Raw genomic sequence first — 144,179 nt, forward strand, 5'->3', positions numbered from 1 at the left:
TGAGTTCTGGAGAGTGATAGGTTATTGGGACACATTAGGACATTTTGAAGCATTTTGTAACCTGATGTAAACAGACTGAAGATGCTAAGCAACTGAAGGCTGAATGACACCCCACATGGGGGTGAGGGTGGGGGCGTGGTAAGTAGAGCAGGTCATGAAATAAAAGAATTGGTGGGGGGTGTTGGAACACTAGGGCTACTTTGGGAGGACGTGAAGGCAGGCAGCATGTCTGGCGCTGCTTTTAAGAGAAATAGTAGGTTTGGAGCCTGGGAGGCTTCTGTCAATTGCATAGATATTCCTGTTTTGAATTGAGTAAGACTCTCTCTGCCCAGTAAGGGGACGAGGTCATGTGGAACGAACAGAAGCTGCCATGAGAAAAGTATACAATGCAAGTGTTTGTGTAATGAATGACTGCTCTAGTCTGCTTGTGACTCCTGGAAAAGTGGTGGGTGCTAGTGAAGTCTGTCACAAGTGTGTAAGTAATGTAGAATATTCAGAAAGGAAAGAAATGGGCTTACCCGAGATGGCAGTAGTTACCCTGGGCATGAGATGGGTGATTTCCGTGGGGACCTCTGACCCTGACCCGCACTATCAGCTTTTCATTGCTCAGACTAGGAGCCCTGATGGGGAGGCATCTTGAGCAGGTCACTCCGGAGACCGTGTGGGGGGTGGGTGGGGGAAAAAAGGAGAGCCCATTACATGGTTGGATAGATAGCCCCCCAGGGGGATGAATAACAGAAACGTGGGTGAAGGGAGACAATGGACAGTGTAAGACACGATTAACAATAATAATATATACTTGATCATTGATTCGCTAGGGTAAGAGGGAGGGGGAGGGAGGGGATTAAAAAAAAAAGGAGCTGATACCAAGGGCTGAAGTAGAAAGAAAATGTTTTGGAAATGTTGATGGCAATATATATACAAGTATGCTTAATACAATTGAATGATGTATTGTTAAAAGATTTGTAAGATCCCCCGCAATAAAATAATTAAAAAAAAACTGTGCCGAATTTCTCTTGGGCTTAAGGTATGAATTTCATTGCTTCTTTACCCTGTGTGGGGGATACATCATAGTTATAAGAACTGTATAAATATCTTGCCAGGTAAGATTGTAAGACTGAGTGCGATTTTTAAACTTTTTAAGTCAGAGGCAAAGGTTCTTGCTAGAGCAGGTCACTCATACATTTGAGAACGGAGTGTGCATTTTTACCAGCTTCTCTGGATGGAGGCGTCTGATTCAAAGAAGCCGCTTGCGTGCAGGGAAGGGCTCAAGGTCACTGGGGAGCGGCTGCGACGGTGCCTGCCAGCAGGGAGATGGCGCAGCAAGGGGGACCCGGGCGGTACCGGGGAGGTGTCGAACGTGACGAAGATGGCCGCGGAGGGAGGAGGATTGGCGAGGAAAGAAACGTGGGAGGAGCTGTGGACAAAGCCTGAAGGGATTCCTCAGGAGGAGGGGAAGAAAACTGCATTGGGAATTTGGGTGGAGCTCCGAGGCTGCCGGGGCTCGGAGCGGTACAAGGCCAAGGGGATTTTCATTGTTTCGAAGGGCGTGTTTGCCCTGGGCTAGCAGGAATTGGGAGGGATGAAAGTGGAAAATCAAATCCTTTGATTTGCAGCAATCATTCGAATTGCTAAATCGGGGGTGACATCTAGTGGCCACTTAGAATGATGCGGTTTAATTTGTAGCCTAGCCGGATTGTCTATGATGAATTGTGTCCCCAGCGGTGGCAGGGTGCAATATCCCACGATCGAAGGCTCCGTGAGTGAAAATTCGAGTTCCGGAGAGGAGCCCCTGGGGCTGGGAAGGCCGTCTGATTGGCAGACGACCTTGGAGTGGCGAGCTTTGGCTTTTACACTCCCGAATCCTTTCGCGCTGGAAGGTCTCTAACTGCAGGCAGATGTGCAGGAAGCTCGCTCTGACGGTCCGCGAAGAGGCGGCCATGGCTCCTGCCGCGACGGCCCTGGCCTGAAGTGCCTCTTCCGACTTCAGCATCATCATGTCAGAACGGGAATAAAAGGAAAACGGAACCAGAGCAGGGGTTTTAATTAACGTGTTTTATTAGCGTTCACCTGCTGGGCTGTTTCGAATGGAATGAGAATAAAGGGGTCGGGGCGAGGGAAGATCAGAAGATGGAGTTCAGAAAGAATAGCGGAAAGTAAGAAGGGGAGAGCTAGTGAGAGGGACCGCCTTGCAGCCGCACAAGGAAGTGAAGAAAGAGAGTAAACAAAAGAATTCGTGTTAATAAACTTTTGGGACAGAAATAAAGTATGCTGTCTAAAAGGAGCCCGTGCTACCCGACCAAAAAATGAAAGGGGGAGGGTAGGTTTCTATGAAACGTCTTGCGAAGGCGAGGTGTCATGTTACACGGGGGTGCGGGGAGAGACAGAAAATGGGTTAGAGGCCCTGGCTATGGCAGAGAACCATCGCATTCCTGCTGGGCCCTTTATAGACCTGTAACTAGAATTAAATCTCAGAAAGTTCCTAAAGGAAGACAGGCGCTATATGCATGAAGATCTCCTCTCAAGTTTTCAAATACATCTAAACCGCAGCTGGGGACTATTCCTGGGCATGGTTCCTAGGGTAACTAATGTTACACTGATGTAAGGAACGTAACATTAGACCAGGCTGAGCCCCTTGAAATGGGTCCCCTAAGCACAGATTCTTCTTTCAATGTCTCAGCAAGAGAAGCTAAGAGAGGACCCAATTGTTTATTTGGTTGGTTCACTGAAACATGTGCTGCCAGATGGCCTAGATTAGACCAACCTGAGGCACCTGACTTATCTCCGTACACTGCAGAAGAAGGCATCCAAAAGTTTAGAGAAATTGGTATGTTAGAATGGATCTATCAGAATAATCCCATAGCCCCTAGGACATACCTTTCACCACAACTATCAAGAACACGTATGTAAAGCGGTCCCAGCATCTCTGAAGACTCCCGTGCTTGCTGTTAGTGTGCACCAGGATTAACAGTGGGAACTGCCCTAAGTGAACTACCATGTTTGTCTATAATGGGACAGATTGGACTCTGTGGGGGGGGGGCGCAGGCGTCTGCACTGAATCAGCAGAGATGGGTGGTCATGTTATTATAATGGACAGCAAATTTCCGTAGCAATCAGAGCAACCTGTCTCATGTGGGCTTATGGCATTGGCTACTTAGCCTTGGTGTCCCTAGGAATGAAATACATGGGACATCTACTAACTATTTACATGATCTATACAGGCAGAAGAAGGCTAGAGCAGGTAAACAGCAGTTCAACTCAAATCACCGTAATAGAGTCAGGACCCCTCAATCAAGTCCCAGACTTGAGCCCGTTTACAGACCCACAGCCCCTTGAATGAGGGGAAGGTCAGGTCCCTTTGAAAAAGGACCCTGCTACATCACCAAAGGTTTATACTGTTAGTCTTTCTTCTAGCCTTCCCCCAAAGGGACTGGTGGCCTTTCACAAGAGTGACTGTTCTTTGGGGAAAAGAAAATAATCAAATTTTTCGGGGATGATTAGACACTGGCTCTGAACTGACAATAATTCCAGGATAACCAAAGTGTTTTGAAGGCCTGCCAGTCAGAGAGGGGGCATATGGAGGTCAAGTGTGTTAGTCCTGGTAGACTAGAGAAACAAATTCATGGACACTCATATGTGTATAGGAAAGAGGTTTATATACAAGAGCCATTAAATATTGAGAAAACATCCCAGCTTAGTCCAGATCAAGTCCATAAGTCTGATATTAGTCCATAGGTCTGATACCAATTTATAAAGTCCTCTTCAGACTCACGAAACACATGCAATGATGCTGAGTGCAGGAAGATCACAGGCCAGTGGATGGGAAGTCTTGTGGATCCAGTGGCATTGTAAGCATCTCAGTGCTGGCAGAGGTCTCCACATAGCTTTTCCGGCTCCAGATGTCTGGCTCCATCAGCCTCTCTCCATGTGTCTGCTCCACAGGGATGTCTCACAGGGAGTGATCTGAGTGAGAAGTGTCTCCCGTCTCCAAGGAGTACTATAGGAATTCACAGAATCCTCAGGAGAAGGCCATCCCACACAGAGGCCTCATTGGGTATGACCTGATTGACATGCCTGATACTACTCCACCTCTTCACTCTGAATCCTCAAATTGATACCAGAGTATGCAACTATCAAATCAAGTTATTATTAATGGAATTTTAGCTCAGGTATGCCTCACTGTGGGTCCAGTGTGTCCCCAAACCCATCCTGTTGTTATTTCCCCCGTTCCAGGATGCATCATTGGAATAGACATACTTAGTAACTGACAGAACCCCCATATCAGATCCCTGAAATGTGGAATAAGGGCTATTATGGTAGGAAAGGCCAAGTGGACACCTTTAGAACTGCCATTGCCTAGGAAAAGTAAATCAAAAGCAGTACCGCATTCCTGGAGGGATCCCAGAGATCAGTGCCACCATCAAAGACTTGAAGGATGCAGAGGTGATGATTCCTACCACACCTCCATTTAACTCACCTGTTTGGCCTGTTTAAAAACAACAAATAAAACAACAGATGGATCTTGGAGAATGACGGTTTATTATCATAAGCTTAACCAGGTGGTGACTCCAATTGCAGCTGCTGTTCCAGATGTGGTTTCATTGCTTGAGCAATTAATACTTCTCCTGGCACTTGGTTTGCAGCTATTGATCTGGTCAATGCCTTCTCAAAAACAGTCTAGAATAGCAGTTCTCAACCTGTGGGTCATGATCCCTTTGGGGGTCGAACAACCCTTTCACAGGGGTCACCCGATTCATAACGGTAACAAAATTACAGTTATGAAGTAGCAACAAAAATAATTTTATGGTTGGGGGTCACCACCACATGAGGAGCTGTATGAAAGGGTGAAGGCCTTAGGAAGGTTGAGAATCACTGGTGTAGAAGGACCACAGAAACAGTTTTCTTTCAGCTGGCAGGGGCAACAATACACTCTCACAGCTCTCCCCCAGGGGTACATCAACTCTTCCACTCTGCCATAATTCAGTCTGAAGGGATCTTGATCACCTGTCTCTTTCACAGACTGTCACACTGGTCTATTATATTGATGACATTATGCTGATTGGACTCACTAAGGAGGATGTAGCAAAGACTAAATTCATTGTTACATCTGCTTGCCAGAGGGTGGGAAAGCAACCCAACAAAGATTTAGGCACCCTCGACATCAGTAAAATGTCTAGGGGTCCAGTGGTGTGGGGGATGTCGAGATATTCCTACTATTGCATCTGCCCTCCACTTCCCAACAACTACACAGAAGACACAGTGCCTAGTGTGCCTCTTAGGATTTTGCAGGCAACATATCCTTCATTTGGGTGTGCTACTTTGACCTATTTATCAAGTGATGTGAAAGGCTGCCAATGTTGAGTGGGACCCAGAACGAGAAAAGGCTCAGGCAGCCGTGCAAGCTGCTGTGCCACTGAGACCATATGATCCAACTAACCCGATGGTGCTAGAGGCGTCAATTGTATATAGAGATGCAGTGTGGAGTCTTTGGCCAGCCCCCTACTGGCGAATCACAACACAGACCCCTGGGATTTTGGAGTAAAGTTCTGCCACCCTCTGAAGACAATTACTCCCCTTTGGAAAAACAGCTGCTGCCTGTTACTGGGCCTCTGTTGAGACCGAACGCCTCACCATGGTCACCAAGTCACCTTGAAGCCTGAGCTGCCCATTATGAACATGGTATTGTCTGACCCACAGGGCCATAAAGTTGGACAAGCACAGCAACACTCCATTGTTAAATGGAAGTGGTAGATACAAGATGGGGCTAGAACAGGACCTAAAGGTACAAGTGTTAGGTAGTTTAGCTTAGGAACTGGAGTGTCCATTACGCAAGCCCAGAGGTCCGAGCTACTGGCCCATGAAGGAGTGGTACACTGCGAGTGTTCAGAGGTTCAGGTTTCTGGCCAGGAAGGGGCTGTACACCTGGGTGGGCGCTGCACCTGGATTGGCCCACCTAGGACAGGTAAATTTCAATTCAGCCAATAGGATCGACCCAGGTCGTCCACCATGCCTTCCCACGGAATAATTGAAAAGGCAGAAACTGAGAGCAGACTGCGTGACTTTCCCAGCAGCTTCTAGGGAGGCAGTGCAGGGTGAGGGGCCCTGCGGGTGCCTGTGTAAACCTGAAACTGCTTCTAACTCTCATAAAACTCACTTGGATCACAAACCAGACTTCGGCATGAATTCTTTCTCATGCAGAGCCAAAGACCGAGGTACACCTTTCCCCTGAGAGATCTGACATAATCTACATGAAGAAGTGGCCCAAATGCCCACAGTCTCCTCTCCTGTCACCGAGGCGTCCTTCTCCCAGGCTGTACCTATGGCCTTCTGGGGAGTTCCTTATGGTAAGTGGACTGAGGGACAGAGAATGTGTGCTTGGTTTACGGATGGCTCTGCACGACATGCAGGTGCCGCTTGTAAGTGGACAGCAGCAGCACTACACTCCCTGAAGGACAGCGGTGAAGGGAGATCCTCCCAATGGGCAGAACTTCAAGCATTCACCTGACCGTACCGTTTGCCTGGAAGGAGCAATGGCTAAAATTTACCTCCTGACCTTAATAAATCTGGATTCTCACCTTTGAGTTCACCTTCAATGCTGCCTCCTCAGAATGCGAACTGACAGGTCCCTCTGCAGTGTCATTGTGCCTGTGCAATGCCTTCATGGCGATGACCACATCTATGATGATATCATGAGTTGTTTCATTGATTCTTGTGTCTCACCCCCACAGACTGAAAACTCCAGGAGGGTAAGAGGCACAGAGCCTGGCTCATAGCAGGGACTCAATGAAAAAAAATTTTTTGAAGCATGACAGTGTACAGGATAGTTGGAAAATGTGGTTTGCATCTACGAAACAACTAGGAGGCAAAGGAAGACAACATGAGTGCCAAGTGGGTTACCCAACCTGAGTTCTAGAAGAATTTATAAAAACTTCCATCCATTTCTTTGACTCCCCAAGAAGAGAGGTGGTCAAATGACACTCTCTCAAGGTGAAGATAGCACCCACGGCACTGAACAAAGAAATAAAATCAAGGTTATAAAAGGTCCAAGTAAGAACATCAGGGGACCAAGAGAGGTCTTACCCTTTGTTTGCTCCCAGGATGATGCCAGGGCTGCCTTTGAGAACTGTAGCGCGTCCTAGAAAAATACTGCTTAGGAGCCAGCAGCCCTCAACAGTGCCCTCAAACATGAGAGCGACGGGGAGCACGGAGCAGTGTTTCATTCAGAATGGACTCCGGGACACCTAACAACCACGAGCCTTAGGTCTGGCTTTTTGCTGGCTATTGATCTTGGGCAATACACATGTGCTCACCTCCATGCCTTTGAGGCTGAGTGGACACTGGGCGCTCTTTCCAGCTCTGAAGAGTCTGTAAGCTTCCAAGTGACCGATTGTGTGTCGCCAGACTTCAAACTGGCACAGGGTCACATAGGGTCAAGGCAAACCCCAGGAGAAAAAGACTGAGGTTCAAGACTCAGTTCTCCCATGCCCTGGAGCTGTGAGGTTTCTGGGACGGTTTATCTTGGTTCTTGCTTCTCAACGCTTAAAGAATTCATGCGGCGGAAGCACTTTGGTAATCGCAGTAACTGTAATGAGGGAGAGGGGCGTTGCGGGGTGCAGAGTCTCAGAGTGCAAATGCTGTCTCTAGAAAGCGTGCAAGCCTGCATGGCCGGGGGCCGGGGGAAAGTTTGCCGCTTCAAGGGGGCTCCGAAAACCATGTAGACAATGGCCAGAAAGTAGAGTCCAGAGAACCAGAAGAGGAGTCCTGGGACCAGAGTGTGGGCCCTGGGGCGGGGTGGGGGAAGGGTGCTGCATGCACTGAGGCCGCACACAGGAGAGATCCCGCACTTTCACCTGCAAGAGAGCGCCTGAAAGAGGGGGCGTGGCCTGCCGACAATCCCTGTGTAGCACCACTGGCTAGGGCATGATTGAGGGTTTTGGTTGTTCTTAGTGGCTGTGAGTTAGGGCCTAGCCTTGTGTGCCCAGGTTGACCTCCACCTGGGCATAGGTGACCTGGGTCTGAGCATGCTCAGTTCTGGATTTTCCCATAGGTGTCTTAAGTGTGCCTGATCTTATAATCATTTGGTGGAAACAACCCCTTTTATCCCTAATCTATCTACCTATCAGAACCACGTGGAGTGTGGCAGGAAAGGGTGTGGGAGGAGCCCTGTGTGATCACCTGCACAGTATAGTTTTTGTCCCACTCCAAAATACTGAGTCACCATCCAGAGGGACTGGCTGTAAGAGGTGGCACAAGATTTGTGAGGAGCCCTGCCCCTTCCTGCTCCAAGGGCAGGAAATGTCTGGAGGAAGTGGGGAGGGTGCTTTGAAAGTCTAGAATTAAGAATGAGCAAGGAGTACTGACTGGGATGTGGGGTTCTGTTCCCAGGGGGAGCATTATTTTAGACCAACAGGAAGGACAAAACCAGTGGTTCCCACCAATTTCCCAGGCCCAGGAAGCTGGAAATGGCTAGAGATTCCTTTCAGTTCCTCAGAGACTAGCCTCAGAGGCCTGTGACTGCCCCCTTCTCCTGCTGAGTGGGCTCAGGGGAAGAGAAAACTGGAGCTCTACCACTCTGTTCTCATCTCATCTCCAGCTCCACTATTCGGACCTGCTTTCTGTGACCACTGAAGAAAAACTTCATGTAAAAAGACCTCTTCCCATCTGCCTCCATTGGCCAAACTCCCCATCAAAATCTAGTTTTATTCCTTTAGACTGGCAATTATACCCAAAGGAGTGTGGAGAAAGAAAAGAGAAGTTGGGGGTGCAGGGACACCTAAGAAGATGAGAGCACTATTAGCCATCAGAATTTCCACAAGGGTAGAGAGAAGGCAGGGAGACCAGTCTGAAGAAAGCAAGTCTTTGGGGAATCCAAGTCGGAGTGAGGAGGGGTGGGAGGTGGGAGTAGGGCAGCCAGGGGTCAGAGCTTGTAGCCTGCCAAAGCCCCATCCTGGACCCTGGGCTCTGTGCCTGTTTTCTGATCTGCCACATTGTTCAGCAATTTCCTTCTCTGGAAGTAGTAAGAGGGTGGAGGGGAGGGGCAGGAGGTGGGGTGGTGGGTAGGAGATTGCATGGCTAGGAGTAAATGGAATAGGGTGAAACTGGGGGAGGGGATCTCTGGTCCATTCCCATGACCTGCTGCCCTTCCGACTACCCTGGGACTGCGTGGGAAGAGGTCTTGGAGGTGCCTGGGACTCGTGTGTGTGTGTGTGTGTATGTGTGTGCGCGTGTGCACGCACGTGTGCCACAAGGCAAAGAAAGTCCTTTAGGAATAGTCTCCAGTCTATGTTCCCACTGGGTTCTGCCCTGAGGGAGACAGCAGACCACCCAAGGTCACTGGTAGAACCAAGGCCCTGAAGGGCTCTTGTCTTCTAGTGACTCATGATTGGCTGGCTTCCCTGGATTTATGGGGATGCTTCTGGAACCTTATGCTAAGCTCCCAGCTTTTGGGAAGCACTCTAGCTGGAGAGGAACTAGGCATGGGAACTGAAGTCAACCATTCCCACAGTATCACCCCAAGAAGTCCAGAATCACTCACATTCCTGTGGATCTTGGAGCCAGAATGCCAAGACATTATATGAAGGTCCAGTACTCTGCCTTTTTAAAAAAACTCATTTTATTGGGGCTCATACAACTCTCATATGATAATCTATACATATATCAATTGTGTAAAGAACATTTGTACATTCATTGCCCTCATCAGTCTCAAAACATTTGCTCTCAAATTAAGCCCTTGGCATTAGCTTCTCATTTTTTCCTCCTCCCTCCCCTTTCTCCCCTCCCTCGTGAACCCTTGATAATTTATAAATTATTATTTTGTCATATCTTACACTGTCCAACATCTCCCTTCACCCACTTTTTTATTATCCATCCCCCAGGGAGGAGGTTATATGTAGATTCTTGAAATCGGTTCCTCCTTTCCACCCTACCTCCCCTCCACCCTCCCGTTATCACCACTCTCTGGTGATGGTCCTGAAGGGATCATCCGCCCTGGATTCCCTGTGTTTCCAGTTCCTATCTGTACCAGTGTACTTGCTCTGGTCTAGCCAGATTTGTAAAGTAGAATTGGAGTCATGATAGTTGAGGGGTGGGGGAGGAAGCATTAAAGAACTAGAGGAAAGTTGTATGTTTCATTGGTGCTACACTTCAGCCTGACTTGCTCGTCTCCTCCCTGTGACCCTTCTGTAAGAAGATGTCCAGTTGCCTACAGGTGGGTCTTGGCTCCTCAATCTGCACTCCCCCAATCCAAGCCATGGTATTTTTAACTACCTCATATACATGTGAAGGTTGGACATTGACTAAGGAAGACCAAAGAAGAATCGATGTATTTGAATTATTGTTCTGGTTAAGAATATTGAAAATACTATGGACTGCCAAAAGAACAACTTTGTGTTGAAAGAAGTACAAACAGATTGCTCCTTGGAGGAAAGACTGGTGATATTTGTCTCACATACTTTGGGCATGTTGTCAGAGGAGACCAATTTTTGGAAAAGGACGTCATGCTTGGTAAAGTGGAGCAGCAGTGGAATAGAGGAAGACCCTGCACAAAATGGATCAACGGTGGCTCTAACAATGGTTTTAACCATAAGAACAATTGTGAGGATAGCGCAGGACTGGGTAGTGTTTCCTACTGCTGTACATCAGGTCGCTATGGGTTGAAACTGATTGGATGACACCTAACAACAACAACAAAAACGGGACAGGCTGTCCAGGTGTCACTGTTGCCACCACTGCCCACTGCCCCAACTCTGAACTTGAGTAGCAGTGCTGTCACTCATCATGTATTCATGATTATTTAATAGTTTTCTGTTTATCTGTCTGTCAAAAGTATGGGCACACTCTCCACACATGGAATTCAGGACAGATAAACCCTCAGAAACAGTATTGGGAGTAGCAATAACATGAAGGTAGGGGGATGGTCAGGGAGGGGGACAGGGGAGAAAGGGGGAAGGTGTTGTACATGAGCTGGACAAGAACAACTGAGACGTGAGATGGAAAGAAATAGAAAAGTATATTAACAAAAGGAGGAGGAGGAGTAGGAGTAGGAGGAGGAGGAGAAGAAGAAGAAGAAGAAGAAGAAGAAGAAGAAGAAGAAGAAGAAGAAGAAGAAGAAGAAGAAGAAGAAGAAGAAGAAGAAGAAGAAGAACTTGCACAGGGACCAGCGACCTGAAAAGAACAAAATGGATCGCTGGTCCCTCCTGCTTAGAGACTTGGGTTTTTATAAGGTTTCATTAAACTGCTGAGCTGTGCAAGCAAGCTGGTACAGAAGCAGAACTTGCAGTTAAGCAGTGCAACTGAGCAAGCAGACTTTGCAGTTGCACAATTTCCTGGTACAGGATAGTCTTTTGCTGGTTTTAGGAACAAGGGGCTATTTGGTTGTTTTGGTTTTTTTTGAAAATGCTTTAAGGCCTGAGGTTGCATTTTAAGACTGGTGCAGAATGATTGCTTAATATAAAATGGCTTTATTTAGGCTAACTATTACAAAGCCATCACAAGGTTGGACATATAGAACACCCCCCCCCAAGGGGGACGAATAACAGAAATGTGGGTGAAGGGAAACAACAGATGGTGTAAAGATACGAAATAATAGCAAGGTATAATTGATCAAGGATTCACGAGGGTAGTGAGAAGTCAACCCTGAGACATGGAATGGGGATAGAATTGAGACAAAGAAGGTGAGGTTAAGAGCGGCTTTATCAGGGTAGGGAAAGAGCTCCCGGGCGGGAAGGGAACATCGAGAAAGGGAAAGGAGCATCTTGGACTCCTGGGTGGGTTCTGAGACCCAAAGAGTTAGGTCAGGGAAATCACACCCTTCAGTGGGGCAGTGGGGTATGTAGGATTTGGGTCAGAGAAATATGCAAATGAGGTGAAGAGAGCTGATGGTGCTTGTGCCGATAAGGAGAAAGGAGGCTTCCTGGTGCTGCAGCTGCAGGGTCTGAGTCCTTCACAGACCAGCTTCTTGGAATGTGGGGGGAGAGGCTCCACAGTCCAGCTCTGGCCTGGAGAGACAGGGGGGAGGGGCTGCGTGGACCCTGCCTGGAGGGCTCCTTGGAATGCTGGAGGCAATGTTAATGCTGAGAAACCATCCATAAACAAATACATGTCAGTGGAAGAACATCCTGAAGTCACTGGATACTGTAGCTGGAGGCAGCTGTCCGCCCTTAATTCGGGATACCTTTGATGTACAATAGGATTTATGACCCAGTTTCTTGAGTTATTCTTTTTTACTTTATGTATTGAAATCACCTTTTAAAAATATTTCTGTGTTTGGATTCCCAGAGAGCTTTGTACAACTGAATAACAAACCAAAGTAAGAATTAGGATGGTTGAGAGCCATGCCCTCTGTAGAGTACAGACTAAATTATGCTGCAGTAACAAAACCAGTTGCCTTCAAGCCAATTCTGACTCCTGACAACTGCCAGGTGAGACCTTCCCCTATTTAGATCTCTGTGCATATATTTATAGGTTTAGTATTATGGTAGCAGATGGACATTGGGCCTCCACTCAAGTACTCCCTCAATGCAAGAACACTTTGTTCTATTAAAGTGGCGTTCTATGATGCTCACCTTCCCGACACAATTGCTGAAGACAAAGTGGGTGAATAAGCAAATGTGGTGAAGAAAGGTGACAGTGCTGGCTATCAAAAGATAGAGCATCTGGGGTCTTAAAGGCTTGAAGGTAAACAAGCGGCCATCTAGCTCAGAAGCAACAAAGCCCACATGGAAGAAGCACACCAGTCTGTGCGATCACGAGGTGTCGAAGGGATCAGGTATCAGGCATCATCAGAACAAAACAAATGTTACCATAGTGAATGAGGGGGAATGCCACTGGACATCCCCTTACAGAAGGGTCTCGGGAAGGAAATGAGCCCGTCAGGGTGCGATGTAGCAATGATGAAACATACAACTTTCCTCTGGTTCCTAAATGCTTCCTCCCATCCTATAATCTCAATTCTACTTTACAAATCTGGCTAGACCAGAGGATGTACACTGATACAGATAGGAACTGGAAACACAGGAAATCCAGGGAAGATGATTGCTTCAGGACCAGTGGTGCAAGTGGTGATACCTGGAGGGTGCAGGGAGGGTAGGTTGGAAAGGGGGAACCAATTACAAGGATCTACATATAGCCTCCTCCCTGGGGGATGGACAACAGAAAATGTAGTAGCTCTAGACAGCCTTGACAAGAGTGGAGCCATTTTAAGATGACAGAAGCCATTATGAACTATAAATGAACTGGCTGATATTAGGAAGGCAGGCTGTGCTGACAAGTGCAACGACTGTACCGAAGGAAATATATGTTCAAAAGGCTTGGAAGAACAACTGGAGCGATTATTGTTCAACTAAGAGCAGTGATTGTTCAACTAAGAATGACTAACCATAATATCCTGCTTCTGTACTCTGCTTGCTTACACATCTGTACATTGCAAAAGTATAAAAACCTGTGGAAAATTAGACGGGCCACTGCTCAGACTCCTCTCAAGAGGGCTGAAGTCCCTGCGCAGGTAATAAAACTTCTTCTTTTGAACTTGTCGGTGGTCTGGGTTGTTTTCTTTCTGGGAATGGACAGTAGGCTACAACAAAAAGTGGGTGAAGGGAGACATCGGATAGTGTAAGATATGGCAAAATAATATTTTATAAGTTATCAAAGGTGCCTGAGGGAGGAGTGAGCAGGGAGGGAGGGTAAAACTGAGGAGCTGATGCCAGGGGCTTAAGTAGAAAGCAAATGTTTTGAGAATGATGAGGGCAATGAATGTACAGATGTGCTTTACACAATTGATGTATGTATGGATTGTGCTAAGTTGTATAAACCCCTAATAAAGTGATTTAAAAAAAATTAGGGGAAGATGGTGACGGAGTAACATATACTAGAGGGACTCCACAGAATTCAGCCCAGGAGAGTTGCTTAGAGGGAAATTCAACTCAGATGGAATGCAGGAGGAGCATCATAAAGATAAGAAGGCACAGACCCACAGGGTTTTGAGGGGCTGGGGGCTTTTGACTATCCTCAGTGGAGGCTGGCTGGGGCTTGACCTTGGCCCCGCCACTGTCTCTGCCAGAGCTGGGACCATTTGGAACCCATAGGGGGCCTTGGTCTCAACACAGTCACAGTTTGCCACCACCCTCCTCAGGGCAGGGACTAGACCCTTGCAGCTCCATGGGCAGGGATCTAGGTTCAGCTACATTGATACTTTTATTTCCATCTCTTCTCTCTATCACCCCACAGTCTTGGAGGGTTGCACAGGGGCTTTTTCTGAACACAGCCACAGCTTGCTGCCGCCACCTTGGGGCAGGGACTAAACCCTTGCACCTCCACGGGGGTGTGGGTGTGGTGGTGGGGGATTGGAACTCAACTACATTGTTGCATTTGTTTCCATCTCTTCACTATATTCCTGGAACAGGCTCAGCAGGCTTACTTTTTAATCCCCCCCCCTTTGTCTCTTTCTTGTTCTCTCACACTCCTCTGCTGACCTCCAGACCACTCCCCTCAGCCTAGGGCATTTATGTCTACACCACACCCAGCTAGGTGAGCTCAACCCTGTGAGCTAGGTGAGCTAGGTGAGCTCCACCCGAGGCTGGGGAAAGCCCTGCTGACCTCCACCAGGGGATATTCTGCTCAACTTCGTACAGGGGAATTCTTGCCTGTGTGCCTGGAATCCTAAGGTAGCTTGGCCAATACTCCTCAACATTCCAAGCTGCTGCACAAACCTCTGCCCAACCTCCGCAACACCAAAGTAGGTAACCCACCAGCCTTCTGGGTCACTCCCCTGAGAGGGAAGCCACAGGAGGATAAAGTGGTAGGTTAATTCCACAGTGAAATTAGCTGTGGGCAGTTTGAAGAAGCATTCCTACAAGTATGCCAGAGAGAGCCAGTGCTCTTTGACTCCCTGGAAAATGGCACCTGGCTTCTCTAAAACAATGCAACGCAAATAGCCATCAGCGCCAACGACCTCAATGAAAAAAATGGGAGAAACAAAAGGCAGTAGCAGAAGATGTCCTGAACATAATAACATGCATAGAAGAAGCAGACATTGAGCTGTCACAGAAAGAAATTTTCAGAATGCTACTTGGAGTCATACACAATGTGAGGGAAACAATACAGAAAAAGGATGAAATGATAGAGGAGATAAAGGCCATACACCAAAGGGAAATACAGGAGCTTAGGGAGAAGATAACAAAAAACAGTAGCAGAAACAGGGACCTCGAGAATCAACTGGAGGAATCAGAGAACCATATCAGTGACTTGGAGGACAGTCGAGCAGACTTTAACAAAGGCGAACAGAAATCTAATAAGATCATCAGAGAAGCTGAAGAAAACTTAAGAACTATGTCTGATGCTATGAAGTGGAACAGAATTAGAATTATTGGCTTCCAGGAGGAAGTTAAACAAAGAAGTCAACTGCAACAATAGTGAGAGAATTCTTGGAGGAAAACTTCCCCAGCTTAATGAATGGAAACCAGGCAACCATTCAGGAGGCTGAAAGAACACCAGCTAGACTAAATCCCAAGAAGAAGTCACCAAGGCACATAAGAGATAAACTATCCAACTGTGAGGAAAGGAGAAAATCATGAGAGCAGCCAGGGAAAAACAAGGAATCACATATAAAGGTTCCCAAATAAGAATATGCTCAGACCTATCAGCAGAAACTATGAAGAAGAGGAGAGAGTGAAGTAACCTATTCCAAAAATTGAAGGAAAACAACGCAAACCCAAGAATACTCCACCCAGCCAAATTATCGATCAAGATAGATTGAGAAGTAAGTCTTCCCAGATAAGGAAAAACTAAAGGAATACGTTAGAAGAAACCCAGCCTTACAAAAGATCCTTGCCGACCCAGCACTCACCAAGCATAAATAAGAGACTGCCACATAGAACAACCTCACCCAGAGGGCAACAAAGACAAAACAGACCCCAAGATAGCATTGGCTTAAGGATGGAAGGAAGTCAAAGTCCGCTGAGGTAAGCTTTTAAAAAATGCAAAAAGGGGATAGGGAAAAATCTACTGTATACAAATATTCCTGAGGTGAGGATCAGGTTATATGGGAGGGACCAGACCAAATACAGGGACACACATATTAGACAACTAAAAAGGAGGTGAGGAAAGAACAAAACATAATAAAAAAGAAATGGGTAGCAGGGGCACAGGGCACTAACCCACCCAAGGGAAGGGTATTGTTTCTATCTCCACAGGGAAAGAGGGACCAGACTTCAACCCAGTGCTCCAAGATGGGGATGCAACATGCCAGCATGGAGTAGGGAACCAGTGGAGAGGTCTGGGTGGCTGGCCCCAACCCCAACTACTAAGTGGACACCTGCCCCTCGACCCAGAAGAATTTATTTCAAAGGACGGCATTGAGTCTGCAGCTCTAGGAGAGGGGCATATCTCATCAGAGCACACGGGAGCAGATGAAGGGGGAGGAGGAGAGAGTGGAACACATCCTGGCCCACCAAGATTGGAGGACGATGACCCCAATTAGAGCAGCCAGTCCACAGCAAAGGTCACATGGCTGGCCCCACTATGAGACAAAATGCCACTCACTGACCCATAGTCCTACAGAGGACAACACTAGAGACACAGTGTGGGAATTGCAACCGTCCTGATCCCGCCACACTGAGGCAAAACATTAAGGGGGTGCAAGGGAATGGAGCAGCGAGGTCCCCAGGGAATGCTGAAGGTGGACTGTGGGTCCAGGGCGTGATGCCCCAACAGACTGGACTGGAAAACACTCCTAAAAGCCAACAAACAATCCTTGAACTAACTACAAGCTTTTCTTTCTTGTTGTGTTTTGGTTTTTTTTGTCACTGGTTTGTTGTTGTTTTGTTGTATATTGTTGCTTGGTTTTGCTCTACCTTGTTTTTGTGCAGGTTATTATCTCTGCAGGTCTGTCTAAGTAAGATAGGATGGATGAACAATCTGGAGGAGAAAACAGCAGGACCGACAGTTCCGGGGGGACATGGGAGAGGGAGAAATGGAGGGAAAGGTAGTGGTGTTAACAAAGTGATCCAAATTAGTGATGAGGAGGGTGTGGGAATCCTGGTAGGGCATCATCAAGAGTAATGTAACAAGGAGGAATTGCTGAAACCCTGGTGGGTCCTGAGCATGATAGTGGGACAGGAGGAAAGTAAAAGGAAATATAGGAAAGAGCTGGGAGACAAAGGGCATTTATAGAGGTCTAGATAAAGACAGGTACATATGCAAATATATTTATATATGAGGATGTGGAAATAGATCTATGTGCATAAATTTATAGATTTAGTATCAAGGTAGCAGAAGGACATTGGGCCTTCACTCAAGTACTCCCTCAATGCAAGAATATTTTGTTCTATTAAATTGGCATTCTATGATGCTCACCTTCCTGACAACCGCTGAAGACAAAGTGGGTGAATAAGCAAATGTGGTGAAGAAAGCTGATTGTGCCTGGCTACCAAAAGATACAGCATCTGGGGTCTTAAAGGCTTGAAGGTAAACAAGTGGCCATCTAGCTCAGAAGCAACAAAGCCCACATGGAAGAAGCACACCAGTCTGTGTGATCACGGGGTGCTGAAGGGATCAGTTATCAGAATCAAAGAACAAAAAATCATATCATTGTGTGCTCACCTCCATGATACGATCGCTGAGGACAAATAGGTGCATAAGCAAATTTGGAGAAGAAAGTTGATGGTGTCTGGCTATTAAAAGATATAGTGTCTTGGTCTTAAAGGCTTGAAGACAAACAAGCGGCCGTCTAGCTCAGAAGCAACAAAGCCCACATGGAAGGACACACCAGTCTGTGCGATCATGAGGTCCCAAAGGGATCCGGTATAAGGCATCATCAGAACAAAAATATCTTACCATCGTGAATGGGGTGGGGGGAGTGTGGAGTGTAGACCCAAAGCCCATTTGTTGGCCACTGGACACCCCCTTACAGAAGGGTCTGGAGAAGAGACGAGCCAGTCAGGGTATGATGTAGCATCGATGAAAAATACAACTTTTCTCTAGTTCCTAAATGCTCCCCCCGCCCCCCGCCAGTATTATGATCCCAATTCTACCTTGCAAGTCTGGCTAGACCAGAGGATGAACACTGGTATAGTTAGGAACCGGAAACACAGGGAATCCAGGGTGGATGATACCTTCAGAACCAGCAGTGTGAATGGCGATACTGGAAACGTAGAGGGAGGGTGGGTTGGAAAGGGGGAACCGATTCCAAGGATCTACATGTGACCTCCTCCCTGGAGGACAGACAAGAGTTCATGAGGGAGGGGGAAGGGAGGGGAAAAATGAGGACCTGATGCTAGGGGCTAAGTGGAGAGCAAATGTTTTGAGAATGATGAGGCAATGAATGTACAAATGTGCTTTACACAATTGATGTATGTATGGATTGTGATAAGAGTTGTATGAGCCCCTAATAAAACTTTTTAAAAAATTAGGGAATGATCCTAAACAATTTTAAAGGTCCCTTACCTCAGGGGACCCTGGCTCACCTGAAACTTGAGCATTTCCAACCAAAGTCTGCCTCCCTATTTGTGAGTTAGGTATGATAACCACTCAGGGATCTCACCCTTTTATTTATTACCCAAACACACATATTGTCTCATTTCGGAATGTTTTTCAAACTATTGACCATGAACTCGGTAACACTGGTCTCTAAACATGCATTTTTAAAGTTCAATTCCTATTCAGATTTCTTTCTCATTTATATTCATGATCACAAATATTTTCTCGATTCTTACAGTTGACAGCACTCATGTAATGAATGATTAAACTGTATATCTCTAAATTAATATACATATTAACAATGGGGAAATTCAAGCACACAGTGATGGGCACCTGGACTTCTCTTGGCCAGAATTTGCTGAGGGTAATAAGCAACTGCTTTGCAAAAAAAAAAAAGATTTAGGAGGTTCACAAGAATCCAGGAATTCAAGCACATGGCATGATAATATTTCTCAGTTGGAGATCATTGAATTAGCTCAGTTTTCACATACAGACTGATATTGCATCACTTGAACTTGGTTATTCCAGCACACACCTATCTCATAACATTGGTTGCAGGTGGTTGGCAGACCAATTTATGTTTTACACTGTGATGTAGTTGCTACAGGTCACCTCTATCTCTAAATGTGAACGCCATGATTGTTTCTGCTTATCCCATGACGATGGTTAGTATGGCCCTTCTTAAGTGTAAATCTGTTGACATTAACCCTGTACACACAACTTTCCTACAAGATATGCTACCCATATCCTTCGTGAGCTCATAAATTCTCACTGCACTCAGAAAAAACATCACATTGATCTTTAGATTCAGATGTTCTTGGCTTATATTCCAGGGCCTCATCCAGGGTGTTTCATTAGTCATTCATTAGACTAGCACTAGACTAGCTAACGCCAACATTCTGAAATGCAAAAATTATAGAAAATATGGCTTCAGAAAACATACAAAAATACTTGCTCCAGTTGTGTACTTTTGAATAGTAAATAGGTATAAAACTTTGCAGCTTAAAACTACAACTCCTTATATTTTTCTTGTTTTTCTGATTTTGTGACTTAGAAATAGCATGGAGGAGAAGGTTTCATCCCAGAACTCATGTCGTGCCTGTTTGAAAATCTTTGTTTGTTTTAATCGTTTTATTAGGGGCGCATACAACTCTTATCCCAATCCATACATACATCAATTGTGTAAAGCACATCTGTACATTCATTGCCCTCATCATTTTCAAAACATTTGCTCTCCACTTAAACCCCTAGCATCAGGTCCTCATTTTTTCCCCTCCCTCCCTGCTCCCCCTTCCCTCATGAACCCTTGATAATTTATAAACTATTATTTTGTCATATCTTGCCCTGTCCAACGTCTCCCTTCACCCACTTTTCTGTTGTCCATCCCCCAGGGAGGAAGTCACATGTAGATCCTTGTAATTGGTTCTCTCTTTCCAACCTACTCTCCCTCTACCCTCCCAGTATTGTCACTCACCCTGCTGGTCCTGAAGGGATCATCTGCCCTGGATTCCCTGTGTTTCCAGTTCCTATCTGTACCAGTGCACATCCTCTGGTCTAGCCAGACTTGCAGGTAGAATTCGGATCATGATAGTGGTGGGGGCGGGGAGGGAAGCATTTAGGAACTAGAGGAAAGTTGTATTTTCCATCAGTGCTACATCACACTTTGGCTCGTCTCCTCCCCTAGACTCCTCTGCAAGGGGATCTCCAGTGGCCTGCAAATGGGCTTTGGGTCTCCACTTTGCACTACCCACTTCATTCACTATGGTAAGATTTTTTTTGTTCTGATGATTCCTGGTACCTGATCTCTTCGATACCTGGTGATCGCACAGGCTGGTGTGCTTCTTTCATGTGGGCTTTGTTGCTTCTGAGCTAGATGGCTGCTTGTTTACCTTCAAGCCTTTAAGACCCCAGACACTTTACCTTTTAATAACCAGGCACCATCAGCTTTCTTCACCACATTTGCTTATGCACCCATTTGTCCTCAGCGATCGTATCATGGAGGTGTGCACCCAATGATATGATTTTTTGTTCTTTGATGCCTGATAATCGATCCCTTCGGCACCTCGTGATCACACAGGCTGGTGTGTCCTTCCATGTGGGCTTTGTTGCTTCTGAGCTAGATGGCCGCTTGTTTATCTTTAAGGCCTGTTTGAAAATCTTAATGGATGGATGGTGACCCTTCTTCCAAGAAGACACTTTCATAGGTCTGGCAAGCTGCCCCTGGCTGGAAGCCTGGAATTCATCAATGGCTGAGTCTAAAACTTGTTCCAGCACCTTGTTCTCTCCTTTGGATCCGCTTCCTCCCAGCACAGTGCTTAGATTAAGCATGGTGCCCTAAGCTAAAAGATAAATAAAGCAAAATTTACATTATATTAATATTGAGTTACATTTATGTTTAAATTAAAATAATTAAATACAACTATTAAAATTAATATGCACCTATAAAATCTTACACGTGTGGTTTATAAACATCTGTGTGGGAGCAATCAAAACACAAGGCCAACAGTAGACAAGAAGTTTGCTTAAGTGAAAGCACCTCTCCTTACTCTACACAAGGTAGCACAATGCTCCAGGACCTCAGATGTGTCCTCTGAAACCCATCTCTGCCTTGTCCCCTCTGTATGTGTTTGACTCCATGTGTACTGTTCTGTTCTTTGGAAATGGGAGAATGTTTCCTCACATTACAATGCAAAGTTTCTAATTCAGTGGTTGATACAAACCCTCATATCTAGAAAGGCCCCAAGGGAAATTGTAAATGGAGAGGAAACCCCAGACACTGACAGGAAGCCAGCTCTTAACCCCCATTCCCCACTGTGTGCCAGAACTGAACCCTGTGGAACCTGAGTCCCGAGCAATCCCTGAATTCCAAGCCCCCCCTGGAGGGAGGTTTGTGTATAGACTCTTGCAGTTTCCTTCTACTGTGTGTACATTATTGAAATAGAGGTTAACTTCTCAATGTTGAGGCTGTCCATTTGAAGAGGTAGAATGCTCTTGGCATGATCTCTGCGGACCATCAATCAGCTAGTTACAGTGTATATGTAGAATATGGAATCAATACAACTACCAGCAACAGTAACTCAGTTCAGGCCCTTCATGGCTAATGCAGTCCATGTCATAACTGCTGGTGTTGGATCTACAGATTGGACAGGAGAATCCCGGAGGTGCCTATTCTGCCTCCAGTCTCCCAGAGCACATCAGATGCACTGGAAGCATTCAAACATAAAGACATCCTAATCAGGAAAAGCGTCACACATTGTTTCTACCTCTTGTTCAACACATTTTCCTTTCCTTTAAAAATATTGCAACAAGGGACTCTCAGGTCAGCACAAACTCCACTGCGGCTTACGTATAATCATAACTTTTCAGTGAATAAGGAGACCTGGGCCCCCTAGGAGTATGTCATTTCTCCTAGTTAAAAGAATTGGATTAGACTGGTTTTCATCAGGATCATAATGTGCCTGTGTGGCCTTTTACTGTATGAGTGTCCTGGGGGAAGAAGCTGGCAACTTTAATAGTTGGCAAAAATATGATTTCTGATGCCAGTTTACTGTACTGGTTAAACCACATAGAGACCAATAGGCACGCAGGACATCATATGACTTTCCCCCCTCCCCCAGAATGTAATCTCTCTCATCTATAAGATAAATGCCTAGATGTGCGAGCTAATGACACCCAAACAGGAAGTTATGGTCACATGTGGAAAACTACATCAACTGGGTGGGAAACAGATGAAATAAAAACTAAGGATGATCTATCCTGGAAAGGGGTCAGAAATTTCTCCTGGGCCCATATTTCCCCTGAGGGAGAGACATGGATATTTGTTTGTTCTGTTTAATCATTTAATTGAGGGCTTTTAAAAGCTTATTATAATTCATACATCAATTGTATCAGGCACACTTGTACATATGTTGCTATCATATGTTGCACATATGTTCCTCTCTAGACAGCCACCTTCCATTGAGCCCCTGGAATCAGCTCCTATTCCCCCTTCTCCCCCACACTCGTGGACCCCTTAACAGATCACAAATTATTATTATTTTCATATCTCACACTGACCAGTCTCCCCTCCCCCATGTCCTCCATTGTTCTTTCCCCTGGAGGGGTGTCTGTGGCTGTGTGTCGATCATTGTGATCGGTTTCCCCTCCTCCCCTCCCTCCCTTCTCCCTTCCCATCTGGTATCTCTCTTCCCATTCCTGCTCCTGGGCTGCATGTGTCGTGGGCTCCCATTACCTATGTACACCTGTGTACATGCTCCGGTGCAGTCCAAAATGAGAGGCATCACTGGGGTCTTGGGGTGTGTGTATGAGGATGCCCCAAGGAACCAGAGGAATATTGTGTGCTTTACTGCACCCCAGTTGACTCAACCCTTTCCTATGACCCCTCTGGGGGGATGTTCCATTGTCTCCAGATGGGCTTTGTGGTCTGTGCTCCAAGCCCCCTCATTCTCAACCATATGGTTTTGTTTATTTGATTGTTAAGGATCTTCTGATGCCTGTTACCTGGTCCTGATAATACCTCATGCTCACACAGGCTGATGAGCTTCTTCCATGTGGGCTTGTTGTTTCTCTGCTGAATGGCCACTTGTTTGACTTCAAGCCTTTAAAAGCCGGGCACTATCTGCCTTCTTCATCACATTTGCTTATGCACCCTTTTTGTCTTAAGTGATTATGTTGGGAGGGTGAGAATCTCAGATTGCCAATTTGTTAGAACAACGTGTTTTTTGAGGGAAGGTATGAGCAGAGGCCCAAAGTCCATCCACTACCTCAGTGTATTGCCATATAAATAGATGTACATAGGTCAATACCTCTATTTTTATGGATTAATATGTTTACACATGGACACACCTATGCTTATACCTCCATCAATAGCTTTGCATCCTAGGTCATTCCTCTGTTTCCTTTTACCTTCCTTCTGCTCCACCATCATGTTTGCCCTTCTTCTGCCTCGTAGTACTTCCTCTCAGCTAGATTGCTGTTGCTCCCATGCTCCCAGGATCACTATATCCTCTTCCTTGATTTTTATTCCCTAGTTGTTCCCCTGTCTATGGCACTGTTTGCCCACCGCACCCTCCCCCCACCCCCCTTTACCCCTAAATCCCATTGCTTTCTCCTCGAGCTTGCTTTCCATGCCTGTCTTATGTAAGTAGGCATATCAACAGTGGCATAGACCAAACAAATAGAAAACAAACAACTGAAAAAGAAAAGTAAGAAGAAGAAGAAGAAGAAAAACACAACAACAACAAAAAAAAAACATGTATAATTCCAGGTCTGTCCACTGACCCTTATGACTATCTCCCCACTGGTCCTGGGGGAATTCTGGGAACTGCCCCTCCTAGCCTGAAGTCTATTTTGGGGGGCTCTTTAAGGGCTTTGTGGCTTGGCTTTGCTACAATTACTGATCTGTTTTGTTCCCTTCTTAGTTTGCCCCACTGCGGGGGATTCAGACTGCACTTCCTCCCTGCTGTGTGTACCCAGTATTGTCCTCCGTCTCAGTATGCTCCAGCAAGGGGACGACAGAGACATGGGTATTTGCAAGGTCGTAGCTCAGACCTAGGTTTACAATGCCCTCTTAAGAATCATGCAAAGTCAGAGGATCAGATTAATCAGACCTCCTTTTAGCAAAGCCCTAGACAAACTCACAATCGTCAAATATAATAACCCTGGATTCACCTGAGAGTGCTGAAAGGCAAGCATAGGTTTGTTTGCGTTTTTCCTGATGAGCCCAAAGCCAAGAGAGAAGAAAAAACAACAGAACACCACTAGAGATCTGAAGTCCTTGATATCCAAAGCAAAGAGAACTTCAACACTGATAGTCACAGAATTGAACCTAATACCATTCCCTCTTCTGATCTTGGTTTTACCATTTGAAATCTTGGATGATACTCTGAAGCCCATGAATTGTGATAGTAGTCATCTCTGCCTCCCATATGACGGAATTCAGCTTTAAGTTCATCAGAGCAGTCCAGTTTCTTTCGTAACACCACTGTAGGAGACTCTGAAATTGAAGTGACCCTGGGACACTGATGGATGTCAGAAGCTACGTGCCGCTTCCCGTTTGCTGCTATAGGACAAAGTACCACCATGGCTTAGTTTTCTTTTTTAAATTTTATGTACAAATAAGACTCTGATAAATAGAACATCATCATTAGAGAGTCATGTCACAACATTCCCTGGGATAACATTAAATCACTACATAATCTGAGAACTGGTTTCAGGTTCTGTGTTGTTTGTGCTGACAGTGTTCTCATACATTATTTGCCCCTTTGTGACTATCTAGTTCCATTCAGAATAATGTTCTACAGGTCTACATCATGATGTGCTTTGTGGTTTTTCCAGTATATTTTAAACATATATAGTACTCCATGGTGTGTGTGTACATTTCTTTATCCAATCTTCTACAGATGGTCTTTTGTGTTGTTTCTAATTTCTTGATATTGTGAACAGTACTTTAATGAACATGGAAGTGCATATGTCTGCCTGTGGTATGTGACCTTACTTCTTTAAGCTATATACTCACTATAGTCATTGATAGATTGTATGCAATTTCTTATACCATTTGTATTATCACCATATAGCTTTTTAAAAATCACTTTATTAGGGGCTCATACAACTCTTATCACAATCCATACATACATCAGTTGTGTCAAGCACATTTGTACATTCATTGCCCTCATCATTCTCAAAACATTTGCTTTCCACTTAAGCCCCTGGCATTATTTGTTCTCCTCCCTCCCTGCTCTCCCCTCCCTCCTGAACCCTTGATAATTTATAAATTATTATTTTGTCATATCTTACACTGTCCGACATCTCCCTTTGCCCATTTTCTGTTGTCCATCTCCCAGGGAGGAGGTTATATGTAGATCCCTGGAATTGGTTCCCCCTCTCTACCCCACCCTCCCGGTATCACCACTCTAAACACTGGTCCTGAAGGATCATCCGCCCTAGATTCCTTGTGTTTCTGGTTCTTATCTGTACCAGTGTACATTCTCTTGTCTAGCCAGATTTTTAAGGTAGAACTGGGATCATGATAGCGTGTGTGGGAGGGGTGCAGGGGGTGGGCAGGAAGCATTAAGGAACTAGAGGAAAGTTGTATGTTTATCATTGCTACACTGCACCCTGACTGGCTCGTCATCTCCCCGAGACCCTTCCATAAGGGGATGTCCAGTTGCCAACAGATAGGCTTTGGGTCCCTACTCTGCACTCCCCCTCATTCACAATGATATGATATTTTGTTCTTTGATGCCTGATACCTGATCCCTTCGACACCTCATGATTGCACAGGCTGGTGTGTTCTTCCATGTGGGCTTTGTTGCTTCTGAGCTAGATGGCTGCTTGTTTATCTTCAAGCCTTTAAGACCCCAGATGGTATATCTTTTGATAGCCAGACACCATCAGCTTTCTTCACCACATTTCCTTATGCACCCACTTTGTCTTCAGCGATCGTATCAGGGAGGTGAGCACACAATGATATGATTTTTTGTTATTTGATGCCTGGTAACTGATCCCTTCAGCACCTCATGATCACGCAGGCTGGTGTGCTTCTTCCAAGTGGGTTTTGTTGCTTCTGAGCTAGATAGCCGCTTGTTTTCCTTCAAGCCTTTAAGACACCAGACGCTATATCTTTTGGTAGCCTGGCACCAACAGCTTTCTTCACCACATTTGCTATGCACCCGCTTTGTCTTCAGCAATTGTGTCCAGAAGGTGAGCATCATAGAATGCCAATTTAATAGAACAAAGTATTCTTGCATTGAGGCCCAAAGTATTCTTGAGTGGAGGCCCAATGTCCAACTGCTACCTTAATACTAAATCTATACATAAATGCACATAGATTTATTTCTACATCCTCATATATAAATATACTTACATATGTACATGCCTGTATTTAGACTTCTATAAATGCCCTTTACCTCCTAGCTCTTTCCTATATTTCCTACACTCCTAGCTCTTTCCTATATTTCCTATACTTTCCTCCTGTCCCACTGTCATGCTCAGTCCCCACCAGGGTTTCAGCAATTCCTCTTTGTTATATTACCCTTGATCATGCCCTACCAGGCCCCCCACATCTTCCTCAACACCAATTTGGATCATTTGTTGTTCCCTTGTCCCTAGGTTTGTTAACACCACTTTCTTCCCATCCCCCTACCTCCCCCTCTCCCATGCCCCCCTGGAACTATCGGTCTCGTTGTTTTCTCCTCCAGATTGTTCATCCATCCTATTTTAGTTAGACAGATCTGGGGAGATAATAACATGCACAAAAACAAGACAGAGCAAAACTGAGCAACAAAAGAAAACAAAACAACAAGCCAATGACAATAAACAAAACAAAACACAACAACAAAAAAAGACAAGCTTGTAGTTAGTTCAAGGACTGTTTGTTGGCTTTTAGGAGTGTTTTCCAGTCCAGTCTTTTGGGGCGCCAAGCCCTGGCCCCAAAGTGTATTTTTGGTATTTCCTGGGGACTTCGTTGCTCTGTTCCCTTTTGCTGTTCTGTTCCATGCCCTTAGTGTTTTGCTTTGGTGTGGTGGGATCAGATCAGGTGGAATCGATTCCTAAATTCTGAGGACCCGAAAGGACCTCATTTAATGCAGAATGCCTGTTGGAGGTCAAGCTGGTGTGTTGTGGTTCAAGATCTGAAATACTGTCCTTGGCTCATAGTCTTACTTTGCCCCGTCTATTCAACAATTATTTCCCAATCCCTCTCTGATGTTTTCTTTACTTGAAGTCTTGACACTTGACTGATTTTGCATTATTTTGAATATTCTCTGCCAAACAAAGGGGTCTTTCTATTCAGAATCTTGCATTTCTTAGAGGCTACTGGGTTTACACCTTGTCTTGTCTTGTCTGGGGCCCCACTTTTCTTGTGGCAACTTCTCCCCTGAGACCCTATGATGCTTCCATCAGTCTACTCTCACTGAGGTTTTCCATAACCATCAGGCACAAGGATGTAGGGAGGATGTCCTGTTGGAATTAGGGCTCCTTCTCTTGGTTCTCAGCATCCCCAGGGATGGTTTTCCTTTTTCTCTAAAATTTCTCCTCACTGCAGGCTTAAAAGGAGGAACTAGAGTCCGCACCGTCTCCCTGACTGGAGGGAGGATGGAGCCCGTGGCCGCCGCGTCGGATGGCGGGGAGCGGCCGGGCTCTCCTGCGGGCTCGGGCCTGTCGGCTTCGCAGCGCCGGGCCGAGCTGCGGCGGCGAAAGCTGCTCATGAACTCGGAGCAGCGCATCAACCGCATCATGGGCTTCCACAGGCCCGGGAGCGGCGCGGAAGATGAAAGCCAGACGAGATCAAAGCAGCTGGACAGTGATAAATTGAACCCCCTCACCATCCCTTCCGTTTCAAAGCGGGTAGTGCTGGGGGATTCCGTCACCACGGGAGCAGCTGACCAACAGGGTGGAGTGGCAGAAGCAAAGGTGACCCAACTGGGAGACAAACTAGACTCTCTCATTAAACCACCTGAATGCAGTGCTGATGTCAACATTGAGCTCCGGCATCGGAACCGAGGGGACCTGACCTCGGACCCAGTCCAGAGGGCTTCTCGCCACGGCCTGGAACAGTACCTCTCCAGATTTGAAGAAGCAATGAAGCTAAGGAAACAGCTCATCAGTGAGAAACCCAGTCAAGAAGATGGTAGTACAACAGAAGAATTTGACTCTTTTCGAATATTTCGATTGGTGGGATGTGCTCTTCTTGCCCTTGGAGTCAGGGCTTTTGTTTGCAAATATTTGTCCATATTTGCTCCATTTCTTACTTTACAACTTGCATACATGGGACTATACAAATATTTTCCTAAGGGTGAGAAGAAAATAAAGACAACAGTACTAACGGCCGCACTTCTGCTATCGGGAATTCCTGCTGAGGTGATCAATCGGTCCATGGATACTTACAGCAAAATGGGCGAGGTCTTTACAGATCTCTGTGTCTACTTTTTCACTTTTATCTTTTGTCATGAACTGCTTGATTATTGGGGCTCAGAAGTACCTTGAAGCCTACAGAACTTGGAAGGAGCTTACAAGAAACCATTTTTCTTCCATACTACAGTATCTCTAAAGGAGGCAAGCTGGTTACACCTTTATGTAATTCTTTTACATCTATGGGTGGTAAAATCACTCAATTAGAAAGGGAATGGCAGGTTCCGTGATTTAAAATGATCTCATTTGTATTAGTACTGATGTGAAGCATAGACTACTGAAGGTCATGAATTGATTTTTCTTGATTAGATTCCTAGTCTTTACCTTTCCCTCACTTTCTCAGAGTTGTAATCCCACTTTTGAGGGCTGAGCTAATGCTTTTAGGAGGGCAAGTGAACATGGTCTCAGCCAATCCTAAGAACTGTTTCTTGTATTGTGTCATGCTGTCCTAAGTAATGGAGCCATAATAAAAATAAGTGTCGAATGTTAAAATAAAAAAAGGAGGAACTAACATTGTCTGTTTGCAGTACAAATATTAAAAGTGACACTGATCCTTCATTGTCATCTACATAATACATTTTCCTTCTTAACAAACAGATTAGCATGGTCATTCTCATCATGTTAATAAAAAATTGTTGAAGGTAAGGTCTTGGAGTTGTCTCTTGCAATGCTCCCTGTGCACTGTGGGTAGTGATTGACTGCTTTTCTCTATATCTGAGAAAATAATTGTGGTGCCTTCTGGGGCTAAACTTGTGACATGACCTTAGTGATTCTTGCTACCCACTGTCTGTCTCCCTTTATGCAGAAACAGTGTTTCAGGCATAGAGAGACCCCTGACACTGGGAACAGGTGAACTGGAATGACCTGTGCGGTGGGCGGAGACATTAGTAAGATCATTCATTGGAGTCACAATGAGGCTGAACACTCATTGGAAGGGCACCTTTGAAAAAAAGCAAATGTGTCAAAGAGGAGGAAATTGCAGACTATCATCTCAGAATGCTCATTAGAATTGAGAAAAGTGAGACTTCTCACATATTCTGAACCCGTGTCCAGGGGGACCAATTCCTACAGAAGGACATCCTGTTTGGTAGTATCAGCAACATAGAGGAATACCCTGAATTACTTGCACAGACAGAGTGCCAGTGTAAATGTTTTCAAACTTAGCAAAGGTGAATGGTTCAAGACGTGGCAGTTTACGTATTTGTTCTGTTGTGCACAGATTATTTTGAGTAAAACTAACTCAAAAGCATCTATCAAAATCTCTGATATAGTGAGGTGTAGAAAATTCAAATTAATTCTGGTTATGCAAGGGTAATTATCTGAAAAAAGAATACATTATATCATTTTTATATTTAGAAAGTGTTAAAATTACTTAATATTAAAAATTCAATGCATATACCATTCCTTATTAAGTTTAACTCTATCACTGTCAAACAACCAAGAAAATAGTTTAACAAATAAATAATAAATACTATAAACAAATAAAGGTGATAGACAAATCTACTCTCCCTGACAGCAGAGTGGATTTTACATTGGGATGCTAAGTATAAGTTTGGCAGTTCAAAACCACCATCCATTCCAAAGGAGAAAGATGAGGCTCTAAAAAGATTTACCAGGATTGCAAATCACATCATCCAAATCCAAAGGTGGGTATTGCATCAGAATTAAGTTGTGATATTCTGGCGTGCAAAAGGTCGTGGATGACAGTGGTAGCTCAATATGCATTTCCAGGATCTACACAAGGAAGACACCTCCTGCGATTTCCCTCTAACCATAATTGAGGGATGGGAATAACCTGGGGATCAGACAGTGTTGGAGAGATGACGATAGACTAAAATGACAAATCTGACTTCAATGGTTAAAACCTTGTCATTTGACCTCCCCAGTGATACACTTTGTATTTAATCTGTTTTTAAAATATTTTCTGGGTTTTTTTCATATAGGGTTTTATCTCTATTTTATTTTGTCAGTGTACCCTTTCTTTACTCCCTGTTATGAATTTTTCTGTTTTTCAATTTATGAAACACAAGATGGGTGAATTTACAGAAACAAGAAATAGAACAAAGGTTCTTGGGGCTGAAGCAGGGGCCTTGCGGGAGGAAGGGGAGCTGATATAATTTCAAGAAGGAAGACAATGTTTTGAAATTGATTGCAGTAGTTATTGTACAATTGCTTGATAAGATTGAACCATAGAATGGTATGATGTCTGGATTAGATCCTAATAAAATGGTTTGAATGATAAAAGAAAGTGTTAAAGGATATTAGTTGCTGAACAAATGTTTTAAAATATATTTATTAAAATATTTTTATTTTGAATAATTTAAAAATTATTTTGACAAATAATGTTTCACATAAAAAGAAATATAACACTGATATACTGTTGTCATCTAATATATGTTTCATAATAAAAATTTTCAATATATCAGTTAAAGAAAAAAAGATTTACATTGTGTGAAGTCCTAAGGAACAGTTCTACTCTGTGCTAAAGGGTTGTTATGAGTCTGAATTCACTTGGTGCCAGTGGATTATAGTATTTGAATTTCTCAATTTTTATATTATTTTGGTTGATCATCTCCATTAGTTTGCTTTCTGTATATTCTGTATTTTGTTTAATCATATTTAACATTGTTGTCAGAGATTGCTCTGTTTTCCATTATCCTAGTCTCCTTAGAAATTCGTTCATTTTGTTTTTATTTTAATTATGCCCTTTTTTCTGTGACATCATTTATGCTGTTATTTATATTTAATAACATGTTAATGGTTTTCCTTTTATGTATATATTTTATTGGTTGTGCTTCAATTTACAAGGTAGATTGATAAAAATAAACTTATCCTTCCATTTGCATTATTCCCTTTTTTTGTAATATAAAGTCATCATAATATTATATTTCTGTTAAACCAAAGTCTGAGGTCACCAACAAAAGCATAGCTTACACACAGCACTGTATGAAACAGTTGTTTGCTCAAATAGAGAAGAAACAGATCTGGCTCATCATCAATAGTGGGCACCAGGCCCACAGCCAGCGGTTTCACTCTGTGGCCAGTGCAGGGATGGAGGTTTGCAAGCATTCCTTGTTTGTGCTGCAGTTGAAGAACAGTGTCCCTTCCCCCGTAGCAAGATAAAGAAATCAGGTTGTGCTATGAGGTGGAATCTACTGGAAGGCAGTGAGTTGGATTTGTTGTTGTTGTTGTTGTTTTGTATATCCCATGCAATGTGCATAGCAATCAGTTTGGGGAATATTGGCATGTGTTCAGCAGAAAGTAGAAGCAGTGTGCTATAGGACACCAGCTACTAAAGAGAGTTTTTGGATCCAGAGCATGGGAAAGTCATCCAGCCAGCAAGGTCATCATATCCCAGTAGCCAGACTGATGTTATTTGCTCCTATGCACACCTGGTTCTGTCATGGACTCCAGGGAGTCCAGCAGACTGCACTTGGATTGCCAGCGTCCTCAATTTCCAATTCCTATTGGGGTTTATCTCAGGTGTATTTAGTCTTTCGGGGTAACACTCTTGAATTCTTGTTATATGCTTTTCTGTTTTACAGTGGATGAAACTTGGGATTGAGGAATGTATAGAGAGAGCAAGCAGGTTAAGGGTTGGGAGGTACAGTGGGACGCAGCGTAAGTAAGAAGGAGCTAGCATCAAGGAGTTCAAGAAGGAAGAGGATATTTTGAGACTGATTGTGGCAGCAATTCTTCAACAGTTTGACGTGATTGAACTAGGAATAATGTGATATCTGCATATAGCTCCAAATACAGTGCTTTTAGAAAAATATTAAATAAAGACTATTTATTCCATTGCAAGCAATTTTTGTAAATTCAAGTCATGGCTTATATCAAAATCTCTTTTCCTGTTCATTAAATAGTTTTTTGAAATGTTGTACTGTGATGAATTTCTATCAGTTTCCGATTATGTGTGAAAAAATGATCTGTCATTTATGTTTAACTTATTTTTTTCTTTCTTTTTAAAAAAACGTTTTATTAGGGGCTCATACAACTCTTATCACAATCCATACATACATCAATTGTGTAAAGCACATCTATACATTCATTGCCCTCATCATTTTCAAAACATTTGCTCTCCACCTTATTTTTCAAATTATATATAGATATGCAACAAAATATTTTCAAAATTCTTCTCAGATATAATTCAGTAACATTAGATCATTGTATTAAACAATTGCCAATACCTTAAAAACTTCCTATTACACACATAACAAACTCAGAAAAGAAGAATTCTGACTTGATCATTTCCTCCTTAATATGTAATAAAAAGTTATAAATTTCTTGCTTCAACGAATTTAAATAGAAGTCTGATTTAATACTTTTCCTTTTTCTATAGGAAGAATGCAGCCTAAACTCTGCTCAATACCTTCATTGTCTTTCAGGCAGAATTTTTTTAGTGAGGATTTTTGTGGACTATATCTCAGTATCAGTATCTATCTATATTTATATCTTTAGATCATCCTTCCACAAATCCAGAATGTTTGCAACCTGCAGCACTCTCTACAAAGTTCTTCACAGTGAGGGAGAGTCAGTGCGAGCCCACGCATAAACTAACCCGAGGGAGAAAGGTGACCTTCAGGAGTGATAACCAACCACCTCGACAAAGTAAAGAAGGCAGTGAGGACAGGAGCATGGATAGGGACTGCAGTGTCTGGTCAGCGAGCACTGCTGACCGCTGTGGTGCCTCTATTGCCCTGGCAGGAAGTCTTCCGAGAGAGCGCCAAGTAACCCCCCTGACAATAAGCATGAATGCTTCGGCCCGGAGAAAATGGTGCTGTGTGACCCACAGAAGGCGGAAGAGAGTGTAAGCCCAGCAAACCCCTCTCCTGTGCGTGACAGGACGCGTCAGCAGGGGCTCGCAGAAACTATTGAGCCCAACACCAACCCTGAGTACTGATTCGTGGGAGGAAAAATGAGTGGCTTATTATTTCTGTGGCTTCTTTTAACACCAGAAGTAACCTGTTTGTTAGGAGTTTTTTTTAAATTCCAACTCTAATTCTAGAAGATAATGTTGAAGTATCTTTTACTGCTTTCCAAATATTCTGAAAGGAGCTATAGGGATGACATACACTTGTTTCCCTGTGTTCAGAGGTAGGAAAAAAATCAGGTAGGACTGGTCTTGATTCCATTACATGGTGAACACAGTGACTGTTTGCTTTCACAAGATCATCTGGGCACTTCTAATGTTAATGGACATAAAGTTACATGACACATAAAATATGAACAGATGTTCATAGGATGGTAGAGTGAAGCCCTCAGAGAGAGGATTGTGTTCTCCCAAGGACACCACCAGCGTTGCTTTTCTAATGTGAGTCCCAGAGTCAGGGACCCATTCAGCCCTTTCACCTTCATATAGCAATGTGCCTCCCACGTGCAAATGTCTAATAAGACACCAGAGGAAACTACAGCACATGTGTACTTAAATTCACATTCTTTCTCACCCTGGAGAGTATTTTATGGGTGTGCTGAATCTTATCCACATGAACATGAATTGAGTGGGGGTTTTCCTTTCTGGTGGAATCTCGGGAGGTGAGTGCTTCAGGGATTCCTACATGAAGTCTGAGGATGCAGCATCTGAGCACATGACTCACTGTGTTTCTATCTCCAGGTGTCCTGGTCCAGGTGCACCTGCAGGAGTCAGGCCCAGGACTGGTGAAGCACTCACAGACGCTGTCTCTCACCTGTGCCGTCTCTGGATTCTCTTTAACCAGCTATGATTTGCACAGGCTCCAGGAAGGGAACTGGGGTGGGTTGGGATAATGACGAGTGATGGGAGAACATACTATAAACCAGCTCTCCAGTCACGAGTCAGTATCACCAGGGACACCTCCAAGAGGCAAGTTTATTTCAAACTTAACTCTGTGACTCCTGAGGACACAGCTGTGCGTTGCTGTGCTAGAGACACAGCGATGGGAAGTCAGTGTGAGCCGACACCAACCTCCCTGCAACAGCCCATGGTTCCAGGACATGCGTGAGAGAGAGGAGTCAGGAAGGCTTTCCGCTCAGAAGCGGCGGTTTCCCCACGTTTTCAGCACATGTATACACTTGAGGGAATCTTCGTGCATCTGAAAGTGCCTTCTTTTCAGTGGAGTGGGCTTTGTCTATCTTTCACCATCTATACAAGAGTTCACAGGTACATGCCTTGATGCAATATGTTTGCAACTGTCTGTACAAACTAGTATTATTTGTTGTCAAAGCCAGAAACCTTTAAAAACACCAAACTCACCGCCTTAGAGTCTATGCCAACTCACAGTGATGCCATTGTGGGTTTCTAAGACTATAACTGTTTACAGAAGTAAAATGCCCCGTCTTTCTTCCGCAGAACATCTGGTTGTTTTTTAACTGTATACAGGTAGATCTCAGCCCAAAGCATCTACTTTACACAAGAGGGCTCCTTATTTTATTTTATTTTTAAACAATTTATTGGGGCTCATACAATTCTTATCACAGTTCATACATATACATACATCAATTGTATAAAGCACATCTGTACAGTCTTTGCCCTAATCATTTTTTCTCATCTTTTCTTTTTTTACATTTTATTAGGGACTCATACAACTCTTATCACAATCCATACATATACATACATCAATTGTATAAAGCACATCCATACATTAAGAGGGCTCCTTAAAGAACTATTAATGCAGGAAAAATTTCTCTTGTGAGTCCCAAATTTTCTCTAAGCAATCAGATGTATTCATTCCAGTGCATGCTCACACATGTACATTTATGTAATAATTTTAACTTCCAGTGACCTGGATAATATTGTATATGTTGACATTCTTAGGTATGCTTGAGTTGGCTTCAACTCACAGAGATCCTATGTAGAACAGGATGAAATGCTGCCCAGACACGCACTATCCTGACAATCATTCCTCTGTTTGGACTGAGCGTTGCAGCCTTGGTGACAACCCCTCTCCTTGAAAGTCTCTCTTGTTGATTGACATTGTACTTTACCAAGCACAAGACCATGCTCCAGGGACTAGTTCCTCATGATGACAGGACCAGATAAGTGCGATGAAGTCTTACTCAAATGCGTCCAAGAAATATTCAAGATGTGCTTATTCCAAAACAGACCTGCTTGTCCTTCAGGATGCCCATTCTATATCCAACATTATTCCCTAACACCATAACCCAAGTTCATCAATTCTTCGATATTTCTTACAGGGTTTGGGCCATTATTGGAGTCACTCTTAGTTGTCACAACTGTGGCAGCTGTGTCCGGCACTCAGCTAATGTCAAGGGATGCTTCTACACACACACACATATACATGCACACACATATATCTTTTTTTTTTTTTTGCATGATGCCTTATACCTGGTACCTTGGCACCTCGTGATCGCACTGGCCGGTGTGCTTCTTCCATGTGGGCTTTTTTGCTTCTGAGCTAGATGACCACTTGTTCACCTTCAAGCCTTTAAGACCCCAGACACTATCTCTTTTGATAGCCGGGCACCATCAGCTTTCTTCACCACATTTGCTTATGCACCCATTTGTCTTCAGCGATCCTGGCCCTTAGCCCTGTATGCAATCCTAGCTTACAGCCAGGACAGCATGCCAGACTTAAGACAAAGCCATCTTGGAAGAAAAGGCTCCATTCATCTGTTGAGCTTTTCAATCAGGCACTAGATAAGATCTGGAAGGGGATCTTCTCCTCCATGCCGTCTCTTAGTGATAGAATCAGAAAAATTAAACAATAACAAAGTAGTTAAAATTTTAACCTGCAAAGTTTTATTCTTGTTTACCAATTATCAGAACACAACTGCAGCCAATTGGATTGTATTTTCCTTTGAATCATATTTCCTACCATCATTTCCACATGTCAGAATATTGGGAGGTTTAGTGTCCCTTGAGGATAATTGACCTAATCTAAGTTCATGCAGTGTTTGTGACTATTGTATGTGGGTTCACAGGGAATCAGAACTGACGACAGGACCCCTAGCAATGACACAGCATCATCAAAACAAGACCTGCTATGTTTGAGGCTAGCATTGCAGCCACTGTATCAATGCATCTCCTTGAGGACTTGACAGAAGGAAAGGTCTTCTCCATGGTCATTTCAGTCAGCACAGGACATCTTCAGATTATCAGACTGCAGTCTGAGGACACTGCCGCCTATGACTATGTAAGAAACAGTGAAAACCCACATCCCGAAAATGCCAGCATCCCGGGACAGAGGGAACAACTTTGACAATTTGTTTGCTGTCCTTCTTTGACTCAAGTCATACAATTAGGCCATAAACACAGTCACTGAATCAACTTGAACTCACAGGGGCATTTTAGGGTCTGGATTGTAAATTTTTGGGAAGCAGATTCTTTAATCCTTCTCCCTAGAAGCTGGATTTCAGGCGGTCAATGCCCTACTCACCGTGCAGCCAGGGTTTCTATATGCTCACAGCAATTAAAGCAATCAAAACCAACCAAGTACTGTTTTAGATTCCATTGGGGTGACTCTGATTCACTGTGTCACATTGTGCAAAGAGTGGAACTGCATTTCTATTTTAAAGGCTGAGACCTTTGAGAACTAATTCACTATGCCTGACTTCCAAGGCCTTCTGGGTGAGTTTGAATCACCAGCCAGCCATTTGGTTCGCAGTGCAGTGCTGTAAGAATGTCTCTTGACTCTTGTGCCCCATTTTATAATTTTGAAAATGCTGTCCAGGCCTCTTCAGTCACTAAAGTATGTAACCTCTTTCTCTTCCACACCCAGTTTTGCCACTTTGCAGTGTATTATTACCCAAATGTCAACATCCTCCAGCTCTCAGTATGTGCCCTTTTTCCCATACCCCATTCCACCCTGCCTCACAAAGTTAAAAAGATTAATGCTTAGCTTCTGTAAACTGCTTGCTGAAAGGAATGTGGCACTCCCAACCCTTCCCTGCTTACCCACCGAAAGAAATGTAATATTCTCAACCCCTCCTGATTGCCAAACTGGCTTCAGTTTTTGTCCTTATAAACCCGCATGAATATCATTTTGGGCCTTGAGTCATTCTGGAGAGGCTTGAATCTTCCCCAAAGCCACCGGCTAGAATTAAGACTCCCAATTTGGACATAAAAGAAATTACACCATTTGTGCACATCAGAAGACAGCATGAGAAAAGTGAAATGAGAGCCCATGGACTGGGAAATTATTTTTACCAATGACACATCAGACAAAGGGCTAAATACAAAATTATACAGAACTCTACATCTAAATAAGAAATAACAAGACCCAATCAAAAAACTGTGAAGACAACAAAAAGTACTTCACCAAAAATGAAATACGCATGATTAACAAACATGAAAAAATCCTCACGGTCACTAGCCTTCAGGAAGACACAAATTCAAACCACAATGAGATAGCACTTACCCCCTACAATGCCATCCCAAACCAGAGAATCAAAACAACAAATGCTGGAGAGGACATGAGGGATTGGCATTCATATATACTGCTGGTGGAGTTCTAAACACATACAGCCACTGTGGAAATCAATGTGGCACTACTTAAAAAAACGAGAAATTGAAATCCCATATGATCCAGCAATATCACGATTAGGTATCATGGCATTCATAGAGAAATATATTTTAAAAAACAACAAAGTTAAACAGAGATAAAGCTCAACCGAAAAGAAGAGGAATATTAAAAACTACAATAGATTTAAAATGGGTCAAAAAGGATAAAGAGTTATATTTTAACTTAACTGTATCTGCAATAATCTACCTTCCAAAGAATGCTGCATGAGAGCAAGGCCATTCACATTCCTGTTCTATGGTCAAAGTACTTCTCCGGTTAATATAGTTAGCATGGGTCAAAAGAGAGATTAAATGTAAAATCAGATACTGATCTTGATATCAATGTACATATGTGCACAGGACGAGTCTATCAGGCTTTCCCAGTTTCTGTATTCATGTGATTTCCTGCAGGATTTACACTGCAGTCCTACAATGTGGCAGACATTTTGTTCAGCCCTTCTGTCCAATTAGTGCATCAGTTTATCCTATGGGCTTTGTGTAACATCAAAGAAAATGTCATTGGATACTGGAGGCGCTGCCAGTCACTAAATGCATTCACACTGCCACATTCCCTGTATCCATATGGTGTCTCTGCTGTACAAATCCTCTATTGTCACATGACTCCTTTCAGGCTAAAGGCCAGTCAACTAGAACTACCTTGGTTAAAACCCTAGTATAGTTTACTGACGCACTGAGAGAACCCAAAGAGGGTATTTGCAAAGTCACTATGTTGCCAGAGCTTTCCTTCTCCATGCGATCACTGGTATGAGATATCACATGGCTTCCTGTGGAGTTTCCCATCTTGACTGAATTTAAGGCTTGTCAATTTTGTGTCTTTATGTCAAGAAAATTTAGAAACATAGGTAAAAGTTTGTTACCCATACTCATTACAGCTACATGGTAACTGTCCTACATGAAATCATTTATGAGACATGAGCTCTTCATTTTAAAAAAACTTTATGATTTAAAACTTTACAGAGTAAATTGGTTTTCCATTCAACAATTCATACATTGATTGCAGTCCCTGGGATGTACCAGCCTTCTTCCCACTTGCACCCTCCTTGTGTTTTTATACCAGTCATCCTTCTTGCCTGTTCCTTCTAGCTTCCAAGTGTTCTTATCCATAAGCAAATGCTGTCTTTTGCTTTAGTATGGGTGATTATTCTAAGGAGTGTATACCTCTCAGATGTTATTCTTTCCCTCCGAGCCTGTATGTTATTGGGCTGAAAGCTGAGTCAGAGGAGTGAGTACAGATCCAACAGTGAAGTGTCGCTAAAGGCCATAATCTGGGGATTCCAAGTCTCCTTCAGACCAGTAAGCCGGATCTATTTTATGATTTTGGTTTTGTTCCATTTTCTTCTCCCACTTGACTCAGGACCCTCTTTTGTGATCCCTTTGAGAGTAATTAGCAATGGAAGCTGAGCATCTAGTTCTTCTGGTCTCAGTGTTGTGGAGGCTGAGGTTTGCTATGGCCCATTCATCCTCTGTATTAATTGTTCCGATACATCTAAGAGCAGGCAAATGGGGCAGGCACAACTGGCATCTGGGTGGGCACTGTACTGCTTGGTACATCTATGAGCCAGAAATGCCAGGTTCAGCTCTCTTTCGGGCACTGAAAGCTGGAAAAGCAATGAGGTACCCATGTACCCCGTGGAAGTCTGGAAGGTCCTCTCCCCACAAAGGTGGGCCATGTCAGTAGAAGGACATCAGTGCAGAACATGGGTCCCCATATGGTACGTCACAATTGTCTGTTCCCATGTTTGACCCAGGCCAAACTCTAGCACCTCTTCCTGTTTTGAAAGCTTTGTTACACTAACTCCAAAGGAAAGGTTTTCTTGTTAGGAATTTTCTCATGTTTAACAAGACCTGATTTCCACATATAAGATTTTCCACATTTAATTCATGCAAAGGGTTTCTTTCCTTTGTGAAATCTCTGATGTGCTATAAAGCATCACATCTGGCTGAAAGCTTTACCACACTCACCATATACATTGGGGTTTTTCTCCTGTGAATTCATAGATTAGTTTCAAGATTTCCTTTCTGAATGAAGCCTTTGCCACATTCACCACATACATGGGGTTTCTATCCAGTATGAGTTCGCTGATGAGCAGTGAGAGAAGCCATCCAGATAAAGGCTTTTCCACATTCAGGACATACATAGGGTTTCTCTCCAGTATGAGTTCGCTGATGAAAAGTGAGAGAAGTCTTCCTGATAAAGCCTTTTCCACATTCAGCACATACATAGGGTTTCTCTCTAGTATGAGTTCGCTGATGAGCAGTGAGAGAAGCCATCCAGATAAAGGCTTTGCCACATTCACCACATACATGGGGTTTTTCTCCAGTATGAATTCGCTGATGAACAGTGAGAGTGGTCTTTCTGATAAAGGCTTTTCCACATTCAGGACATACATAGGGTTTCTCTCCAGTATGAGTTCGCTGATGAGCACTGAGGGAAATCTTCCAGATAAAGGCTTTTCCACATTCACTACATACATGGGGTTTCTCTCCAGTGTGAGTTCGCTGATGAACAGTGAGAGCAGTCTTCCTGCTAAAGCCTTTGCCACATTCACCACATACATGGGGTTTCTCTCCAGTATGAGTTCGCTGATGAGCAGTGAGAGCAGTCTTCCTAATAAAGGATTTTCCACATTCACTGCATACATGGGGTTTCTCTCCAGAATGAGTTCGCTGATGAACAGTGAGAGCAGTCTTCCTGATAAAGGCTTTTCCACATTCACTGCATACGTGGGGTTTCTCTCCAGAATGAGTTCGCTGATGAACAGTGAGCTCATTCATCGTGAAAAAGGCTTTTCCACATTCACCACATACATAGGGTTTCTCTCCAGAATGAGTTCGCTGATGAACAGTGAGCGCAGTCTTCCAGATAAAGGCTTTTCCACATTCACCACATACATGGGGTTTCTCTCCAGTATGAGTTCGCTGATGATCAGTGAGTCCATCCTTCCTGATAAAGGCTTTTCCACATTGACCACATACATGGGGTTTCTCTCCACTATGAGTTCGCTGATGAACAGTGAGAGCAGTCTTCCAGATAAAGGCTTTCCCACATTCACCACATACATGGGGTTTCTCTCCAGTATGAGTTCGCTGATGATCAGTGAGACCATTCTTCCTGATAAAGGCTTTTCCACATTGACCACATACATGGGGTTTCTCTCCAGTATGAATTCGCTGATGAATAGTGAGAGCAGTCTTCTTGATAAAGGTTTTTCCACATTGACCACATACATGGGGTTTATCTCCTGTTTGAATTATCTTATGTGCTATAAGGTGTTGCTTCTGGTTTGAAGTTTTACCATGCTCACCACGCACATAGGGTTTTACTCCTGCATGAGTTTGTAGGCGAGTTTTGAGATGTGCATTCTGAATGAAGCCTTTGCCACCTTCACCACATACGTGGGGTTTCTCTCCAGTATGAGTTTGCTGATGAACAGTGAGATCACTCTTCCTGGTGAAGCCTTTCCCACATTCACTGCATACATAGGACATTCCTGCCACATGAGGTTCCTGATATCCCTCGAGGTATGATTTACTGTGAAAAGTTTTCCCACATTGCAAGCATTTTCCTAGCTTTTGTCCTTCATGAGCTTTTTGACAATGTTCATTGAGTTGGAACACTTTCTTGAATTTTTGCCCACACTGACTGCATTCATAGGTCTTATCTAGTTTATCAATGATCTGGTGCTCACAGAGCAAAGACTCCTCGATGAAGGCTGTCCCACATTTATTGCCTGTGTTTGGTTTCTCAATTTCATCAGACTCCTGATGCTGAATGCATTGTGACTTCATGAGCCTGGGTGGTTCACACTCAGGGAATTTCATTTCAGTACAAAATTGATCTTGTTCAACATGGAGAAGAGTTTTCTCATCTCCATTGAGCACAACTGACTTCTGTATTTTGTTGCTCCTGTTCTGCTTTAATTCCAGAATGATTAAATCTGATTTTATAATTTTTTCATGTAAACCAAACATCTCATAGTTTTCCTTTGGAAAAAAATTATTTTTGTGCTGCGAATTAATACTTTCCAATGTACTAAATTTGTAGCATTGTTCCATTCTGTCCATGCATCTTTCACACTGCAAGTTCTCAAGCAAATGATCATCATCTTTCTGGATTTCTATAAAAGAACAGAACATTGACTCTTTTCAACATCTTGAAATATAATGGACTCCTTAAAATATGCATTGATACAAAGTAGATCTTTAGTGACAACCCCCTTATATTAATACAAATAAAACACTATGCTTAATGTTTATTGCCCATCGGAAGATACAATAATGTAAATAATCCAAATGGTAAAAATAGTTATTGTAGAAATCAGGTTGGATATGAAACTAGTGAATGAACACAGAGTTGGTATTTGCTAAAAGAGGGACATGATATGTATGAACTGTGATAAGAATTGTATGAGCCCCAATAAATTGTTAAAAAAAAAAGAGGGACATGAAAATATTCAACAAATGTAATACACGGAAGACACTGAGACCAGTAGACTGTAGGCGTGATAGGCTTGCTAAATCTAGAGTTCAGATGTATTCACTCCATCAGTCTTTACTGAAAGACAACTAAGTACCAGATAAAATTGGGAATGTGAAAAATGCAGAATGTTCTACTTGGGAGGAAACAATTTTCACAGGTATATATGAAAGGGATTATGGTACAGAAACATATTCTTTATGTTTATGGAGCCTGTATTCTAGCTCACACCACTCACCTTTCAGTGTTGTGTTGAGGTGGCTTGCATGTTGCTGTGATGCCAGAAGCAATGCCACCCAGTATTTCAAAGACAAGCAGGATCACCCATGGTGCACAGGTCTTAGTGGATTCTCCAGAAATAGGGACTGGGAGGAAGACCTGGTGATCTACTTCTGGAACATGCACCCCTCAGGTTTAATGGCAATGAAACAACACTGAACAAGTACTAAATCCTCAATGTACAGTCACGGTAATGATGTGGATGGAGGGGAGCTTTGGAGACCTTCAATGGTTGACATGGCATGACTGAAAATGAGAAAAAATAACTGCAAACATCCTCTAATACTTGAAGACAGAATATATGAAGTCTTATCAAGAAAAAAATTGCAATTTTTCAAAACAAAATGGAATGTTTAAAAATTGATAGTGTATGAATTATTCAGCTTTAATAGACTGGCACTGGCTATTTTTAATTAGATATCAAGTGGTTTATAAGGCTGAGGCTGACAACTTCAAGAAAATTGGCATCATATTCATTATCAAAAAGTACATGGCAAGATCTTCCCTGAAGTACAATTCCGTCAGTGGTGGGTTAATATTCATATGCCTGCAAGTAAGACCAGTTACTACAAGTGTTATTTAGATTTGTGCACCAACTGTTTAAGCAAACATAGAGCATGGGATCCAGCCCCACAGTCGAAAGGGCCCTTAGGAATAACATATGCAATTAAGAAAGATAAAGCAGACTGCAAAAACAGGGTAGAGTGGCTTCATCTCAAATACCAGAATAAGATAGTGAGGTCATTTAACAGTGAGTTTATATAGCAGTGAGGCGTGGAAGCCTCCAGAAAGCACAGACATAACTGAACGGACAAGTGTGAATGTGGGAATATCCTGAATTCTTTTAGAACACTTCATGATAAGTGTCAGGCTGTGGGAAACTGAGGACCAAGAAGAGAGTGGATGCAGATAAATTCTTTATTCTCAGAATTGAAGAAGATTGCAAGGTCAGGTATCTGGTTGGAGGGAGGCATTCACATTTGTAAGCTGGAGAAGGGTCACATTCCTAATTAAAAATCATCCACAGAATATCCTCTCATTATCATGCTACCTTAATGATGCCTCATACAAGCACATGGCTAATTACTATCTGCCAGCAGCTTTAACTACAAGAGCAGACATGTTGTTATTGTTCTCCCTGCTCAGGAGACAGTTACTCCCCTCCACCTGCCCTCAGTCTTAGCGCTAGTCTTAGGTGGCTCACCCAATTAGTTCAGGGACCTCCAGGGTAAAGATACTGCCTACCTTGTTAAGTAGGTAGGTGTCTCTGTGTGTGTGGGAGGTGGAGGGGCGGGGGGAAGGGAGCTGGCTGCATGCCCTGGGATGATATAAATTGGTGAAAGAATACAAAGCCTTTCTATGTCTGCCCTTCAATTTCACAACCATCTCTTAGGACCCATCCAGAAGGCATTTAAGAGACAAAGGGATAGTTGATTCCTTGAGTGACAGCAACAAAGGGAAGCTGATTGCTTTTAAAGCTAGGCATCTCTCAGCTGAGTAGCCAGAAGTCAGGCGCCTGTAGCAGCTGTATACTAACATCTTACTGGAGGGCAGTTGTGGAGAACACTCTATCTGGAGATTGTGCATTATCAGCTCTAGCTTTATCCATGGGGCTTGTGGAGGAGGTTTTCTTCTAACACTAGCACTGGTCTTCCAAGGCCTGTGGTCAGGAGTATAGAGATAAGGCTGCTCACACTTTCATCCAGGTTCTGTTTTCCACAATAAAGAAATTGAGGGTGGGGAAGGGAGGGGATAAAGGAGAACTGAAAGAATTCAAGAAGAAAATGTTTTGAAACAGTGGTAGCAATTGTACAGTACTGCTCGATGTGACTGAACTATGGAATGTTATGATTTCTGTAAGAGCTCCTAATAAAATTTAAATAAGCATATATATATATAGATATATATATATATAGATATATATATATATAGATATATAGAGAGAGAATGTCACATAACTTTTGCAGCCTGACATTGATCAACCATACAATCATGTACACTGAAGAATGCAAAATTTGGGAACAGTATCAGTAGTTGGAAAATGTGGCCTTAGTGACAGAAATGACACACAAGTTTACTATTAAATTTTGAGACTAATGATGAATTCACAGAAAATTCCTTATTAAGCAACAGAAATGGAAACTATACACATGGATCTTTCGGAGTGGAACAAACAAAAAACCAATTCAACCACATCTATAGACAGAAATGATGGAGAAGCTCATTAATCAAAACAAGGCAAGACTGATGACTGAAGACTAATGACTGAGGCAAGATGAGTTGTGGGATGACACCAGGGACATCATCATACATATGGAAACGAAAAGGCTACTAAAAGAGAGAAAATAAGAGAGAGAGCAATATTGAATATACTGTGCGTTATCTGAATAACAACAACAACAACAAAATACCTGTTGGAACATACAGCCAAACTGTTCTTTGGAAGCAGCAAAGGTCAACCTTCAGGCTTTGGACTTGTTAAGAAGGGGTGGGCCTAAGGAAGGCATACTGCATAGTAAGGAATATATAGCAGACATGTATTTAATTTTAAAAAAACAACAAGAATTCAGGATGTTAAAAATCTCCTTTCCACTTAAAAAATTATCAGAGGAACAGACAAATTTTAAAAAATCTTACAAGCAGAAAAAATTTGGAGGTACAATGCTAAAGTATATCTTTAGCTGATAACAGTTTTCTTGCTAGAAAGATGATTTTAGATACCTAAAAATAACAGAAGTCATAAATGTGTTTCACCCAAAGGAGTCAAATATGAGAAAATAAAAGAATTCCAACAGAGAAGGCAATTTGACCATCTCTATTAGAAAACAGAAAGACATTATTATACCAGAATGAAGAAAGCTTTAAAGGGACAGAAAAACAAATGAGAAAATGGATGCCAACATTTTTAGAGAAACCCCAAGGGGGTCAGCTACGGAAGTACTAAGGAGACCCGTTTATGGTGGGAGCTCAAGATCCAAGATGTCTCAAAGGGTAATCCATTCTTTCTCAGCAGGGGAGGAATGTGCTGTATTCAGAGGACAGCTACAAATTCAGAGTTTTCTGTTTGGAGAGATCTTGCAAGATGGATTTTCATAGTAAGGTAGAAGTATATAAAAGAAGGGAAGTTTTGAGAATCTTAAAGAAATTATGGAAGCAAACATACAATAGTATAAATCAAATAAATGGAAATCTAATCTCTTAAGAGCTACAGGAGTACTTCTCTCAACTTCTTGGAAAAGTGAGCTATCACATTCAAAGAAGCACACATTTGTATGCATTTTCCAATACCTACCACGGATGTGAGGTTTTCTGCCAGTTGAATCAACTCCCCCAGCCAACTCCCCCTTAAGATATTTTGACCATGCACATGAAAAACATCCACTATGGCTTGTTTCTAATAGTGACCACAGATCTCCTTATTGGAAGAGAAAGCTTCTGGGATGTCAGCTAGATAACCTGTTTATGAGAAATCACAGACTCTTAGACACACCAAAATTAGTCTAAAGTTTGTAAAACCTGAAGAATGTTGTATATCTAGGAAAACCGTGTTCAAAGGAACAAAATAAAGGGTGTTTTCTCAAGGATAGAAGACCTTACCCATTAACTTAGGACCAGAGAATACAATGAGAACCTACCCCTTTGAGAACACCACAGACACTGCAAGGATTTCAACACTTAAGCTAGGAAAAGCCAATGACAGGGCCAATGACTTGAGAATTCTCCTCACCAATGGAAACTAGGTTGCGATAGTTCTCCAACATCACATCCTGATATAGGGTCTTCTGAGTAGGGTTCAGGAGCTGCCATTCCTCCCGAGTGAACTTTACAGCCACATCATTGAATGTCAGTGATTCCTGTAGTAAGAGGAGTCTATTTAATGATGTATTTTCCATTTGAAGATTTAAAAAATATCTTACAGTAAAGAAAGCGAAATAGTAATAAAAACTGTACATTCCATAATGTGTGGTAAACTGAGGACTTGGTAGAAAGTATTACCTTATTTCTATATTTGCAACCATGGGGATGGAAAACTAGCCCTATTTTCCGAAAGACCTCCTTTATTCTAGAAATTAATGTTTTCATATACACATTCTCCAGGCCAAATAATGTGCTCCCCCAACAATAGTTCTCCATTAAGGAGCAGTCTTAAAGGAGCTACCATAGTAGATGAATCATTTCTGTGGCTGGCTACTTCTCTATGCCTGAAGGTCATCTGTAGATCAGAGCAATCAGGTTCTAGGGCCAACCCACCATAAATGTAGCAAATGCCTGGGGAGGGCTCAGGGTGGGTTTGAAGTCAACTAACACTAGGTAAAGATGGTGATTCACCATCTTGCTTATTTATTATGTTACCCGCTTCTGATATTATCCATTGACTATGTATACGCTAATTGCATGATGTGCATTCCTTATGGCAAGATCTGTAAGCTCCATTATATATACCCATTAGAAAATACATTCACTTTCTCAGTCCTGACATGAGTTGAGGAGCCTCTGTTCCCCACTGTCTGCTCTCTGTCTTCAAAATTTGCCACAATTGCAATGTCACTCCTGAGGATCACTGTTCGAGGGTTGAGGACCACTGTGCCCCAAAATAATGCACCCACTCATAAAATTAGAATTTTGAATACTAGTGAAAGGATCTGAATGAGCTAGAAATATCTCAGATTTATATTCACACAAAGTACATAGAAATAGCTCAGATTTATATTCACACACTTATTTATATTAACAAACAAGTTGACAGTACATTGTGAAATGGAATGAGGAGTTCTAGCAGTATCACCATTTTAAGAGGCTCTGTACCTTCAGTGGCAATAGGTATCAGGAACAGTTCAGATGGGGGTGGTCAAACATACTTCAGCTCTCCCACATATTTGGTCAATACTCAAGTCATTCCTCCCACTCCACTCTGTCTGATACCAAATTACATGCTGCTACCAAATAAAACTTTACCAAATAGATCAGAGTTGTCTATAAATGAACCAGATACAATTTGGGATCAAGAAGAAGCTATAACTCAGAACCAAGATCATAATGTTCATAAGCAATATCTCCCTTCCTGAATGCAGAACAACTTTCTAGCTCTTAAAGGCCACCTTAGAACAAGCCACTCTTGACAATATTAAGACAAATTCTTCTCAGCCACCTTCGGACAGTATTGCCTTAACTTTAATTGCAAGATCCTCTTGAAACTGCTATCTTTCACCACATGCTCTCCAAGGGGCCCCTTCTAGTTCTGTTGGGTGGATCTCTGGAGCCCTGCTAATCTTGCTTAGGCAGGGAAGGTGCTAAGTTGGGCCAAGAAGACATCATATCAAGAGGGAGAGAGAAAACTGCCTGCAGGTATGATGTGAGAAGAAAGAGAGACACACATTTGGTTTTGTTAGCCCCTGCAGCCACATAGTTCAGAATGAACCCATGGATTAGGGATTTGCCAGCTTCCAGAAATTCATGAGCCATTTCCTTGAATGGCAACTGCAAGCTGCCTGTGTGACCTGATTTGAGAGCTTCCTCCACTCCATGAGCCAACAGCTTGCTGTCTGACCTTCCCATTTGGGTTCCTCAGCCCCTGCAACCTATTATCTGACCAGATTCAACAACTTCACCTTGTGAGGCACTGGACTGTTGTCTGACCTGATGATGTGGTTAATCAGCCTTTGCAAACACATTAATGAGGAGAACTCTCCAGACCCTGGCCTCTATATAGATCTGGGACATCTTGAAGAGGGATTTATTTACTTGATGACTATTGAGTTTTGTGAGATGCTGCAGAGCAAATCATGGACCATCTTGAACCTCTACCTCATAGGGACCAGTCTACTGCTGCTCCTGCAAAATGAACTGTACTATTTACAGGTCAAGAGCTGCACCAATGGAGACAATGACCAGGGCAGAAGGGACACAGTGACAGAGCCAATGGGGACAGGTCCAGAAAGGGCTTTTCAGCCAAGATAGTGGGACAGGCAGGCAAGATCAAGAGGATACCCCCAAGGAGCTGAGAGGAGCCTATAAAGATGGAACTAAGAAATGAGCCTATCTTCAGGGGTCTGAGAGGGAGAGAACAGCCCTACCCAGAAGAAGCAGAAATTTGTCTACATGGTTCTTTAATATGAATCCCAATGTATAGCCTATTGATTCTGATTCCAAATTACATTGTTACTTAATAAAACTTGTACCTGTGACACTGAACTGTAATTTGTCCATGGCCACTGCAAAAAAATTAATGAGCTGAGTAGGAGAGGACTGTGGGAAAGATACTGGTGTCATAACTTTAAAATATTGGAGGGTACAGGTCTTTGTAAGCTCTGCTTCATATAAATCAGCTGGTGTCGATGGTTGATACTTTCTCTTGCATCTATAGTTAGAGGAGGTAAGAATCTCTCAGCCATTTTTAAGCCATTTTAAAACTTGTATTGTTACAAGGCCCATTTTAGATGCATTAATGAGAATGCTGCTGTTTGGGAGAATATGTAACATATCACCCTCAGAAAGAAGCATTAAAGAAACTTAATCAGACAAAAATCCTATGGAATAGTGAACTCTCCTAAAGAAGTGATCTTATTTCTCCTTAAAAACTACACATAGCTTATCATTTGAATAATTCTTATGAGCTGGCCATAAAGTAATGAATTATGAGTTGGAAGATAATGTCAGCCAAAGAATCCTCAGTAATGTATTATGTTCAATGTCAATAGTTTAGTGTTAATTCTATGATCAATATATTCCTAATCTTCTTCAGCCAAATGTTGAAGTCAGAGTCAAAGTTTATCTCTAAATTCTACTATTTCAAATTTCCACCTTTCCAATGAACTGAATCAGTATTATACAGGCTTCTACAATTCCACTAGGAAATACAGAAAAGGATAAAACACATCGGAATCACCTGAGCCTTGGTCATTTTCTTTGGTCCTTAGGACACTGCGGGTATCCTATGGATGCTCTCTGGGATGCTCTATGTCTGTCCCATCTGGATCAGCTCTAATGATGTTCACAAATTTCAACCTCTCATGAGGATAGCCGAGAAATAATAATACCCAAACCAGGTACTTCTTCTTCCTTCCCTTAAGCTGCTGGTGATGCACAATCTGCAAGCTGATGAGAGAATACAATGTGAGTAATATACCACCTGTAGGTCCAGATGCTGTTACTGTTCTTTCCCTCTTCTTAACACACAAAGTCCCCAATACTGTTAACGGTGCCCTTATTGAGTGATGGAAAGCATGCTTATAACATGAACAATAAAATCTAAAACTCATAATTTTCAGACATGTGAATAAAAGATGACTTTATAACAAACAAAGATTGGGCAATCAAATATAAACGTCAGAAATGAAGAAATAAAAATGTTGGAGCCCTACCTCACAGCATACAGAACTATCAATTCTTTACTGTGTGACTCTCAAGGAGAATGGCAAAGCAATGAACCGTGAAGGTGATTATGTTAATTAAGCATCTGGAAACATTTTAAATGGGCTATATAAAGAGCTATTATAAACTAAAGATTATTCTATAGAGGAATTATACTTTGTACAATCACTTTAGAAATGCTTTAAAACTCACCATCAAGTAGAGTCAGACATATAAGCTGCTGACAGGACACAGAACTGCTGTACAGAGCTCCCGAGACTATAAAGCTAATGGGTGTGTACCTCTGACCTTAAGGATAGCAGTGTTAAAACCAAGGCTCCATAGTAAACACTTATATCACATTTACCAGATTGAAATATATATATATATAAATGCAGTAGATATCCCCCCAATAGTAAGTGCACTTTGAATCCCAATATAGATATTTTAAATGTAGCATTATTTGTAGTACTTAATGCAGTTAGATTAGTGGTTCTCAACCTGTGGGCTGCGACCCCTTTGAGGGGTTGAATGACTGTTTCACAGGGGCCGCCTGATTCATAACAGTAGCAAAATTACAGTTATGAAGTAGCAATGAAAATAATTTCATGGTTGGAGGGTCACCACAACATGAAGAACTGTATTAAAGGGTCGCAGCATTAGGCAGGTTGAAAACTACTGAGTTAGTTGGCCCATACAAGCATAAAGTCTTTCTATCTAAGGCCCTTCACTTCTTCCAAATATTTACGTGGGTTTGTTGCCCACCAACTTGAATGAGGCAAAGGAGCCCTAGTCGCATAGTGGTTACTGTTGGGCTGCTAAATACAAGGTCAGCAGTTAAAAACCACCAATTTCTCCTCAAAAAAAGATGGGCTTTCTCTTCCCACGAGTGACATGGCTTCCTCCTCCGCTACAGTTACAGTTTTGGAAACCCACCGGGCTGTTCCATCCTGTCATCTGGGCTCGCTACGAGTCAGTGTCAACTTGATGGCAGTGAGTTTCTTTTATTTGGTTTAAGAGGATTGGGCAGCTTGCTCAACAATAGATTAGTATCTTTGTGGCTTGTGGCTACGTAATAAGCTGTCTGAAACCTAACCTGAGGGTTAGTCACATTGGAAATCATGTTAGGACTAATTGAGTCATTTCAAAGACAGAAACTAGGATCTCTCTACCATCAATAAAGAAGAGCCAGAAGTAGGGGCCTTTGGAGCCTAAATTCTTGCATAGAAACTCTTCAATCCAGAAGATAGGCAGCTATGACACAAGTGAGAAAGTGATGGGGAGAAGCAGCAACAGAGACATGGTGGCAGCAGAACCAAGAGACTGAAGCAGAGCAGTGGGATTCCCAGGTCACAGAACATGAGACCTGAGTGCCTTTGGGCAAGGAGGTTAGGAGGTGGCATGGTTGTACATCTGAGTACATATCTGGGGAACTAGATTTGCCAACCCACACAGAGCTGAGTGTGTTTGGTGTGAGGCTAAGGTGCGGAGTGAGCATTTATCCGCAGAACTAAAAGACCTTTGTAACATTTGCCATTTAGGACAGAAGCCAGGGGATTGCAGGGCCTGACCTCACCTGCAGGGATGGCTGTCAAGATGCTGTCCCAAAGAAGAACTGTACCTCGAGTCACTGATGATCCTAAATTGTGGGTTAGGGTAGGAAAGTGACTCCTATGTCAAATATAATTTAAGGAGAACGTTTATTAAACTTTAAGAGACAACAAAAGACACACACACACATCATATGGAAAAGAGAGGCCATTGGCAGGAGCTCAAAATGTAACTCAGGATTCAGTCAGGACCCTGGATAAATAGGGCACGAACAAAAGGCATGTCCCAGATCGTGACTGGTGACAGATCGATTGATACATCACAGATACAGGTGGGACTGTAGCAGCAGGAATGGGACCATAATTAGGACATGCACATAATTAGATAGAAAGACTTGCAATATTGGTCCAGGGCCTTCAAACTAAGGCAGTCAAGGCCAGACTCATGACAATAGTCCCTGTGCTGTCCTCCGTAAGGTGAGCTCCATCAAGGATACATCTAGGCAGGTCCTTGGAAGGGGCTGGCTGGAGAGGAGTGCAGACAATCTATTTTCTAAGGCATTCCCCCAAAGGGGAAGAGGATCTACATTCTTGGTTAATGATCAGAAAGAATTCAATGGAGGCTTAATCAAAGTGGGGATGCAGCAAATGGACAGTGAACTGTTACTGTCATCAGCAACTCAACTCATTGCCACCGAGTAGATTCTGATTACAGCGACCCTTTAAAAGACGGTGGAATGACCCCTTGTGGGTTTCTGAGACTGTACCTCTTTACAAAAGTAAAAACCCTGTCTTTCTTCCCAGGAGTGAGTTATAATTCTGAACCACTGACCACTCCCACCTCTTGAGATCAAAATAATGCTCCAATCTAAGGGTGTCTGCATTAAATAAGAGCCTACTCTATCTTTACAGAGCAGTTTTATTAATCTCTCAAATATCATGATCAACCTTGGATTCACATCCTGTATATACAATATTTATATTTAGAATAAAATGGAAGTATTTAAGGCCTCAAAATTATCAAGTTCCACTGAAGGTAAATATCTTCTTTTCACCAGCAATCTAACTGAAGAAAGGAATATTTTATGAAGAATGTTCTTTACCAGCCCATACTGCACCTCAGACCATAACCCTTGACATATCTGGCTAACGTGATCAAGCTGAATCATGCTCATATGTGCCACTCCAGCCGAATGTAACCCAAGTTTAACCTGCTCCAATCCCCTTGCATCCTGGGTACTCTTTACAATATCTGTTGTGTGTGCAGAAATGGGTAGCCCGTTTATGCACAATAGAGTGTGGTAGTAAGTAGAGGTGGACAACAAGAGACAGAGGGACACCAACAGGACATCCGAGATGTACCTTGGCCAAGACTGGGATATCTTAAACAAGCCAGGGAAGCCTTATTTGCTATCCTCTTGAGCTCTTGTGTTTACAGATGTCCGATTTTAAAGCCTTTGGGAAAGGCTGAAGCCTACAGTCAAGGAATGGTAAGGGGTAGGTAGATGGGTCAATGCCAAGAGCCAAGGTGAGGGCAGAAGCTTAAAAGTACAAGGTGGATCCAGGAAAGATGACTGATCAACTGTTTTGTCATTTGCCCTAGATTCTGGACTCCAGGCTTTCTAGGTAATGCCGACAGATGGCAAACATACAAACTGTAGGAGTGGGCTTATTGGCTTGGGTTCAAGGACCCAAGTCCTTGAGTCTCAGGTGTGAGTGACTATTTGTCTGTCAAGAGTAGTGTAAATCATTTATCACTCTACACTGAGGGGTCAGCTAGGAGACCAGAGGATCCAGCCAAAGCAGTGATCTATGAGAGTTGAGCAGGTTTCAGGATGCTCAGAAGGTCTATCAGCAACTGAATCAAAATTAAATTCCAGGAGAAACATCAAGGCTAACTGTAAGACCGATTAAAGTTGAAGATTTAGCAGCTAGACATCAGAGTATTCACCTAGTATGAATAAACACTTTATGTTTTTTTGCCTAAGTTCAAGTGATTGGGTGGGACATAGCAATGAGTGTGAGAGTACAATTACTAACATTTTCTATGAGACCAGTAATAACCTGTTAACAAGGTCAGATAAAGATACTTCAAGAAAACTGCAGACCAATATTGATAATGGATCTACTTGAAAAAGTTCTTGAAAATATTGGGACTTGAGTCAGACAACACATTAAAATAATTACATACAACAATTAATTGAAATCTGTCCTAGAGTTGATTTAACATAAGAAAATAAACACTGTAATATACCAATTAATGTAAAAAAGTACTAATAATCTAAATAGACACATAAAACATACCAGAGTCGAAGGCATATAATGTTAAGGAAAAAAAACCTCTACAATCTAACATAAAACAGATATAGCTCAATATGTTCATATACAATCCTAAAAATAAAAAGACAAAATGTCACACTTAGAGGAAAGAGAAAAAACATCACCTCACCTTAAAAAAAGGACAAACATAAATGTCCACTTTTACCAGTGATATTAAAAATTGATTGTATGTTCTAACTACAGCAATCAGATGAACATTTTTTAAGAACAGCCTTCCAAAAAGAAATAAAAATTCCTCTAATAATAACTTAATGATCATATCCATAAAATATTCATGATATGCCATAAATAGCTAATAAATATAAATCATTGTAGGCAACATTTCAACACACAGAAATAACTCTTGGTACTTAATTAACTATTAATTGCTAATCAGGAGGGTAAGGGGAAGTGGAGGGAGAAGGGGGAACCAATCACAATGCCAGTGGGTGAAGGAAGACATCTGTCAGTGTAAGACATGATAAAAAATAATAATTTTCAAATTATCAAGGGTTCATGAGGGAGGGTGGGAAGGGAGGAGAATAAAAATGAAAAGCTGATACCAAGGGCTCAAGTAGAAAGAAAATGTTTTGAGAATGATGACGATGACTAATGTACAAATGTACTTGACACAATGGATGGATGATGGATTGTAGTAAGAGTTGCACAAGTCCAATAAAATGATTTAATTTTAAAAAGGAAAAAGAAAATGCAGCATGATCAAAAGTACAGCATTTATCTTACAGAAAAGTGCAAAATTATTCAGATTAGAACCCTGAAATAGGGAATTTTTTCCACCCATGTAGTGTTGAAGGTCCTCATATACTGATGAATTAATGAACGAAAGGAATTTCTGTGCACATATTAGAGTGACTATATAGTTTCATAAATAGACACACATATATGTATATGATACACACACATATATTTAGCTGGACAGCAGAAAGGATTGATGTTTAACTAAAAACTGAAGTTTGGAGACTTGAACACACTGAGCCATGGATGTTCCAGCTAGCATTGGACCCATGGGCTTCAGTTGGACTGGGCTGGGCTGTTCTCTTGATCAAAGTTTACTTCTTGATATAAAGCTCTTTATTATGCATATGTAAGGGTCTATAGTTTTATTTTTCTAGACAACCCAGCCTAACGCAGGGCCCCATCACATTAGTGTCCTGTGAGGGCAAAAAGGTGTATCTGACATGCTGCTCTTGGAGAAAGGCACATCCCAAGGAAAGTCTGAAAAGAAAATCAACAATTCCCTGACACTGAGCCAATCTTATGTTCCTCTAGGTCTGTGGACTTTGGGTGGGTGTAAATCTATTTATAATAAAAGTATCCTGTTAATCTTGTAAAAAACACAGAGCGTTGACAAGGCACAGCACACACGTATTCTCTCTGCACCAAAGGTCAACACTCACCTTTATAACACGTAAAGAAACTTAGGAGACTCAGAGTCACACTTGGGGAAGCATGACATGCATGCTCCTGAGAGGAAATTACTACACTTGTTTACATAGCAAAGTATTCGCATTACTCAGCCCACATACTGCAGTAGCATCAATGAATATGGCACACACACACACACACACACACACACATATATATATATATATATATTCTTCTTTTTTAATGAAAATATTCACACCTACAGAGGCCAGGTTTCTAAAAGATTCCATCATCACATGTCTCTACAGTTTCTTCTAAAGAAAGATCCAGCAAGGCCCATTCTTCCTAGAAGTCCACAGCCACCTTTTCAACAGCCACCATGTCCTAAAACATCCCATATATTCTGGTTTGGCAAGGTACCATGCATTCCACTATGTGAAAGGATGAAGATGACAGTCCTGGGAAACAGAGACTTCACATGGGGGTTAGACAAAGGGGTCTTGTTCTACTAAGGATTGCCATCAGGTTTAGCTTACAGCCTTATCCCTTCACTCACTAGACCAGCGGTTCTCAACCTGTGGGTTGTGGCCCATTTTGGGGGTCTAATGATCCTTTCATAGGGGAAGCCTGATTCATAACAGTAGCAAAATGACAGTAATGAAGTAGCAATGAAAATAATTTTTTGGTTGGGGGGTGAGCACACACGAGGAACTGTATGAAAGGGTCGCAGCATTAGGAAGGTTGAGGACCACTGCTCTAGGCATACTTCCTCACTAATTACATGCTATCCCAACAACTGCATGCTTCTAGCGTAATGAGTTTATCTCTGTACAGTTTGTCTTTGACCAACTGCAACCTTAGTCCTCTCTATAGTTCAGAATAGAGAACAGTCAGAACACATAACATAAATCAGACAAACAATAAAAAATAAAAGCCTTGGTTCCACATTCATATCTTCTCTTCCATTGGAGGGAGGGGAGAAATTCACCTCCTTGCACAGGACCAACCAGAATATTTATCAGAACATGAAGCACAGGGTGAAAGCAAGATAACAACTGGGAAACACTGCAGAACTTGTGTTTTTCCCTTCAGCCCCTCCTTAGCCATTGGAGAGCTGCAGGCATGAACTAGCCAAAGTAGCAACCCAAAGCCTGGATTCATAGTATCCTCTTGGAGAATTCTACGTGATCAAGAGCAGACATATTACCTACTGAAAGAGATGATTATTTGGGGAATTATGAAATTTTCTGCAGTGTTTCTATGTTACTCATCTAATTTCCATGGCTGCACTCGCGTGTCTTTGGTAGCTTCATGGAGCTAGGCCACGCTATTGAAAAGGAAAACAGGGAAAGAATGAAAGGTAACAATAAAATATAGATATCCTCAAAAATTTCCCACTTTGTGACACAAAGCGATAACTATCATGTTATTATGTACTGCTGCCCCCCCCCCAAAATACAGGATACTCACATATATACACACTAAGCTCATAGGCTATACTGACAAAAGAGCATGATATATGAAATATCATAATAGCATATCCTTCTTTTTGCTGATTGGGAAAATATAGTTGGATTCTAATTTTCTTATAAGTTGACTAACTTCAATGCATTTGACTGTTAAATTGTGCTAGGGTCCTAGGAGCTACACACCAGGCTTTAAGATAGTCCCCTCTAAGATTTTTTCACATTTGCAGGTCATGGAAGGCAGACTGGCTGAACATGATGACCACTAGCATCCTCTCAACTGTGGGACTGGCCTCTAGGACTTGTCATACTTTCGTTCCCACATTTTTTCAGGAGAGACCAGTCCCTGGAGAAGGACACCGTGCTTGGTAAGGGAGAGAGAGAGAGTGAGAGAGAGAGAGGCAAAGAAGAGAAAGGCCTTCGACAAAATGGATCGACACAGGGGCTGTCCCAATGGGCTCAAACATGGGAACATTTGTGAGGATGGTGCAGGACAGGGCAGTGTTTCGTGCTGTTACATAGAGGGTTTGAGGGGTTGGAATGGACATGATGACACCTAACAACGGCATAGAAGAGGCTGCACTTGGATGCTAATATTTCACGGCATCGCCAACTAGCTGTCACTTAAAGTCACATGAGCTGCCACGGTCACTCTACGATTCTTCTGCAACAGTGTAATGTAAACGTCGATCCAATAAGACTCTCAAAAATCTCTCCACAGCAGTGCATCAGGTGCCATGTTTTAAAGCCCTCCCATTCCTTTATGATGAACCAAACCAAATGCAGTGCTGCCAAGTACATTCTCACTCATTTTGACTGTATAACAGAGATTGCAACCGCTCGTTAGTGTTTCCAAGACTAAATCTTTATGGGCCCACGCAGCCTCACTGTCCTCCTTTCATGTGCCTGGTATGCTGGAGCCACTGAGGGTACGGCCTGCAACCAATCAATTAAACCAGTGAACACTAGGGTCTCTTTCACACAACATGTTCATGATAAAACATTGCATTTATTCAAAAACTACAATTTTGAAGCAATTTCTAAAAAGGTTTGGCCACATTGGCTCATTTAGTCCTCTGGTTTCTTTTAAGCAGATGCTGCTTCCAATGGGATACAGCTGAAGAAAGTAATGAACCATTAAGTCCATGTTCAGTATTGCTCAAATGATAAGTTGCTGAACCGGGTCAGCATATACCTACAACTAAATGCCTGGCAACTACATTTCTGCTCATATGCTGAGAGTTTGTTATTCTGTCAGTCATCGGTTACAGAGATGATCTAGAGAGCTTCTGTGTAGTACGAAGAGGAGATGAAGAAAACAATCTGTTCAATTCAGATAACTGGAACTCATTGCCTAGAAAAGCCAGGACTCTCAGACAATACTGCTTACCTCGGGCCCACATAACTGGTTCTTGCATTTATTCGATTGTTTGAGGTAATATAACACACAGGCAAAGCAGACACAGCAGTGAGCAAATCAAACAAAGCAAGACCAATCTGTTCTGAGAGGGCACACCATTCCAAAACCAACAGAGTTCCACCCTGGACACATGAGGTGGCTAGGAGTTGAAAATGACTCCACAGCAACTAACAATTACAAAAACACAACATCAAATGATAATAACTTGTATGAGAAATGCAACAGAAGTGGAGCCTAAGTAGTAACACATGCATATTTACATTTCATGAACTAGTGTAGGGAGAAATAAAATGATCACCTTAGGAAATACTAGCCAGTGAACCCTGGCATGCTAAAGACATTCGAACAATGTGGAAGGGTTCTATGATGAGCTTGCAAATGCTCAATTCGATTTCCGTTTCTCAAATGTACAGGCAAAGGAGTCAAAGAGCACCCAGGTCTTCATGGGCCGGAGAGGGAAGCTCCATGGTCACCCACCATATGAAAATCTCATTAGCAATAACTATTCGTGGATATTCCCACACTAGAAAGATAAATGGAGCACGAAGGAGCACTAGGAGGAAAGTAAAACAAAAGAGGCAATAGTTACAGTAAATGCAAATGAGGACTTTCAGGTTTATGACCAATAAATGAAGAGCCCAAAGTCACAATTCCAGTCTCAGAGAGAAAAAAGCTGACCAGGATGAACTCAGAGTACGGAGGTCACAGGGCATGTTTTATTTTTTGTTTGGTTTTTCTGTTGTACATTAAAAAAAAATCACTGTCATTGAGTCAATTCTGACTCAAAACATCCCTATAGAGCAGAGTAGAACCAGCCCTGTGTGTTTCCAAAACTGCAACTCTTTAAGGGAGTGGAAAGCTTCATCTTCTACTGTGGACCAGTTATGGGTTTTGAATGACTGAACATGTGGTTCCCAACCCAACACATAGCCCACTACATCACCATGGGTGCACAGTGTTGCTGTAAATTGGAGAAAACTAGATGGCAACTAACAACGAGAAAGGCATTCTTTTCAATGCCTCTAATTAAATAATCTAGTTAAGACCCAGAGCAAACATCTGTCCTCAAAACAGAGGGGAAGTGAACATAGGTACTTTCTCACCTGATTTCCACTGTGAAATTGTTCTGTGTATCTGCCTATGGGGCCCTTTTGTTTAGTGGTGGTTTTCTTCATCTGCCCTTAGTAGTCTAATTTATTTAATTCATTGAAAACAGTGATTTGAAGGATGTGATGGAACTAACTAAGGGATAGCCCAAAAGACTTTGCTCCAGGAGGAGAAAATACCAGACCACAGGGCATCAGGGCGTATACTTGTTATGTTTTAAGGATAGTCAAAGCCCAGGTTGACCAAATAAATTTTAATAAGGATAAAGGATGTCAGAAAGGGGTATGATGGAGACTTCAATGAAGAAATACAAAAAGATTGAAATTAATTAAAAAAGTAGCATGTTCCAAAACAACTCTCCTCCACATATAGATCAGTTCCCAAAACTGTCACACACACACAATTTTTTTGCACTGCACAAGAGTCCATAAAAATGTGAATCTATTTGCATTTAGCCTCAAATAGCCAATAAGTGGTCAAGAATAATGCCTGGACTTGTTCACCTGTAACTCCCTACCATCACATCTGGTCCAACTCACAGCAGAGCTATCAGACAGAGTAGAACTCCCTATAGGACTCCCATGCCTGTACATCTCTACTGGAGCAGGCAGACTCATCTTCTCTGCACATTTCTGGTGAGTGTGCACAGCTGCCCTTGCAGTCAGCAGCCCCATATTTAGCCCACTGTGACAAAAGGGCTCCTTTGTTCATATATCCCACATACAATAGAGTATCATTCCTGAACACATAAAAGACCAACAGGAAAAGAAAAGCAGCCCCAGAAAAGGCCCACCAATTTGTAAGGGAAGCTAATTCCTGACACATCAGGCAACACAGGGCTCTGCCTGCAAAGCTCTCACACTTCAAGATGCAGGTCCTTAAATGGAGTCCCTGACTAGTGTGAGCAACTGAGTGCTCAGCTACCAAACAAAAGATTAGAGACTGAAGGCAACATAGCAGTACCTTAGAAGAAAGCAACCAACTTCTGAAGTTAGCTATTGAAAATCATCATACGGAGTATAGTCTTACTCTGAAGCTACATACAGTCACCATATAGAATCAAATGGTAGGCAAAATGATTGATATTTATCAAATATTATCTAATTGAGATACATGGAGCTCATTGGTAGCCAATCTTTCATGCCATGAATGCAAAAGGGGCCTTCAAAAAGGTCATGGAAAAATGGAATAAAGATAATGGAATTTATCCATGAACCTTTTGAAGCCACTGCATATCTGTTCCTAATAGATTATGTGAAACAGTTCAGTATTATGCTAAATAGAATATAATAAATCTTTTTTAATTCCTCAAATATTGTACATCTTAAAAATCTTGAGGGTACCTGTTCATCTTCCATAAAAACTCAGAAAGAATATTAAGCTATTTACATATAACATCTCTCTTGAGGAGCTATTAAAGTTGCTATTAATTTTATTCTCTAGATACTATTAAAAAGTCCAGTTAGGTTATAGTATTTCTGTATGATTCACATAAAAACTTGATAGCTGAAAATTAGCAGAATGACTTTATTACTCTTAGTCCTGCAAATTTTGCAAATTTACAAAATATAGTTTTGAGTTTTCCTTCTCTGAAAGATTTCCAACTTATATAGGTTCTGGCTTTTCTAAGTGTGTGTACATGCATGCATGTGTGCCTTGCTTCATTTTTTATGTCCCTGAGCATTGTAGATGGTTACCATGGATAGGTGTTCATAGAGAGATTGGGAGTTGGTGTCTCCTCAGAGTCTCCAGGGAAGAAAGCCTGGGTGATGCACTTTGAGAAACCAGTCACTGAACCTCCCCTGCAACATCCCTGTGCTCTGACACACATGGACTCTCCAGGAGTTGGTGTGGGTTTGATGGCATCTGCTTGATTTGGTTCATTTCTAGGGGAAAAATTGAATTCTGGATTCGTTTGCTACCCTCAAGGCAGGCAGTTCAACCCCACCAGCAGATCTGAAAAACGAGGAAAATGAGGCTGGTTGCTCCTATATAGATTTTGATCTCAGACACGTTTAGAGGAACACTACGAGTCAGAACTGACCCTGTGGTAGTGAGTGTGTTTTGGGGGGTTGGGGACAATGAAGGTTTCTAGGTGGCATAAACAGCTGGAACTGGACTGTTCCACTGAGCATTGACAGGGTACCCTCAGCCGGCATTACTGTGGAAGAACAGGAGATATGCTTCCACAAACATGATGCTCCAGAAACACTATGGAACTGTTCTGCTCTATAGCCCATTACATAGCCACAAAATGGAACTAACTCCATGGCACCTAACCAAAGGGGAAATTGAACATGATGAGAGCATATTCATGTCTATGTATGCACATGGATATTACATTGAAAATATGACTAAATCAGAAACAAACAATTCTCATTAAGAATCACCATGTCTATAATGAAAAACATGTCAGCGTGGCCTATCTCAATTAGTCAGGGAAGAAGCCCTCTAGTGGTTAAAGGACTGACAGCTCCATGAAATGAAAGCAGTTGTGTTCCCTGAGGTGGCCATCTGGTAACACATAGATTATAGCCTACAAACCCCAATGAGGAATTTAAGGTGCTATGGCATCACTCTCAGAATCCACTGCAGCGCAATGGACAAAACAAGCCTCTTACCAAGAACACTGGGATAAAATGTTAGAACATTCAAACATTACCATGCAGTGGGGTGTAGAAAAAATGGTAGCTTATTTTAAATGAGATCCTATCTTACTACATATAAGAGTTATATATAGTATATATGTACGGATGTTGCCTTGTATTATAAATAATTATGACACAATTTTTCAAATGAGGAGTTATTAGTAGGGCACAGTTCTTGCACAGTAAATTAAACAAATTGAAGAAACAGTTGATATATTAAAAAATAAATTAAAAGGATAAAAAGAATTTACATACTTAGAATTTGGTTCCAAGAAATTGTTGTATCCAGTTCTCAAGATTAATCAGGGCCATACCAAATGAAAAATTAAATGAAAAGCTTTACTGAGGAAATGAGCCAGTCAGGGTACAGGGTAGCAACAAGATGCAACATATAACTTTCCTCTAGTTCTTAAATGCTTCCTCACCCCACTATCATGATCCCAAATCTACCTTACAAATCTGGCTAGACCAGAGGATGTACAGATAGGAACTGGAACAGGGAATCTAGGACAGATGACCCCTTCAGGACCAGTGGTGAGAGGGAAGGTGGTATAGAAAGGGGGAACCGATTACAAGGATCTACATATAACCTCCTTTCTGGGGGACGGACAACGGAAAAGTGGGTGAAGTCAGATGTCAGTGTAAGATATGACAAAATAATAATTTATGAATTATAAAGAGTTCATGAGGGGGGAGTGGGGAGGGCGGGGTAAAATGAGGAGCTGATATTAAGGGCTCAAGGGGAAAGCAAATGTTTTGCGAATGATGATGGCAACAAATATACAAATGTGCTTGACACAATGGATGCATGTATGGATTGTGATAAGAATTGTAGGAGCCCCCAATAAAATGATTTTTAAAAAGAAAGAAAAGCTTTACTGGAGCTGGCCGCACTCCAAAGCCACACTCCACAGCCCTCTTGGCCTGAGGGCCATGTTACCTACAACCTTGCTTCCTGGGCAGAAAGCACTCACCCACTGGAAGCTTACTCTGTGTGGGGCTCTGCAATGTATGTGAGGACTTAGTCTGTGCGGGGGTTCTGGGGCTGTCACTGCTATGGCACCCTTTTGAAAAGCAAAGTGCTGAGAAGTTAAGCTCTGCTACAGACCTCAGTCATCAGTGGGGTGGCCTGATGACTGCACGGATGGCCTCTCCGTTCAGTAAAGGTCACTCTGGGTCCCCTGCTCTCATGTCCGCGGGCTGACACGGAAGGGACGGGCCCCAGACAAGAACCCACTCCCAATCGCGCCTTTCTGGAGGGAGGGGTGAGGGTGCAGGAGGAGCTCTGAGCAAGAAAAGCGGCCAAAGTATTCCCTGGGCCGAAGGCAGAGGCCAATAGCCAGCTCAGAAAGGATTTAACTGGAATTGTCCCAGGGGGTCGCGGAGACCTGGAACACTGTCAGACAGGGTGCGGGAACTGTAACGTCCGCAGGAACGCGGACACAGCAGGGGACGCCAGGCCTGCGGGGATTCCACGCCTGGGATCAGCACAGAAACATAGAGACTCACCCGTGGAAACTCGGAGACGTTCACTCAGATCCTTCTCAGCCAGAGGAAGTGCTTTCAGCAGGATATTGCATCGACTGGGGAGGGGGCCGGTGGTGTCGGTGCGAAGGGGCGGGGCCTGGAGATAATGAGGGAGCCGTGGGGGGAGGGGCCAGGCTCAGGGCCTGGAGTGGCAACTGATTTATTCTTAGTTACTTAGACTTAGTAGTTTCTTCTTAGTCTGGAAACCCTGCTGAAACCTGTGCCCTTTGGGTGGCCCTGCTTGCATTTGAAATGCGTTTGCATTTGAATCACAACAACACACAAACCCAGACATAAAGACAAACTGGAAGAAAAGTGGTGGGTGGAAGGCATGCTTCCTTAGTGGGATTTCCCCAAGAGACACTGCAGCTGCTAGGACCACAGAGACTCACACACTTGACAGCATCTGATGCCATCTGCTCCACTTGACCACGTCTCTCTTGGCTTCCACCTGAACGCCTCTCAACCACCCAACTCGAAGAGGCAACAGGAAGACCCTTCACTACCTGCTTCATCTTCAGACACGGATTTCAGCACCCAGACTCGAGACAACATTGGCTTCGTGCATGCTCAGGTGAGCATCGAGATGGGGAATTCCTGAGAATGCCACAGATGTCCAGTTGACATCTCCTCCTCTTCTTCTCCTGCTCTGCTCAATCCCTCTCCTCACTGCTAAAGATTTATTCCCCCCAATCTGTGGGTTCTGTATTAATCTTTTGATGAAACCTTTCTATGGGAAAAAGTGTCTTATTTTCAGCAAGTTCCAGTCAACTGATTGTCCTTAATGGATTGTGTTTCCGTTAATACATTTCATATGTTGAGGTCTCTCCTTTCTATTTCTATGTTGTTGAGTGTTTTTATCAGGAATGGGTGTTAGATATTGTCAAATGTCTTTTCTGCATCTATTAATATGATCATATGGTTCTTATTCTTCGTCCTTTTAATGTAGTTGGTTTTTTCTAATAGTTTTTCTAATACTGAATCATCCTTGCATCCCTGGTAATAATCCCATTTAGCCAAGTTGAACTATGAACTCAAAGGCAGGGATAGGTGCTCTCTAACTCAATCCATCCATTTCCACAAATGCAAAGAGAAACTGTTCTGATGGATGATCCAATCACCCTCCTAAACCAATAGAGTTATTTAATAAATACACTACCCCGTATTCTCCGTAGTCATAAAACTTTACCCTATATTCTCTGTAGTCATAAACTTTTCTTTTAAAGTTTTTCATGCATTAAAATAATAAATAAAGTTCTCCTACAAATCTACAGTTGTTCAATTTTGTCCTTGACTGTTGATTCATCTCGCAGGTATATAAATTAAAACCATGATTATATATTTTCAACAATGATTCTGGAAAGATTATAACTTTACTGCTTATTTTAAAAAGAAACACTCTAACATTTCAGTACTTATTGTACATAGAGCCAGTATGCAGTGAGGTGGTGTTGTTAGGGGTCACTAAGTTAGTTCCAAATCATGGTGACCCTATTACCACAAGGAGCAACTCTGGCCTGTCTACACCATCCACATAATTGTTCTTATATTTGAGCCCGTTGTTTCAGCCTCTGTCAATCTAAAAAGTTTTCCTCTTGTTTGTTGCCCCTCTACTTTACCAAGCACCATGGTTGAAGTGATGTTTCTCTTGTATTTGGCTCTGGTTTACAAATACACAAACACTCTAAGGTTTCACTTATATGAATAAGAAAATGCATTTAAAAGAAGAACAATAAAGTCAGAGCTGTTGTGTGAATTCTGACTCACAGAACCATAGAGAGCAGAGTAAAAGCTGCCATGTGGCTATTTCGCTAGGATATGAGTTTTATATTATTTTAGTTAATTTTATAACATTAAACTTTAATAATAACAAATAATTGTTGAGAACTGATTATCAAGACTGCTTATCAAAGTTTGCATTGTTCATCAGTTGTTAGAATTCGACCACCATTGTTTGGACTTAATGAACAATGGCATTTTTTTGCATTGGCAACGACGAAAACATTTTGTAGCTGTGTCTCAGATGATACACATTGTACTGCGTGCTAGTGCTAGTTAAACAAGTGATGTCAACAAATCAGCTATTCAGATAATTTAGGTAAGTAATTATGTATTTATTTCATAAAAACATAAATTTTCTTGAATTTAGCAGACAGTACTAGTATTATTTATATTTTATAGTGGCGGCAAAAAGTCTAGCTCCAGCCTTGAAAGTGACAAGACTTACATTACGGCAAATTCAGAGAAAAAATAATACAAGTTAGTATTGTTATTATTTAGAAAGAAATATAGGATTAAAATTAAAATAATTTAAAAATAGTTACTTTATAACAATCAAATTAATTTAATTTATAAACTAATAATAAAATATGTTCATGTAATTATGTACCTACTTGCTGTGTTTTAAGCAATATGTATATAATTATAATTTTAAAATTTTTAGATTTTTAACATAATGAGTAAGAAAAGAGGATGTAAATTCAACAATGAGCTAAGAAGTGAATTTCCTTTTATTAAAAAAACCAAAAGCGATTGCATGGTGAAATGTAATGGTGAATTTTCTATTTTGCATGGCAGGAAGAATAATATTTCAAAGCACTTGGAGACACAGAAACATAAAAGATATTTAAATACTGCTGCATCTTCCTCCAAAATACAGGAATTTTTTTGGAAAACAACTTACGCAGAAGAAGAAAAGAAATTAGCATTAGCAGAAGGACTTACGTCTTTTCATACTATTAGTCACAATCATTCCTTCAGATCTATGACTGTACATCACAAGTTGTCAAATAGTTAATCAACAAAGAATGTGCCTGTGCTAGAACAAAATCCGAGGCAATTGTGTGTAATATGCTTTCCCCATATGCATTTTCAAAATTAAACAAAAATCTAGAAAAAAATAATGTTATATCTATATATTCTGACGCATCTAATCATAAGGATATAAAGTTATTTTGAGTCATTATTAGATTTTTTTATTCAGAAACTGGAATAAAAATTAGAATTTTAGATTTCATTTCTGTGCCCAGTGAAACTTCTGAAATAATTTTCAGTTCCATTGTTAATATTTTGGAAAAAACAATTTAAAACATAAAATAATTGCACATTGTGCAGACAACACGAAATTAAACAAAAACCTTAATCAAAACATTATTGGTGTTGGTTGTGCAGTGCACATAATACATAACGCCATTCAAACAGCTGCTGATTTGTTGCCCGCAGATGTGGAAAATAGTGTTATTAAAATAGATTCTTATTTCTATGTATATATAGATAGATACACTGTGCACGTTGAAATGCTTAAAGAATTCTGTGAAACTGAGGACGTCAAATATAAGAAAATACTTGGATACAGTAAAATGCGCTGTTTAGCTTTTTTGTCAGCAGTCGAAAGGATTTTGAAAATATATGATCCTTTGAAATCCTACTTTCTATCACAGGATAAATGTCCTAAAATTTTAGAAGAGTTTTTTGAAAAAGAATCTTCAAAAATTTGGCTAGAGTTTGTACACAATCAAGCAGCTTTTTTTTCAAAATGCTATAACACTTATTGAAGGTGACAACATTTCGGTAATTGAAGTAGCAAATGAAGTTAATAATTTAAAATTTCAGTGTCAAGAGCAGTTAGAAAATAATTTTCTTCCGTTAACTATCCGTAAAAGTATAAGCCGGCTAGAAGAACAAGGTGCAATAAATCTTGCAGATATCATGAATCACTTTTAAAAAGTTCTATAGTAACTGCACAGATTATTTAGAAGAGTGGATGGTACATTACAATGATATTGAACATTTTCATTTGTAATAGTTAGCCTAAATAAAGCCATTTTATATTAAGCAATCATTCTGCAGCAGTCCTAAAGTGCAACCTCAGGCCTGATAGCAAAAAAAAAACAAAAAACCCCAAAACTCAAATAGCCCTTGTTCCTAAAAACCAGCAAAAGACTATCCTGTACCAGGAAATTGTGCAACTGCAAAGTCTGCTTGCTCAGTTGCACTGCTTAACTGCAAGTTCTGCTTCTGTACCAGCTTGCTTGCACAGCTCAGCAGTTTAATGAAACCTTATAAAAACCCAAGTCTCTAAGCAGGAGGGACCGGCCATCCATTTTTTTCTTCTCAGGTCGCTGGTCCCTGCACAGGTGGTAGTGGTGGTTGTTGTTGGTGGTGGTGGTGGTGGTTCTTCTTCTTCTTTCTTGTAAATAATAAACTTTTCTATTTCTTTCAATCTCACGCCTCATTTGTTCTTGTCTGGCTCATGTACAACACATTGGGTTACATTAAAACAAGAACTTAATTGGAATAATGTGCAAAAATCATTCGATCATATTACTCAAAATTTCCCATATTGTAATATTTCCGAAAATGATCTTTTTAATGACGTATCATTATTAACAAAATATACCGATAAGGAAAAGGTTAAATCTTGGGCATATGCAAATATCACAATAGAGAACAAATGGTTAGAAATATTTCATCATTTTGAAACAAACCATGTTCCATACAATAATGCACTAAAAATTGTGGAATTCACGCTGTCCTTACCAGTAACTAATGCTGCTACTGAACGCGTTTTTTTCTGCGGTAAATAAAGTGTGGACATCAGAAAAATCACGATTAAGTGATGAGACTTTGAAAGTCATTTTATGTGTGAAATAGAATTTAACAAATTTTTGTGAAAAATTTCATGACCTTTTAAACGACAGCAATCTACTAAAAAAATTCACTCAAATGAGAAATATGCCAAAGAATAAAATAATGCTATACATAATTTTAATGTATTATATTTGTAAATTGTACTTATGTTGAAATTAAAAATATTACTATACTAATTTTACGTTCTATAAACATTTTTGTTGCTGCATATAGACCAAATTTTTAATCAAGAACCCCTAGACCTCCCCCCGCCCCACGTCAATGGTATCTCGCTTTACTAATGTTAAAACTGGTCACCTTACTCTTGACTGATTTTTCACTTCCGTGTTTCCAGATCACGCCCATTGCTGGGCTCCTCCCATTCCGAGTCGCGCCGAGATGGGCCGGAAGTGGCGGTGTCCTAGCCGGAAGTGAGGATCACAGCGCGGTCCCTACTTGCTGTGCACGGGCCTTGGTGCCAGAGAAGTGCCTGCAGCCTGAGCACTATGTAGTCGAGGCGCAGGTGGGGGTCTGGAGGTGACCAGTTTGGCCCAAACAGCCTTCCTGGGGTGCAGTCACCCTTCTTCCCCTCACCCCTTGCCCCATGCTGCGCCCCTCTAGTGGTGAGATGGGGGAGGGTGCCCCAGAGGCTGGCCCCATCCCCCCCATTTTGGGATTGGTTGGGGTTCGTGGGGAGAATCCCTGTTGGAGAAAGGGGGATCCTAAGTTCTAGATTCTTCTCTTTGCTGGTACCCTTCTCCATTGTCTCCATACAGCGGTGCCGCATCCCGAAGACCCCTTGCACCTCTTTCGCTCCAAGGTGAGCCCCGGGGTCTGTTGCTTCTCTCACCACGAAGAAGTGAATGCTATTCAGAAAGCGAGTGGCTGCAGCTGGTGCACAAAATGTTAGGGCTTCCTCCTGAGTTGCCCAGTCTTGTCATCTGTGCAGTAGCTTTCCCTGGGATGCGGGGGTGGGTGGGTGGGAGGGGTGGGGGTGTGAATGGGGAGGTGGGGAGCCAGGGTCCGGGTCTAGAAACTCCCTGGCTCGTTCTTGCCAGCCGGTAGGGTGGCTGCAAGGAGCACGCTCAGGCTTGATGGTGTTGAAGTGAAATTCCAGTGCACCCTCCGTGCATTGAGACATTAAGGCACTCCCAGGTTGCTGGGCTAAGTCCTTCCAGGACTGGGGGCCTCATGGAGGTGGCCCAGTTTTGTGGCTATCGGTCAACAGTCTGGCAGGTGGCAAGTAAGGAGAAAGAGGAGGGCCCAGCTGTAGAAAGATGGGGTTCAGTGAGCAGGAACTCAGCCAAAGAGAGGGCCAGGCTTTCTTTGGGAAAGCATATCGGTCTCCATAGAAGGGCAAGACCCCTCAAATTCAGAAGATCCCACGTCCCCACTAACACTCCTCCAAAATGTTGCCTGTTGGGTTTTTTTTAACTTTTGAGATACCCTGTTTTTGTAATAGGACAATAAAAGCTGGAGGAAAGCTCTCTCCATGGAGGACAGACAGCTGGAGGGAAGGTTTCTTTAAGAGGGGCAGGAGAAATTTGCCATCAATAATTAATTGCTTTTCATGCAGAGAAAGTAGGCAGTAAAATACATCCAGGCAATTGAACTGGATCCATTATTTCTGCAATTTTGTTAGTGTGGGGGAGTGGGAGAGCTGCTCCTGCTTATTGTCCAAAGGAAATTTCTGTTTCGGTTGCTTCTAAAGACATTTCTAGTAGCTTGTCGTATGTTTAGACTTATGCCAACCCCATTTCAACTGTGTATTCCCACCTGAAATCATTTTATCCTTATTTTAACGAAAATTCCCTGAGTATGTTGCTTAGTTTGGGGGCTTATTTTTTATTTAGTTTTGTTTTTGAATAAGAGGTTTTAGAAAAAGCTCCAGCTTTATCGAAGCCATGGCCCAGATCTGGAAGCTGAAGGAGGCCATAGAGTTGCTCAAGATCATGCAGGTGCGGTGTGGCTCTGGCCAATGAGGGCTGAGGGGCTGGCCCTGGTGCTCCGCACCACTCCTTTGAGCACCTGCTGGCATGACAAGAGGCAGCACTCCCCTCCAAACACACTGCCATCGATTCCGACCCAGTGACCTTGTGGACAAGGTAGAACTTCCTCTGCGGGCCTCCTAGACTGTAACTCTTCAGAGAAGTAGAAAGCCCCATCTTTCCCAGCCAGTGGTTTCCAACTGCTGGTTTTGTGGTTAGGAGCCCAGCCTGCAACCCACCAGGCTATCAGGTAGTCTGATCTCTACTGTAGTCTTAATTCCTCTCCTCCTGATCCAGCAGTTCTAGGGAAACTCATCTCCGTGCCCCACAAGACTGCCTACAGCCCCCTGGAGAGATCAAAGCTCTGTTCCAGTCCCTGCCTGAGTTTGCAGGGTGGTTTATGTGCAGAGACCTGGTCTTGCTCATTCCGTGAAGGTTCACACCACACTTTCTAGATACTAGCTCCTTTGTAGAGACAAAAGCCCTCAACATGTCTGTGTGGGCTGATGGGCCCTACAGTCAGAACTGAGATCACATTCTAGTGCTTCTATTCAGTAGCTAATTTCCTTGGGAACGTTTGTCAACCTCAATGGGCCTCTATTGGTTCGTCTCTAAAGCGGGCCAGATGAGATGGTTTCACTTGAGGGTTAAGTGACTCAGTGCAAGGTCTGGCGTGCAGTCAGCGGCTGCTGCTGTGATCTGTGCTGCTGAGAGGCGTGCAAACACATGCGAACAATACTGGGCGGAGTGGAAATGAAGGGTGTAGGGCACTTACAATTGAGGATGAAGGTGCAAGAGAAGTGCCTGTCCTCCCTTTCCTGGAGTGCTAAGGGGCACAGGTGTTTGAAAAGACAAGTAGGATTGGGGTTGGGCACAGACCAGCCTCGAAGAACTCACATCCAGCTTCCTTCTGAGGGCAGGGAGACTTTGGAGAGAGCTGAGCAGAGCAGGGACATGGTCATGGCAGCATTAGGTATATCACTGGGGCTTCAGTGTGGAACCTGGTGCAGGTACTTGGAGAAAGGGTGTAGGTGTGGATGCAGGGAGAGCAGGTAGGAAGTTGTTAGTATAGTTCAAGAATGAGTTGTGGCCGTGGCCAAGGGACTGGAGTAGGGGCAGACAGGAGATATCAGAGCCATTTTCAGGCGGGGCTGGATTTGGTAGTGTACTGGGTAAAAGAATAAAGCTGACGCTCAGCTTTCTGACATGGGCATCAGAACAGATGATGTCATACATGTGACAGAGGACAGGTTTAGGGTGGGGAAGAGGCTGGAATCAAGCTTGGGGACTTCCTGGAGGTAGATCAGGACGGAGGATGTGGGCATCTTATGGAGGCATTTGCATTGCTTATCCAAGGCAGGGCCCCAGGAATGATTTGGTAAGTTGGCTGATAGTTAATGAATTGGCTGTGTCCTTTACCTCTGTGTCGCAGCAATGGCCAACCTGGCTTGAGCTCTGAGGTGACCAAGCAGACTGACTATGACCTGGAGATCATTGTGAACAAAGCAGAATCTCCCCTTGCTGAGTTTACCAAGCACTTCTCAGTCCTTGCAAGGTGGGGCTGGCTGTCTGGGGGTTCGGGGGGTGGTGGTCTCTGATGGCTCCTGGGCAACGACAGGTGTTGACAGCTCTGCCTGAGAGAGTGGGGATCTGGGGGCGGGGCACTACTCACCCGAGTTGACCATGTCTTTCCTGGTGTCATCAAGGCCCTGTGCCTGACCAGGCAGGTGGAAGAGCAGGCCAGCAAACAAATCGGCAGCAAGCAATAGCCCCAGTGATAACTGCCAATAAATTTTAAAATAATGAAAGTTTCCCACAAATTTTCGAAATCCCCTTTATATCACACAACTTTTGCCTGTTCAGTTATATACAGGTTTAAGCCTTGTCAGCAATTATGAGTATCTGTTGGCAAGCATACCATTCCATAATGAATGTAGATTTTCCATAACCCCTACCCTCCACCCCCCACTTTCTCTATACTGACCCTAGTAACCACTAATAAACTTTGATATCTAAATATTTTCCTTTTCTTGTCTTTTTATATAAGTGAAGTCATGCAGTGTCTGTCCTTTTGTGATTGACTTATTTCATTCAGCATAATGTCTTTAAGTTCTATCCTTACTGTATCAATACTTCATTTCTCTTGGCAGAGCAGTAATTGTTGAATGTACCACATTTTGTTTGTTCATCTGTTGATGAACACTTATGTTATTGAAACCCTTTGGTTATTGTGAATGAACACTGGTATACCTGCATCTCTTTGAGGATCTGCTGTCAAGTCTTTTTGGTATATACACAATCAGACTGGAAATTATGTTCATCTGTAAATTGGTCAGATTATGGTGCTTTCTGTTTGCTACCTGGTATTTCAAATACCACCCATGGTAGTGGGGTTTCAGCAGGTTACTTCCAATATTCTCTCCAAGTGGAGTTTTGACGTTAATGATCTAGATGGATGAAGCAAGACATTTAGGACCTTCATGGAGCAGAAACTGTTGGAAGCATCCATTAATAATCAGAATGTGGAATGTACTATTTATGAGTCTTAGAAAATTTGAAGTCATCAAAGATGGATTGGTACAGGCCATGTTGAATCATGCATTCATGGTGTGCTAGGCTGGGATTGAAAAGGCGAAGAGAAATGGCACTGCCTTTATCGCCCTAAAGAACACTACTGGTACAAGAACACTGAGGGAGTACTATCATGTTCTAACTATCATGACCCCATTCCACCTTCCAAATCCCGCTAGACCAGAACATGTACACTGGTACAGATAAGAGCTGGAGACACAGGGAATCCAGGATAGATAAACCCATTGAGACCAATATTGAGGGTAGCCATACCAGGAGGGGAAGGGCAAGGTGTGGGGAGAAAGGAGGAACCAATTACAATGATCTACATATAACCCCCTCCCAGGAGGATGGACAACAGAAAAGTGGGTGAAGGGAGACATTGCTCAGTGCAAGACATGAAAATAATTTATAAATTAACAAGGGTTCATGAAGGAGAAAGGGAGGGAGAGGGAGGGAAATAGGAGCTGATACCAACGGCTCAAGTAGAATGAAAATGTTTTGAAAATGATGATGGCAACAAATGTACAAATGTGCTTGACACAAGATGTATGTCTGGATTGTGATAAGAGCTGTATGACCCCAAGTAAATTATTTTTTAAAAAGCACTGCTGCCTGAAATTCTGTAGCAAATGATCTCTTTAAAGTGTTAACGAGCAAAGACATCACTGAGGACTAAGGTGCTCCTGAACCAAGCTGTTGTATTTCCAATGGCCTCATATGGACGTGAAAACTGGGAAATGAATAAGGGAGACCTGAGAAGGAATGATGCATCTGAACTCAGTGTTGGCAAAGGATATTGAAATTACAATAGAGTGCCAGATGAACTAACAAACCGGTTTTGGAACAAGTACAGCTGAATGGTCCTTGGAAGTGATGACAAGAATCCTCTCATACTTTGAAGATGTTGTCAGTCCCTGGAGAAAGGATATCTTCTGTGGTAAAAGGATCACAAAAAAAGAAGAGACCCTCAACAAGATGAATTGATTTGGTGGCTGTAACAATGGGCTCAAACATAATAATAATTGTAAAGATGGTGCAGGACCAAGCAGGCTTTCCTTCTATTATGCATAGGGTCACTATAAGTCTGAAATGATTGGATGACATCTAATAATAACAACATGATAGGATGTTTACTACTTTGAGGAACTCCCAGACTGTTTTCCAAAAAGGATGCACCATCTTCCAGTGCATGAGGACACTGATTTTGCAACATCCTGGACAATTTTTCTTATTATCTGTTTTATTATAGCCTTCTTGTGTGTGTAAAGTGGCATTTCATTGTTATTTGGGTTTGCATTTGCCGACTGGTGAATTGTTTAATATTTTGTCTTCCTGAGCTGCCCTTTGAGATTTATTGTTCAGCTCCTTGACTTCATCATTTCTTCCATGTGCCTTAGCTACTTTACAATTAAGAGCAAGTTTTAGAGGCTCTTCTGATATCCACTTTGATTTTTTCTTGATTTCCTGTCTTTTTAATGACCTTTTGCTTCATACATGATATTCTTCATAATCTCTCACGGATCATCAGGTCATTGGTGTTCAATGCATTAAATATATTTTGAAATGCTCCCTAAGTTCAGATGCAATATCCTCAAAATCTTAATTTGGTGCTCATGGACTTGTTTTAATATTTCTTCACCTTCAACCTCAATTTACAGAAAATTTTAGCAGACTAAATCTACACTAGAGTTGTATAGTTTATTTTTTAAATATTCATCTTACATCATTAGAGTAGTGAGTCTTTAATTCTTTTTGCACAACTTTTAATTGGTTGTCCTAGTTGTTGACTCATAGCAATTCTTTATATATTCTACATACTAGATCATTAGATATCTGAGTTACAGAGAGTTACTGATGTAAGTTGTCTTTTTCAAATTCTTGTGTCTTTCCAATAACAAAGGGTTTTAATTTTGATGAAGTTGTTGGGTTGCTTATGCTTAAGATGGCATAATTGCTTAAAATGGAAGAGATATTAAGAAACTATTCCCTAATCCAAAGTCACAAAGTTTTATGTATGTTTTCTGTTAAGATTTTAATATATGTAGCTCTTACACTTAGGTCTTAAAATCTATTTTGAGTTAGTGTTTGCATATGGTGTAAGGTAGGAGACAAAAATTATTCTCTTTGATGTTGATATCTGTTTCAACATCATTAGCTGAAATCACAATGCTTTTTCTATTGAATTACCTGGACACTCTTGTTGAATTAATTTACTATAGATGTATGGATTGATTTTTAGACTCTATATCCCACCCATCTATATGCCTACTCTTATGTCAGTACTACCTTATCTTAATTAATATAGCTTTTTGGTAAGTTTTCATATCAGGAAATGTGAATTCTCCAAATCTATTTAATCATTTTTCAAGTTTATTTTGGCTATACTGAAACTTTCACATGCCCATAGAAATTTTACAATCAGATTTTCATTTTTTGAAAAAAAAAAAACAATGCAAAAAGAATCTTGATAGGAATAGGCCCCTCCCCCTCCAAAAGAATTTATTTCAAAAGATGGCATTGAATTACAGCTCCGGGAGAGGGACATATCTGATCAGAGCACACGGGAGCAGATGAAGGGAGAGGAGGAGAGTGGAGCACATCCTGGCCCACCAGACCTTGAGAACAATGATCCCAATTAGAGCAACCTGTCCACATGGCCAGCCCCACTATGAGACATGATGCCCCTCACTGACCCATAGCCTTATAGGGGACAACACCGGAGACACAGTGTGGGAATTGCACCTGATCTGATCCCGCCCCACAAAGGCGAAACACCAAGCGGGTGCAACAGAATAGCAAGGAAATGGACTGATGAGGTTCTCCAGACAATGCTGAAGGTGGACTTTGGGGCCAGGGCATGGTGCCCCAACAGACTGGACTGAAAAACACTCCTAAAGGTCAACAAATGATCCTTGAATTAACTACAAACTTTTCTTTCTTGTTGAGTTTTGTTTTGGGGTTTTTTTGTCATTAGTTTGTTGCTGTTGTTCTGTTTTGTTGTATATTGTTGCTCGGTTTTGCTCTGTCTGGTTTTTGTGCATGTTATTATCTCTGCAGGTCTGTTTAAATAAGATAGACTGGATGAACAATCTGGAGGAGAAAACAACGGACCCGACATTTCCGGGGGGACATGTGAGAGAGGGAGGTTGAGGCGGGGGGGTTAAGGAAGTGGTGTTAACCAACCCAGGGACAAGGGAACAACCAGTGATCCAAATTGGTGTTGAGGAGGGTGTGGGAGACCTGGTAGGGCATGATCAAGGGTAATGTAACAAAGAGGAATTGCTGAAACTCTGGTGGGGACTGAGTATGATAGTGGGACAGGAGGAAAGTCAAGGGAAATAGAGGAAAGAGCTGGGAGGAAAAGGGTATTTATAGAGGTCTAGATAAAGACATTTACATATACAAATATATTTATATATGAGGATGGGGAAATAGATCTATGTGTGTGTATATATATTTATATGTATTTAGTATTAAGGTAGCATAAGTACATTGGTCCTCCACTCAAGTACTCCCTCAATGCAAGAATACTTTCGTCTATTAAATTGGCATTCTTTGATGCTCACCTTCCCGACATAACCGCTGAAGACAAAGCGGGTGAATAAGCAAATGTGGTGAAGAAAGCTGATGGTGCCCGGCTATCAAAAGATATAGCATATAGGGTCTTAAAGGCTTGAAGGTAAACAAGCAGCCATCTATCTCAGAAGCAACAAAGCCCACTTGGAAGAAGCACACAAGCCTGTGTGATCACGAGGTGTTGAAGGGATCAATTATCAGGCATCAAAGAACAAAAAATCATATCATGTGTGCTCACCTCCATGATACGATCACTGAAGACAAATGGGTGCATAAGCAAATGTGGCAAAGAAAGCTGATGATGCCCGGCTATCAAAAGATATAGTGTCTGGGGTCTTAAGGCTTGAAGGTGAACAAGGGCCATCTAGCACAGAAGCAACAAAGCCCACATGGATGAAACACATCAGCCTGTGAGATCACAAGGTGTCGAAGGGATCAGGTATCAGGTATCATCAGAACAAAAAATCTGAATGAGCGGGGGCAGTGCTGAGTGGAGACCCAAAGCCCATTTGTAGGCCACTGGAGATCCCCTTGCAGAGGGGTCTTGGGGAGGAGATGAGCCAGTCAGGGTGCGATGTAGCAACGATGAAAATTACAACTTTCCTCTAGTTCCTAAATGTTTCCTGCACCCCCTCCCCACTATCATGATCTGTATTCTCCCTAGCAAGTCTGGCTAGACCAGAGGATGTACACTGATACAGATAGGAAATGGAAACACAGGGACTCCAGGGCAGATGATCCCTTCAGGACCAGTGGCATGAGTGGCGATACTGGGAGCATAGAGGGAGGGTGGGTTGGAAAGGGGGAACTGATTACAAGGATCTCCATGTGACCTCCCTGGGGGACAGACAACAGAAAAATCGGTGAAGGGAGACGTCAGGGCAAGATATGATAAGAATAATTATAAATTATGAAGGGTTCATGAGGGAGGGGGAACTGGGAGGGAGAGGAAAAATGAGGAGCTGATGCTAGGGGCTTAAGTGGACAGCAAATGTTTTGAGAATGATGAGGGCAATGAATGTACAAATGTGCTTTACACAACTGATGTATGTATGGATTGTGATAAGAGTTGTATGAGCCCCTAATAAAACAATTAAAAAATACTTTTCATTCTTCCAGTCCTAGAAAACACCAGCTCTACAAATGGTGCACTCTAGTTTGTCCTCCTTAATAGAGTTTATGCCTCAATAAATCTTTGATTATTAAGATTTTCCAGGGGCAGAGCACAATGATTACTAACAATAATTGTTTTGAATTTCTTTTGGCACTAGCCTATGCTCTGAGGGAGCAGGAGGGTGAGGTGGGGTGGGGTGCAGAGCAGGAACCACTTAGAAACATACTTCTGGTGGACCTCTGAGACCCCATGGAAGCATGCTCTGATGGGTGAGGGAACCCCATGAGAAGTAGGCTTCTGAGTGCCTTTCAGAAACCACATCAAAACATCCTCTCAGTGGTGGCTTGGGTTAGTGGTAGTGGTGGTGTTTCCAGAGGGGGCCTGGGCCCCCAGAGCACCATTCTGGTTTGATCTGGATCCCAAATAGCATCATTGTGGTTGGGCCCCAGACCCTCCAGAATCCCGTTCCAGCAATGCTTCCAGGGCTTCATAAATTTGTTGAAGCATTTTGATTATATTCAGTCAATACCTGGCACCTTGTTTTTGGCTAGTGTTGTCAGTGCAGCTTGGACTTCTTCCTTTATTACTTTTGGATCTTGTTTATATGCTACCTTTTGAAATGGTAAAATGTTGACTCGTTCTTCTTGGTAGAGTAATGTGTATTCTTCAATCTTCTCTTGATGCTTCTTGTATAGTTCAATATTTTTCCCATATAATCTTTCATTATAGCAACTCAAGTCTTGGATTCTTTTTCTTCAGTTCTTTCACTTTAAGCTATCTTAAACATCTTCTTCCATTTTAGTTTTCTAACTCTAGGTCTTCGCACATTTTTTTCTTTTCTTTTTTTACATTTTATTAGGTGCTCATACAACTCTTATCTCAACCCACACATATACATACATCAATTGTATAAAGCACATCTGTACATTCTTATAATACTTTACTTCTCAAGTGCTCTTTGAAAGCTTCTATTCAGATGTTTTACTTCATTTCTTATGAAGTGCCTTAACTACTCCATAATTAGAAACAAGTTTCAGAGTCTCTTCTGACACCCACAGCTCATCACATCTCCTGTCATTAGTGTTCAATAAGTCAAATCTATACCTGAGATGATCTTGAAACTAAGGTGAGAAAGACCCAAGGTTGTACTTGGCTCCCATGACCTTGTTTTAATTTTTTTCCAGCTTGAATCTGAACGTATATACAAGTATCTTCTCTTCCCACAGATATACTCAATTTGAGTACTGTGTACACCATCTGGGGAAATCCACATGTATAGTAGCCTTTTGTGTTTTGGCAAAAAGGTATCTGCTATGAACAAGTTGTTAGTCTTATAACATTCTATCATGTGATCTCCAACTTTATTTCTGTCACTAAGACCATATTTTCCAATTACTGTTCCTTCCTCTTTGTTTCCAGCTTTTGTATTCCAGTTGCCAATAACTTGTCATTCAATTTGATTGCGTGTTTGATCAATTGCAGGTGGAAGACACTGCTAAAATTCATCAGCTTCTTCATCATTAGTTTTAGTGGATGGTGCATGTGGTAGTTATATAATCCGGTGTCAATTTGAGGATTAAGAATCTAGGGGTGGAGTCTAGCCTGCCAGTCAGGATATAGCATAGCCAGTGAGGCCTCTGTGTGAGAATGACTTTCTCCTGAAGATTTTTGGGAATTCTAGTAATCCTCCTTGGAGGTGGGAGACACTCTCTCTGTCTGATAACTGCTGGTGAGACATCCCTGAGGGGAAGACACATAGACCTACCCTGATGCAACCAGAACCCTAGACCTGGTGAAATCATGTGGAGACTCTTGCCAGCGCTGAGATGCTTATAATGCCATTGGATCCACAAGACCTCCCACCGACTAGCCTGTGTTCTTCCTGCATTTGGTGTCATTGCATGTATTTCATGAGTCTGAAGAGGACTTTACAGATTGGTATTGGGCATATGGGCTAATATCAGAGTTATGGACTTGGTCTGGACTGGGCTGAGAATGTTTTCTCAATATTCAACTGCTCTTGTATATAACCTCTTCCTTTTAAAAAAATCATTTTACTGGGGGCTTGTACAACTCTTATCATAATCCACACATGCACCCATTGTGTCAAGCATATTTGTACATTTGTTGCCATCATCATCCTCAAACATTTTTTTTCTACTTGAACCCTTGGTATCAGCTCCTCATTTCCTCATCCCTCCCCCACTCCCTCATGAAGCCTTGATAATTTTTAAATTATTTTTTTTTCATGACTTACACGGTCCAGTGTCTTCCTTCCTACATTTTTCTGTTGTCTGTCCCCCTGAGAGGGGATTATTGTATTGATTTCCCCTTTCTCTCCCACCTTCCCCTTCCCCTCCCAGTATGGCTACTCTCAATATTGGTCCTGAGGTATTTATCTGTCCTGGATTTCCTGTGTTTACAACTCTTATCTGTACCCATGTACATGCTCTGGTCTAGCCAGATTTGTAAGGTAGAATTGGGATCACAATAGTGGGGAGGAGGAAGCATTAAAGAACTACAAGAAAGTTGTATGTTTCATTGGTACTATACTGCACCCTGACTGGCTCGTTTCCTCCGTGCAACCCTTCTGTAAGGGGATGTCCAGTTGCCTACTGAGATAGCTAATGTAGGTTGTGCCAACCTGGCCGATTAACACATGTGTGCGTGTGGGTACTTGTGTGTACGTGTGTGTGCACATGTGGGTACGTGTGTGCTCTCACATGTTACCACACGTGTGCGTGTGGGTGCCCGTGTGTGTTAGCATTTGTGTGTTTGTGTGGGGTGCTTGTGTGGCCACATGTTTTAGCGCACGTGTGCGTGCACATGTGCAGGGGTGTGTGGGCATATATGTTAGCACGTGTGCAGGTGCTCATGTGCATGTGTGCAGGTGTTTGTGGGCACGTGTGCAGGTGTTTGTGGGCACAGGTGCGCGTGGTTACGTGTGCAGGTGTCCATGTGCACGTGTTCATGTGCACGTGTGCAGGTGTTTGTGGTCATGTGTGCTGGTGTTCGTGTGCACATGTGCAGGTGTGCGTGGGCACGTGTGCAGATGTTCTTGTGCACGTGTGCAGGTGTGTGTGTGCATGTGTGCAGGTGTTTGTTGGCATGTGTGCAGTTGTTCGTGTGCAGGTTTTTATGGCCACGAGTGCAAGTGTTTGTGTGCATGTGTGCAGGTGTTTGTGGGTACATGTGCAGGTGCGTGTGGGTACGTGTGCAGGTACGCGTGGGCACGTGTGCAGGTGTTTGTTGGCATGTGTGCAGGTGTTTGTGGACACACGTGTGTGTCAGGGGAAGCCAGCCCCTAACACATCATTATGGGTCTGGTAGGCGGAATTGTACAGCAATAATAGGTAAAGATCTTAGTACAGTTATAGAGAGCATGAGAGATAGAAGTGAAGTAATGAAATAAATGGAGTCGGTCATGATGCATGGTGCATGCTCACCTCTGCCCCACTCGATGGACAATGTGGAGGGAGAGAGATCTTTAATGCTAGCCCAGGCCTTTTATATTCTCCGGGGACTGTAAGCCCCCTAATTACAGGTGAGGACATACATCACTGGAAGGGGCTGTCCTATGGATAATACAGTAATGAGAGGGGGGTGGTCTAGGGACATACACACAATAGGAAGGGGAGTAATTGGGGTTACACATGTGACAAGATGGGCGGATCCTAGGTTTAGGATGGCGGCTTAACTTTGACCTATTCTCTAGATCTCCATAGGAACCATTGTCAGTAGGGTGTAAACCCACCTACTAGAACCAAATAGATGACTACAAGCGTCCATTGTCTTTAACAGCAGGGAGTGGGGCCTGCCATATAGTCTGTCAATTGAGCGCCCTCTGGGAGGATGTCTGTGAGCATCTGACCTCCCCCCACAAGTCCCCCTTTAACTTTATATATAAAATTCAAGAGCCACATGGGCAACATGGTTCTTTTCTATACATTAAAAGCTGTCAAGACAAAACTCCATGATCTAATTAATATAGCCAAAAATTCAGGCTTAGTAGAAACATTTTGAATGCAGGCTTGGAGGATAAAGTCCCTGTATGTCCATCCGCTATTGGAGGAAGGTATGAGAGAAGCTGGATGCTGCGGCAGGAAGAAATAGAGCCAAATAGGAATGCCTGCTTCTATAGTTAAAGCTGCTGGCCACACAGCAACGAGCTATGTGCTTGTAAGAGACAACCTCAGAGCAGCACCATACAGGAGGGTAAAGTGAGGAACAATGTCATGAGCATGTGATTAGGACTTACCTACAACTCACAAGGGTGGAGGTCCCCCCCCTACCACTAGAAACCTAGCCTTCCAGGCTCCTTTGCGAGACAATGAAGGATTCATCCTAAAACACTCTCTTCCCGTTCTCTGCTCCTCACGGTATTTGCCTCATGCGCGAACTTCAAAAGTGCCCGTAGAGGCCGTGTGATTCTCCTTCATATGCCTTAGCTTTCTATAGAAGCAACACGTGATAGCCAGGACAAAAATTGTGATAATGAGCAGCACTGTTAGGCTGGAACCCAGGCTATGAGAAATATGTTGAACCCAAGCACGAGGGTCCAATTCTTCCATGCCCTTCACCAATTGCTTAATTATATCAGAGCCAGGAGATGCCTCAAGCCTGTCTTTGAATGTATAGAAAATATCTTTTTTAAGCTGATCAACATCTAATGAAATGTTTCCCTTAAACTCTTGCAAATGTTTCCTAATCAAATCCCAATCATGCAATGTCTTATTATATGGGTAAGGGGTTATAAAAAAATCATTTACCTTCCAATCACATTTCAGCATTAATTGATGTTGCAGATCTATAATTTGATCTCCCAACCACTGAACAGTTTGCTGCAGCTCCGCTACTTCCCCCCCGAGTTCATCATCCATCTTTGCCTGAGTGGCCCAGAGCTGATGTGAGTCCGCTTGCCACTTCTGCATGAAATGTTCAGTTTTGATAGTGTCCCAGGGTGTCCTTTAGACAGCGTCAGCCATGCAAGAAATATCTCAGCAGTCAGCAATAGCCATTCTCAGGAATCTGCCAGGTCTTCTTGACGTTTTGGATAACTTCAGTAACAGGACAGGGTCAGGTCACACATCAGCTTCTTTGCTTTCTTCTGGGCCTTGCTGGCTGAAGAGAAATCCATGTATCTCCTTTGCCTGTGAAAATATAAACAAATAGCCCCTCTCTTGGGGGTGTCATTAACCTGAAAAAGGAATGATGATTAATATTGGGTGGCTTCTCCATCTATTCCTTGTCTGTCTTTCTCCAAACATGGTTGCGTTCTTCTAAGGAGAGGCCAACAGCTTTATTCTGTAAAAACATAAATGCATAGCCTTTTCTTCAGGTGAATGGACCTGGATCCCAAACGCGGTTTCCATCGTCTTCGGATTTCTTAGGATTAATTTTCTCTGTAGAAGTGAAAACAAGTTTATCTGCCCTCATTTTGTTACATACTTTTAGTAAGGAGAAAATTTTTTTGGTTAAAATCACTAAATGAAATTTGTCACACATGAGATTCCTTTTTTCCCCCTTCTGTTTTAACAATGTAAATATTAAAACATTGATAGCACTCTCAGTTACCTGGCTAGGTCTTGAACCAGTGAAACTACTAGTTAGATAAGCCTCCATTGTTAAGTGAATTTTGGCTTTTGACTCTCAGAGAACTGAGAGAGCTAAATTGAGAGAACTTCTTACCATATTTTGAAAGACTGAAAAAATTCTTAATAAATTGCTCAGCTGCTCTTTAAGTAACTTACCAAACAGACATTTTTTCTCCAAGTTTACCAATAAGATTATAGGCTCAATTAAGCCGCTTTGCCCTTCAGGCTTCTTACACTGTATGATTTTACAATCTTGTAATCGTCTCTCTTGGTTAACTTCACTCATTTCTTCCATGCTGGATTTAGAGGAAGTTAATGGGAAGGTCTTAGGCCCTCCTGAATGCCCTTTAAAGAAATGACCCTGTATCCAAAGTTTAAAATCCCCTTTCCTTCAATTTCTAATTCCATGTGGGGGCGCTGTCGTTTCCCCACAACAGCATTCCAAAAGACCCCTTGATTTAAAGGGTGGTCAGACTTCTCAAGTACTCTTTCCTGATAGACATACAATTTTACTCTAGGAAAGCAAGGAAGCCAAACCAGGATATATCAGAATTCATCACTGCCTTAACTTTTTCATAATCTCATTCAATAATTCCAGCAACAGTCAGAACACCTTGAGGATTTACATTAGACTTTCCTAATAAACATCCCATAGTTCTTTTAGGTAGCGAACCCCAATTACTGCTCTTAGTAATTTCTGATGTAATCACAGCTTTTGGCTTTACTTCACAACTCTGATGACTCCAGTATCAATTTGAATTTCTTGAGTACTTAGGTTAAAACTTCCTGATAAAAACTGTATTACTCTTTCAATAAGAGGCTCCTGTCCTTTAATATCAGCAAACTGCTGTGAGGGCTCCTGAGCCTTCTCTTGGTTAATCAAGGTTATAGCAGCCAGAACTGGGGTTCTGCAAGTTTGACTAGGTCTGGTCTCCTGCTGTGAGGTTGGGGGATGCCTGCAGTTTCTCTTTAGGATCTTTGCTCTGGCCGGCAGACACCTTGCCTCCCATGTTCTCTGGGTGGGGTCTGTATCAAGCTCCTTCCTCTATTACCTGCGCTTCGGTTCAAAGGTTGGCTCTGTGATCATGTGTCCCCACGTCTTTGCAAAGCCTGATATAATCTAACAGCGTGCTCTGTTCTTTGAAAGGGCATATGGCAGCCTGGCAAATGTATTCGAGTTCTCCAACGCTAATGTAAGAATAAGATTATCCGCTGCCCCTTTGTCTGTTACATTCTTGTGGACAGCATCCTGCAACCTGGATATAAAATCTACGTAAGGTTCATCATTCCTTTGCTTTACTGTCACGTAACTAGGCCGTCTGCTTCCTGATGGTATTAATTTCTCCCAGGCCTTAAGACAGACTTCTCTAACTTGAGCAAAAGTCTGCTCATCAAGGTTTAATTGTGCCTCAGTTGTGATATAAATCTCATGTCCTAGCAACAGGTGAATCCCTATATCTATCCCATCCTCAGCATTCTTGCGTGGCTGCTTCCTTCCACAGCATTTGATATTGCAAGGATTCTGAAGAGGAAAGGCACACTTTCGTCAACGCTTTCCAGTCTGCTGGGATCCAGTGTTCCATATCTGCCATATTCTTGACCATATCAATTACAAATGGTGAATCTGGACCATAACTAGATACTGCTTGCTCGAGATCTTTCAGTAGCTTAAAGGGAAAGGCAGTATATTGCTCCCCTCCCCTTGTGGGTCCATCCTTGTCCTAGGCCTAGCAGCCCTGGCTTGTGCCAGCTGGTCATCCTCATGCCTTTTCCTCTCCCCCTTGCCTTGTGCTCCCCCCCCCCCAATGCTCTTCCCACTCTGTCCCCCTCCTCCGAGATCTCTCCCCATGGCACCCTTCTGGGTCCTGATGGCTGGTCCCTCCAGCCTGCTCAACCGAAGCCCCATGTGTTGCCTCCGTTGCTCCTCAGGGGCGCCGTTGGGGGGCCTTGGGCTGCGCAGGTAGAAGGGCAGGTGCGGTTGGCCGGCTGCTGGGACATCTCCAGGTCTGGTGTCGGTAGGTGGTGGTGGTGGTGGCGGCGGCGGTGGCCTCGCGGTCGGGGTTGGAAGATGGCGCGTGGGTCGAGCGTAGCCGGTGCACTGGGTGCGACGGGTGTCCCGGTGATGGCAGCGTGGGCCCTCCCTCCGCCTTCTCCTCGCCGTCACAGGCAGGCAGCGCTGCGGGTGTGTCTTGGTGTTTCCCAGCGGGGGCTGGGCTGTTGGCTGGGGTTCAGCATCGAGAGCCAGTGGCCGTCTGCCTGCGTCCTCTGCTCTGCCACCCTGTCCAGGTACCTAGCGAGTCCCGGCGCGGAGGTTTAAAGATCCTTGGGGTGGGAGGGCCCGCCGGGGAGCGACTTCCAGGGGGGTGTGCTCATCCCCTTCTTGTCCTCCCCCCCGCGGACCCTGACCCCAGGCCTTGACGTGTGCGCGCTCGTGTCCGCCGGCCCAGTGGTCGCCGGGAGTTGGGAACCTGGCGGCCGCCGCCGCTTAGGCCGCGTGAGGCACGTCTCGTGTCTCTGGTGCCGGGGAGCCCCACTCGGGCGCCTGTGAGGGCGTCGTCCAGGCTCGTCCTTCTGGGACGTGTTCCTTTTCGTGCCGTCCGACCTTTCCGAAAGTCTTGGTTTTTCGTTTTGTCTTCTGGCCGGCTCGAGGCGTGTCCCCCCCCCCGCCCTCCTGCTGCACGTCTCCCCTTCCCGCTCCGCTAACGGGAAAACGGGTGACAGCGATGGCGTGCCGCATCAGTGGAAAAAGGAAACAACGTTATGACTCGTAGAGGTTCCTCGCTGAAGAACGCAGCTAGCTGCGAGAATTAATGTGAATTGCAGGACACATTGATCATCGACACTTCAAACGCACTTGCGGCCCCGGGTTCCTCCCGGGGCTACGCCTGTCTGAGCGTCGCTTGACGATCAATCGCTCCCTCGGGTTGCCCGCCCTGGGGCTTGCGCGGCTGGGGGCTTGACTCGAAGGGCTCTGCCCTCCGTCCCCCTAAGGACAGACCAAAGGTGTGTGGCCCTGCGCGTGGCCGCTCCCCCTCCCCCGTGCCTCGGCTCTTTACCCCCGCGCCCCTGCCGCTCGCTTTGGCTTGTGGTGGGTGTTCCGGGGTTCGGTGCTCGAGGCTTTTGGGGCGTCGGCGGGGCCGGCCTTTGTGGCGGGGTGACGCCTGCGCCCGTGAGGAAAAGAGAAGCGGAGCGCGAGGAGCAGCGGCTCGCGTTGAGGCTCGCGGCCTGGGGGCTCGTCCTCGCGCCGCACGCGGATTCTCGGGGTCGCCCTGGCGCCGTGGGGGGCCGTGCGCGTGCGCGCCGCGGTGGTGGTGGTTGCGGAGGGGGAAGGCGGGCGTGTCTTCCCGGAAAGGTTGGTGCTCAGGAGGAGGTGGAGGCGTGTCCCCCGCGTCCGCGGCCCTCGCCGGCCTGCCGCCAGCCCCCTGGTGGCGGTCGCGGTGAGTTGCCCGGCTCGGTCCCTCCCTTCTCGGCCCCTTCTCTCCTCGCCACCTCCGCTCGCTCGCGCGCCCGTCGCGCCCACCTCTGGTGCCTTGTCGGGGCCGCTCCGGGCCTCTGCCGAGCGCGCGTCGGGCCGTGCCCCGGGTTACGGGTGCCCCGGCGGGCGGCCCGCGGGACGCCGCGGTGTCGCCCGCCGATGCGCGCCTCTCCCTCGGGTGTCGCGTCCCTGCGTCGTGCCGGCGTGGCTCGTCCCGGCGGGGGGCGCTCGCTCGGCCGCTCGCCGCGGCGGGCCCGGACGGTGGCGACGGGAGGAGCGGGTCTCGGTGAGTGGCATTGCGGGTTCGTCGTCGCAGCCGGGGGCCCCTTCACCGCGGTGGTGCGCCGCGACCGGCTCCGGGATGGCTGGGAAGGCCGGTGGGGAAGGTGGCTGGGGGGTCCCCGGTTTCTCCCTCGCGGGGGTCTGCGGGAACTCTCCCCCCCCCCCCCCCGCCCCGTGTTACTGACAGTCCTCCCGCCCCAGGAAGATTGACAGTTGCTGCGCTCTTCCCCCTCCAGGCGCCCACCCTTGCGGGGGCCCTCCGTCAGGGGGTCCACCTCCGCAGGGGGCATGCCGGTGTGAGGGTGGGGGGCAGCCGGGCCGCCCCTCCCACGGCGCGACCGCTCCCCCGAGCCCTCCGGGGCGATGTCGGCCACCCACCCGACCCGTCTTGAAACACGGACCAAGGAGTCTAACACGTGCGCGAGTAGTATTAATGCTCACATTTCTTTCTCACACGGGAATATGGAAAACAAAGCTAATAATATAAACACTTGCTCTACTCAGGTTTTTTAGTCTCCTTTTTCAAGTGAGAGTACTGTACTGTTATCTATAGTCTATCTATTGGCTCATTTACTCAAAAGTAAATTTATGTTTACCTTCTTCTACTCCTAAAATAGTCTTCCCTCTGTATACACGGAGAGGGGGACCAGGACTCCCAGCAGGTACCAAAATCTGAAGGTGTAAGTCTCTTACATAAAATGATATATTGTTTGCATGCGACCCATGCACATCTCCTGTGTACTTTAAATCACCTCTAGAGTAACAGTAACACCTAAACCACTATACATGCTATATAAGGAATACTTTAAGCTCCCTCAGTCTCTGAAGGATTGCTTGAGCACTCATCACTCAGTTGCTCTCCCCCACCAAATATTTTCCATCAGGAGTTGGATGTAACAATGATGCAAAACCCTGAGATACAAATAGTCAATTGAACTTAAAGATCAAGTTTAGTAACCTGTCAATACACCATCCAAACAAATCACATGTGTTGAGTGGGTGTAAGTACTTTGAGAATTTTCTTAAGGATTCCACATGACACTGTGGTTAAATATTGGGCTGGTGAAAGCACAAGGTCAGCAATTCAAACCCACCAGCCACTCCACAGAAAAAAGATGAGGCTTTCTGCTCCAGCAAAGATTGACAGTTTGGAAACCCTACATAGGATGACTATGGGTCAGAATTGACTCAGTGGTGGTGGAATTGGCTTTTTTGGTTACACCTGTGGTTCTCAACCTTCCTAATGCCGCGACCCTTTAATACAGTTCCTCGTGTTGTGATGACCCCCCCCAAACACAAAATTATTTTTGTGGCTACTTCATAACTGTAATTTTGATACTTTGATGAATCATAATGTACATATCTAATATTCAGGATATATTTTCATTGTGACAAATTGAACATAATTAAAGCATAGTGATTAATCACAAAAATGTGTAATTATATATTGCTAAATATTTTTTCTAATGACAAATGAATTTTTGTCTTGAAGTATGGTATATCATGGGTGCCAAAAGTAAAATAAATTGTTACATTTTGCAAAAGTATGCACAAAAGGCCAACATCAATGTGATGCTGTGATGCTTGAGATAGCTTTTTTCTCACCAGGTCAGAAGCATGTATTTTCCAATGGTCTTAGACAACCCCTGTCAAAGTGTTGTTCAACACTGAAAGGGGTGGTGACTCACAGGTTGAGAACCACTGGGTTAGACCGTTCTTATTTGAAAATTCTATATATATGAGCAACACAACTTACAAGAACATGTAACTAAATCATGTCATATATTAATCATTTTCCTTAATTACATATATATACAAATTCATTAAACCACAGTCGTTCTATTTTTAAAGTCAGGCCAAAACAAAGAGAAAGCTGATCATACTTCCAAACAAAGGTACACTAACATCAAATGCCTAATTTATTACTTAACTCTTATCCATAAAAATGGATCAATTAACCTAACAGTGGTGACAGAGAGAAAGTTGCTGACTGACTGGAAAAGTCCTTCCTGTTTACAAATACATATGTATCATAAAATGAAAATGGTGATTATTAATTACACTTTTTAAGATAACACTTTAAAAATAATAAAATTTTAAAAAATAACACTTAATCAGGGATTTGAAACCGTCTTCACAGTTCAGTTATAACCAAGGAAGCAAAACTGAAACAGACTGGAAAGAATTACAGTTGGAAAGTTAATCTGCCTCTTAGAAAATAAGGGCAGCCCAAGCAAGGCCTAGCCACCACATCTCTTAGCCTGCAATCAGAAACAGCGCTGCCCTGCTCAAAGATGGCAGCAAATGCACCATTTAGAGAGTGTATTATCCACCCACCTGGTAACAATACAATCTCCCAAATTAGGTTTCTAAAAGGACTCCCTAACCCTCTTCCAAATCCTTGAATCCAGGGATAAAATCTACAAGGTTTCCCGTTCCGGTTTTCTTTCTGCTTCATCCACATTTTAAAATGTTGAAACTTCTGATTTTGCCTTCTTTAGACATGATTGAATCAGATCAAAACCCTGATTTAAATTAATATAAACTTACAGCCATTGAGTCCATGCTGACTCACTTGGACCCTGTAAGGGCAGAACTCCTGCCCCTGTGAGTTTCTGAGATTGTCACTGTTAACGGAAGTAGAAAGCATCTTTACATCTTCTGCTGAATCAAAAAGAAACCAAACTTGGTGCCACAGACTCAATTCTGACGCATAATGACCCTACTGGGCAGGGTAGAACTGCCCCTGTGGGTCACACCACCACAAGCAGCTGCAATCAAGTAGATTCTGATTCACAGTGAGCTTCATAACTCAGCTCCATATGATTCTCAATCATTGTGCTCTGTTAAGTACCCTGCCAGGCCTTTTCCTGCAAGGCACTTCTGGCTGCTTTGATCCACCAATCTTTCCATTCTTAACCTAGTTAGTAGCTAAGTGGGAACATGTTTGTGCTGCCCAGGGCCTCTACTATAACCAAACAGAGCTCTCAAAGAAGTAGTTAGTATATAGGGTCACTGTGAACCAGAGCCACCTTGATGGCTGTGGTTCCAAGGATACATACGTGCACATGCACAGTTACACACATACACACACACAGTGAGTAATTTTTAGATGAAAAGGAGAAACAATGAAAGTGAACTAAATCTACCCCTGCACATATCTGAAAAGTTCCCAATAGGATTGCGATGTTGATCAAATTACCACATCCTAGAACCAATCAACTGTCATTTGATGCACCAAAAGATCAAAACTGAGAAAGCTTGTTGAGGCCCTTGTTGCCAAAATGCTAATAATCTAGTATACATGAGCATGATGGAGAAATTCACATTTGCTTTTGTAATCAATGACAGCGTCTAAATGCTTAACTTCTTCATGGATAGAGTACCTTTATGAAGACAAAAGTAGCAGCTGTTAATGAAGACTGAGTAAGAACATCTGAGAAGTTGACTCTAGGTCTCCTGGTTATTTCCTCAGTTGTACAAATCTGAGACCTTTCAGTACATGCTATATGTGGAATCAGAAGTTATTATTACAGATTTCATATATACATTCAGCTCACATTCAACATTGGTTAAATGTTTCAGGCACTATTCTGGATGCTGGGGATACTCTAGAGAAGGCAAAGTGCCTATATTCACATACCTTACATGAAGGTGGAAAAAAGAAATTATAAATTGTGATAAGAGCTGAAAGAGCCCTAATAAAATGATTAAACAAGGAAAAAAAAAGCAATCTTAAATAACTCCAAGACAGCAAGACCCAAGGAAAGGAGGCTCATTAAGTATCCTTTTCAGTTTGAATTAATGTTAAAAAAATATATCCAGAAAGCCAGAGAGATGGATTGACATTGTTTAAACTCCAGTCCAGAGCTTGAGCCAAGATCAGACTTCAGACACCAGTGTCTTTTATAATGCCTATTAATGCTTCTGCTGTGGCGTTTCACCTTTTACAGGATAGTCTGAACAACACAAAGAGGAGCACAGGATAGACTACAGGGTTCATATGCCCACCACCCCCTTCCCAATCGGTTTGGTTGATATTCATAGCAAGCTGGATCTAAAACTTTTATGGATAAGTCTCCAAGAAATACAGGCCAGCGGTGTAAAGCAACAATAAATGAAAACTCCCATATTCCCCACTTCTAAATGGCACCCCTGCCACTAGAACATCCCCATGTAAGGCAGAGTTGTTGATTTTGTGTATCATTTTTGCTTTGGAGAAGTAAATTCGGTTAAGGTTTAGATTTGCTCCACACCTGCCTTGGGAAACTCGGTTAAGATTCTATCCTATGCTACAGTATTCTGAAATACTTCTGCTTTTCCACTAAAACCTTTTACAATGTAGCTTTTGGAAGGAAAAAAGAAACCCACGATTAATGAACTGCTGAGAATTCTGACTCTCTGGAGAGGATTTTATTAGGAATCCTATTTCCAAACAGCCATTCAGTGCTTCAAAATAAGTACTCATCTAATTTAATTGTGATGACTTCACCAGACAGTAACAGCCCAAGATGATGTTTACAAAAGCACTTGTCACTCCCTCTAGAAGTACCAATGCGGTTGGGGGAGTGGGGTGCGGGGAGAGAGTGTTTCATACTTTCTGGGTGTTTATAGTCTGCAACCAGTGATAAAGCGAAACTTAAGATTATTTAAAGAGCAAAGCACTTCAAGTTTGGGACCTCCCGTAAATTATCCTACGTTCACTGGGTTGCCTCAGCCCCCAGGTACCTGGGACAGGTATTCCGAGTCGCCATGTGCTTGTGCTAGGAAGCACTCTAGGAAGAGGCCCCGGGATGCTATTTTACCCGCCGCCGCCGACAGGTTTCAACATTAGGAGCTACTCCAGCGGAGCTTGCAGCCACACCACAGCAGCTGGGAAATAAACGTGACCCGCACGGCAGCCAGGCTTCGGCCAGCGGAGCGAGGTGCAGCCTTCCCAGTCGCTACCATTCACAAGCACTTGCGCTCTGGCCAGGCAAGCTTTTGGACACGCATTCTTACCCGCTTGGGCAAAGCAGGGCGTTGGGGGCGAGGCCGCAGGGCTCCTCGGCGGCGCTGGGATTTAAAAACACGTCCGTGGAGCCCACCACACAGGCTTCCCGCTCCTAACACACACTTCTGCGGGAAGAGACACCTGAGTGGCAGGCGGGTCCGGGGCGTCCGAGGAGACGCGATGGCGCGAACGCCGCTCTCCGCTGAGGCGCCCTCACGAGGCGCCCGCCCGCGACCTCCGGCCGCGCCTCAGCAAGGCGTCCCGCGGGTCGCCGGGCGCGCGTGCTCCGAGCCGGCAGGAAGCGCGGCACGGGCGCCGGAGCCGCCGGCCGGGACCTGCAGGAGCTCGCCGCCCGCCAGCGCGGGGCCCCGGAGCCGCCGCGACCCCCGCCCTCGGCCGCCCTCAGCCGCGCCGCATCCGGGTCCCGCGCCGCTCTCACCTGCCCGGCGCCCCGCGCAGCGCGCTCCGGATCCTGTGCGCCGTCAGTAGCCCCAGCCGCCGCCCCGCTCGTCACCTCGCGCCCGCCCGGCGCGCCACTACGCCACCCGCCGCCCACGTTCAGGGCCCGCTCCACCGCCGCCGCCCGGACCCACGGAGCACGCGCGCCCGCGCCTCCCAGCGAGCTGCACGGCCGGCCGGGGCCTCCAGCCGCCTTTCTGGAGCCTTTCCTGGCGGGTCCTGAGGGATCGCAGAGCCCCGGGACCCCTGCCTTCCGGAGCGGCCCGCAGCCGCCTCGCAGGGACCCCTCGCAGCCCTTCGCCCCACTTGTGCCCCGCGCCGCCGCAGACACCAGACCCTCCTTCCTGAGCGTGGGAGCGCGGGGATGTTGCCCCGCAGAGTGGATGCCCTTGAAAGGCTGAAATTCCCACTTCCAAGTTCAAGAATATTATTCTGTGTGTTCATTTTTATGATAACAGCTAACACTTTGCTGCAGTTTCATCGTTTAACCCATCCTTTTCGTATCTGCTCTCCTGTTCGCTTTTGTCTCAACCAGGAAATGTCACACCCCTCATTCTTGGATCACAGTTGAATTTTTTATTGATTATAAACCCTAATGTAGACTTACTCTAAAGCTCCTGTATGAGGAGGCTTCAAAAATTCATGGGAAATTATATTTTTTCATTCCATTCTCCCACGAACTTTCCGAAGCTCCTGCGTATTGTGATGTTAGTGTACAATTAGTAAAGCCACTCTGGCAAATAATTCAGTAGTCTGGGATATAATTTAGAACTATATGCTATGCAAAGCAAAGGTGGCAAAACAATCCAGTGGTAAAAGAATACTTTGGTTAATTAGTAGTTTAATTGGCTGAATTTACAAGAAATCAAAGGAAGGAGCATACTACATTCAAAAATAAACTTTAGGAGGATTAGAGCGATAAACTATTCAAAGCATTAAAAACGGATTTTTTTTTCAAGAGTAGCAATTTAGCTTTAGTAAGGTGGAAACTTTAAGCAAGACAGGAAGGCTCATGCCTTTAAAGGAAAGATAAAGCTATTTGACTATATACAAATATGTTTACCTTTTAGCATGGTATCACAATGACAAGAAAAGTGTTTTAAAAGAACAACTGGCTATGCAAAACGCATGGCAACCTAACAAAGAGTTTCTATAAATTATTTTATAAGACAAATAGCTCGGTTGTATGTGTTTTTAATACAGGCAATGCATACAAATAGACAACTAACAGAAGAGAGGTTCATAAGCATGATTCATAAACATTGAAAAGATGCCCAATGTCATTGAAAGCCCTGGAAACATAAATGGTTGAGATATAAATATTAAAGTCATCGAGAGCATGAGCGATAGAAGAGATATTACAATAATGCAGTCACACACATATCATGGTAGCATTGCTCACCTCAGCCCCGTTTGGTGGCTTGGTGGTCCACGTGGAGAGAGGGGGAAGGGAAGGAGGACAAGGGGAAATGGAAACGGGAGGGTAAAGACATACATCACAGGAAGAACTTGCACTATGTTATACAGCAGTGAGAGGGGGTGGTCTAGGGGCATACAGGCAATAGGAAGAGGAGGGATTGGGGTATACACGTGACAAGATGGGCGGATCCTACATTTAGGATGGCAGCTTAACTTTGACCTGTTTTCTGGATCTCCATATGAATCATTATCAGTAGGGTGTGAACTCCACCTACTGGAACCAAGCAAATGGTTCCAAGTTTTTACAGAGAAGCAATCCATTGTCTTCAGCAGCAGGGAGCAGAGACAGCTGTCTGGCAGCATTGCCTTGAGGGACTTTGCAAGCATCTGACCCACACACATTATCCCTCTAGTAGGAATCAACCCAGTTAGCAACTTAAATTGGGTTTTTTTTATCTCCAGCCTATATATTTTTATTGGAGTAGAAAGCCTCATCTTTCTTCCCTGGAGCTGGCTGTTGGTTTTGAAGAGTGAAACCTTGTGGTTAACCGCCCACCCCATAACCTCCTATGGCACTAGAGCTCAATGACTGAACTAGCAAGGAAAAATGCTTTGCCCTCAGGTAGCATTTGTTTGCTTCCACCCACTCCCCTGGCCAGCCCTGTGAGGAGTAGTCTAGCCCTCAAGAACTTGCCTGACTATGCCCTTGATGGGAACTGGGGTACGAGGTTGCATGTTCATGCCCTGGCCAAGATGGTTGGAGGGCCCTGGACCAGTCCTGTAAACTTTTCTAATCTGCAATAATGTATTTACTCCAATCACGGTCCCTCTCCCATTTCTGTAGTCACATTTCCAACTGTGATGGTCTGATCTGCTGGGAACGTGACTTTTAAAGGGGCTTCCTTTGTTTTCCATGTGACCGAGCTGTTGTGGATCCCTCAGTCCCCATTATGGCCCCATGCTTACGGTCTCCCTCAACCAGATGATTTGTTTTGTCTGGACTTTGTCCCAATAAAGATTTAACAAGGGGGTCTCTGTAAATTATATTTGAACTTGGAGTCTTCTCCCTGCCCTAAAACAATGAACACAAAAATATATACCAATTCAATCATTTCTACGTGTACAATTTGCTAACATTCATTATATTTATGAAATTATGTAGCCATTCTCACTGTCCTTTTCCAATTCCAAATTTCCATCATACACATAAGCTCACTGCCCCTTAAACTTTTCACCTAACCTTCCAAGTTCCCGTGTCAATATGATCACAGACAGATTATTCTTTAAAAGAACACAATGTCTAAAGCAGATCTTCTTCACTGATTCAGCTATTGGTTGGCTTTAAAAAGGCTTTCCAAAAATCAAACCTGCTGCTATCAAGTCAATGCTGACTCATAGTGAATACCCACTATGGGCTTCTGAGACTGTAACTGTTGGCGAGTGAGACCCTCACCCAGACCACTCACTGAAACAGAGATGGAAACAGTTAAGCTTTATTGAAACAGATTCGAATCTGGGCTCTCACCTGCAACCGATGCAGGCTCAGTCTGTAAGGCGAGAGCCCCGAACAGCATCAAAAGAGAAGTTATTATACTTCCTTGTGGGGCGTCTTGCCAAGCAAGGGGAGGGGGAAGGCAAATTCTTGTGTGAATCTGGCAAAGCACTCTCAGGAAAGTGAAACAAAACAGTTTTTAAGTCTAATAAAGTAAGTTCTACATTTAAGGTCAGTTTGTCCCCTGCGGTCTGCCAAATGATACTGTAGGTAGGCTAGGCTGCTTCTTGGAGCGTAAACATCCTGGGCTGGGCTACACCTGTTTCAGGCTGCACTTTAAAAATTTTCCATTTCTGACCAGGGGTGGTGGGAGGTGACCTGCCTGTTACTGTTACGGGCACAGTGTCACAGTAACTGTTTATAGGAGTAGAAAGGCCCACCTTTTTCCTGCAGAGCGCCTGGTGGTTTCAAACTATTGACCTTGTGGATCGCAGCCCAACATGTAATCACTACACCAATAGTGCTCCTCAAAAGGACTTTAGGGGATGTTTTGGGTTTAAGGTTTTAGAATCTCCACTTTTTCTTTTTTCCCCCTTTCATTTCACCCAATTGATATTTGATTCATACTATTTCATACCTTGGTTTTATACATAAGATAGCTCTTGTTCATAACAGTTCATACAGTGCTTCTACATTCTCCTCCTAGAGTATATGTGCAAAAATGTGGACATATCATAACACTTTTACAAAAGGAGCGCACATGCATAACCAGTTCACAGATCAAAAAAGAGAACCTGATGACATTGCAGATTCCCACTTGAAACCCCTCCCAGTCACCGACTCTGTCCGCAACTTCTAACATCAGAAATCTATTTTTCCTAGTTTTGATCCTTAATTAAGTGAATTCGTACAATGTGAGCTCTTTTTATGTCTGACTTCTTTTGCCATATATTGGTCCTGAGCTCTTGGTGATATACCTATACAACTGTGTGTAGCGATACCTTGTTCATTTTCAGTTGATAGGTATCATTGTGTCTTTTTTTTTCATTCTCATTGTTTTATAGTATTTCATTACATCTATAGCTCCAAGGGATCCCTAGTGCCAGAGAGTTTCTACATTGGGCCTCTAACCTCAAAGTAGGCAGTTCCAAACCATGGGAGAAAGGTAGGGTTTCTGCTCCAGTAAAGAGTCACAATCTCAGAAACTCACGGGCAGTTCTACCCTGTTCTATAGGGTCACAATAAATCGACATGCACTTATGGCAGTGAGTGAAATTTGTGTATTCTGTTCTATACGGTATCATGTTTCCCTTTAGGAATAGTTGTTATTTATTTGGTCCCTATATGTTTGTTTCCAATGGTTTGAAAAGCAAAACAATTGTAAATTAAATCTCTAAAAGACTGTTTAAAATACAAACTGTCCATTCTTACATCATTGTCAATTGCTCTTCCATGTGGACATTGAACTGCTAACACCGAGGTCAGTGGTTCAAGCTTACCAGCCCCTCCGATGGAGAAAGATGAGCCTGTTTGCTCATGTAAAGATTCACAGCCTTGGTGTCTCCATCTAGGCTCACTATGAGTCCTGAGCACCACCTGTCTGTGGAAGCCAGTCATCCTCTCTCCCCAGCCACTGCTGTCATTTCCCAGTGGGCACAGGAACAAAGGGGCCATGGTGGCAGGTATCAAGGTCGTCTCTTGGAATTACCATGTCCTGTGGTTAGAGTCCATGGTAAACTACAACAATACAATTCTGACAAGATTACTAATGGCACAGACTCTTCAGGAGTGACAGATTCAGTCACTGTGTCAGGCCAAGAACCAGGACCAGCTGCAGGACTTGTGAGGGCAAAGGGAATAAAGAGTGGGTGGTGGAAGAAGGCAGCTCCAAAGAGCAGCCCAGCCACATGATCCGTTACAGAGACGAGGACTACAGTTGTTATGAGGGTTTCCTCTTTGCATGTACACATCCAATATTTGGGGTTCATTTATACAATATAAGATGAAAATGGGGTTGTGTGCTGTCAGTCATACTCGTGTTAGTTGTGTCATGTTACATGCGAGTATGCCTTTGTTTGGAGATTCTGTTTGGTTTACAGAGACGTGTGTAGGTGCCAAATAGACAAGAAGTGGAGTGTGACCGATAGGTTTGGTGTCAACTTGGCTGGGCCAGGGTTCTCAGTAGGATGTAATCTAATTGCATGGTGATTAGCTATGCAGTTGTGGTCAGATGAGGGTGGAGGGCAATGGACAGGCAGTTTTCTCCTATTTTAGCAAACTCTGGGGGAAGCCATGCCTTTTCCTCCTGGTATGAATCCTGCAGCTGTCTCATCGACCTCTGGATCTTTGGACTTCAACCACTAGCCTGCCACCTTCCCTGCTCATCCTATCTTCTCTCAGTGCCTGCCAAGTTGCCATCTTGCTGGAGCACATAGCTGTGGGAGAACAGCCTGAGGAGCAGGCTCCTGGGAGGAAACGTGGGGATTGGCAGGCAGAATGCCCAGGCCCAACTCAGAGAGCTGTTTAATTTCATCCAGGCTGACGCTCCTCCCTGAGATGACACGGAGGACAAGCTGGAAGCAGTTTGTAAATGACCAGGCACCTCACACCATGAGCTTTCTCTGAGGGTCCGGGATGGTGGGACCGTGGACTTTGATGCTTGGGCTCTCAGTCTAACCTGCCCAACGTGACTCTGAGGGACATTCCACTCAACCTCAAAGGTTCCTTGCCCCTGACCCTCACCACCATAGCCCACTCTCCTGATTTCCAGTCTTAAGAAGTTGCCACAAAGAGCTACATGAGGCTGGGCCTATTTGAGCTTCTTCAAACATAATTCATTGTGGCGCTCATGTTCAGTGTCCACCTTCCTACCCAGGGGTCCTGAGTGTCTCGAGGGCACAAGGTGGCGAGGGCTGATGTGCAGGCTGTCTGAGGCAGGGAATGTGCAGGGAGTCCTGGGGAAGAAGAGCAGAAGCTCAGTGATGTCAGTGCTCGGGGAGAGGAGCAGTATGGCATGGCAGGCGGGGGGGTGGGATGGGGAGCAGGTGATGTGTTTAACAGAAGGGCATGGGGAGAGGAGCAGTATGGCATGGCAGGCGGGGAGGTGGGGGTGGGGAGCAGGTGATGTGTTTAACAGAAGAGCATGGGGAGAGGAGCAGTATGGCATGGCAGGCGGGGGTGGGATGGGGAGCAGGTGATGTGTTTAACAGAAGGGCATGGGGAGAGGAGCAGTATGGCATAGGGAGGGCAGGTGATGTGGTTAACAGAGGGCATGGGGAGAGTAGTAGTATGGCATAGGGAGGGGAGGTCATGTGGTTAACAGATGGGCATGGGGAGAGGAGCAGTATGGCACGGGGAGGGCAGGTCATACAGGTAACAGAAGGGCATGGGGAGAGGAGCAGTATGGCATGGGGAGGGCAGGTGATGTGGTTAACAGAAGGGTATGGGGAGAGGAGCAGTATGGCATGGGGAGGGCAGGTCATATAGTTAACAGAAGGACATGGGGAGAGGAGCAGTATGGCATGGGGAGGGCAGGTGATGTGGTTAACAGAAGGGCATGGGGAGAGGAGCAGTATGGCATGGGGAATGGCAGGTCATATAGTTAACAGAAGGACATGGGGAGAGGAGCAGTATGGCATAGGGAGGGCAGGTCATATAGTTACAGAAGGGCATGGGGAGAGGAGCAGTATGGCATGGGGAGGGCAGGTCATGTGGTTAACAGAAGGGCATGGAGAGGAGTAACTCAGTGGGATAAGGACAGCTGCCATCAAGGTGAGGGGTGGGTATGGGGTGGGGGTTCAGGAGGCTGTGGATGATGTCAGGGGTGAGGAGGGGCAGGGGTAACAGAGCCTGGGAAAGGATGTGACCATGCACTGCAGATGTCCCTGCCCCAGCCAAGGCTACTGTCCAAGTTGTTTGCTCCTGGCCACAGCGTGGCCTTCTGTCTCCTACAGCCACCAGGGACAGCCCCTAACAGGGGTCAATTTTGTCAGCAGACATGTCTAGAAGCTATTATTCCTGTGCAGGAAAGAGCACCCAGTGAAGCCCATTGGCAGCCACCCGAGGAGCAGTGATCAGAACCCAAGACTGTGCTGCTTCCCTGCTGTCCACCCCAACAGCCGTTCGCCATGTGGCTCCACTGCTTCAGCAGCCACCAGATGAGCCTTCTGAGGGGACAGCCACTGATTCATTGGGCTGGAAGACGGTCAGAGAGGTCTTCTTCAGGGAACTCATATCGTTTGGGCCTTCTGTCCCAACAAGCTCTGACCTTGACCCATCAAGCCAACCCAGTTCAGCTTCCTCTTGGGCAGCTTTCCCATGTGGAAACGCTGTGAATTCCCAGCCAGCGGACACTTCCAACCTCCCAGCAAAGGCTTCTTTCCATGAATATCTCACAGACATGAGCTCTGAAGCTAGGGCCACACTTTCCTTGACCCTGACATCCAAAAAGTTCCTGTAAATACACATTGTCAAGAGAACAAGTGAGTTCTGACTGCCCCCCGCCCCCGAGTACTTTGGGGATGTTGCAATCACTCAGGCAGAGCAGACCACCTCAGTCCCCAGTCCTCTGGAGCAAATCGGCGCAGCTGTCCAGCCCTGAGCAGCTCATCTCTTCAGGACCTGGGCCATTCACACTAGAAATGGAGCCAGCTCCTCAGGGGCATCTCCTCTTCACAGGGAGTCCCTGGGGACTACTGCCTGGGCCCCGAGGAGCTCCTCCCCACTGCAGTCTCCCTCTGTTCAGTCAAAGAATTTCCAGTGCTGCTCAGTTCAAATCTATCCATCGTAGCTGAGGGAGTGAAATGGAACAGTCAATTGTGTTTCATTTGAGTGATTAACTAGAGATAATAAGCTCCTCTGTCCTGCAGATAGCAGGGCCACATTAAGCACAGCTCGGTTGTTAAACGGGTCACATGGAGTCCAGATGAAAAGTGGCCCAAATTCATCATATTGCGGAACCAGGGGTTCTGTCAACTCACCCTGGTCACGTCCTTTGTCTAGGAAATGATGTTGGCTATAATGGCCATTTCTCTTAAGAATATGTTACTTTTTCTAGGAAGCAAGTATTTGGACCTTTCCATCCTGGAACATAGGAGGACAACGAAAAACAAAGATTCAAGGAAGCAATTAGCCCCAAGGAATAACAGTACCCTTGGACCACAGCTTCCTGAAACCTGAGAAGAGAATAATTAGGTGGACCCCAATACCAGCTACCAACCGAGATCATAATCGAGGATCTCTAACCAAGATCATAATCAAAGGACCCGGTTAAAATAGGTGGGAATGTAGAATAAAAGTTAAAGACCAGACTTACTGGACCGAAAGACACTGGAGGAACCTGGAAGACTGTTGCCCTGAGAGCACAGCTTCTAACTTGAAACCCAAGGCTCCTCTGTAAGTCAACTTTCCTAAAACGCACCACAAACCCAGTGAAAAATGTGGTCTGGGGGACATTCCACACTACAAAACTAAAAGGGTAACATTTTCCGAAAACCCAAGAGGAGGAGACAGGGAAAGTGGACAAAAGAAAATAGGGAGCCCAGGGAGTTAACAGGCAGCTGCTACCTCACTGCAAGAGTGTGTGACCAAGGTCACTCAATAACGGTGTAGGAACTGTTGATTGGAAAACAAACTTGCTGTGTAAACCTTCACATAAAACACAACTATAATACAGGAAAAATGTTTCTATCAACTCTGTGGAAGGAGGATCAAAAGCTTGTTGCCTGTACCTGGGTACGTAAGCAGTTCAAGTCCACCTCTTTCTACGACCATGACAACATTTCTCGTCTATGAAACAATATCAACCAAAGGGATCGTCAGTAGTTTGTGATTCCCATTTAGTTATATTTGTAATTCTCTATTTAGTTTCTTTGATAGTTCTATTTGTGTTTCTCTTTCACTTTTATTTATGAAAAATCTTCTTATTGGGGGCTTTTTTGGGTATTTTATTGGGGGCTCTTAAGGCTTTTACCACAATCCATGTATCAATTGCATCAAGCATATTTGTACATGTTGCCATCATAAGTTTCTAAACATCTACTTTCTATTGAGCCCTTCTCTTTTACTTTTATATCATAAACACCTGAGTTTCTAAGGTTTGTGAGGGAGTGTAGTAGGTACATAATTTCATGCCAAGTTGAAGATACATAAACGTGTAGGGGTGGAATGGAGCCTGTCAACCAGGTTACAGCCTGATGGTGCTTCCTTGTGGGTGTGGCCTTCTCCCTCCCTCTCTGCCTTCGCCTTCCTGCTGGCTGACCCTGGTTGCTACCACTGCCCTGTAGATGCTTCCACCACCATTGGATCCATAGGACTTAGAATCCACAGGCCTATGATCTTGCATTCTGCATCATTGCATGTGATTTTATGAGTCTGAAGAGGGACTTATGGATTAGTATCAGACTTTTGGACTTGAGTTGTACTGGACTGGGATGTGTCTTTGATATATAAGCACTTATTGATATAAAGCTCTTTCTTACACATATATGAGTGTCTCTGGCTTTGTTTTTCTAGTCAACCTGGCCTAACACAGGAAGTATATGGAAATGGAGTTCTTGGGTGGCACAAAGAGTTGAGTGCTCAACCACCACTCATGAAAAGATTTACAGTTCAAATTAGAGCTTGGAATTGGTTCCAACTGGTTCGGTCATGGCAGACAAATCAAAGCAGAACATACACAAGTTTTTAAAATTTGGGTGAACCTAAACAGTAACTAAAATGGGAAGTTTAGAGGCTGAAGTCCTGTCATGAGAGTCCCTGGATAGACATAATGGGTCCTTCAAGGAGCATGGTGCAGTAGCTGGGTTAGTGACAGGACTGTGGAGACCGACATGCATTCAAAGCCCAATGTTTGGCCACCATCTTTGAGAGGGCCGCCAGAGCTGTTTCTGAATGTTCAAGTTTGAAACTGCAAGAGATGTGGTTGCTATACAATGCATACGGTGTCTGTGGTAGTTATGTAATCTGGTGTGAACTTGAGACTACTAAGAGTGAAGGGGTGGAATTTACCCTACCAATCAGGTTGCAGCTTGATGACCTCATTTGGAGGCGCTCCGGAGATAAATAGCCTGCTGGAGGAGGGACACAGACACTCTGCTTGGTATTCCTGATGGCAAGACACATGGAATTATGCTAGAGCCCTGGAGCTGGAGGAGCCATGTGGAGGCCCACACCAGCACTGAGATGCTTCCACTGCCACTGGATCCACAAGACTTTCCACCCACTGGCCTGTGTTCTTCCTGCATTTGGCATCATTGCATGTGTTTGAAGACAGATGATTGATAGTAGATGATAGATAACCTCAACAGGAAGGCCTCACAAGGCTCTGAGAGGAAAGACTCACATTCTCTGTGATAGGGCTATTTTGCCAAGTAGGCCAATCAGAACACGTGGGCAGAGTTTAATCATGTTGAAACTTGATTAGCGGGCAAAGAGAGAAATGGCTTTCCTAGGCCCCTTCCCTTTTCTCTTCCTGCCTGGTCATGGGACCAGCTTGAGCTATGCTTTACCCCAACCTGGACTGCACTACCCGTGGGCCAAGCCAACCCATGGATGGTATGGCTAGAGCTTGAGGCTTCTTTGAGACCTGCTTTGCCAGGCTGCTGCTGTGTACATTGCTTGAGCTTGAGGCTGGTGGATCCTGTGGCAGTATAGGGGGCTTTCCTAAGCTCCCATGCTACTGACAATTGCTGACTAACCCTGCTGTCTGCTGCCTTCAGGTAGACTTGGCCTGTCTTGCCTGAGGGAAGATTCCAATGTCTGCTTCATTGACCTTGGACTGGCATCCCAGTTCAGTTGAAGGATGTCCAGTATGTTAACGGTTCCATGAAAGTGAGTTCAACTAAGCTTTCTACACTGCTCGGTTAATCTGTTAATCTTCTCGATGTATAAAACTATCCTTTTATATATAATCATAAGTTTTGGCTCACTCCCTGCAAGACATTCTAGAGGAAGAGCCAAATCGACTTACCATGATATAGCCAGAGCCCTGGCAGCTGGAGAAAACATGTGGAGACCCCTGCCAGCACTGATATGCTTACACCACCACTGGATCCACAAGACTGCCCACCCACTGGCCTGTGATTTTCCTGCATTCGGCATCATTGCATGTGTTTAGTGAGTCTAAAGAGGACTTTATAGATTGTTATTGGACATATGGGCTAATAACGGACTTAACGACTTGATCTGTACTGGGCTGGAATGTTTTCTCAATATGAAATTGCCCTTGATTATAAAGCTCTTTCCTATTAAAAACACCTAAAATAAATGCAAATGTCCTGGTTCTGTTTCTCTAGTGAACCCTGCATAACACACTGTCTAAGCTCTCATAAGCCATAAATCAAATATGGAGCAAAACAGTCAAGCAACTGAATGGTCAGCAAGAGAAAATTTCCACTGGTTCAGGTCAGTAGATGTTGTCTATCAGGGTCTTCCAAGGAGATCAGATCATTCATCGGTTCTGGAAGGGTACTGGGAGCTTTCTTCAGGAAGGGAACCCTGCACAGTAGCGGACTCACACATCTACATACAGGGCAGTAAACTTGCTGGGAGGAGGCAGGCATTAACCACTTTACTCAAGAAAAAACAACCATTTTATTCATTGAAGAAGAATTATTTTTCCTGTGGTTTTAGGGAGGCTGGTACCAAACATGGGATATGGAATCATCCTTTGTCTAAAGCATCCCCTTAGGTGGAGAGTCTGCTTGTTCTGTGCCATCAGCAAGGGCTTCAAGTTTTTCTGGAACCCAATCTGTGAGCACCTCAGAAGCATACATGTGCCGGAGTACACACCCAACTCATGAAGTGCTAGCCAAGGATGCAAAGAGACTCTGCTCTGACAATGACCCCAGTGGGTGCTGCTGGCTGGTAGTTCCAAGGCACCTGTGTCTCTGCAGGTAAAGGGTACGGCTGCCTGCTTCTGTAAAGATCTGGTCTGTGAAACCCTACATTGGGACTCTGAATCAGGCTGAAAGGACCACAGACCTGCTGAACAGCAAACCAGTCGCCTTGGAAGCAGGACTGCTAGAATGCTCCTCAGAAGCAAGGATGGTGAATCTTTGTCTCACAGTCGGACACGACATCATCAGACAAGTGCCTAGGAAAGACATCCTGTTCGGTAAAGCAGAGGGCCAGTGAAAAAGAGGAAGACCCTCAAGGACATGGACGGACACACTGAAGGCCACAACGGGCTCAAACCCAGTAACAGTGAAGACGGTGCTGTGCAGGCCGAGTTTCACAATGTCGAACATTGGAAGTCGACAGGGGTCAAACCCACTCAAGAGCACCTGACAACTTGGATGGGGTGACTGGATGGCAGCGTGGATTGCTGGATGGTAAGCTGTGCACGCACATAGGGGTGAGATGGAAATGAAGAGGAGAGTTCAGATCATGAATGCTTTCATAACTTTTCATTTAATGCTAGTGAACATTTTAATCATAAACTCAATGAACTACAACCGGAAGTGGAAACCCCTTATCCTACTCTACCTGGGCCATCACCAAAGGGTTTGCCTCTAGGTTTCTCAGAGGAGAAGCAATCAAAACACACAGATGTTGAGCGTTGACAACCACAAAGAGAACTGGGGGAGGTTTGGCCTTGCACCACCGTGTAGGTGGGAAGGTGGCTGGCAGTGCAGTGTGAACTGATCAGATCTTGTCCAAAGAGTGGACTCTGGTCTGTCCCTGCCTGAGTGAAACTAAATTGCCTTTACCTTGTGACCTCAGGAACAGTCTCAAATAGCAAACTAGTCCAAGATCAAACTATTCCAAAACAGCCGTGTGCAGGAACATCACTACGTTTCTCAAGGAGTCTGGGAGTTGCTTCTTCTGTGGATCAGAAGCTGCAGCTTGTCTTGAACATCCAGACGAGGCACATGTGCTCCCCATGAAGTGCCAGCCACCTCCCCAAGGGAAGCTCAGTCCAGACTGCTGCTGGAGAATTCACAGAGCATCTGCACCCCTCAGAAGGCATCACTGGAGGCTTGGCCAGCAGGCCGCTGCACCTGTAACCAAGCACAGCACCTTCCTCTGCCTCCAGGTGTCCTCAGAGTCCTGACTTTCCAGCCCAGAGGACATCCTGGATGCCAGACTTCACCAGCTTCCTGAGCCCAGTGGCTCCCACACAGTGCACTCCCTCCTCTCCTCAAAAACCCCTCCTCCACTTCCACCTGCAAGCCCTCACCACCACCAAGTACTAAGTCCCTCTGCACCTCAGGGGCGCTATGCACAGGCAGGAGCAGTGTCTCTCCTCTGGGCCAGGCACTGGGACTTCAGGAGAGGTAACACAGGGCCTGGGGGAGGCCTCACCTGGCTGGTTAGAAGGGGTGGGCTCAGCTCCACAGCAGACGTGACTCCGGGGGAAGAAGGACACAGCCTGGGCCAACTCTGGTCTGAAAAACAAACAGGCAGGATGTCAGGACAGGCTGTCTCAAGTGTCTAGGGAGGCTTGGGAGTAGCATCCATGCACTCAGTGAGATGGCAAAGAGTGGGTTTGGAGATTAGTTTTATTATAAACTGAAATTTACACAATTTTATTATTTCCATATGCTTCATCCAAGTTTTCTTTTAGCAATGAAAATTTAAATAGTGGAGGGAAGGTAGGGTGTAAAGGGGGAACCGATTACAGGCATCTACATATAATGTCATCCCTGGGAGACCGACAACAGAGAAGTGGGTGAAGGGAGACATTGGAAAGTGTAAGATAAGACAAAATAATAATTTATAAATTATCAAGGGTTCATGAGGGAGGGGGGAATGGGGAGGGCGTGGGGAAATGAGGAACTGATGCCAGGGGTTTAAGTGGCAAGCAAATGTTTTGAGAATGACGAGGGCAACGAATGTACAAATGTGCTTTACACAATTGATCTGTATGGATTGTAATGATTTGTATGAGCCCCCAATGAAACGATTTTTAAATAGATCATTACTTTTTGATTTTCAAACAGAAATAAGAATGCTTAAGAAAAACTTCACTAAAATTGATGCTCTTGAGTCAGAGAGAACTGAGAAAAACCGCTACACTGTGCTGTCTTGGTGGTCTCACTGCTTGGACACGAGGACCACTGCCCAGGGATGACCCCCAGTACTGAAAGCGTGACACTGACTGACCAATGCACAAACCCCACTTCAACGTTCTCCATACTCTCTCCCCAGTGACTCAATTTCCCTCCTGTCTGCATTCAGGAAGGTGGTTTGAAGAATCCCTCTGTGTCCTGTGCTAGTCTGCTCCCAATAAAACGCTCTCTTCTCACCAAAGCCTGCACTGGAGCAGATCTTTTGGCTTGACTTCAGCAGCACGCAGAGACCCAACTTCTGTGGCAACACATGTGGGGGTTCATCCAAGCCCCCCTTCCTACCTGTGATACATGGACCATGCAGCTGGAGTGGGCCAATGCCAGCCCCAGCCCCAGGGAGTTTGTTATGTTCCAAGACCTGGACAGGCATTTCCAAGGAAGAAAAAGAGAAAGAATAGGCACAGGGCTGTCACACACTGGGGGTTGTGTGTGTGTGTGTGCGTGCACACACCACAAGGGGGGACTGTCACACACCACACAGGGAGTTGTCACACACCACCCGAGCTCCAAAATGTCAAGACACCTCAGGTCCTGGGCAACCACTGGGCCGATGCGCTGGCTACTGCCTGCCTCTGCCTGAAGCTCGCTGTTCAAGTAGCAGCAGAGACCCTCTAGCTCAAAGCCTCAACTCTGGACCCCAACTGAAAATTAGACTTGTCTGAACTTGAATACACCCCTGAAGAGCTGACAAGCAGACACTCAACGGGACACTGTCTGCGTACCCCACAAGGCAGACCACCTGCCGTCTGCATGGAGGACTTGTGGTCCCCACACACTGAAGACAAATCCCATCTGGTTCTCGGTCCCTGCACCCAGTATAGAAGGGATGCGCTGCCTCCCCTGGATCAGGTCCAGGAACAACTGGGCGGTGCCCTGCTGGATTTGCCAGTCAGCATCCCTATAATAGAAAAGGCCACCGAAGCGTCCAAGGCAACGCTGATGGCGCTCATCCCACCTCTGAGCAGCATCTGAGCAGAGGCGCAGCTGGGGTGAGCACATTCCTCACACAAGTGCCCTGGGGCATCCGCCAAGTTTTAGGGGCTCAAGCAATTTCACTGCTGGAAGAAGAACCACACTGTGAAAAAGCCTCTGGCAGAGCTGTGTCTACAAAGGGAGTAACCGGGGACCAAGAACTTCCCTCTCCTGTGTAGAAACCAGAGCCACGTTAGGGAGTGATTTCACCAGGGACTGAGTACTTCCCTCTCCTGTGCAAAAACCCAGAGCTGCCAGAGAAGTTGGCTCAAGCCCCTATGAGATAGTATTTTTACAAATGTTGCCACTGGGTCAACTCTGACCCAAATGACACTGTGTCAGACAGAGCAGAAGTGTCCCAATTAGGGTTTTAAGACTGAACATATTTATGGCAGCAGACTGCCACATCTCTCTCCTGGGGAGCAGCTGGTGGGTTTGAACCTCTGACCAGCAGAGAAGTGCATTCTGCAGGCAGGGCCCCTCAGGAAATGCCATGAGGAAGGTGCACATCAAACCCACCCTCCATCAACAGGAAAACTTTTCCAGGTTGCCTGCAACCCCCTGAAGCCCTTTCAAAACCAAAGTCTGAAATGCAGAACCAGGATGCTGCTGCTCAGAGCCCCACAACCTGTGTGGAGACAGGAAAACACCAGGAAGAGGCTGCTGGGAACCTGGGCAGCCTCATGGGCAAGTGAGCCCAAGCTCTACTCAGACACAGGCCAGGGATGGTGCCCACATAAGTCTGGGTATTTGTGGGTGCCTTTCCTGTTTACCAGAAAGCCAAACTCTTTGTAGAAGCAACCTGGGATGAACGCTGTTAACTTTCAGAAATGTCGAATCTGTGTGCTCTGAGGGGTGAAGAGAAGGCTGGACCCCCTCCTACTGGGCCTTTGTTGCCTTTACTTTCCAGGGTCCATGGTGGAAAGGGTATCCTAGACTGTGGGGCTGTACGAGGCCACCTTTGCGGAAGGATGAACTCCCACCGTGGGTTTCTACAGGACTATCTTTGAGGAAGGAACTCTGAATGTTGGGTTCTGTGGCACCAGCTTTGGGGAAGGATGGACAGCGATCTTTGGGGAAGAATAAACTCTGAGCATGGGGTTTTTCGGGACACTCTTTGAGGAAGGATGGACTATGACCATGGGATTCCGTGAGACTACCTTTGGGGAAGGATGAACTCCAGAGGTGGCAATGCAGGCTGTGTCACCTGTAGCTCCACGTGTCCACCACTGGTACCTGGGCCTTCCTCCAGACACATAGTCTGGGTGCTCCCACGGGGCATGTCAGTGAATCCTGGGGAAATAAGGGTTCACAGATTACACAGGGAAGAAGCAGGGAATATGAGGCAGCGGCTCCACATTGAGGCTGGCCACGCTGAGCCAGGCTCACTTCCTGCAGAAGCCTCTGAATCGACACAGTAGCAACACCTATGTTCGAGCAAACAAACAACAGGCTAACTGGCCTCCCTAAACCTCCTGACCGAGACCACCTGATCAGGCTGGTTTATGAGGGCACATCTGCTTTCTCCCATTCTCTCTCCCCTGGGGACCTCTCCAGTGCAGGACATAAGGCTTAAGTGCCAATCAGACCACCTCTGTCTCAGCAGTGTTATACTTCTCCCTCTGAGACTGAGAAGATCAAAAGGCCATGAACCAAACCAGCAAGGTGGGGGGGTGGGGCAACAGAAACAGGACAAACAGGGGCGGGGCGACTACAGGCCTGCAGCATTGGGAAGCCAATGGAGCACACTAGATGATGGTGCGGGGCACAAGGCAAGGTGTCAGGCACCAGGATCCCTGAGAAAGGGGAGCATGAAGGAAAAGCAGGGGGTACTGGTCAAATCACCTCCACACAGTGGAAAGAAACCATGCCAAGTCCTGTGCCTTCCTCACACCTGTGGCTGTGTCTCAGCCCACTGTAGCGGCCAATATGTCACTCAGTCCATTTTGTTGATGGACTCTTCTTTTAGGATGACGCTCTTCTTTCCTGGGCATAACGTCCTTCATCAGAGACTGGCCCCTTCTGATGCGACATTCAAAGTATGTAAGACGGAACACCACCCTTCCCTCTTCCAAGGAGCTTTCTGGATATTCTTTTTCCTCTTGTTCAAACTTCTGAGAGTCCATGCAGTTGGTATGACATGCCAGTACCACAACCCAGAGAAATTAATTCTTCATTTGTCTTCTGTTATCATGTAAATCAATAGAAAATTCCATGAATTGGGTCAGGTGCACATCAGTCCTCAAAATAACATCTTTGATTTTAAAGAGGTATTTGGCAGCAGGTTTGCCCATGCAATCCATCATCTGCTTTCTTGACTTCTGCTTCCATGAGAGGGAACTGTGGATGCCAGCAAGCTGAAATCCTTCAGGTTCACATTTTCTCTGTTAATCGTGTTGCTGCCGAAAGGTGTCCAGTTATGAAGAATTTTTGAGATGCAACCCATCCTGAGTGAAGGCTGCAGTCTTTATCTTCTTCAGTCAGCACTCCATGTCCTTGTGACTTTCCACATGCAGCCACGGCTGTGCCACCTGCATGCTGCAGGTTATTGATGAATCACCCTCTAATCCCGACGCTGCGTTCTCCTTCACAGAGTCCCTCTTCTCAGATGATCTGTTCATGTACAGAGTGAATATGTGCAGGGACACCGCCTTAGCGAGCACCTCCCCTGACTGTAAGCCATGTGACTGTAAACTGTGTGACTGGCTGACTGCCTCTTGGTCTATGGGGAGTTTCCAGATGAACACAACTGTATGTTCCGGCATTCCTATTCTTGGCAATGTTATCCATAGGCTATTATGACCCACAAAGATAAATGCCTTTGTGTAGTCAATAAAAAAACAGGTAGACATCTTTCTGGTGTTCTTGCCTGCAGCCAAGATCCATCTGGCATCATTAATGATATCCCTTGTTTTGTACCCTTTGACAAATCCAATTTGAAGGTCAGGCAGTTCCCTTTCAGTACCATAACAACTGTTTTTTTTGTATTACAGCCAGCACACTTCTATTTGCATGGGCTATTAATAATGTTCTTCAATGAAACCCAGTATTGATGGACCTATAGGGACAGAAAGTAGAATTAGGGGTCCGTGGGGACAGGGATACAGTAGTGGTCATGGGTAAAAAAGATGTCAAGGAGTTAGTGTAGAAAGATTGTTTGGGAACTGTCTGTGGTAGCAATTCTACTCTCCATGATTGATATGTGGAATGATATGAAATACACATCTGCACTAAATCCCAATTAGTAACAAATAAATAAAATAGAATAATGTTTTTCAATAATTTGAACATTCTACTAGAATACCCTTCTTGGAGTGGACATGTATATGTACAGCTCTGTTCCAATGCATGGCCAAATGGGTAGGTAGCTTTTTCCCAAATTTCTTGGCACAGACCAGTCAGTCCTTCCTTCTCGTTGCGCCCACTCAGAAACCTACAGGGGCGGTTGGTTGGTTGGTTGTTTGGTCTTCTGCCTCCTCTGCTTCCTGCCCATACATAGGTCCGGTCAGGAGGTGGTGATAACTGGGCAACAAACTTGTCTGTCTTCTTCCTGTTCCTGCAGGGATCGTTTCATCATCATATCCACCGGAAGTGCAGTGGTTGGCACTGGCTGTCGGATTGAGTGTCCGGAAGCGGGACACCGGAGGGTGTCAAAGAGAAAAGACTATCAGAAAGCAGAGGTCAGGCAAGCATCCTCTCTCCGCCTTCATGATTTCTTTCTCTAGTATTCCACTCCCTAGCTACCATATTGTGTAAGGCCAGGTTGACTAGAGAAACAAATCCAGTGACATTCATATATGTGTAAGAAAAAGCTTTATATCAAGAAGGAATTGTGAATCAGGAAAACATCCCAACCCAGTCCAACTGAAGTCCATAAGTCTAATACTGGTCCATAAGTTCTTCTCCAGCCTCATGAAGCCACATGCACTGTTGCTGACGGCAGGAATGTCGCAGGTAGGTGGGTGCAAAGTCTTGTGGGTCTAATGGCTGTGTGCACATCTCCAGAGGTCTTGCAGCCATCAGGGTCAGGCAACAGGAAGCTGAAGCCAGAGACAGAGAGGAGGAGGTTCCCAGAACTCTCCGCAGCAGGAGGCCAGGCACACAAGGAGATACCATTAGGCATAATTGGAAGGCTACACTCCACCCTGTACTTTGATAAATCTTCAAGTAGACATGAGATTATGTGCATTTGTATTCGTACTGGGAAGTGAGCTACTAATAAGATGATGTAGACATCTAAAGAAGACAGAGTAAGTTTTAAAAACACAGCTATGAGGTTACTAGTTTCTAGGCTTTGCTAAGTTAATTTCCCACGTAATGTTCAGAAAAATATGTTAAATAATATTGTTAACTAATCTACAGAATTATTTTATAGACCATGCTCACTTGTGCACGTGACCACGCCCACCAGCGCACATGAACAGGCTCAGCCATGCAGGTGATCCCGCCAACCAGTGCAAGTGACCATGCCTACCTGCACAGGTGACCCGTCAACCAGTGCACGTGAGCCTGCCCACCTGTGCACGTGACTAAGCCAAACTGCGCACATGACCAAACCCACCTGCTCACGTGACCAAACCCACATGCGCACGTGACCACACCTACCAGTGCGCATGAGCAAGCCTACATATGCATGTGACCGTGCCAACGTCTGCATGTGACCACGTCGCCCGTGCACGTGACCACGCGCACCTGCACACGTGACTAGGAGCACCTGCGCACGTGACCAGGAGCACCTGCACACGTGACCAAGCCAAACTTCGCACGTGACTAAGGGCACTTGTGCACATGACCACGCCCACCCGCGTATGTGACTATGCCAACCTCAGCACATGACCATGCCCACCTGCTCATGTTACCTAACCCACCTGTGCAGGTGACCAGGCTCGCCTGAGCACTTGACCATGCCCACCTCGCACGTGACTAAGGGCACCTGCGCATGTTACCAAGCTCACCTGCACATGTGCCCACGGACACCTGTGCATGGGACCACGCCCACCCACGCACGTGACCAAACCCACCTTTCGCAGTGTGTTTCAGTGGTTAGTTCATCATATATGGCGTCAGTCAACTGTCCAGGAGGCTAAACAAATAGAGACGCACACAATAAAAGGGATTGGGGATGTGGTGATTGAATCAATTCGAGGCCAGTGGGTTTAGGGTGGAAAAAAACCACCCCCCATGCCCAGCACTTTCCCTTCCCAAGGCAAGAATCGGATAGCCTCTCCTCCTCATTTCTTACCGCCCGGACCATAACCGGTTACTGGGGAAACTTGAAAAAAAAAAAAAGAATCAGACACATTAAAAAGAAAGAAAAAGTTCAGCCACCACCACAGGATCCCATTGCCATGCAGAAAGCAGTGCCAGAAGCCCAACCTCGGTCGCCCGTGCAGCGGTGTTGACAAAGCCCGCATGGAGCCCGAACAAATAAAATGTTAATTGCAGCTTCGCTGAGAAAAAAACTACTATTGTTCCAGCCAGAGATGCGCAGCCCTTTGCTCGCCCAGACATGCCCCGCCCAGCAGATGGGATCAATGCCTCCGGATCCCGAGGCTGGAACCACAGCTCTCCGCTGGGCACAGGTGGGTCGGTGCTGTGAGAAGCCACCAAGTCCTGTTTGGACTCCCCACCCCTCTGAGCGAGTCGCCTCCCCCGTCCTCCTCGCCCCCCTGCCTCGCCTCCCCGCGGGCTTCTCCTGCCCCTCGGCCGCCGCCAGCCGCAGCGGTGGGAACGGAGGATGCACCCAGCTCCCAGACGTAGAACACGCAGCTTTCAGGACCTGCTTGGTTCTGAGCAGCCGTGACGTGTGGGCGCTCCGCGGCCCTCGGCTGGAGCTCCGCGGAGACCCCGCTCCCGCCCCTGGTCCCCCGCCACCTGCCCCCCTTTGCCCTCCGCCGCCGCCTCCGCGGCGCTCGCCCGCCCGCCCGCGCCCTCGGGGGCAGCGCTCAGGGACAGGTGCAGTGACCGCGCCACGCGCCTCCAGCCTCCGGCAGGCCACCCGGCGCTCCGCGGCCGGTGCGGGGCCCGCGGCGCGCGAGGACGCGCGCGCGCACGAGCACGCGGGGGGGCCGGCCGGCCGGCGGGCGGGCGGGCGAGCGCGTCCCTTCTCTCGCGCGCACCCCGGGGAGAGCGAGCGCCGCGCGCCGGCGCGCACTCCCGAGACAGAGCTTTACTATCTCGCTCCCTCGCGCGCCTCCCTCCTCGCCTGGCGCACAAACCGCTTCCAGACACAGCACGGGCCGAGGATTTTCCTCCCCGCGCCCTTCCTCTCCCCTTTCCCTTCCTGGCGTAAGGTCCTTCCGTACCCGAGGTAGGCAGGCGGAGTAGGGGGCGCGGCGGAAACGGGGAGCAGCCAAAGCTGAGCGTTCGCATCGGACCGCGAGCACTGGTGTGAGAAACCCAGCGCCGGACAAACCAGCCTGCAGGCGTCGCCGCCACCACCGCCGGGCACTTCGCGTCTGGGCGCGTTTTCCCTCTTTCCCCCCTTCTTCTGGGCTCATCGGGTTGTTGTGGGGACGGATTTGGGAAAAACAAATCCTCCACCTGAAGCCACTTCTTGCTTTTTTTTTTTTTGGTTTCCTCAGAGTCTCTCTTCGCGGGGGGTGGGGGTTTCCCTCAGGACTTGGAGGTTGGTTCCAGCGGCGCCGGGCTCTGGGCTCCCGGGGCTTTTTCCCCTCGCACCTTCTTTTTTTGGTCACCTCATCTCTGCCGTCGGCTCCGTGCATGTGTGCATTTTTGAGACTAAACCCTGATTTGGGGCGCTGAGCCGGGGGTGTCTCTGGGTCAGTGTTGCTGGGACGCGTGCCTGTGCTGGTGGTTTAGAGCGAGAGCCTCCGGAGCTTTGGGAGTGGAAGGTAAGGACGGGGTCCGGGTCCCCTTCCCTCCGCCGGGGCTGGGGGGTGGGTGAGGGTCGTCGCCAAGGGGCTCTGAGCTCGGCATAGGGGGAGAGAGGACGAGGCGAGGAGGGGCTGCCGCCCGCCCGGGGGCGGAGGGGCTCCTAGCATCCCTGATGGGCTGCATTCACTTCCATGCCACAGTGGAAAAGTTGGCGAAGTCTGGTTTCCCAGCGAGGTGCTGGGTTCCGAAGGAACAGGCAGAGAGACGGGGAAAATCTGGCGGTTGTGTGTGATTGAGGTAATTTTATGGGGTGGGGGTGGGGGGGATTTGAGGTTAATAGGAAGTTAAAATAAGGGGAGGCAGTGGGTCTTCGATTGGGGAATATTTTTGGTGGAGTGGTCGCGCCGTCTATGTTTGGCTAAACTAAAGTGTCACCCAGAAAATCAGTTTTGAGAACAGCTCAACTAAACGCCCGTTTGCTCCTCAACAGGAGACAAATAAATTAATAAATAAAGACGCCCAGCCTCCCAGAGACTTAGGTGGCCAACACTAGAGCCACCCGCCCCCATTCTTCCAGCATCGCTGTCACTAGTAAAGAGGGAAACAGCAGTGGTTTGAACTGGCCCTGCAGTCCTGGGGGGTGGGGGTGTGGCGGGGGCGTCTCAGTGATGCATGTTGGATTGTTTAAAGGAAAGGAGACTGGACGCCAAGGCTGCTTAAAGAATCTAAGATACCAAGCATGATGTCCAGAGGCGTGAAAGTGAAATCTGAGCGAGTTCCTCAATCTTTGTAATCCTGGTCGAGCGGAGCACAGCACTGCAGACATGCCCTGTCAAATACATGGAAGCAAAAGTACCAGGATTCATTAGGAAACGAAATACGACCTCTCACTGAGCTCTACCGATTCTAAAATGAAGCCTCCTTTCATGGATGGAATTCCTAATTTAGACACTTATTGTCACATTGGCTTTCAACGCCTACACTCTATCCTGAAGAACACTGCCCAGACCTGCATTGCCTGCAAAGTGCTACAGCAAATGGGGTGGGGTGGGGACCAGAAATTCCTACAACTTTCCTTTTTAAAAAAAACTTTTAAATGTGCACTGACTTAATTCCCTGAAGCAGAAAATGTATCGTTCATTAAACTCTATGCCTGACACCAGAGAACACTGCGCAGACCTGCATTGCCTGCAAAGTGCTACAGCAAAGGGGGGGTGGGGTGGGGGAGGAATCCCAGAAATTCCTACAACTTTCCTTTCCTTTTTAAAAAAACTTTTAAATGTGCACTGACTTAATTCCCTGAAGCAGAAAATGTACATTCATTAAACTCTATGCCTGACACCAGAGAACACTGTTTTGATAGTTGCAGTGATTCTGATGTTATTTCAGACTGCTGCTCTATAGAGATTCAGAATTTGGGGCTGTTTTTGCCTGTATCAAGACTAGAATTTGAATTACCATCTCGAAAATGCAGCTCTAGCTTCAGAGACTTTCCATACTGGATTCTATGTGCATGTGTTGGTGTGTGTTATGCAACGGGAAGGACAGGTTTTATCCTCTGCTTCAAAGAGGCCCCAGGCAAAGGGATGGACACTCTTTAACTATCTATATGTCTGTGTGTCTGTCTCTGTTTACAGAACAGTGGAAGAGACTGCAGCCTAAAGACTTAACATTAACTTGACATCGCTTTCCTCAGCTCAAAGGCTAAACAAAAAAGCAGTGTCATTTATTCTAAGAAATAACTTCTTAAAGGTTAAAGCAGGAAAGAAATTGAAGTTATTTTTGGATAACAAGTTTTAGAGGTAAATATAACCAAGGATTACTTTATTATGCAAGACCAAGACTTAAAAAAAAAAAAAGGAAGGAAGGAAGGCAGGAAAAGAGGAGCTTTGGAACTGTGATCAGAAAGGGAGCAATTCAATCAATGAAATCTGCTAGGAAAGAAAAGGCTAATATCTGGTATCTACCATGTGTACATCTCAAACTACAGTAGATAAACCCAGATATAATAACACTGATTTTTTTTTAAAAAAGAGACAATTTAAAAACTCACGGCAGCTCCATGACTGTGGTTCTGGGATTTTTCACTGACATTGCTTTTGGATACAGATACTAATACAGTGATTCACTTTATTTATCCCAAGGGGCATGTCACATCGAAATGACTACCTCCAGGCCTGGTTTTCAGTGGTGATGCCGAACAACAAGTATCTGCTCTGTACCTAGCCATCTAAGCCCTCTCCCAGATGGTAGTTTTAAAATCCTGCCAGTCCAGAGGGATGCCCAGTCTTTTGCACAGGAATTTTCTCATCAGTATACATGGTGGCCCCTGCAAAGGCAAGTAGGGGCATTTGGGAAATGATGTTCCATCTGCAACAAATTTTAATCTATGCTTTTAAAATTGTGCCTATAATTTATCATAATTGCTTTTCACATTTTAGAGAAAAGAAATAATGTGATGAAAGCTGTTCCCAGATTATCAGATTAGATTTTGTGTGATGATGTTTACTGCTGACAGAAGACAGAAGAAGGCGGGTGGTGGGTGGGGGGAGACTATATAGGTTGATCAAAAAATCCCAATAATGGACATTTGGGTTATGATCTAGATCATCCTACATTTTATTCTCTTCATCCACACATAGTGAACTTGTAGGATATCCTCCTAGATAAATTAGGACATTCCTATGAATAATCTATTAAATGTTCTTTTTAAATTAAATGTGGAGAATTTGGCCATTGTGTATGACCACGTGAGGGCGCTGTTCACACAGCAGCGGATAGTTTCCTGGCATTATAAAATAAAAATCACCTGCCCTTCTTTTTAAAGGGGGTTTTTACTGAAATCTTGAAAACAGCTGGCTGTAATATTGGAAGCAGTTTCTTTTTTTCAATGCGCATCGACTTGCATTTTACTTTCATTGCCATGTTTACAGGCCAAATGACATAGGATGAAGGCTGTTCGTAACCTGCTGATTTATATATTTTCCACCTATCTCCTGGTTATGTTTGGATTTAATGCTGCCCAAGACTTCTGGTGTTCAACTTTGGTGAAGGGAGTCATTTATGGATCGTATTCTGTAAGTGAAATGTTTCCCCAAAACTTTACAAACTGCACTTGGACGCTGGAAAATCCAGATCCAACCAAATATAGCATTTACCTGAAAATTTCCAAAAAGGACCTTAGCTGCTCTAACTTTTCCCTCCTGGCTTATCAGTTTGATCATTTTTCTCATGAAAAGATAAAGGATCTTTTAAGAAAGAACCATTCTATAATGCAACTCTGCAGTTCCAAGAATGCTTTCGTTTTTCTACAATATGATAAAAATTTTATTCAGATACGCCAGGTATTTCCAACTGATTTCCCAGGATTACAGCAAAAAGGGCAAGAAGATCAGAAATCTTTTTTTGAGTTTTTGGGGTTGAACAAGGTGAGCCCGAGCCAGTTTGGTTGCCATGTCTTATGCACTTGGTTGGAGAGCTGCCTAAAGTCGGAAAATGGGAGAACAGAATCCTGTGGGATCATGTATACAAAATGCACCTGTCCTCAGCATTTGGGAGAGTGGGGGATCGACGACCAGTTAAATAACGTGGTGTTACCCCTGAATGAGCAGACGGAGGGCTGCCTGACCCAGGAGCTGCAAACTACCCAGGTCTGCAATCTTACCAGGGAGGTCAAGCAACCGCCCAAAGAAGGTAAGTGCCCAAAGGACAGTGGGGGGACAGGGTGGTGGTGGTGGCTTGGATCACAATGTTCTGGGTGGGGAATGAGGACTGTGCTGATTTGGGGGGATGGGGCAAACACAGGCTGTTTCAAAGCCCAGGGGTAATCTTTGCTCCATTACATTGCCATCTTTGAATTCAGTCGGTTTGTGACCTTTCCGGATACAGAAAGAACCTTTAAACTTGTTTGAAGGTTCCAGGTTTTAATGGTGGGACTTTGAGAATGGGATTGCTCCATCACAGGACCCAGAAGGAAGTGCAGACTGAAAGGCTCTGAAATGTGGCTGACAGCTTGCATTGGAGGTGGGAGGCGGGGTGACTTGACTTGGCGTGCTGAGTCCCTTGCTCAGGCTGCAGACCTTGGAGGGGACCTACACGCACAGCCATGCACACAGTGCTGAGGAATGAAGTTGTAGGCGCCCCTTGCTTCTTGCCTAGCCCTAGATTCTCTATACTTCCTATCCCTGTGCCCCCCTTGCCTTCCCTGGCTCCCTCAAGCCTCACCACCCAGGCAAGTCTGATCTTAAACCCCAAAGACTAAAAGGGACCTTGAACTTCTTAACTAGCCTTTTAGGTTCCAAGTGACCTTCAGACAGGAGACTATAAATTGCCTCCCCACCCCCACCTGGAATTTGTTTGACATGCTTTGCCCTATAAACCTAGTGAGCTCGCACTGCCCTGGGTCAGCAGAACCCCACAGGGGACCCAACTGGAAGCACAAACTCTCTGGGGTCTGCCTGGCCTGTGAAGTCATGTGCAGGCTGGAGGGGGAGGCCTGACAGGAATTAAAACACACAGATTTAACTTGCTGTCTTTGTGGGGTCAAGTTCATGAGACTATTGTGGCTTGTGCTAAAAAAAAAAATAGCAGATCCTTTCAGACCCCATTTACCATTTGTGTGCTTCCTGGTCCTCTGCCCTTACACCAGGAGAGAGACAGGCCTGCCAGAGATGAGCTTGTGGGGGGAGGGGGTGTACCCCCAAACAAACTGCAATGGAAATGCGGAGGAAAGAATGAAAGTCCTGGAGTGAGTTTTAGCTTTTGCCCAGTCCCTGTGGGAAGAGATGCCAGAGGATTTAAGATTGTGGATTAGGCTTAATAGAGCAAGAAAGTGTGACATATTTTGAGAAAATGACTTTCCTGTTTGGAAGGCTAAAGGATGGGTTTCGTTCCTGTGAGGACCGAGCTGATATGTATTCCTTCTTGCTCCCAAAAGCTGCAACCAGGGAATGTGTTGATTTTTATGCAGGAAATGTTTTCTGATTGCCACAAAGATCCCTGTCTGTGCAAAGGGACAGCCAAGCTCCAGTCCCGCTCCCCTGCCTCCCCCAACAGAAGTTGCCTTTGTGGGCAATATAAAATTGACACGTTGTTGGAGCATTTTCTTTAAGGGTAGCCAAGGCTTTGTAAGGGGAGGGAGAGAGGCAAGAACTCAAACTAAGCTTCTGCGGTTTCCCTGGTGGATGCAGTGTGGGGGGAGGGATTTTGGTGGCACCCTGGTACTGGGGGGGGCAAGATATGCCGGAAAATAAGTGTAAGCTAATGGCAGTGTGAGGGGGTTGAAACATCCATAAGATTCTACCGGACATCCCTTCACTAACATCTGTGACTGAAGAAAACAAAGTGGTTTTAAATTACAGCAGATCTTTTCTCCAGTAAAAATCCCAGAGAAGCTCTTGCAACTGCAGGGATGGTATTTAACACCATTAAAACTAATTAGTGTCCCCTAGAATAAGAAGCTACAGTACACACAGAAAATGCAATCTTACAAACTGGCTAATAAGACAATTAACACCAGAAACAAGTTTTGTTGTTGTTTTAATGAAATCTCTTCAATGGTTATAATGCTATCATGGAATTGGCTGGTCAGAAAGTGAACCCACTTTCACAGCCTTTCTGTGAAAGGCAGCAAATGAGAAAAACAATGTCACTGGGACCACATTGAGAACAGATATTTCTTCTGGTCATGAGATGTAGGTTAAGGCAGGGCTGGGATTTATGGTAACCATGATAATTGTTCATATCAGTGGTGGATATACAATGATTTTGAAAATGGTTAATGCCACATCAAACATTTCCAGGATGCTATGTATAAGGCTTGACTTTAAAATCACAGAGTTGTGCTGCTTATCTAATCTTATTCCCTAGTGTGTTCCCTCTCACCCCACCCCGCCTTTTTTTTTTTTTTAGTGGTCTTCCTTCTCATTTTTTTTTCTTTCTTTCTTTTTTTTTTTTTTTAACAGTTTATTGGGGCTGATACAATTCTTTTCACAGTTCATACATATACATACATCAACTGTATAAAGCACATCTGTACAGTCTTTGCCCGAATCATTTTTTTCTCTTTTCTTCTTTTACATTTTATTAGGGACTCCAACAACTCTTACCACAATCCATACATATACATACATCAATTGTATAAAGCACATCCATACATTCCCTGCCCCAATCATTCTCAAGGCATTTGCTCTCCACTTAAGCCCCTTGCATCAGGTCCTCTTTTTTTCCCCCCTCCCTCCCCTTTCCCCCCTCCCTCATATGCCCTTGGTAATTTATACCTCGTTATTTTGTCATATCTTGCCCTATTCGGGGTCTCCCTTCCCCCCTTCTCTGCTGTCCCTCTCCCAGGGAAGAGGTCACATGTGGCTCCTTGTAGTCAGTTCCCCCTTTCCAACCCACTCACCCTCCACTCTCCCAGCATCGTCCCTCACGCCCTTGGTCCTGAAGGTATCATCCACCCTGGATTCCCTGTACCTCCAACCCTCATATGTACCAGTGTACAGCCTCTGTCCTATCCAGCCCTGCAAGGTAGAATTCAGATCATGGTAGTTGGGGGGAGGAAGCATCCAGGATCCGGGGGAAAGCTGTGTTCTTCATCGATACTACCTCACACCCTAATTAACCCATCTCCTCTCCTAGGCCCCTCTATGAGGGGATCTCCATTGGCCGACACTTGGGCCTTGGGTCTCCACTCTGCACTTCCCCCTTCATTTAATATAATATATATATACACATACATATATACATATACACATATATACACATACATACACACACTTATATCTTTTTTTTTTTTTTTTTGCATGATGCCTTATATCTGGTCCCTTGGGCACCTCGTGATCGCACTGACCGGTGTGCTTCTTCCATGTGGGCTTATTTGTTTCTGAGCGAGATGGCCGCTTGTTCACCTTCAAGCCTTTAAGACCCCAGACACTATCTCTTTTGATAGCCGGGCACCATCAGCTTTCTTCACCACATTTGCTTGTGCACCCATTTGTCTTCAGCGATCCTATCATGGAGGTGTGCAGTCACTGATATGATTTTTTGTTCTTTGATGCCTGGTAACTGATCCCTTTGGGACCACTCGATCACACAGGCTGGTGTGTTCTTCCATGTGGACTTTGTTGCTTCTGAGCTAGATGGCCGCTTGTTTATCTTCAAGCCTTTAAGACCCCAGTCACTATCTCTTTTGATAGCCGGGCACCATCAGCTTTCTTCACCACATTTACTTGTTCACCCACTTTGGCTCCAGCCATTGTGTCGGGAGAGTGAGCATCATAGAGTTCCAATTTAATAAAAGAAGGTACTCATGCATAGAGGGAGTATTTGAGTAGAGGCCCAAGGTCCTTCCGCCACCTTAATACTTGACCTATAAATATCGACACAAAGATCTATTTCCCCAACCTCCTATATATATTTGCATGTACATGTCTTTGTCTAGACCTCCATGAATGCCCTTTGACTCCTAGCTCTTTCCTCCATCTCCCTTGACCTTCCTCCTGCCCTACTACCATGCTTCATCGCCACCTGGGCTAGAGTATACCTCTTCTCTAAGCAACCTTACCCTCGATCATTTCCCATCAGGCCTGCCACTCCCCCTTCTCTACCCTTTGGGGTCCCATGTTTTTCCCTTGTCCCTGGGTTTGTTAACACCACTTCCTTAACCCCCCCTACCCCCCACCCCAAGTCCCCCCGGAACTGTCGGTCCCGTTGTTTTTCATCCAGATAGTTCATCCAGCCTGTCCTATTCAGACAGACCTGTGGAGTCACTAACATGCACGAAAACTAGACAGAGGAACACAAAGCAACAGTATACAACCAGACAACAAAACAACCAAAACAAACCATTGAAAAAGAACAGAACAAAACAGTTCACAAGAGAAAAGCTTGTAGTTAGTTCAGGGATCTTTGCTGGCCCTTAGGAGCGTTTTCCAGTCCAGTCTGTTGGGGCACCACGCCCTGGCCCCAAAGTCCACTTTCAGCATTCCCTGGGGACCTTGCCACTCCATTCCCTTGCTGTTCCGCTGCACTCCCCCAGTGATTTGCCTCGGTGTGGTGGGATCAGGTCAGGTGCAATTCCCACACTGTGTCTCCGGTGCTGTCCCCTGTATCGCCCTTAGTCACTGAGGGGCATCATGTCTCATAGTAGGGCCAGCCATGTTGTTCTCTCTGTGGACTGGCTGCTCTACTCAGGAACATCATCATCACGGCCTGGTGGGCCAGGCTGTGCTCCACTCTCTCCTCCTGCTCCTTCATCTGCTCCCGTGTGCTCTGATCAAATATGTCCATCTCCCATAGCTGCAGGGTCAATGTCGTCCTTTGGAACAAGTTCTTTTCGGGGGAGGGGCAGGAATCCACTTAATTTATGGTGCTGGGGCCAGCCTCCCAGACCTCTCCACCGGTTCCGTCCTCCACGCCGGGATATTGCATTCACACCTTGCGACACTGGGTTGAAGTCTGGTCCCACTTTCCCTGTGGAGATATAAACCATACCCTCCCCTTGGGTGGATTAATGCCCCATTTCTGTCATGCTGATTGTACTTACCTCAGGGGACTCATGTTGTACCTGTCCCTTTGGGACTGGCTTACCTCGCTTAACATAATTCCTTCCAGCTCTTCCCATGAAATAACGTGTTTCATGTGCTCATCGGTGCTTTTTAGTGCTGCATAATACTCCATTGTGTGTATGTGCCAAAGTTTGCTAATCCACTCGTCTATCGATGGAGACTTAGGCTGTTTCCAAGTCTTTGCTATTGTGAATTGTGCCGCAATAAACATTGGAGCGCATATGACTGGTCGTGTTTTATTTGCTGCTTCAACCGGGTATATGCCCAGTAGAGGGATGGCTGGGTCGTAAGGTAGATCAATTTCCATTTTCTTTAGGTATCGCCAGATTGCTTTCCACAGTGTCTGTACAAATCTGCACGACCACCAGCAGTGGAGGAGGGTTCCTATTTCACCACAGCCCCTCCAACACTTGTTGCTCTCTGATTTACTGATCTGAGCTAGCCTGAGGGGTGTTAGGTGGTATCTCATGGTTGTTTTGATTTGCATTTCTCTTATGGCAAGGGACTTCGAGCACTTTCTCATATATTTATTGGCCATATTGATCTCCTCTCTAGTGAAAGTTCTTCTCATTTCTTTTGCCCACTTCCTTAGGGGGTTAACTGTTTTCCTCTTTTTGCAGGTCATGATGGTGTTGTAGATTTTAGTAATGAGCCCTTTGTCTGACGTGTCATTACTAAAAATCTTCTCCCAGTCTGTGGGTTGCCTTGTCACCCTCTTGGCAAAGTCTTTCGAGGTGCACAGGTGTTTTATTCTTATTAGATCCCATTTGTCGATTTCCAGATCACCTGTGTGTGTCCCCTTCCCTGTTGCAGTGAGCCTATGTGCTCCCTGGGCCAGTGCTCTGAGATTAGTCCCAATTCCCTCCTTAATGGTCCTGATGGTTTGGGGTTTGACTTCTAGATCTGTGATCCACCTTGAGTGTATTCTTGTGCATGGGGTGAGGTAGACGTCTTGTTTCAACTTTCTACATGTGGATATCCATTGTTTCCAGCACCACTTATTAAAGAGGGCATCTGCTTCCCACTTGACGTTTTTGGGACCCTTGTCGAAGATCAGTTGTCTATATGCTGATGATTTTACTCCTGGGCTTTCTATTCTTTTCCACTGGTCTGAGTGTCTATCATTGTGCCAGTACCATGCTGTTTTGACCACTGTAGCTGTGTAGTAGGCATTAAAATCAGGTAGGGCGAGTCCTCCAATTGTGTCCTTCTTCTTGAGGAGTTCTCTGCTAATTCTGGGTTTCTTCCCTCTCCATATGAAGTTGATGGTCAGTTTTTCCAATTCTTTGAAGAAGGTTGATGGTAATTGGATTGGTATAGCATTGAACTTGTAGAGTGCTTTAGGAAGAACTGTCATCTTTACTATGTTCAGCCTACCTAACCATGAGCAGGGGAGCTTCATCCATTTGTGAAGGTCACTTTTGGTTTCCTGTAATAGGGTTTTATAATTATGCTTATATAGGTCTTTAGTATTTTTTGTTAAGTATATTCCTAGGTATTTCAGTTTGTTCTTGGCTACTGTGAAGGGTACTTCCCTCTTAATCGCCTCTTCCATGGCCCTGTCCGATGTGTATAGAAACCCTACCGACTTCTGTTTATTGATCTTGTATCCTGCTACTCTTCCGTATTCCTCTATTGCTGTAAGTATTCCAACTGTGGAGTTTTGGGGGTCTTCAATGTATAGGATCATGTCATCTGCAAATAACGATAGTTTCACCTCCTCCTCTCCCAACTGGATCCCTTTGATGTCCTTCCGCTGTCTTATGTTGTTAGCCAGAACCTCCAAAACGATATTGAATAGAAGAGGGGACAGGGGGCATCCTTGTCTTGTACCCTTTTTCAGTGGTATTGTTCTTGTCTTTTCTCCATTGACTATGATGTTGGCTGTTGGTCTTTCATAGATAGCTTGTATGAGCTTGAGGAACTTACCTTCCAATCCTATCTTCATGAGTGTTTTGATTAGGAATGGATGCTGGATGTTGTCAAATGCTTTTTCCGCATCTATGGATATTATCATATGGTTTTTATCCTTTTTCTTCTCGATGTGGTGTATGATATTGATGGATTTTCGGATGTTAAACCATCCCTGCATCGCTGGGATGAATCCTACTTGGTCGTGGTGAATGATATGTTTGATGTTCCTTTGTATTCTATTGGCCAATATTTTGTTAAGGATTTTTGCATCTATGTTCATTAGAGATATTGGTCTATAATTCTCTACACCTGTGGGGTCTTTTCCCTGTTTGGGTATCAAAGTAATGCTGGCTTCGTAAAATGAGTTTGGGAGCTTGCCGTTCTTTTCTATGTTATGGAATACTTTGTGGAGGATCGGTGTCAGCTCTTCCCTGAATGTTTGGTAAAATTCTGCTGTGTAGCCATCTGGCCCTGGGGCCTTTTTCCTTGGTAGGTTTTTGATGACACTCTCTATTTCTTCCTTCACTATGGGTTTGTTGAGGTTCTTGATCTCTGTCTCAGATAATCTAGGGATAGATTGTTTTTCTAAATATTTATCCATGTCTTCCAGGTTTCTGAATTCATTAGAATACAAACCTTCATAGTACTTTGTGATTATCCTTTTTATCTCATTGGGGTCTGTTGTTATTGCCCCCGATTCATCCCTCATCCTGGCTATTGATGATTGTTCCTTTCTATCTTTGGTAAGCTTTGCCAGGGGAGTGTCAATTTTATTAATTCGTTCATAAAACCAGCTTCTAGTTGCGTTAATCCTTTGCATTGTTCTTTTGTCTTCCCACTGGTTTAACTCCGCCCTGATTTTTATTATTTCTTTTCTCTTGCTATTGGAGGGGTAGTTCTGTTGACTCTGTTCTAGTTGTTGGAGGTTTTGTGTTAACATATCTGTCATACGCCTTTCTTCTTTTTTCATGTATGCATTCAGTGATATCAAGCTACCTCTGATAACTGCCTTTGCAGTGTCCCATAAGTTTTGATATGTTGTATGCTCGTTCTCATTAGTTTCTAGAAATTTCCTGATATCCTCTCTGATCTGGACCTTAACCCATTCATGTCGCAGGAGATCGTTGTTTATTCTCCAATTGGTGGCCCTTGCTTTTCTGGGTGCCCTTCTATTAATCTCCAGCTTTATGGCATGGTGGTCTGAGAAAGACGTCTGGATAATATCTATGTGTTTGAATTTACTCAGGCTGGCCTTGTGCCCCAGCATGTGATCTATTCTTGAGAAAGATCCGTGTGGATTGGAGAAGAATGTGAAACCTTTTGCTTTTGGATGAAAGGCTCTATAGATGTCTATCAGGCCCTGTTGCCTAATTACATTGTTTAGCTCTCTGGCCTCTTTGCTGAGCTTCTTTCCCTGTGACCTGTCTTTCTCTGATAGTGGAGTGTTGAAGTCCCCCACTATTATTGTTGTTTCCGTGATTTCTTCTGTCATTTTTTAATAGTTTGTTTGACGAAATTTGCCGCACCATTATTAGGTGCGTAAATATTCAGTATGCTTATTGCTTCCTGGTTTACTGAGCCTTTGAGCATTATGTAATGTCCCTCTTTGTCTCTTTTTATGTTTTGGATCTTGAGATCCATTTTGTCGGAGATTAAGATAGCCACTCCTGCCTTCTTGGAGTTACCATTTGCTTGGTAAACTTTCTGCCAGCCCTTTATTCTCAGCATATGCTTGTCTGCTTGCTTAAGGTGTGTCTCTTGCAGGCAGCAGATTGATGGGTTATGTTTTCTAATCCAATCCTCCAGCCTCTTTCTTTTAACATATGAATTGAGCCCATTTGTATTCAAAGTGATTATTACAATCTCTGGCTTCATGGTTGCCATATTCTGTTTTGTGTTTTGGGTCTTTGCCTATCTTCCTTCATATCAGTGTACTGCGTTTGAGTGGAGGGTTTCTATCCTGTCCTCTTTTCCATCTGAGACCGTGTTGTCCTGGTACGTGTTGCTGGCATGTTGGCTTCTAGATGGAGATGGGCTATATGGTGGTCTCCTGGTGGTTCTAGTTGGAGCTTGATCTTCTGGCCATAGTGAGTCAGCCAGTATGTTCTGCAGGGTCGGGTGACTTGCAGTATATTTTTTGAGTTCTTCCTTGTCCTGGAAGACCCTTATCTTACCCTCTATCTTAATGGATAACTTGGCAGGGTATAGGATTCTGGGGGAGGCATTTTCATCTTTCAGTTTTTGGAAGATGTTGCTCCATTCTCTCCTCCTCTTCATGGTTTCAGCTGATAAGTCTGAGCATAACCTTACCTGCGCTCCTTTGTATGTGACTGTCTTCCTTTCTCTTGATGCTCGTAGAATTTTCTCTTTTTCCTCTAAGTTGGATAATTTTACAATTATATGCCTTGGCGTGTTCTTCTTGGTGTTTACCTTAGCCGGCGTCCTCTCTGCTTCCTGTATGAGAGTCGGATTCTCCTTTGTTAGGTTGGGGAAATTTTCTTCCAGGAATTCCTTTGCTATCTTGGCGGTCGATTTGTGTGTTATGTTGTGTTCTGGTAGACCGATTATTCGAATATTATTCCTCTTCATAGCATCTGTCATTGATCTCAGGCTGTCTTCTGTTTCTTTAATTTTCCTATCTGATTGTTTTTCTCGCTTGCTTCGTTTGGTTTGAGCGTCCTCGAGTTCACTGATACGGTTCTCAGCCTCCTCAAGCCTAGATATAGCTTCTGTGACCTTTTGTGTGGCCTCTGCTACCTCCTCTGTTAGTTTCTGCAGTTCCTTTTGGTGGATAGTATTCATCCCCTCTATTGTGGACTTCATCCCCTCTATTGTGCATTTCATCCCTTCTATCGTTGCATCCTTATTTTGGTTTGCTTCTCTTAGCTCCTGTATTACCGCAAGCAGAGTTCTGAAGATTTCCTTTTGTGGCTGATCTATATCTGTTTCTTCTATGAGTGACGTTAGGTCTGTTAAAGTGCCTCGTTTTTCTGATTTTTTTGTTGGGAGTGATGTGGTCTGTTGATTTTTCCTTGATCCTTTAATAGGCCCCATGCTTCTGGGAGACAGGAGTAACCTTATTGTGTGGAGGCTCAGGCCACTGTGCCATCTCCTGGGGTGGCTGGGGCGGGCTGCGGCAGGCTTAGGGCTGGCACTGGGGACCCAACAGGGCCCCAGGTGGTGAGAGCTGGCTGGAGCTCACTGACGGCTCCTCAGGGACTGCAAAGCCGAGACCCAGGCTCCACTGCAGGTGGAGTGTTTGATCTGCCCGGGCTGTGAGCGGGAGCGGGGAGGCCCCTTGGATAGCTGCGCAGGCAGCTGCGGGACACTGCAGGGAACAATGGTGTTCGCTCTCTGCCCTTTTGGCGCGAAACCGCAGGGGGTAATGGCGCCGGCAAAGGAGGCTTGGCGTGAAACCGCAGGGGGCAATGGCGCCCTTCCTCTGCTCAGGCTCAGAGTCGCGGCCGCCGGGGTCCCCGCAGCACCCTGGGGAGGGCACCTACTCTTGTGCCTTGTACAGGGGGGGGGGGCCCTTGGTGGGCAGACTCAGCAGCGCGGGGCGCGGCGCTCCGCTGAAGCTCAGGGTCCGGGACAGGCGCGGGTTGGGCTATGGCTCCTGTTGGCGGGAAGTGCTCAGCGCAGGGTCCCCGCCAGGAGTGGAGCTGGCGCTAGGCTGCCAGGGGCTGGCGGGGGCGGGTGGGGGTGGGAGGCCAGCGCACGGAGGGCAGGTGGAGAGGTCCGCGGCAGCGGTGCGGGTGGATGGTCCCCCGTGGGGGTCGCCAGACAACCCGCGGGTCCGCTCCCCTGAGCTTGGATGAATGGAGGGAGGGACGTGGGCCCGAGGGCAGATCGCTGCCCTGTGGGGAGAGGGGAACTGCGGGAGAGGAAAGCTTCTCTCCCAGTGGGGATCCGCGATAGGGAGTGGGGAGTGGGCCACTGGAGTAGGCAGGGCAGGCAAGCGGCTCTGGGCTGGCGTCGGGTTTGGGGATGGAGCCTAAGCCGGTCGCCAGTGAGCTCACGGCAGCTTAGTGGCCAGAGATGTCCCACTAGTCCGGTCCTCTTTCACCTAGACCCCTGCTCCGGACAAATACGTGGGGTAGGACTGGGGTGCTGTCCCAGGGGGATATTTCACTCACCAGACTCTTACTATTCAGCTACCTGGTCGCCAATCCCGCTTTGTTTGGAGGAGCTCTCAGAGTATGCGGGTGTCCCTGTCGGCCATCTTCCCCCTCCCCCGCCTTTTTTTTTTAAGGATCATTTTATTGGGGGCGCTTACTTCTACTTTTTATGATAGCATTTAATCCTTGGTTTGAAAATGAGACTTTAAACATACGTATGTTTTATATTCCTCAACGAATTCTGTTTACTAGGGAAACAGTCAACATATCCTGTTAGTGATGAGGGGAATGAATCAAAGATTATTTTCTCTAGTTAATGCCTCCCATTGTATCCCTTGTAATCAGTCCCTAAATCCTCAAGTAGAAATGTTTTTCATGTGGATTACCTCCTAGAAATGACACAGATTTGGCAAAATATAAATTGTGCACCGAGTCAATGCAAATCCACACGGTCTGGTGTGGCACTGATGATAATGGCAAAGGTATATCAAATGTTAAATATTGTGAATGTGCCCATTGGGATTACAAGGTCATATTTAATTAATCTGTGTGGAAACAAGAGGCTCTCAGGAATATTTTATGATAGGACTCCCACTAGACTGTTCTTTAATACCATTCATGACTTTCCCAATCTGAAAACAGTGAGAGGAAAACTGTGACTGTAGTGATGACATCAAATGCAATCTTGAATCTGCGATCAAAGTAAACTATTGTACCGATGGTTCGTTAAAGAACTAACATGCTTGTACATTTAAGTGTCTGTAATTGAACATCGTAATTTACGTACTTTGAGGTAGCATGCAATCTTGGTTGTCAATCCTTTCAATGTCCCATAATATGAAATTGTGAAGAGGTGTAAATCAATACTATAAGGGCTTTTGAAATAGATACCATGATGTTTTGCTTCAGGCAGTTAATTAAACAATATAACACAAAACAGAGAGACTTCTTTGCGTATATAGATATTTCTACTTTTTAAGGAAATCAAACACGATTCCTGGTTTTTTTCAGCTGTGTCGACTCTGGGCAGAGGCTGGCAAACATTCATGAGAACATCTTCATTATTCTTGAGAGCTTTTCTACACTTTATAGAACTATTAGCATAGATGATTCTAGACTAGCTAAGATATAAAATGAGATATAAGATCTTATTTATTACAAGTTCACTTATAATACATAATGAAACAGTTTGAACAGAAGAAGTCCACACCAGGATATCTAAATAGGCATTAATAGAGCCTTTGTTCCTTATTGACATCAATGGCCCTACTTATGTGAAGGGAAATTGGTACCCCTGTATGGAATCCAGGAAATCTGAAAACACACACTCATTTGTCTCTCTATTCCACCCCTGCTAATTCTTGAGTTCTACTACCCCAGGGAAGTCTAACCATGCGCCTGTGTAAACTTGACCCGTTTCCGTACACATACACATGTTTAGGCACACATAAGCCCTTTAAAGCAATTTACAGCCTTTCCAGTTTACTTGTCCTTGGTTCTTTCTACCTGTACTATTCTTGCCCCCACATGACTTTTTAGCCCCCTTTCATCCTCCTCTTTACCCTTGCTGTCTTCCATCCTTTCCTTTGTAAGTAACTGACGTGAGTCCGCATTCTTTATCAGGACGTAGGAAGGAGTACTGAGACAGAGGTAGTGGCTCTTGGAAGAAACAGAGTCAGGTTGTTCCACCTCTTTGCCATTTACACAGGTTATACTTCTCCTCCGGCATTTAGTATAGTAGACTGTTTTCTTCCTCCCACCCCATTCTTGACACGTTCCTCTCCTTCCAGCAGACATTGACTTCTTCAAGAATAGAGGCTGGGAAATAAAAGAATAAAAACTGGTTCTTGAACGTGACTAACACAATATAAGTAGGGTTTCAGCAAGCATTTGCTTACACAAAGCTTAAATGACCAAAGTTAAAAGGAAAAAAAATGTCTAGGAAAGACGAGAATCCGCTGATTATATGCAGTAGAGGAAAAAGTGTGTTACACTGAGGCAGCAGCCATCTCTCACTTTCCTTTATTTCTCAGGGCACAAGGGCTACCATTATAGAATATCCAAATTCATTAATCTGTTACTCATGCATGTTTCTGATTTCCAAGGTACGACTTAATAAAATTTTAAGAGGAATGGATTCATTAAGAAATATTGTTGAATCGCTTCTCAGCCTTTTGGCTAAGATCAAGTGTAGTAAGAAATGTTGTTGATTTTGAATACAAGGAGACTTCAAAAAGTTCATGGAAATATGGAATTATGTCCATGAAATATTGAAGCCCCTTCATACAGTTTTTTAAAATGTAATGATCGATATAACATGCTATCTATGAGGGGTTATAAAAAAAAGTTGGAAAAAAGCGCCACTGGTAGAACTTTAGTAGGGCACATGTTCACACTAGGTAAGCATCAGCAACTCACGCAGAGTTAGTGTACCCGGTAGCATCACCTGGGACTGTTCTTTCTGGTCACAGAGAATTTTTTTGTAAAAGCAATTTTGCTCAGCCTCCTTTTTTCTGTGCTGGCTAATTTAAGAGAACAACAGACAACTGTGAGATTTATTTCCTTGTTGAGGAAGATGCTGCAAAAACTGTTGTGATGTTGAACACAGCTTACAAGGACAGCACTATGGGAAAAACTCAAGTTTGAAAATGAGTGGTTTTCTCATGTCAAAAAATGTGAACTTTTGACTTACAATAAACCTAATTCTGGACATCCATCTACTTCCCAAACAAAGAAAATGTCAGCATGTAGTGCATTTGGTTTCACCAGGTCAGAGTATTAATCAAGCTTTCTATTGAGAGGTTCTGAAAAGACTGTGGCAGATGGGGAACTGGCTTTGCCACCACGACAACGTACCTGGTCTTGCAGCCCTCTCAGCGGGCCAGTTTTTGGCAAAAGCAGTGTGCCTCTATTGCCCCACAGACCTTACTCACCTGACCCCACTTCTTGCAGCATTTTTTGTTTTTGAGAATGAAGAGGGACATGAAAGAACAGATTTGGGGACTAGAAGAAGTGAAGAAAAAACAAGGGAGGTGCTGCCAGCCACCCAAATAGATGAATTTGAAAATGTTTCCAAGAATGGCATTGCAGTTTGACAAATGCATTAAGTATCATAGAGAGTACTTTGAAGGTGATAAGGTTACTTTGTAAAAAAAATTTAAATACATAAGTTTGAGGGGCAACAATGCTGGTTGTTTTGGGTATTGCACATAGCTCTCTAGAAAGTTTGCAAATTTCTGTTTGGTCATCTTCATGTCTCTCAACGTTTCTCATTTTTTTCTGGTCTATCATTACTTCTATAGCAATGATAGTTCCCAAATCCTTCCACAATTTGAGGACAAAGAGGAGAGGAGTTCAAAAAGTTCCTGGAAAAATAGGATTAAAAGATACTGGAAGATTCCTACAGATTTTTTAAAGCCCTCTCATATGCAATCTCTTTCCAAGAAAGAGGAAAGGATACAATTTCATGTCAAGTTTAGTGCTTCTGTTATGCACACTGTATAACTATAGTAATGATTGATTATTACTAATATTGTAGGCTTAGTCAAGAATGTTCTTTTCTCATTTTTGTCTTGTTTTCCCCAAACAATTTAGGAAATAACTTGCATATAAAGTGTTTAATGTAGAAAAATTCTATTAGGATTACTTTTTAAGGTAAATAATTTTAATAAACTAAGAGAAATATGAAAACCTGAGTTAAATGTAAGTATGCATATGTGCATTCTGGCACACATGCACCATTGGGCCAAGAGATGTGTCTGGTAAGGTTTTATGATCACTGTAAGCAAACGTGTTAAAGGTTAGTTTACTTCTGAAAGTGACATGGGGGATTGTACTTGGGCTCTAGCTTCAAGCATGCCTTTACTTCCTGATAGAAGCAATTTTATTGTTACATGAAAGAGAACTTCTTGAGAGAGCTACTTTTATTACACTTTTTTAAAAAATGAATTCATCTGGCATATATTAGGAAAGGCATCCATCTCCTGAATCAGAAATACATTTTCATTAAAAAAATTAAATTTTCTTACTGTATTCAAAAGATCAAATGCTGAGTTTTAAGATTTTGAACCAGAGGGAAACGAGTTTGAATGATTCTTTCTCTACATAGTAACTGTTACTCTATGTTAGCATTTTTCTATTCTTAGACTAGGTTATGGAGAACAGGAAATAACATTACAAGTGATAAAAACCCAACTAGTAAAATTAATAGCTTGGGATATTTTACTGTCTGTCTCGTCTTGTGGAACGTTCTTCCCAATCAATTAACTAATAAGAAATCGGAATGCTACTCAGTTTTTCTGTGTGCGTCACCTCATTGAAAGGAAGCCTGTTTTAGTGTCAGAGAGACCTGAGCTCCTAGGATGACTTACTAGATAGTACCATCTTTGTCAACTGGCTTCACCAGACTGACCAATAAAATGTGAATAATACCCACCATAGATTGTATGTGTGAACTACTTATCAAAGTTTTCAAATCATATTCAGCCCTCAGTAAATGTCAGTGCCTTTTCTTTTCCCTTACCATCTGCTCCCAATATTTGTGGGATTTTTGGTGGATAAAAATAATTCCTAATTTGAGTGAATAAAAGCAATTCCTCATCAACTGACATTATATATCTTAGACCTCTGCATCATAACAATTCCTTATAAAATGTTTAACACCATTTTTATTGGTTTTTTTAACCAATATAGAATTTTCTATGAACAAATATTGTAGACATGATGACATGGGTAAAGCCAGAATTAAAAATAATAAACTGCAAAAACAGCTTGTGTAGGGCTTCATCATTTTTGACTATTTTTCTTTACTCTCTACTCTTGATTCCATTTTTGTTTTAGATTTAAGGCTAGGTGTTTGATGTAATTGCTTTTGGCTGATGAGGGTGAGGGCAGGAATGGGGCAGCAAAGAGGACTGACTTTGGTAACTGTGAAGCTAGATGTCATTTGGGGTGGGTCTTCAGGGTTTTGAGAACCATGTCAGTGTGGCAATTACTTTGCAATGTGTGGTGGGTTGGGAGAAAAGGTTGCCATCATAGGTGTTAAGACTCTTTTTCTTGGTCGATCCACCATTATTCAAATGCTCCTCACTGATTACGCGCATACTGAGTACTTGGCTTGGGTAGTGGCATTTTGTGGATAGACACTCTTTACTCAATGAATGCCAATCTGAGGGACACGGTGAGAATTTGAGTTAGAAATATCAATAAAGAATTTCAATTTTTAATGCTCGTCTGTGAAATTCAAATGGACATATGTTGCTGATCGTGAAATTGTTTGAAGTATAAGACATAATGATGCTTTAGCGCTGTGAGTCTTTCGGTTCACTCTTTAAGCACAGAATACTCCAAGCCTATGTGTGGTAGGGGAAATGAATTCAAACAGCTGCATTTTTCACTAAATAAGAAATTGCAGATAGCATTTCTTTGTGAAGCAAGCATTTATCACAGATAGACTCTATAGTTGCAACAATGAAGATTCTACGTATTTTCCTTAGTGTATCTAGTTGACTTTGCCCAGCCTTTACAGTTTATTAGACTATGTAAACGTAAAAGGTTGTTCTCTAATCAAGTCATCTTTTAAATACTCTTTCATTCATGTGTTTTGGCTGACAACCATGGAGAATTGATATTCAATCATGATGTTGAGGGTGATTTATTTTTTTTGAAATCATCTAGGAATGTAGGGCATTTAGCAAGAAGATTGTAAGCATTTTGAGTACTTTGTATTACATAAAGAAAAGGTAGCATCTCAATACCTTGGTGTTGATGGAGGCATGACTAATACATCAAAACAGATCCAGCCAGTGGTGTCTGAGTCATCTCAGCCCGGGGGGAGTTGTCCTCTGGGTGGCATTGCAGATAGACTTGGAAATCATTTGAGTTAAACAGTTTCAAATATTTCAGTGTTTGCTGTATTTTTCAAAATGAAATTTCTGTTTTGAGATCCATTTTGAAAGTGAAATGCTTTGAAATAGTGCATATTCATCCATTTGGAACCAAAATGACTGCTGGAGCTTATTTGAATGCATTGTGATCAATTATTATATATCAGTGAGCTCCAAGAGTCTTCCGAAGGTGCTCACATTTCAGAATAATCTACCGGTGCTTATTTGAGGACCCCTGGCCATGTAGTGGTTATGCCTTCTGCCAACAGAAAGGCCTGTGGCTTCCCCGCAGTGGGGACACCACAGAAGAAAAGATCTGGCCTCCACGGTGTGCTCCGGTCAAGACTGCAGCCTAGAAAGCCCGCAGGCCACTGCTACTCTGCATAGAGGCCTGCTAAGCATTGCCATCCACTGTAGGGCACCCTGGAACAGTTCTCATTCAGAGATCCTGCTTTTGCTTAAAGCAGGACAATTGTGTAAAATGGTGTAGCTGTATGACTCTATACGATGCTCTATTCAGTTATCTTTTAACTAACTTCTTGGGCTTTAACTCACATGAAGAGAATGGCCTAGCTACCTTGTTACAAAAGGTTGATGAAGAATACATTTCTGCATTTCACAGGATGTAAGAAATGCATAGTAAATACAGGGACATGCATGAGACTGTTTATCTGAAAATTAATGAAGGAAAGTCTGAATTTCTGAAACCTGAAATATGTCTGCTTATGTTCATTTTTCCTCACTCCCAACTTCTCCTATCTCACATTCATTCTGTTGAAATGCATTGTCAAATCGGCAGACAAATGCTTACCATTTGGTTTCTATTTATCAAATGAAAGGACTAGGGTTTTGAATTGGTTCTTCACGTATCAGTCATGGATGTTGAAGGTAGACGGTATACAGTCAGTAAAATATGGGTGTTTCAGAACGATACATGGGAATGCAGAAAAAGTACCGTCAATGTCCCCCTAGAAGTGTAATCTCGATTCTAGAAAACAAAGGCGCCACGGGCATTGCTTAGCAACTACCTATCTTGACCAGCAGAGTTGCAAAAAATAGTACCCTGCACAGAGATGACAGCTAATTTTACCACTTTGAACATGGTTGGTTTTCCACAGTCCTGGTAATAATGTGGCCTTCTGAAAGGGTTCTGAGTTTCCCATAGCGAGGCTCTGCCTGCCATGTTTCCAAATCTGGTTGTGGGTTCAGTAGACCTACAGCTTGCACATTGGTGTCTGTTCCTAGTTCACCTTGAGGACCCGAACTGAACCAGTTCTAACTGGTTCCAAGACATTGACAGAACTAATCCTAGATGTTATATTCTCAAATCATCTCTTTGGGGTGATTTAAGTCCTTTTCGGGACTGAGATTTGTTTAGGAAAAAAGAATGTAACTGTACATGAGAAAGACAGGACAATACTCGTGCAAACAAACTAAAACCCTTTAAATACAATTTAAATGGACTCATACACAATGAAAGCTTTGAGAAAATTGAGTCTATGAGAGAAACTTACTTTTTTTAAACAATAATTTTGTTAAACTCACTTAAACACTGTTCTGCTAAAAGGCTGGTGGCACAGACACCCCCAGAGATCCCTCTAGGGAAAGCCCCGCCAGTCTCTCCCATAAAATACAGCCTGGAAGACCCTGGGGCATTTCGTACTCTGCTACCTGAAATGACTTGAAGGTGCCCAGTAACGACATGTTGACGTGATAGAAATGTCACAGAAACATTTGCTCTCTGGGGTAATTTAAAAAACCAGAAAGAAAAAATATCTACCATCAAGTAATTTCTGATTCACAGCAGCTGCAGAATTTTAAATATGCAGTGTTTATTTAATATTTCTACTGATGTGCTTCCCTTTTGAGGTGTTTTTCTTAATGGAAAATTAAAAAAATAATTTCTATGCTTGCATATCAAATACTAATAATTTGTTTCAATAAAACATATTTTAGAGGGAAACTTTATCCACATAGCCCACCTAAGAAAATAAAAGAAAAAACACCATCTTCCTTTCTCTAAGAATTTTTTAATATAAATTGTTTCAAATGAAGCTTGACAATTTTGGCGATGTTGATTCTTCCCCTATTTCTGGATCATGTGAATCTGAGTCATAGATGTGCAGATTTATATGGGACTTTGGTTATTATCTAGTCCAAAATTTACCTGATTAATAGAACTCTAATCTGCATTAAAGTGTTGGAAGGTGGTTTCCTATGAACATAACTTTATGGGATTTATACATAATATGTCTCTTAATGTAAAATGGGCATGGTCATTTAGGACTGTTTGATTAATCAGTACAAAAGCAAAAATTTTGATATTCAGTCAGTGCACTAATGAGATCCAAGACTATACTTTGCTGTACTATTTAATGCAGAATGTCATTATAAAGCAGTCAGCTTGGTTTGGTCTAGTGTGTCTGTATTGACTGCTCTTCAGGTCGTGAGAGAAATAAGAGGACAAGAAATGCACCTGCCCACCCCCATAAAGACATGGTTAACCGTTTCTTTCTGAACGCCTGTTGAAATAGATTATGTTAGGATTTTTTTGAACAGGTAATTCATAACGAACATTTTGTGTACCATAAGTGCTTTTAGAGACATTTCTAATGTTTGATATTCATAATTATAACATGGAAAATAGGATCCCTGCAGAAGACAAAAGTCTATTTACCTGATGGAATCTTTTCCCTTTCTCTGGCACGTTTTCAGAGATCAGTTTCTACACTGTTGACTGAGATTTCAGTGTATTTTGCCAGAGAGGTCAGCTTCCTTTGCAGATAGATCACCCTGTGGTCAGCACTCTTTGGCTGGCCTTGGTTATTATAATATAGAGAGCAAGGTGCAGCTATTTTCTTTGTGTGTGTGTGTGTGTGTGTGTGTGTGTGTCATTTGACTTTATTTCACACTAGGTGGTGAGGGCACAAGCAATCCCCTTAATAAAGTTGACAATGAGCTTCACTCAGAACATTTTTAATAATGCACACTAAAAAAGAAAGTATTCATCTTACAAATTGTTTTGCAATCCAAATATACAACAGCTTGGAAAACACCAGGTAGGGAAGAAACGCCCATGTAAATGACAGGTTAAAACGACGACGAGAACGGCACAGGGGGTATGGCTCGGGCCTCACAGTTTTCTCACTGCGTCATCAATGTCAGAAATCTGTTCCTTCAGCTGGCTCCACTGCTCGGGGTTTAAAGAAATACCTTTTCTTCCTGGTTTCATTTCACCTTCTTGGTCCATCCAATATTCTCTAATATCAATTAGGACTTTCCCCTTGAAGTCCCGAACACTGACATACCGCATTTTCCCAATCTGGAACATGTTATCGTCTCGGCTGCTGCTCTGCTTGGAGGACGACAGGGCTCTGGAAGTCTCCCCCGTCTTCTGCTTCTTGATGGGCTTTTCTGGAGCAACCTGCTTTTTCCTCTTTAGCTTTTTGTCGACTTCACTATCAGAATCACTGCCAGATGAGCTTGAAGAAACAAGTTCCTTTAACTTAGGCATTGCTGTGTCCGTGCCGCCGAACGGTCTCCTGCCTGCTCGCTCGCGACTGACAGAGAAACGGAAGTCGCAGCTATTTTCTTAAGTGATGCCTGATGAATTAACCAATTACAGTGGCCTTTTTATTTCCCCATAAGCTTTACTTTCAAGTCTGAGGATGCAAAGTAACTGTAGAATGCCACTGTTTCACTTGCACAGTATTTTAATACCTTAGTGCTTGTATATGTGAAGAATCTACTAGTGTAGATTAGTGGTTTCCCTGGAATTTTCTGCTGGCCATATCTAGGTGCTGAATGGATTATAAAAGGTATAAATGAGTTCTGGGCATAATAAATATGAAATAAGCTGTCCTCCTGAAGCCACAGAAAGCACAGACATGAAGTCGTGGAGTTTGGGAGCAGGGCTGACATTGATTCACTCAGTAGTAAGAGCTAAGGAAGGGGAAAGAAATCAGTAAAAGGCGCGGCGATGTAAGTTTCACCAATTTTTTTCCTCCTGCTTCTTAGAAGTGGAGCATTTTTCTTCCTAAGTAAAAGCCAATATATTAAAAAGATTTACAAATGTGCTTGACACAACGGATGTATGTATGGATTGTGACAAGAGTTGTATGAGCCCCCAATACAATGATTTAAAAATAATAATAATTTAAAAAATATTTACAAGATTAGAGTTGCTTCTGTTGATGTGGACAGAAGGACCAGAGTTCTATTTAATCAGCCTCTCCAAAAATTTGTCCTCTGTTGGTCTCAGAGGTAGCCCTGGAAAAGCACTACAGAACTATAAATCAGAGAGCCTCTCTATATGGAGCGACATTTTTAGAATTAACTTGATAGACTTTTTCTTCCTCCTTGGAACTAATATTTTCAGTATTGTGATCACTAAGAATACATCAGAACAGTCCTTTTGCTTTTCTGGTGTTTCCTCAGGACAAAATTCACAATTTGTCAGTTCCTACGGCCCACGTGGTATGCTTAATTTTCTTCCATGCCCTGTTCCCGCTTGACGAAATGGCCGAGTGTGCCGGCTCTCACTTCCACCCTCATCCAGACCTGGGTCCTTTTCCCGGTTTCTCGGGGAGGGGTGTGGTTGTGTTCTGCAGTGTCTCTGGCATGCCTCATCCGAGCTGGTGGGCCTCGGTTGTCTCCTGCTAGGCTCAAGGGTCTCTTCCCTGGCTTTCCAGAGACCATAGTGTGATGAAACCATACTGGGGTTCAGGCCAGAGGTGAGAGACCACCCCCTCTTCTCCACTCTGTGTCAAACCTGCTGACTAAGACATCTATGCCTGGCTCACTTCGAAGGCTTAATCATCGGAACACTTCTTTCAAAGTCTATCTGGAGCCAGTTTGTAGAGGGTCTTCCTGTGGACATCAGGGTAAACACCACAATTCTCCCTCTCTCCTCCTAACCACTTGGATTCCTTTTCAATTTTTTCTAACTTTTCCAATTTCCAATGTTTTCAACTTGGTTTCCTAGCCCCAAAGCACTACTGCACACTGCCATGTCACTCACTAGTGCACATTGGGCTCTAGGGCAGTGGTTCTCAACCTTCCTAATACCATGACCCTTTCATACACTTCCTCATGTTGTGGCCCACAACCATAACATTATTTTCGTCGCTACTTCATGACTGTCATTTTGCTACTGTTATGAATTGGGCGACCCCTGGGAAAGGGTTGTTCAAACCCCACCCCCCCCCCCGCCCAAAGTGGTCACGACCCACAGGTTGCGAACCACTGCTCTAGGGCCTCTGTGTTTAAACTTAATGGAAACAACCCACATTTTTGCATAAGCCTAATTTGAATTCATACTGAAATTGCTACAATAATTCTGTATTTACATGACAAAGGACCACATCTTCAACATTTTTTTCCTCAAAAGGGTACTTAGGTTTCCCAGTATTTGCAAGTGTACCTAGATGCAGGGGCGACTAATCTTTAGCAGCGCCAACCTTACCACCAACCTAAGTGCATTCATCATATTCATTTAGTATTTCCAGTGGCTCACACGGAAAAGTAAAATCTTGTCCTACATTCCATTTCTTCCTTCTTCTGCCTTCCCTTCCTTTAATATTTTTTAATGTTTGCGAATACATAGACTTCCCTATGCTTTCCTATATGATTTTAGGACCTATAGATTATATGTTGCAATAGTTTACACTGAATCTTGATATTAATATCCATGTAGGAGGTTTTATTGTAAATCTATTTCTATGGTAGTTCATGGGGAGCTTGTAATCACTTAGTAAACAGTGCTTCATTAATCCTAATAATTTTCTTGCAAGGTTAATTATGTAGCAATAATTAACCTCCCCTTTGAGTAGGTGGGCTTTTGTTTCAATGAGAAGTATTCTTACCTCCCATGAGAGAGGGAGGGGAGCGAGTAGGCTGCTGTGAACTTCAAGAGTGCCTCTGTGTTACTTAGTGGCGAGAGAATAATTGTTCCCATTGCTTGTGGCATGCCGGTAAATCTGGTCCACTGGACTGTGCCTTCCATTCATGCCCTAGCTTTATGATTCTCAAGAGTGTGGATTATGGTTTGCTTGTTAATTTTAGGAAACATACTCTGGCATTCAAAGAAAAATAAATAGGTCATTGACCAACTGAGAAAGTTAAATAGAATATGGAACTACCTCATAGGGTGTTCAAGGCTATCACCTTACTAAGAGCACCAGTTCTTAGCCAGTGTCTCTTGGTGGCTTGGAACTGCCAATCTTTTGGCCAGTAGTTGAGTTCTTAACAATTGGCACCACCTTGGCACTCTAGAAAATGAATCTACTTTTGTCTTTCACCCATTATGTTGTGTTCTGGAGAAAAAACTTAGGAATGGAATTAACTACACATTAGGCCCCACAAGTTTATCTCTAATTTATAGGGGTGATATACATACTTAACACATGTACATATGCCATGAAATGTTCACAGCATTATGCACTTATATAACTTGAACAAGTAAATGCTGGCCATTAATTTGAGAAGATATACCTGGTTACACTATGTGTACTAACTAAATATGTACTAAATATAAATTCGATTGGTGTGACTTATTTAAAGGTCATAGGACAGATGAATAAAAAGACCTTTTGCAATGGAGGCTTTACATTTTAAGTTGATTGCCTTGAAAAGTACAGTCATTACTTTCAGAATAGCATCCACTGACTTTTCTTGTATATCAGAAATGAAATTTTTTCTTAGGTTTTGAGAGTTTGTAATTTGCCATAGAAATTACTTGATATAGTATCAGTATTAAAAGAGAATAATTTACTTTCACATTTTGGAAATAGGAACAATACGTTATGCTATAAAAATTAATCATCTTTTCCCCCATCTGTTTTGTTCCTTTAGAACATCGTTACATATCAGAACCCCAAGCTATAATTTCAGTTTCATTTTTAGATATCTCCTGGGCGAAGGTAATTTTAATGTAAAATGTTAATTTGCTGCAAGAGTTAGACTTGTTAGGTTCGAGTCCCAATTTTCTAACATTTAGCATTGTGGCCTTGGCAAATGACCTACCTCCTAAATTTTAGTTTCGTCGTGTGTGAAGGGATAATGATTTCAGTGAGTTAACTGGGAAACTGAATTATGTAATGCCTGTAAAATACACAGCATAATGCCGGGACGGTTTAGTATAGGCTCACTAATGGTTAACATTTATTAATTGAATGACCCTGGAACCATTTAGAACAGTAGATTTTTTTAATTCAACAAATAAAAATTTGATTCACTCTGGAAAGAAATATATCTATTTAATTGACTTCAAAGTAAGTCAGAAGACTTTCCAATTGTTTGGTCTGCAGTCATGCACTATATCTTTACATCTTTCTCCCCTCTGTGTGTTCAAGTTCTTTGAAAAAGAAAAGTATGCTGCCATATTTGTTCTCATTTACTCCAAATTCATTTTTTTAAATCCCTGTTTACATCATGAATTGTTTGCCAAAGTTGAGAAACCACAACTGAGAGTCCCCTAAAGGGTGGCGTCGACTCTGAATTGGAAAAAGCAGCAATTCCATTTCCACTGCCTGAGCAAATGCCTCCTTTGTGTAGTTATCAATAATTTTACAGTACAAATCACGTCACACATTCTTGATTAGGTCAAATTAAAAGCTGCCCTCTGATTTCTTTCGAAAGAGTGCAGTGCATGGTAAAATGCAGCACATCACAAATGGGTATCTCTTAGCCTGCCACGAATCCCCTTTCCCTCTGCCTCCCTCGGAAAGGACTCAGTTCCCCTGGTAAAATATCTTGCTTGCTGTCTTCTTTTATAACATTTGTTCTTAGGCTTAATGCAGGAAATTGGCAATAAAATATGATTCTATATTCTGTTTTCAAAAGATTATACTTCCTTGCTTTCAATTGCATAAAACTTTTGGACATTACAAACAAGAGAATTAGCGCAGTGGTATTAGAGCTTTAACTCTCTCTAGTCCCTTGTGTTTGAAAAGGCACTTCAGTTAGAACACTGGATACTGACGTCTCCAAGTAATTTCAGTCAAGTCACATACTCCCTCAGAGAGAGCTCCTGGTTTCTCCCTTATGGAAAGAAGAGCAGCCGTCGGTAACTCTAGGCTTGTATGGGAAGTAAAAGTGGAATATGCAAGAAAGCCATTGAGGAAAGAGCAAGTGGTATCAGAAGATGTTTTTGTGGTTGTTACTGTTTTTGTCAATAGCTACTTGTAAAACCAAGTTTTCCTAGTTTACTTCATCACCATGTATGTATGTAAAATAATACTGAGATCCAGTGAAGAAGAAACAAACCTGACTAGGAAGAAGTCCAGCCAGAATACTCCTTAGCAGCGTAGATGGCGACACTTCCCCTCATGTACTCTGCACACGTTGTCAGGAGAGACCAGTCCTTGGAGAAGGACATCCTGGTCAAGTAGAGGGGCAGGGACAGAGAGGAAGGCTCTTAAGGAGATGGATTCTCACAGTGACCGCAACCTTGGGCTCGAGCATAAGAACAGTTGAGAGGATGGCCCAGGACTGGTCAGTGGCTTCATTCTGCTGCCCATGAGGTCTATAGAAGTTGGAACCTAACAGCAGCAACAGCAGAAAGATTCATATGGAAAGGAGTCTTTGCAATTGTCATGTTTTGAGAAGACTCTAATGTCCTCGGGAGAAGCATGTCTATTGTTTGGCTTGTCTGTTTTTTTCTATATCAATCACCACATTCAAATAGTTCCGTTTCCTTTTCACCTGTTATTCATCAGCTTTGTGACCATGTGCCAATTTGGTTCACATTAACGGACCTCGCTTTCTACAGTTGTAAAATAGAGATTATTCCTATTCCATGTGTCTTTATTTTTTTGTATATAGTTTGCACAATAATAATGATCTACAAATGAAGTGGAAAGAAGCGGTTTTCTTAATTTGTGTGTTTTTAAGTAATAGCACATCTTAAGTTTTAGGCTGCTCACAGTAAGCTGAAGTGTATGGGCTTCAATTTCACTCCGCTCCAGTCATCCTACACTGTTGATGAAGATAAAAAACATAATTAATCTCCTCATAATAAGCTTCTACTCTCATGTCAATCAGTTAGGCTGCTTAGAAATAAACACATGCTTTCCTTCTTGAGGAAGCCAAGAGTTAGCTTTAGATGAGATGGATTCACATTAATGCTCACTGAAAACTTTGCCTAAGTCTTGAAAAACTGTCTAAGCAAAATTGGAATTTCATAGAATTATTCATTTTCTCCAACAGCCCATGGCTACATATAAATAAGTAAAGAATCTGTATCACCCTAATGAAAATTGGAATGTGTTAATTTTTAAGGAATACAAATTAGATATACTTTACATAATTATATAATTATAAATTCTTAAGCAGAATAAAATATGGAGACCTTCACAGTTTCATAGGGTGTCTTTGAACTCTTGAAAAGACTACAGATTCGAATTTAGCCTCTGCGGTTTATAGGTGTGAATATTTCGGAACACAGAGCCACTCATAAACTTGCTTGCATGGAATAATGCCTCAAATTTAAGGTAAACAAGCCCTCTGCCTGTTACTCTCTACTTGAAATACTTAGAACTTGTGCTGAGTTCTGACAAACTTAATACTAGGCAAAACCTTTTTAACAACACTCAATCTTGTGCTTTTGAACAAGTGGAGCAAACTAGATAACCCAGTGCCTTCTAGCTGACTCTGACCCTGGACAGTCCTTTAGAGGTTTTCTGAGACTGTGAGTCTTTAAAGGAGCAGGCAGCCTCGACCTTCTCCTACATAGCAAGCTGGTGGGTGGATGTCTGTCCAGTCATCACCAACCTTATGTTTAGTGGCCCAG

The 144,179-nt window shown here is 43.9% G+C and overlaps 2 protein-coding genes and 3 pseudogenes across 2 annotated transcripts; 3 read left to right on the forward strand and 2 right to left on the reverse strand.

Moving 5' to 3' along the window:
- Positions 1-27,539: 27,539 nt before the first annotated feature.
- LOC142425362 (guided entry of tail-anchored proteins factor CAMLG) lies at positions 27,540-28,880 on the forward strand. The gene has a single exon (XM_075530551.1). The coding sequence runs from the start codon at positions 27,565-27,567 to the stop codon at positions 28,453-28,455; it is 891 nt and encodes a 296-aa protein (XP_075386666.1). The 5' UTR covers positions 27,540-27,564; the 3' UTR covers positions 28,456-28,880.
- Positions 28,881-33,465: 4,585 nt separating this feature from the next.
- On the reverse strand, positions 33,466-63,484 carry LOC142425727 (uncharacterized). Its single transcript, XM_075531065.1, has 4 exons — positions 63,412-63,484; positions 49,543-49,751; positions 46,384-46,510; positions 33,466-42,018 (listed from the first exon to the last, which is right to left on the reverse strand). Exons 2-4 carry the CDS (start codon positions 49,555-49,557, stop codon positions 39,962-39,964), a joined length of 2,199 nt encoding a protein of 732 aa, XP_075387180.1. The 5' UTR covers positions 49,558-49,751; positions 63,412-63,484; the 3' UTR covers positions 33,466-39,961.
- Positions 63,485-85,658: 22,174 nt separating this feature from the next.
- On the forward strand, positions 85,659-85,803 carry LOC142426884 (5.8S ribosomal RNA; annotated as a pseudogene).
- A 44,859-nt stretch (positions 85,804-130,662) lies between these two features.
- On the forward strand, positions 130,663-130,809 carry LOC142426947 (U2 spliceosomal RNA; annotated as a pseudogene).
- A 6,495-nt stretch (positions 130,810-137,304) lies between these two features.
- On the reverse strand, positions 137,305-137,962 carry LOC142425446 (activated RNA polymerase II transcriptional coactivator p15 pseudogene; annotated as a pseudogene).
- Positions 137,963-144,179: the final 6,217 nt, after the last annotated feature.

This window comes from Tenrec ecaudatus, chromosome 14 (assembly GCF_050624435.1).
Source record: "Tenrec ecaudatus isolate mTenEca1 chromosome 14, mTenEca1.hap1, whole genome shotgun sequence".
Taxonomy (NCBI): Eukaryota; Metazoa; Chordata; class Mammalia; order Afrosoricida; family Tenrecidae; genus Tenrec; species Tenrec ecaudatus.

What these genes read in the sequence shown, in the direction of transcription:
- LOC142425362 (XM_075530551.1), top strand. Translation starts at nt 27,565, where the DNA reads ATGGAGCCCGTGGCCGCCGCGTCGGATGGCGGGGAGCGGCCGGGCTCT.
- LOC142425727 (XM_075531065.1), bottom strand. An exon ending in TCGCAACCTAGTTTCCATTG is followed by an intron (nt 42,019 to 46,383) that starts GTGAGGAGAATT and finishes GTTCTTTTATAG; the next exon opens with AAATCCAGAAAGATGATGAT.